Source organism: Ixodes scapularis, unplaced genomic scaffold (assembly GCF_016920785.2).
Source record: "Ixodes scapularis isolate PalLabHiFi unplaced genomic scaffold, ASM1692078v2 PGA_scaffold1__304_contigs__length_218370807, whole genome shotgun sequence".
NCBI classification, from domain to species: Eukaryota; Metazoa; Arthropoda; class Arachnida; order Ixodida; family Ixodidae; genus Ixodes; species Ixodes scapularis.
The window spans coordinates 18156670-18300848 of NW_024609846.1; the positions used below are offsets into that span (position 1 = coordinate 18156670).

Here is a 144179-nt window from a genome sequence, read left to right on the forward strand (position 1 = left end):
TCGGTGCAGGTGCAACGCCTTTGGGGGAGTCCACAGAAGCTTCGTTAGATTTTCCTGCATCTCCGGAACCCGTGGAGAAAAGTGTAGGGAGATGTTCTTCCGGTCGTCTCTCAATACACATACCGGAAGTACACCTCCCTACAGTTTTCTTCACCGGTGCAGGCAGTGCAGGCAAATCGAACGAGCCTAGAGAGTGTGGGAATTCCCTTGCTGCTACCCGCCTCGGGGAGTGACAAGGCACACCGTTTCAACAACACGAGGAACTTCAATCACCGTTATCGCCCGCGCCGCGATCCAAAAATGCCCCCGCGCATCCCTTTGTCAGCGGCGGAGCGCCGCTCGCGTGACCAGTTGCCCTTGGCCCCCTCGCGGTGCAGATGTCCACTGACGATTGTCGGAGTAGCAACCTGGTGCAAGCGCTTTGGATCCCCAGGTTGACCGCAAGTGTGCACAGCGATTCATCGTCAATTGCCACATGCATACGTTGTTTTCATTGAAGTCAACCTGCCCATTCTTGGTGTATGACGATTTTTTTGTGGGGGCGTTCTCCGCCTGCTGTAAAGATGCAGTGAATCCAGCGAAACGACGTTGAGGGCAGTCGCGGCGATTCGGGCGCACCCACTGTCGTACTTACTGAACATACAAATACGGCGGCGTGGACTTTCCATTTTCCCCGGGGGGGGGGGGGGGGGGGGGGGGGGGATGGAGGCAGGCTGAGAAGTTCTCGGGGGGGGGGGGGGGGGGGGGCGGGTGATGCGCGGCACCTTCTCACCAGAACTGGAGATTGAAGCTAACTAAAGCACGCTGGGATTCCATTTCCCATGTATTGTGTCAATAAATGCAACGTGGGCGATATTCTTTTACATGCCACTACTAGAAGCTGGCTACATGGCGCGTAAACAGCGTCTCGGTAAGGATCATAGCCCGGGTTCGGGGGGGGGGGGGGGGGGGGAGGGGGGGGGCAGAGCTCCTCCCCTCGCATTTTAATAGGGCAGCACGAGCCCCAATGACGTTATGAGTTACTCCTTCCGGTGTTGGCTCAACGGCGTCCACGTGATCATCGTAACGCGGATGCGCTACTTTGCGCTGCTCTGCGCGCTTATCGGTCTGTTTCTCCGCTCCCCTCTTCTCTTTCGTCTTTTCCCCTTCCCCCTCTAACCCGGGCCATCACCGTCACCGCCATGCGAAACGACCTGTCCGTGTCGCGTGTCCTGTTCCTCGCCCCCACAAACGTCACAAGACCACGTGGTTCGACGTGGCGTGGCCATGACTCTGACGACCCGAGACCAATGTTGCTTCACGCAACCGAAGTTTGGGTTTCGGTATCAGCTTATGTTTAAATTAAGTTTACACAAATAATATTCCACATTTCGCGAATCCGAAGACGTAGAGCTGTTTAGTAGTGCTTTGTGAAATGGAATCTCATGTAAGCCTAGATCTTTTTGCAATTGAGCGGAGTTGCTTTTTAAGGGATACTACAAAAAATTTCGGCGCTCATTTTTTTGGCCTACATGAGTTCAAAGGAGCAGTATCAGATCGAAAAAACCAATATCTTGTTAAAAAAAGTCAAGAAAAGGGATTTTAAAACGAATTAAACGATTAGCAAAGAGCACCTGGTGGATGTCGCTAACGCCTCGCTTGTAGTACCCGTCTAGAAACCTTGACAGCTAGTGACGGAGGTTGTCTCGCCTCCGGCCACGACGAGAGAAGAGGGGCAGGAGGAACTCCCCTCTTCCCGAGAATTCCTCATGTGTGTCGCAGAAGGTGCTATTGTCCCGCTACAAGACTACAGAAGATTAACCCGTCACTCAAAATTCGTAGAAAAGCAGCCGCTTCGGTGGCTGGAACAGCCAGGCCATCCTCTCGATGTCAGCCTCGCCGTAGCTCTGCTCGTCCTGAGACGACCTACGTCATGATTGCGTTGAATGTCACGTGGTCTCCGCTGGGCTTTCTCCGAGCGCTTGCCAGAGTCGGCCGTTTATAACAAAAAATACAGCCACCAGGCTCAAAATACAAACGTGCTATTGTCATTTATGGATATTGTGGATCATATTCAACCTATTATTGAACACGACGGGCATATTTCAAATTTCGTTGAAGTATCCCTTTAAAGGAGTCATGAAACGCTTTTCCAACTTTTTCCTGTCTAACTTTCCTCCTCAACTCATAAATCACGCATTCTACCAAACAGTTCAAGGAGACGGAAAGGGGAGCCCCCTCTTGCTGGGACTCACTCTCGTTCGTGTAATCAGGACACATCCATTCTCCCCCTAGAAGATTAGCCCGTCGCTCAAAATTCAGACAAAAGCTGCTTTCCCCACACCATTCACGCCGAAGCCGACACTGCTGTGAAAGCTACGTGCTCCTTGGGCCAGCCACACTTTTGCCATGTGATCACGCTCTCTCGCGCATACCCACGCGCAGAGAATAAAGTCAGGTGATGAAAGGGGGGTGGCTGATTGGTCAGGCAAGCGCGTAGCTTCCACCACAATGTCAGGTTAGGGGTAAAGGGAATAAAGGGCTGTTTATACTCCGTCGTAACGCCTACGAGCGCGCGCGCTCGTTCACGCTCGTTGGCGCTCTCTGCGAACGCGGTGTCTATTAGCCCCGAGAAGTTCGCGTGGCGCCCCCTTACGGCGAACCGGGGTGACGTCACGGCGAGGAGAGAATTTCTCCCCGACTCGCCCCGCTCGGCCTGTGGAGGCCGTGACGACGCTGGCTGTCGGCGCGCTCGTTTCTATTTAATTTTTTTTGGCGTGTTTTTCGTAGGAAGTGTAAATTTTTATATGTGCCTTTATTGAGGTATGGCATGTAGCTACAGGCGAAACTTCAACCAACATTTTAAGCATGCTTGGCAGGGCAGGCAACGCATGAATCGCAGCTGGTATATGAAAATAAAGGAATATGGCCACAATTGCAGGAGCATCATTATAGATTTACATCTCGCACAATAAATGCTGTTGATGGTCTGAATGAATTGGCAGGTTATGTATACGATTTTTTTTTTGTATCTCTGCTTTTAAACAAGATCGCCGAAGCAGAAAAGCTGCATGCTCCTAGAGCAACATGCTAAATACAGTCTGGGCCATGGGGAGAGAATCACAAGTAAGACGGCCCAAGTGCAGGAGCAAAGTAAAAAAACAAGGAACATTTATTATCTACATTGCTCGCATTTAACCTTTGCTGGATTACGGGGTGGTATTTGTGGACTTGTTTATATCAACCCTCAAGAAATGTATAACAAACGTAAGCGAAGATGTCTAGCTCGTTATTAGTCCCTTGAGCCCTAAATTGAGACTTTACTCAAATCGAACTGCACCGAAGCTAAAATACCAGAAGCTTTTCTCACGCAGACTGTCGCCCTTCACAAGTTCCACATTTTTTGCTACTAGTGCTGCATCTACCGCTGGACAGACGTTCGAATGCTTGCTTTTACTCCTGTTTTCCTCTCTGGTCAGAGAGTCCAGCTGTAGGGAGTTTGGAGGCTGAGGAAGCTTTTGGGGACCTGCAGCAGTCTCTTTTTAATTGGAAATGACAATTCAGACTAAACGGTGTATTTGTTTTTAATACCCCAGGCTGGAATAAAGAATGTCAGGAAAAAGTATAAACATTCCAAATTACGGCACCATTGCTGTGCATATTTTGGGCAGTTCAATACATGTCATACAGGCAACTGGGGGCAATTCGGCCGTTTTTGCTGCTACCATACAAACTAATTTTCAGTAATGTTGCGTCTTTAAGAAATATGCCTGCATACGTGTATAAACTATATAATTAATTCACGAAGAAGTTACATTTATGTAAAACAGCCCTGTTCCACGAGCACTTCAAAGATCATCACACGCAGGGTCTTTAAAACATCTGCGAACCAGCGCATGCAGAGTGGCAGCGCAGAGTCGGGGTCGCGAGCTAATTTGCCGACCACCCAAAGGCCCGTGATATAAATGCCACTTCAAATGCCTTGAAAGCGGGATGTAATATCGTCCTAAATCATGAACAGGCAGGGAACAGAATTGCAGCGTCTGAAACACTTGCGCCACCGCTTCACCGACTCTTCGCAAGATTGCCTTGTGTCGTGTGGACGGACGGGGAGGTGATTGCCTCCTCCGATAGCTTTCGGGATTTGTAACCCAATTTTAAAGATAAAAGGGCAAGCAGGCTAATAAAATGTACGGAAGCACGTCAATATCGGCCTTACTCAACGTCTTCTACACCGGGTACACGAAGTTCAGCTCCTCGAAGAGCTTGCGGCACACAACGCCAAACCAGGAAACCGGTGCTGGGAAGCGAGCCGATGCGAGATCGCGGAGCGGAGTACTCCCCCTGACGTCACGGTACACCTCACCCAATCAGGGCGCTGCGACCGCAGCGACGCTTGTGTTCGCTCTCGGGGCTAATACTCCAACGCCAAGTTGAACGCGGCGTCGCGCTGAGCAGCTCGACGCGCGACGTCGTAGCTCGCGACGGACTTGGACATGCTCTACGTTCGACGTTGGACGTCGGCGCCGCCGACGCAGGCTATCCCAGAAGCCCTCGCGCGAATGCCTCATTCGAGAATCCGGTTGGCGGGGTCGTCGGGGCCGGTCAAAGTGTTGGAGATGCTGGTTTCTGGGTTTTGAACCTGTCGTTTTTTCCGTGTGTCGTGTGCTTTTGTCGTGTTCCCGTGTTGGTGTGCTTATTTAACGTTCGTGCGCTTGACTGGGCGGTTGTGTGCGTGGACGTGGACGTGGACCGCTCCGAAAATGCGCTACCCTCGATTCTCGATAGGCCTATCGACCTAACGAGCCGGTGGTGTTGGGGTGCCGGCAGAAGTTGGAAGCTCGATGACGCGCCAGAGGTAGGGTTAATTAGAATTAAGGGTGACCTAGTGTGTGTGCTATTTATGATCATGCGCCAATCGCACTCACCGGCAGTCGTTCCCGATCGAAAAAGCGTCGTCAAATGTATGGGAGCGGCGGTAATGGAAACCTCTGAACTATTTAGCCGGCCAAAAATTTTCGATTGGGCTGTCCCAGTTTGTAAATGGTCTCAGCTTGTAAACTATTGTAGCGATACGCGATGAAAATTGGACTGAGTCCTGTATTGTTTGTATAGGCTTTGTAAAGTGCGTTACCATTTCGAACGCGAACATTGCGTAATTTAGGCACCGTCCGCTCTCTTCGGTGTCCGTTTCTTAAATCAGCATGAAAGTCTACTATGATAATAACATACCGGCTACCTGTCAGAAAGAGGTCTCTGTGGAGTATCGAGTGCATGGATTTCATTGAAGCATTCCGGCGAAATCGCCGGGGTCGCTTCGCACGATTCCGGCGAACCTGCAAGCAGCTAAATTTGACAGCTATCGGGCTTTTTTTTTTCTTCGTTGACATTTGTGTCGCATTTAGGAGAAAATAAATGCTGGTTTGCACTCGTTATCACAATCATTTGCTTGTTTTTGAACTGCTAACCGCTACCCCGAATGGTGGTTTTGAAGCGTGACATGACAACATGAGGACGAACCACACTGACCGATTGCCTCTAGACTAGATGGCTCAAGCTACCGCCCATAGATAACCAGTAGAGACGATGCGGTTGCCACGGAGACACGCATGCGTAAAGTGGGGCAGTTCGTCGGGGCGCGCTGGACCAGCGTTGGTCTGCGCTGGACTGTAAACACCATCGTTCGCGCGCTTCTCGGCGCAACGTAGTGGCCGACGAACGTCGTGTCTGCGCCGGCGCGCGTTGCGTTCGTCGACGTCGGAGTATAAACAGCCCTTAAGTGAGGTCCGGCGTCGTGTGACGTGCGTTTGGGGCCGGTGACGCGCTTCGGGGTCCGCGGGTGTCTCCCAGTGAAAAGGCAGAGAGCTTACGAAGGGAAGGAGGTACGAAATAGTCCTTAGTGTTTTCAAATTTTCGTAACGAAAGTCAGGCTTTTGACTTTCTAGCTTTTTTTTTTTAGCCCACTGAACGAAGTGGTATTAGTAAAATCCCAATATGAATTGATTTATTCCAGCCCAAAATTCGTTTCATGGACCCTTTAATGGGACACCCGAGTTTTGTCAGGGTGGTCATCCTACCACCCGCTCAAATTTTTTGTTGTGATGATTCCCCTAACAAATTTTAGATTTATTTTGCCAGAATTAGCCTGTTCAAAGCTTTCCCATTTTTTCCTGCCCCCAACTGACTGGAATGAGTAGGCAAGTGAAACAGCTGCAACCAGAACACGTGAAATAGCTCTAACAACAACAGTCACGACTATTTCATGTCACTGCTGGGTTACTCTCCACTATGAATCAACGCTTGTAAGCCTGTTTAGCGCTTGTCTTCCAGCAGAAGTTGCGATATTTTTCTTGTGAAAGTTTTCAATGAGTGCGCGATGAGTCTTCTTGCTATTTCTTGTTAATTTATCTGTTGATAATCGATTTTGAGTAGTTAATTTTTTTCGCGTTGATATATGTTATATATAGCACGGCTTTCGTAAGACGTTCTCCCCCTGTGAGACACAACTCATTTCATATACACATGAACGTTTTGCTGCTTTAGATAATGAATCTCATGTTGACTGTATATTTATGGACTTTTCTAAACCTTTCGACCTCGTACCTCATCAGCTACTCTGTTTGAAATTAAGCAGATTGAATATTGACCCTAAAATTCTCGCATTGATTGAAAGTTTCTTGTCTAACAAAACCGAATTTGTAGCTGCTAATGACTTCAAATCATCCTCGTCCCCCGTTAATTCAGGTGTGCCGCAAGGGTCTGTGCTTGGCCCTCCTCTCCTTCTCATCTACATTATTGACCTTCCGAACTCTATCGACGCGTCCATCAAGTTGTTTGCTGACGACTGTGTCATTTTTCGAGTCGTTTCTGCTAGTTCCGATTCCTATGTTCTTCAGTCTGACCTTAAGAAAATCTCTAATTGGTGTGATATCTGGAAAATGCGTCTGAATACTAACAACTGTAAAGTAATCAGAATTACGCGTGAGACCGTTTATGACAGTATTTACGATTATCAACTTTCAGGCAGTGCACTTTTACAAGTGACGTCATATAGAAATACCTAGGGGTTCACATAACAGCGAATCTGTCTTGGCAAATGCATGTCAAACATATAGTAAATAACGCTAACCGTATGCTTGGATATTTGCGTCGTAACTTTTCTATGGCACTATCTTCTTTAAAGCTTCTCCTCTACAAAACTCTCGTCACTCTAAACTGGAGTACGCATTTTCGGTGTGGGACCCAGGCCTGGAATTTCTTATTAATAACTTAGAATCGATACAGAATCGCAGCGCGCGTTTTGTCTTGTAAACTACTCCCGTTAGCGTATCCTCTATCAAAGCAACCTTGAACCTTCCGCACCTATCTCTGCGCAGAAAAATATCGTGACTCACGCTATTTCATAAATTATATATCATTATAACCCGCACCTCAAAACCGAACTCTTTTCAGAGCCATCATACGTCTCATCTCGTTCGGACCACCATAACAAAGTAGGCGTGCCACACTGTCGCACTAACTTGTTTTTCGATTAATTTATCCCAAGGACTAGAAACGAATGGAACCACCTGCCCGCCTCCATCGCAACGACGAGCGACGATTTCACTTTCAGATCCGCCATTGAGTGTTATGCACTTTCTCTATAACCTGCGTTGTCTGCATTTTTCATTCTCTGTTAAATTTTTAAATTAATTACCTGTTGTTTGTTTTTTGTGCTTTCCACCATCTCCCTTCTGTAACACCCCCTGGGCCTTGAAGGTACTGAAATCAATAAATAAATAATAAATATAAATATTGAAATGATTTTTTAATATCCCATCTTTATGTAATGCCCCATTATGACCTTCAGAAGTACTTAAATAAATACGAGTGTGAGTTCGTAAGGAAGAGTACGTTTCGCACGCCTTGCAAAATTCCAGCTCAAAACGAACATACCTAAAACTGGGTCACAGGTCAGTGAAATAGTGTCCAGCGCTAGAATTCAGCCAAACGTTTTGAGGTACTTCGACTCCTGCGCCTTTCAATCTTATTTGTCCAATTTTACGGAAGACAAATGCCAGACTTAATTTGACTGGCGTTCACTTAAGCTATATCTTTAGTAGGGAAGCGTTTATATAAAAATAATTTATTTCCTACGGCCAATATCGCTAAATGCTGCCTATGAGTACTTTAGCAGGGTTGATAATTTAAGTAATGTCCTACTAGGGCCTGTTAAAACATGCTCGAGTACTGAATTAAAAAAAAAGAGGCCGATACGATACTAGTTGTTTATATCTATTATCTGCCTCCTTACACGATACGTTTTTAGTCTGCAAAGTTCACTAAAGTTTAAGTGCCCACGAAAAGAAGCAGTGAGTAGTTAACTCGCGAGCCCATCTGTTCTATCCGATTCAGTACACTGCTAATCAAGCTGTCGATATGCTTCTTTACATTCACGTCTTAGTCTCTTCATTAGTTTGTTTTTCTCGAGAATAGTGTCTTCGGGTACGGCCGTATGCGATGGTAATCTGCCCTGTACATTAGTCAGGCCTTTTGCGACTGACCATATTGAGATGCATCAAAGGAGCTGGTAAAAAAAAAACCGCAATTTAGGGTTACACCTCGTAGTCCTCAAAGTGGCTTAATTCCACTGTTTCATTGGTTGTGTACAACAAGCAAAATTATCGTAGCACAAAATTAAGCAAAAGCAACGTAAAACAGTAACGTAGCAACGTTCACGTTGAAACCGAAACCAACCAAATTGAAGCAACCTAACGGCGCCGAGTGCGTCAGCGCCCTCTATCCGCCGGTGAGGTGACTACAAAAAAGAATAGGTCTATAGGCCCCCCTAAGTTAGTCAGAGTTGCGCGTTCATTGTCGTAGCGCCGTGTTTCCAGCGCGGCCTGTTGATGCTGCTCCCCACGTGACTGAATTCGGCGAATAGAGGCGCCGCGCGTTCGAGGCACGCGCACGCTCAAAAGCAGGGGAACATACGCCGAGGCGCGTGCAACGTCTACTTTCCTGCACGGAATTTGATCCGGCTCCTCACGTGATCGGATCTCGGCGAATAGCGGCGTGGCGACAAGTGGAAGGCATACGCGCAACTCTCGCTCCCGTAGGGAGCCGATATAGGAAATCTAATTCGGTCTAAATCTGGCAATCAACCCCATAAGTGATGGCGTCACAACATGGCGCTGCGCTCCAAACAAACCGTTGCTAGGACCGTTATTACCAACAGATACAGAGGAGCTCGACGTGAGGTTAGAAATTGTCCGATAAAAAAGTAGATATTTTTTGTGAGCATTGATCTTGTCAATATCTAATCACGAAGATTTGTTTCTATCGTCTCTGTGCGATAAAGCGATGATAAAATCCCACGATAAAGATTCGCAAAAATGTTGCCTTGCTAACAGACGACTGAATGGCTTCGCGAATTCAGTGGCTCTCTCTGAAAGAGTCCACGGAGTGTGCAGCCAAGACGAGGACGAAGGAAGAGAGGCCGCAAACGAGGCACAACTTCCAACTGATTTTTATTGAAACGCGTTGTGGTACTTGTAGTTTGTAACTTTGTCACAAAACAAAAGATAAACCATCACAGAGCATGTTCAGGGTACAGCATTATCTTGGTCCCAGGTAAGCAAGTTCCTTTTCAGATAGAGCTATCGAAGGCTTAGCGATACACGTTTCGCCTAAGTAATTATTAGCTTCTACAATTTCACGTGTTTTCGTGGCATCGCCTTTTTTAATTATAACGCATCCATCAAATAGTGGAGCATAACCGCACGCCCTGCAGTGCATGTCAAGAAACCCAGCGTTGTATTTTTCCACATTGTTACAGTGCTCGCGAAGCCAATCATTTAGGCATCGCCCTGTCTGCCCGACGTACTGCACGCCAGAAGACACCGGATTGCGATATACCATGAAATGTGTGGCAGTCGACAAATTTTGTTCAGTGCTTCTGCTCACATCCGTGTTTGGCAGGCACGTCAAGCTTTGTTAGTTTGCACAATTTTGTGAGCGCATTGGCGCGGAAAACACTACCTTTACCCTTGACTGTAAAGCTATTTCTTCGAATTGTGCGACACTTGGTGAATATACGACATAACAGCTTTTTCTTTCTGTATCGCCTGCTGGCTTCCACTCTTTTCCTTTCAGACAGAGATTTCCTAGAAGGACTGCAGCAACCGCAACAAGAATGTGCTTGGAGTACCCAGCTGCGGCCAACAGCATTGCTAGCTGCTCAAAACCAGAAAGGTCAAATGCTCAGTGGAATGTTAGAATGCATTGTTAAGACAGAGGCTAACAATACTTATTTTGATCAGCTAGGAGTTGGCTGAATGAAGAGGAAGCAGCGGCTTATGGGCACGCGGATGTGATCGTCGAGAAATAAAAACCTGAGATAAAGAAAACGTATAGTGTTGTCTACGGGCATCTCATCGTCGGGCGTGCAGAGGCATTACTTCAAATTGGTCATGGTTTTCGCGGTCCCTGCTTCAAAAGCGTTGGTATCGAAAGCAGTAAAACCTATAAAATCATCTACGTATCCAGAACTTGCTTTACTTTGGACCCTTGAAACCGGCTGCTAAGATTGCTACCAAGTTGCGCTAAAACATATCGTTGAGGACTGGCGCGACGCACTACCCGATACATATGCCCTGTTTTTGCAAGTAATTCTTGCCATCATAGTAAATAAAGGTCCCAAAGATAACAATCTGAGGAATTCTAAGGATCCACTTCTAGAAATACGCGATTTATTTTGGAAGGCCACAACTCAGTGCATTGACAAGCTTGGTGTGGTAGCTTTTCAAAATATGTCAGGGATTTTTAGCAGTGCTTTCACAGAAGTACTCGAATATATTGTATGATTAAGTTTTTGCGACTCCTGACTCTTTGAAGCAGCCGAAAAATGGTGACCCGGACGCACAGTGTAAGACATTTAGGTGATGACTCTCTGCCCGAAGCAGCGACCAGATTATGTTCGATCGCACAGAGCGCTTCACTCGCATGGGGATAAATGGCGCCCAAGTGCGGAATCCCTCCCAAACCGACCGCTCCGGTTGTTGCTTCCAGCGGTGGTCCCGCCCGCTCCCCGCCAGACCCTCGCTTACCACTTCTTGTTGTACTTCACCGCCGCCACGCCGCCACCAAGTCACCAGAGTCCGTAAATCTGTGTTCTCTTCCTCCTTCTTCTTCTTCGGCTTAAGGCTCACCTTCGTGCGCAAGGGTGGCACCTGTGATCGGCACAGCACCGAAGCAATACGCAAGGTCAGCCACTGGCCGCACACCACCACCGCACAATGAAAAAGGCGAGCACTCTACGCCGTCGACACCGTGGCCCCCAAGGAGGGAGCTAGGCTCATACCCACGATGATCGTACCCCAGAGCCCTCCGCGGCGGCGCGGAATTAACTACTCCTGGTTCGAGGCTAACAGCAAACGCGATCAGGTCACTCGCTCCTCGCGGGAAGAGCGGCGAGAGTCATCGCTTAAATTTATTTCTTTCACCGTGCCCGGACGTGTTTTGAACACGCCAGCTTCTCGAGATCGTAAATATTTATGGTCGTTTTATTCCGAATTGCGTAGCTACACTCCAGGCAGTCAATCAACCTCTCGCAAGGTTCAAGCGCAAAAACGAGCTAACTTGCACAATACGAGCCATTGCAGAATTTCGGCCATTGAAAAGGCACTCTCAACCGCAACGCTGTTCACTCACTCTGACATTTATCATGGTTCACGCGTCCGAGACCACAGCAGGTGAAGTTCTACTAGAGTTAAAAGACGACCAAGGACGTCCAGTGTCGTTCATCTAAAAACTATTTTCGCTAACAGAAACAAGATACAGTACATTCGGTATAGAGCTACTTGGACTGTATCTTGCTGTAAAACACTTCTGCCAGTTTCTTGGAGGTAGACAATTTTGTATTCGGACGGATTACAAGCTTTTGAGTTACGCGCTTCAAGCTAACAAGTTTAACCATACCCCATGAAAAATATGTCATATGTCCTTCGTGTCCTAAGTTACAACAAACATAAAATCCTTATCGGGCAAAAAGAACCCCGTCGCCGATGCGTTAGCTCGAATGCACATAAACGAGATCTCTTGAACTCGACAAGTAGACTTTGCAGTTCTCGCTCGAGTCGAACAGGCGAACTGTGCATATCTAAAGCATCTCTCACCCTTTAAGGAGTCAACGTTCTTGACAGCAGCAGAACGATCGTTTGCGACGTCTCTAAGGGCACACGGCGACCATACATCTCTACGGAAATCCCACACACTAAGTTTCACGAACGGCGTACGCTGCCACATGCTTGTACACGTGCTACCCAGCGTTTAGTCACATTACGCTGTGTGTGGCCGGGCATCAACGCAGATGTGAGGCGTTGGTTACAATCGTGCCCTCAGCATAAAAAAGTGAAAGTTGATCAAAACACGATCACACCTCGCGGCATTTTTCATCAACCTGACACTCGCTTGAGCTATGCACATTAGGAGATCGTGGGACCATAACCATCATCGCAAGGTTTCCAGCAGTGGCGTAGCCAGGAATTTTTTTCGGGGGGAGAGTCCAGTGAGCGAAAAAGACGCCGGAGACGCCGTGTCTGTGCCCCTGATTTCCCAACGGTGGTGGATGTTCATTCCGCACTCTCGTGGTTTTCGCTAAGCGTGCTACTGACAGTGTGTGTGTGTCCTTGTGGTACACCAGCTCGGTTTTATTTGTTGAACTACAGTGCATCTAGGAATTTACGCAGCAACATTATGAGTACCTTGAAAGATATTTTTGCGGCAAAGAACTTTGTTGTTCCTATTTGGTCTGATGGCTTTTGTCTGCAGGTGTTCAAATTGTTTCACTGGTTTCGACCGACCCTGTGAAATAAAGACATGGATATTTCAGGCCTAAGTGAACTAGCCGAGTTTTAATTGCTACCGAATCGTCCAGCATCTGGTGAGCATACACCACCCACAGTTCACAGGCTTCTTCCTGTATGCCTTCCATTGACGCCTGAAAAGACAAACACGGTAAGTACCACTTAATTGCGGAAAATCCAGTGATTTCCGGTAAATTCCGCCTTTTAGTGGAAAGGAAAAGAGTCCCATAATCCAGCAAAATAAATTTTTTAGCGGAAATAAAATTTTGGTAGAATATCCGGTGATATTCTAGTAAATTCCGGCTTTACTGGAAGTAAAAAATAGTTCAGTAAAATAACTTTTTACTGGAATTGAAATTCTAGTAAAAAATCTTTTTAATAGGGAGTTATGACATCATACAAAAACTCTGAGCCAGAAAACTTCACCACACGTAAATCATGACGAATATGAACTCCGGCCTATTTGCTCAAAGCAGGGGACTAATGCGGATGATAGGACTGGTATTGGTGATACGGAATACGTGTCACACAGAGAGTTAAGCGCGATCCGTATGAGAAAGCAAAATACTTCTAACGCCGTGCTGGGTCAACCTAGGACTGGGGTAGAGAAAACACATCAAAACGTACGTTTTGATCTTTCTTCTCAACCCTGTCTCCCTGAGTCTTCGGTAGAGAAGACACATCGACACGTAGACGAGACAGAAAATTTGAGATGTCGTCCTGTCTCTTTTTTGTCTCGTCTACGTTTTGATGTTTGCCCTCAAGCCTGTCTCCCTGAGACTGGGGTAGAAAAGACACATCGAAACGTGGACGAGACAGAAATTTGGAGTCGTCGTCCTTTCTATTTTCTGTCTCGCCTACATTTTGATTTTTCTTCTCAACCCTGTCTCCCTAGACTGGGGTGGAGGACACACATCGAAACGTAGACGAGACAAAAATTTGAGACGTTATAATAATAATAGTTTATTTGCCATGAAGCATGCTGGAGCAAATTGTAAAAAGCCTCAAAGGAGGCTTGACCAGCCCTCGTCTCCGTACACTGGAATTGCAGCAAAAAAAAATTATATATATATATATATGCACGAGATTACAAAACAGTTATTTATCACCTAAACAGATGGCATGCACAGTCATTGCAGGCAAAGATGGGAAAACAGAAAAAGTGCGCATTCCATATAGCATAAACAAATTTAAAGAATCATTTGACTGTGGGAGGTAAATCAGTGATACAGATAAAGGGAACCCAAAGCCTTGAAGGAGATACTGTCAATACAAAGTTCTTTTTCTAGAAGGAAATTTAACAATTTTGGATTGGTATATCGCAACATTTGCCTACCACAGTTAGTAGAAGAGTAGACAACGTTCCAATACTCCATGTGTCTAGTTAAGTGAACGTGTAAATATGGTGTCAATGCCGCTAGAGTTGACAACGATTTATAATGTATCCTTTTTACTGATTTTAAACTCAGAATCAATCTGTATTCACAAAGGCTATGCATTTTTAATAAGCTAGACTTCTTAAACAATTTGCCTGTATAGAAATCATAAGGCAGGTTGCATATAACTGTAACCATTTTTTTTCTGCAGTAAAAATGTTTTTTGCAGGTTTGTGAAGGTGGTGTTATCCCAGACAACGTTGCTGTAGATCAGATGAGAATATGATAAATTATTGTAAATTAATAGCTTCACACTGCCTGGGAGCGTTTTGCCGTAACGGAATGTCAGACCTATGAAGGTTGATAATTTTGCAAGTTGTTAATGTGACTGTCCCACAACATATGTTTCGAAAATATGTCTCAGAGACTTTTAAATTACTGGCAATTTCAACTGGCTTAGAGTCAAGCACAATGCTTCTCTTTAGATTTACGCACTTATTCTTCGGTCGAAAAATGATGGCTTTAGTTTTATCAGTATTAATTTTTAAGCAGTTATCTTTTGCCCATGCCGCAAGTTTGGACAAAGTGTCATTGGCGATTTTGACAAGGTCATCAATACTACCTGAAGAAAAGAATAGGCTACTGTCATCGGCATATATGACAAACTTTCCGGGACTTATGTTTACACTGTCATTAAAGTACATATAAAACAAAAACGGTCCAAGAATGATCCCCTATAGGACGCCTGAGTGAATAGGTTTAACGCCAGAAGAAAATCGGCAATTAGAAACATATTGGCAACCGTTTTGCAAGTAGGGGCGTAAAAGATCCAAAGGTAACCCGTGGCCATAAAGCTCAAATTTTTTAAGTAAGATATTATGGTTGATGAAATCAAAGGCTTTTGTGAAGTCCACGAATGCATCTATAACCTGATTTCTCTCCTCAAAATTTTTAAAATATTTTTGTTTTACTCGAGTAATGCTAATTTGGTCGATTGAGCTTTCCTAAAACACAATTGGGCGGGAGTCAGCCGGTAAAGTTTATTCTAAAATTGAACTAAACATAAGTGTATCGTTTTTTCTATGCCTTTGGAAAACAACAGGAGGAGAGAAAATGGTTGATAGTTGCTGAGAATATTTTTATCACCCTTCTTATGTAACACTGCCACATTCGCCATCTGCATCGTTTCAGGAAATAACCCTGTCTTTAAGGACAGATTAAAAATGTGACACAGGCAGGGTGCTCCTAAGTCAAGTATGTATTTAATAGGTCGAATCTGCAAATTATCAGTCACAACTACTGCTATTTTTCAGTAGCATAAAGACGAAGCAAACCTCCGAATTTGTGACGGGTTCAAGAAAAATAGCACGGTTATTTCTATACTCTAAGCAACTGCCAAACCCATCTCTGGTAGTATTGTAACTAACTAAGCCTGCAAACTAGTCACTGAATGTGCTATCTAAAGAACTACCATCCAAGTACACCCCTTCATGGACAAGGCTCCCTACAGTCTGCCGATTTGGAACGCAATTTAAAACGGAGTTTAATTTTCTCCCGATAACATACGCACGTGTAGATTGCAACTGAAAAGGGTTTGCATAATACACTGTCTTAGCTTTTCGTAGTAGTTTTGTTAATTGATTTCGATAAACCTTAAAACGTAAAAGTTGAGACGGTTCCCTTGTTTTAAGGTATTTCTGGTATAGCATATCTTGCTTCCTCAATTTTCTTCAACAACTCAGGCGTCATCTATGACTGGCGGATTTTTTTTAGACACTTCCAAGGTTTTGCAAGGAAAATGACGATTTTAGATAGTTGTAACTTCGCCCAAAAATAAGCAACATTACCATTCTCGCAGTCGTATATTGTGCTCCAATTAATTTCAGAGATATCTGCTTTAAAAACATTTAATGTGTCGTTTGTTATGTCTTGAAATACAAATGTTCCTATGTTTCTAACGTTTTTATATGGTTTGGTATTTAAGCATAGGAATACTGGAAGGTGGTCACTAATATCACAACTTAGCCTTCCTGATGAAATCTTATCAGGCTGTGCGTTCGTAATAAAAATATCGATCGTGGTTTCATTGCCCACAGTGAATCGATTAGGAGATTTAATAACCCTGACAAATCCGTCTGTTTCGATCAATATAGATGAAATTCGCGCTTAGAAGCTCTATCTTTCAACATATCAATATTGAAGTCTCCTCTCAAAATTAAATCGTAATGGTTATCATTTACGACCCGTAAAAACCGCTCGCAAAACTGAAAGAAGAAATACTGCGGCCATCTGGTGGTCGATAAAGCACACTTATAATAGTATTCCCTGTTCTCACAAAAAACACTTCATAGTCTTGAGTGATACAGCAATAATCGGCCCAAAGTTCGCATTTTATTAATTTATTTACAAGTAAAGACACATCACCCCGCGACGAGATATGCGATTCTAAACGTAACTGGAGTATAATGGCATTTGAAGTACTTCAGTTTCTGTTGCATACCACGTTTCGGTCAGCATTATTACATCGAATGAAAATTGAAACTGGGTAAAAAGAACTTCTAAACTGAGTGCTTTATTTTTAGCAGATTGTGCATTCGCGTGAAAACATGTAAAAAAATATAACTCGTCCTCGTGACCAAGAAGCTGCTTCAGGTACCGAGGAAGCACATTATAGAAATAAAGAATTACAAAAGATGGATACTTTCTTTAATCTTTCACGTGGCATCTAACGCAGCTTAAGAAGAGCATCTGCACACTCAATCACAACCGCCCGCTCACCTGCCTTTCGTCTCACGAGAATTTTGCCATTCACATGCCAAGCAAACTGATATGACTTCTCTTTCGCCCATTCTTTTGTCGTCAACAATAGTGATTTTTTTGCTTTGTCATATCTTCCAGTAACTAGATGTTGTTGTCTCGATCAAGCTTTTTCTTGTTGTCCTGTCTACTTTCTGTCTCGTCTACGTTTTGATCTTTCTTCTCAACCCTGTCTCCCTGAGACTAGGGTAGAGAAGACATCAAAACGTGGACGAGACAGAAAATTTGAGACGTCGTCCTGTATATTATCTGTCTCGTCTACGTTTTGATCTTTCTTCTCAACCCTGTCTCCCTGAGACTGGGGTAGAGACGATACATCAAAACGTGACGAGACAAAGCTTTTGACGTCGTCCAGTCTATTTTTTGCCTCGTTTACGTTTTGATCTTTCTTTTGACCTTTGTCTCCCTGAGACTAGGGTAGTGAAGGCACATCGAAACGTGGACGAGACAGAAAATTTTAAACGTCGTCCCGTCTATTATCTGTGTCGTCTACGTTTTGATCTTTCTTCTCAACCATGTCTCCCTGAGACTGGGGTAGTTAAGACACATCGAAACGTAGACGATACAGAAAATTTGAGACGTCTCCTTGACTATTTTCTGTCTCAACTACGTTTTTATCTTTCCTCTCACTCCTGTCTCCCTGACACTGGGGTAGAGACGACACAACAAAAACGAATGTTTTGATCTTTCTTCTCAACCCTGTCTTCCTGATACTGGGGTAGAGAAGACACATCAAGACGTAGATGAGACAGAAAATTTGACACGTCGTCCTGTTTATTTTCTATCTCTTCTACGATTTGATCTTTCTTCTCAATCCTGTCCCCCCAGACTGGCATAGAGAAGACACATCAAGACGTAGAAGAGACAGAACATTTTAGACGTTTTTTTGTCTATTTTCTGTCTTGTCTCTGTTTTGATCTTTTTCTCAGCCGTGTCTTCCTGAGTGTGGGGTAGAGAAGACATATCAAGCCGTAGAAGCCAGAAAATTGGAGACATCGTACTGTTTATTTTCTCTCTCGTCTACGTTTTGATCTTTCTTCTCAACCCTGTCTCCCTGAGACTGGGGTAGAGAAGATATATCAAGATGTAGAAGAGACAGAAAGTTTTAGACGTTGTCTTGTCTCTTTTTTGTCTCTTCTCCGTTTCGATCTTTCTTCTCAACCCTGTCTCCCTGAGACTGGGGTAGAGAAGACAAATTACAAAAGTAGAAGAGAAAGAAAATTTGCGATGTCGTCCTTTCTATTTTCTTTCTCGTCGACATTTTGATCTTTCTTCTCAACCCTGTCTCACTGAGACTGGTGTAGAGAAGATATATAAAGATGTAGAAGAGACAGAAAATTTGAGACGTCGTCCTGTTTTTTTTCTTTCTGGTCTCCGTTTTGATCTTTCTTCTCAACCCTGTCTCCCGGAGACTGAGGCAGAGAAGACATATCAAGACGTAGAAGAGACAGAAAATTTGGGACATTGTCCTGTCTATTTTGTTTCTGGTCTACATTTTGTTCTTTCTTCTCAACCCTGTCTCCCTGAGACTGGTGTAGAGAAGATATATAAAGATGTAGAAGAGACAGAAAATTTGAGACGTCGTCCTGTTCATTTTCTTTCTCGTCGACATATTGTTCTTTCTTGTCAACCCAGTCTCTCTGAGAGTGGGGTAGAGAAGGCACATAAAGACTTAGAAGACAGAAAATTTTAGACCTCGTCCTGTTTATTTTCTCTCTCGTCTACGTTTTGATCTTTTTCACAGCCCTGTCTCCCTGAGACTGGGGCAGAGTAGACATATCAATACGTAGAAGAGACAGAAACTTTTATACGTTGTCCTGTCTATTTTCTGTCTCGTCTACGTTTTGATCTTTTTTCTCAACCCTGTCTTTCTGAGACTGGGGTAGAGAAGGCAAATTACAAAAGTAGAAGAGAAAGAAAATTTGCGATGTCGTCCTTTCTATTTTCTTTCTCGTCGATATTTTTATCTTTCTTCTCAACCCTGTCTCCCTGAGGCTGGGGTAGAGAAGACATATAGAGACGTCTAAGAGACAGAAAATTTGAGACGTTTTCCTGTCTATTTTTTGTCTCGTCTCCGTCTTGAGCTTTCTTCTGAACCCTGTATCCCTGAGGCTGGGGTAGAGAAGACATATCAAGACGTAGAAGAGACAGAAAGTTTGAGACGACGTCCTGCTTATTTTCTGTCTCGTCTACGTTTTGATCTTTTTTCTCAACCCTGTCTTTCTGAGACTGGGGTAGAGAAGACAATTTACAAAAGTGAAAAAGACAGAAAATTTGCGATGTCGTCCTTTCTATTTTCTTTCTCGTCGACATTTTTATCCTTCTTCTCAACCCTGTCTCCCCGAGGCTGGGGTAGAGAAGACATATAGAGACGTCTAAGAGACAGAAAATTTGAGACGTTTTCCTGCCTATTTTTTGTCTCGTCTCCGTCTTGAGCATTCTTCTGAACCCTGTATCCCTGAGGCTGGGGTAGAGAAGACATATCAAGACGTAGAAGAGACAGAACGTTTGAGACGACGTCCTGTTTATTTTCTGTCCTGTCTACCTTTTGATATTTCTTCTCAACCCTCTCTCCCTGAGACTGGGGTAGAGAAGGCATATCAAGACGTAGAAAAGACAGAAAGATTTAGACGTTGTCCCGTCTGTTTTTTCTCTGGTCTCCGTTTTGATCTTTCGTCTCAACCCTGACTCATAGAGAGTCGGGCAGAGAAGACAGATCAAGACGTAAAGGATACAGAATATTTAAGACGTCGTCCTATTTTATTTTCTCTCTCGTCTTCGTTTTGATCTTTCTTCTCAACCCTGTCTCCCTGAGGCTGGGTTAGAGAAGAGATATCAAGACGTCTAAGAGACAGAAAATTTTAGACGTTTTCCTGTCTATTTTTTGTCTCGTCTACGTTTTAATCTTTCTTCTCAACCCTGTCTCCCTGAGACTGGTGCAGAGAAGACATATCAAGACATAGAAGAGATAGAAAATTTGAGACGTCGTCCTGTTTATTTTCTCTCTCGTCTACGTTTTGATATTTCTTCTCATCCTTGTCTCCCTGAGACTGGGGTAGAGAAGACATCTCAAGACGTAGAAGAGACAGAAAATTTGAGAGGTCGTCCTGTTTATATTCTGTTTTGTCTACATTTTGATCTTTCTTCTCAACCCTGTCTTCCTGAGACTGGGGTAGAGAAGACACATCGAAACGTAGAAGAGACAGAAAATTTGAGAGGTCGTCCTGTTTATATTCTGTTTTGTCTCCGTTTTGATCATTCCTCTCAACCCTGTCTCCCTGAGACTGGGGTAGAGAAGACACATCGAAACGTAGAAGAGACAGACAATTTGAGAGGTCGTCCTGTTTATATTCTGTTTTGTCTACATTTTGATCTTTCTTCTCAACCCTGTCTTCCTGAGACTGGGGTAGAGAAGACACATCGAAACGTAGAAGAGACAGACAATTTGAGAGGTCGTCCTGTTTATATTCTGTTTTGTCTACATTTTGATATTTCTTCTCAACCCTGTCTCCCTGAGACTGGGGTAGAGAAGACACATCGAAACGTAGAAGAGACAGACAATTTGAGAGGTCGTCCTGTTTATATTCTGTTTTGTCTACATTTTGATCTTTCTTCTCAACCCTGTCTTCCTGAGACTGGGGTAGAGAAGACACATCGAAACGTAGAAGAGACAGAAAATTTGAGAGGTCGTCCTGTTTATATGCTGTTTTGTCTCCGTTTTGATCATTCTTCTCACCCTGTCTCCCTGAGACTGGGGTAGAGAAGACATCTCAAGACGTAGAAGAGACAGAAAATTTGAGAGGCCGTCCTGTTTATATTCTGTTTTGTCTACATTTTGATCTTTCCTCTCAACCCTGTCTCCCTGAGACTGGGGTAGAGAAGACACATCGAAACGTAGAAGAGACAGAAAATTTGAGAGGTCGTCCTGTTTATATTCTGTTTTGTCTCCGTTTTGATCATTCTTCTCACCCTGTCTCCCTGAGACTGGGGTAGAGAAGACATCTCAAGACGTAGAAGAGACAGAAAATTTGAGAGGCCGTCCTGTTTATATTCTGTTTTGTCTACATTTTGATCTTTCCTCTCCACCCTGTTTTCCTGAGACTGGGGTAGAGAAGACACATCGAAACGTAGAAGAGACAGAAAATTTGAGAGGTCGTCCTGTTTATATGCTGTTTTGTCTCCGTTTTGATCATTCTTCTCACCCTGTCTCCCTGAGACTGGGGTAGAGAAGACATCTCAAGACGTAGAAGAGACAGAAAATTTGAGAGGCCGTCCTGTTTATATTCTGTTTTGTCTACATTTTGATCTTTCTTCTCAACCCTGTCTTCCTGAGACTGGGGTAGAGAAGACACATCGAAACGTAGAAGAGACAGAAAATTTGAGAGGTCGTCCTGTTTATATGCTGTTTTGTCTCCGTTTTGATCATTCTTCTCACCCTGTCTCCCTGAGACTGGGGTAGAGAAGACATCTCAAGACGTAGAAGAGACAGAAAATTTGAGAGGCCGTCCTGTTTATATTCTGTTTTGTCTACATTTTGATCTTTCCTCTCAACCCTGTCTCCCTGAGACTGGGGTAGAGAAGACACATCGAAACGTAGAAGAGACAGAAAATTTGAGAGGTCGTCCTGTTTATATTCTGTTTTGTCTCCGTTTTGATCATTCTTCTCACCCTGTCTCCCTGAGACTGGGGTAGAGAAGACATCTCAAGACGTAGAAGAGACAGAAAATTTGAGAGGTCGTCCTGTTTATATTCTGTTTTGTCTACATTTTGATCTTTCCTCTGAACCCTGTCTCCCTGAGACTGGGGTAGAGAAGACACATCGAAACGTAGAAGAGACAGAAAATTTGAGAGGCCGTCCTGTTTATATTCTGTTTTGTCTACATTTTGATCTTTCTTCTCAACCCTGTCTTCCTGAGACTGGGGTAGAGAAGACACATCGAAACGTAGAAGAGACAGAAAATTTGAGAGGTCGTCCTGTTTATATGCTGTTTTGTCTCCGTTTTGATCATTCTTCTCACCCTGTCTCCCTGAGACTGGGGTAGAGAAGACATCTCAAGACGTAGAAGAGACAGAAAATTTGAGAGGCCGTCCTGTTTATATTCTGTTTTGTCTACATTTTGATCTTTCTTCTCAACCCTGTCTCCCTGAGACTGGGGTAGAGAAGACACATCGAAACGTAGAAGAGACAGAAAATTTGAGAGGTCGTCCTGTTTATATTCTGTTTTGTCTCCGTTTTGATCATTCTTCTCACCCTGTCTCCCTGAGACTGGGGTAGAGAAGACATCTCAAGACGTAGAAGAGACAGAAAATCTGAGAGGTCGTCCTGTTTATATTCTGTTTTGTCTACATTTTGATCTTTCCTCTGAACCCTGTCTCCCTGAGACTGGGGTAGAGAAGACACATCGAAACGTAGAAGAGACAGAAAATTTGAGAGGTCGTCCTGTTTATATTCTGTTTTGTCTCCGTTTTGATCATTCTTCTCACCCTGTCTCCCTGAGACTGGGGTAGAGAAGACATCTCAAGACGTAGAAGAGACAGAAAATTTGAGAGGTCGTCCTGTTTATATTCTCTTTTGTCTACGTTTTGATCTTTCCTCTGAACCCTGTCTCCCTGAGACTGGGGTAGAGAAGACATATCAAGACGTAGAAGAGACTGAAAATTTGAGACGTTGTCCTGTCCATTTGTTGTCTCGTCTACGTTTTGATCTTTCTTCTCAACCCTGTCTCCCTGAGACTGGGGTAGAGAAGACACATCGAAACGTAGAAGAGACAGAAAATTTGAGAGGTCGTCCTGTTTATATTCTGTTTTGTCTACATTTTGATCTTTCTTCTCAACCCTGTCTCCCTTAGAGTGGGGTAGAGAAGACATATCAAGACTTCGAAAAGGCAGAAAATGTGAGACGTCGTCCTGTCCATTTTCTGTCTAGTCTACCTTTAGATCTTTCTTCTTAACACTGTCTCCCTGAGACTGGCGTAGAGAACACATCAAGACGTAGAAGAGACAGAAAATTTGTGACGTCATCCTGTCTTTTTTCTATCTCGTTTACAATTTGATTTTTCTTCTCAAACCTGTCTCCCTGAGACTGGGGTAGAGAAGACACATCAAAACATAGAAGGGACATAAATTTGCTACGACCTCCTGTCTATTTTCTTTCTCGTCTACGTTTTGATCTTTCTTCTCAACCCTGTCTCCCTGAGACTGGGGTAGAGAAGACATATCAAGACGTAGAAGAGACTGAAAATTTTAGACGTTGTCCTTTCTATTTTTTGTCTGGTCTCCGTTTTGATCTTTCGCCTCAACCCTGTCTCCCTGAGAGCGGGGTAAACACACATCAAGACGTGAAAGAGACAGAAAATTTAAGACGTCCTCCTATTTTATTTTCTCTCTCGTCTTCGTTTTGATCTTTCTTCTCAATCCTGTCTCGCTGAGACTGGGGTAGAGAAGACATATCAAGATGTAGAAGAGAAAGAACATTTGAGACGTTGTGCTGTCTATTTTTTGTCTCGTCTCCGTTTTGATCTTTCTTCTCAACCCTGTCTCCCTGACAGTGGAGTTGAGAAGACACATCAAGACGTAGAAGAGACAGAAAATTTGAGACGTCGTCCTGTTTATTTCCTGTCTCGTCTACGTTTTTATCTTTCTTCTCAACCCTGTCTCCCTGGGACTGGGGTAGAGGAGACATATCAAGACGTAGAAGAGACAGAAAACTTTAGGCGTTGTCCTGTCCATTTTCTGTCTCGTCTACGTTTTGATTTTTCTTCTAAACCCTGTCTCCCTGAGACTGGGGTAGAGAAGACACATCAAGACGTAAAAGAGACAGAAAATTTAAGACGTCGTCCTATATTATTTTCTCTCTCGTCTTCGTTTTGATCTTTCTTCTCAACCCTGTCTTCCTGAGACTGGGGTAGAGAGGACATATCAAGACGTAGAAGAGACAGAAAATTTTAGACGTTGTCCTGTCTATTTTCTGTCTCGTCTCCGTTTTGATCTTTTTTCTCAACCCTGTCTCCCTGAGACTGGGGTTGAGAAGGCACATCAAGACGTAGAAGAGACAAAAAATTTGTGACATCGTCCTGTCTATTTTCTTTCTCGTCTATATTTTGATATTTCTTCTCAACCCTGTCTCCCTGAGTCTGGGGTTGAGAATACATATCAAGACGTAGAAAAGACAGAAAATTTGAGACGTCGTCCTGTCTATGTTCTGTCTCGTGTACGTTTTGATCTTTCTTCTCAACATGTCTTCCTGAGACTGTGGTAGAGAAGACACATCAAGACGTAGAAGAGACAGAAAATTTTAGACGTCGTCCTATTTTATTTTTTCTCTCGCCTTCGTTTTGATCTTTCTTCTCAACCCTGTCTTCCTGAGACTGGGGTAGAGAAGACATATCAAGATGTAGAAGAGCAAGAACATTTGAGACGTTGTCCTGTCTATTTTCTGTCTCGTCTCCGTTTTGATCTTTCTTCTCAACCCTGTCTCCCTGAGACTGGGGTAGAGAAGACATATCAAGACGTAGAAGAGACAGAAAATTTGACACGTCGTCCTCTCTATTTTCTCTCTCCTCTACATTTTGATATTTCTTCTCAACCCTGTCTCCCTGAGTCTGGGGTTGAGAATACATATCAAGACGTAGAAGAGACAGAAAATTTGAGACGTCGTCCTGTCTATGTTCTGTCTCGTCTACGTTTTGATCTTTCTTCTCAACACGTCTTCCTGAGACTGTGGTTAGAAAGACATATCAAGACGTAGAAGAGACAGAAAATTTTAGACGTCGTCCTGTCTATGTTCTGTCTCGTCTACGTTTTGATCTTTTCTCTCAACCCGGTCTTCCTGATACTGGGGTAGAAAAGACACATTAAAAACGAATGTTTTGATCTTTTTTCTCAACCCTGTCTCCCTGAGACTGGGTTAGAGAAGACACATTAAAACATGGAAGAGGCAGAAAATTTGCGACGTCGTCCCGTCTATCTGCTCTCTCGTCTACTTTTTTATCTTTATTCTCAACCCTGTCTCCCTAAGACTGGGGTAGAGAAGACATATCAAGATGTAGAACAGACAGAAAATTTGCGACGTCGTCCTGTTTATATTCCGTCTTGTCTACGTTTTGATCTTTCTTCTCAACCCTGCCTCCCCGAGACTGAGGTAGGGAAGACACATCGAAACGTAGACAATACAGAAAATTTGAGTCGTCGTCCTGTCTATGTTCTGTCTCGTCTACGTTTTGATCTCTCCTCTCAACCCTGTCTTTTTGATACTGGGGCAGAGAAGACACATCAAAAACGCATGTTTTGATCTTTCTTCTCAACCCTGTCTCCCTGAGACTGGGGTAGAGAAGACACGTCAAAACCTAGAAGAGACAGAAAATTATAGACGTCATCCTGTCTATTTTCTATCCCGTTTACAATTTGATCTCTCTTCTCAAACCTGTCTCCCTGAGACTGGGGTAGAGAAGACATATAAAGATGTAGAAGAGACAGAAGATTTGAGAGGCCGTCCTGTCTATTTTCTGTCTCGTCTACGTTTTGATTATTCTTCTCAATCCTGCCTCCCTGAGACTGGGGTAGAGAAGACACATCAAAACATAGAAGAGACAGAAAATTTGCGACGACGTCCTGTCTATTATCTTTCTCGTCTACATTTATATATTTCTTCTCAACCCTGCCTCCCTGAGACTGGGGTCGAGAAGACATATCAAGATGTAGAAGAGACAGAAACTTTGAGACGCCGTCCTGTCTATGTTCTGTCTCGTCTACGTTTTGATCTTTCTTCTCAACCCTGTCTCCCTGAGAGTGGGGTAGAGAAAACACATCGAAACGTAGACAATACAGAAAATTTGAGACGTGGTCCTGTCTATGTTCTGTCTCGTCTACGTTTTTATTTTTCCTCTCAACCCTGTCTTCCTGATACTGGGTAGAGAAGACACATTAAAAACGAATGTTTTGATCTTTCGTCTCAACCCTGTCTCCCTGAGACTGGCTTAGAGAAGACACATCAAAACATGGAAGAGGCAGATAATTTGCGACGTCGTCCCGTCTATCTGCTCTCTCGTCTACTTTTTCAATGTTTCTTCTCAACCCTGTCTCCCTAAGACTGGGGTAGAGAAGACATATCAAGATGTAGAAGAGACAGAAAATTTGCGACGTCGTCCTGTTTATTTTTTCTCTCGTCTACGTTTTGATCTTTCTTCTCAACCCAGTCTCCCTGACATTGGAGTAGAAAACACATAAAAATGTGGACGAGACAGAAAAGTTCAGACGTCGTCCCGTCTATTTTCTCTCTCGTCTACATTTTTATAATTCTTGTCAACCCTGTCTCTCTGAGACTGGGGTAGAGAAGACAAATTTCAAAAGTAGAAGATAAAGAAAATTTGTGATGTCGTCCTTTCCAATTTTTTTCTCGTGGACATTTTTATCTTTCTTCTCAACCCTGTCTTCCTGAGGCAGGGGTAGAGGAGACATATCAAGACGTCTAAGAGACAAAAAATTTGAGAAGTTTTCCTGTCTATTTTTTGTCTTGTCTCCGTTTTGATCTTTCTTCTCAACCCTGCCTCCCTGAGGCTTGGTTAGAGAAGACATATCAAGACGTCTAAGAGACAAAAGATTTGAGACGTCGTCCTGTTTATTTTTTGTCTCGTCTCCGTTTTGATCTTTCTTCTCAACCCTGTCTCCCTCAGACTGGGGTAGAGAGGACACATCGAAACGTAGAAGACACAGAAAATTTGAGACGTCGTCCTGTTTATATTCCGTCTTGTCTACGTTTTGATCTTTCTTCTCAACCCTGCCAACCTGAGACTGAGGGAGGGAAGACACATCGAAACGTAGACAATACAGAAAATTTGAGACGTCGTCCTGTCTATGTTCTGCCTCGTCTACGTTTTGATCTCTCCTCTCAACCCTGTCTTCCTGATACTGGGGCAGAGAAGACACATCAAAAACGTACGTTTTGATCTTTCTTCTCAACCCTGCCTCCCTGAGACTGGTGTAGAGAAGACATATCAAGATGTAGAAGAGACAGGAACTTTGAGACGTCGTCCTGTCTATGTTCTGTCTCGTCTACGTTTTGATCTCTCCTCTCAACCCTGTCTCCCTGAGACTGGGGTAGAGAAGACACATCAAGACCCAGAAGAGACAGAAAATTTGAGACGTTATCCTGTCTATTTTCTATCTCGTTTTCAATTTGATCTTTCTTCTCAACCCTGTCTCCCTGAGACTGGGGTGGAGAAGACATATCAAGATCTAGAAGAGAAAGAAGATTGGAGACGTTGTCCTGTCTATTTTCTGTCTCGTCTTCGTTTTGATCTTTCTTCTCAACCCTGTCTCCCTGAGACTGGGGTAGAGAAGACATAACAAGACGCAGAAGAGACAGAAAATGTTAAACGCTGTCCTGTCTAGTTTTTGTCTCGTCTCCGTTTTGATCTTTCTTTTTAACCCTGTCTCCCTCAGAGTAGGGTAGAGACGACACATCAAGATGCAGAAGAGACAGAAAATATGAGACGTCGTCCTGTTCATTTTCTGTCTCGTCTTAGTTCTGATCTTTCTTCTCAACCCTGTCTCCCTGAGACTGGGGTAGAGAAGACACATCGAAACGTAGACGATACAGGAAATTTGAGACGTCGTCCTGTCTATTTTCTGTCTCGTCGACGTTTTGATCTTTCTTCACAACCCTGACTCCCTGAGACTGGGGTAGAGAAGACACATCAAGATATAGGAGAGACAGAAAATTTGCGCAATCGTCCTGTCTATTTTCTCTCTGGTCTAGGTATTGATAATTCTTCTCAACTCAGTTTCCCCGAGACAGGGGTAGAGAAGACATATCAAGACGTAAAAGAGACAGAAAATTGGAGCCGTTGTCCTGTCTTTTTTCTGTCTCGTCTACGTTTTGATCTTTCTTCTCTAACCCTGTCTCCCTGAGAGTGGCGTAAAGAAGACACATCAAAACATAGAAGAGACAGAAAATTTGCGACGTCGTCCTGCTTATTTTTTCTCTCGTCTACGTTTTGATCTTTCTTCTCAACCTTGTCTCCCTGAGGCTGGGGTAGAGAAGACACATCAAGACGTAGAAGAGACAGAAAATTTTAGACGTCGTCCTTTCTATTATCTGTATCGTATACGTTTTGATCTTTGTTCTCAACCCTGTCTCCCTGAGGCTGGGGTAGAGACGACACATCAAAACATAGAAGAGACAGAAAATTTGCGACGACGTCCTGTCTATTTTCTTTGTCGTCTACATTTTGATATTTCTTCTCAACCCTGTCTCCCTGAGAGTGGGATAGAGAAGACACTTCAAGACGTAGAAGAGACAGCAAATTTTAGACGTCGTTTGTTTATTTTTTCTCTCGTCTACGTTTTGATCTTTCTTCTCAACCCAGTCTCCCTGAGACTGGGTAGAGAAGACATATCAAGACGTAGAGAGACAAAGTTTGAGACGTCGTCCTGTCTATTTTCTGTCTCGTCTACGTTTTTATCTTTCTTCTCAACCCTGTCTCCCTGAGATTGGAGTAGAGAACACATAAAATTGAAGACGAGACAGAAATTTTCAGACGTCGTCCCGTTTATTTTCTCTCTGGTCTACATTTTTATCTTCCTTCTCAACCCTGTCTCTCTGAGACTGGGGTAGGGAAGACAAATGACAAAAGTAGAAGAGAAAGAAAATTTGCGATGTCGTCCCTTCTATTTTCTTTCTCGTCGACAGTTTTATCTTTCTTCTCAACCCTGCCTCCATGAGACTGGGGTAGAGAAGACATATCAAGACGTAGAAGAGAGAAAATTTTAGGCGTTGTCCTGTCTATTTTTTGTCTAGTCTTCGTTTTAAAGCGCAGCTCTTAGGCGCCCGTTTCCGGCTTGAGCGGCGTCGCCGTTGCCGTCCCCGTCGCCGTCGCCGTCGGCGTAACCGCGCGGTGCATTATGGGTAAATTTTCCCGAAGGAACCCGAGGTCCTTCCGAACGACTTTGGGTTTCTTCGGGAGGACCTCGTAAGGACCTCGGGTTCCTTCGGGAGGACCTAGGGGGGGTCACGTGACCTGGGGGTCACGTGACGATGATTTCATCAGTGACATCATCAGTGATGATGAGGATGACGATGCGGATGCCGATGACGTCATCAGTGACGTCACTGATGACGTCATCAGTGATTATGATAATGACGATGCGGATGCCAATGACGTCATCGGCAACCGCATCGTCATCGTCATCATCACTGATGACGTCATCGTCACGTGACACCCCCGAGGTCACGTGATCTCCCAGGTCACCTGACCCCCCCTTCCGAGGTCAACTGACCCCCCCAGTACCCTTCCCTCCTCCTACTCAAGAGCTGCGCTCTAATTGGCGTACAGGGAGTTGTAAATGGCTTTCATTTTAGAGCGCAGCTCTTAGGGGCCCGTTTCCGGCCTGAGCGGCGTCGGCGTCGCCGTCGGCGTCGGTGTAACCGCGAGGGCATGTGACCCCCCCGAGGTCACGTGACCCAGCCAGGTCACGTGACACCCCTTGGTCACCTGACCCCCCGAGGTCACGTGACCCCCGAGATTGCGTGACCCCCTTAGGTCACGTGACACCCCTGGGTCACGTGACCCCCAGAAGTCACGTGACCCCAAGAAGTCAAGTGACCCCCTTAAGGTCACGTGAACCGCAAAGGTCACGTGAGCCCCTGAGGTCAAGTGACTCCCTGAAGTCACGTGACCCCCTTGAGGTCACGTGACCTCAAGGAGTCACCTATTTCTCAGTACGCTTCCATCTTCCTCCTCAAGAGCTGCGCTCTAACCGGCGTTGCAGGGAATTGTAAACGGCTTTTTTTATCTTTTCTCTCAACTCTGTGTCCCTGATACTGGGGTAGATAAGACACATCGAAAAGTAGAAAAGACAGAAAATTTGCGACGTCGTCCTGTCTATTTTCTTTCTCGTCTACATTTTGATCTATCTTCTCAACCCTGCCTCCGTGAGACTGGGGTAGAGAAGACATATCAAGACGTAGAAGAGACAGAAAATTTGAGACATCGTCCTGTTTATTTTCTCTCTCGTCTACGTTTTGATCTTTCTTCTCAACCCTTTCTCTCTAAGGCGGGGGTAGAGAATACATATCAAGATGTAGAGGAGACAGAAACTTTTAAGCGTTGTCTTGTCTATTTTCTGTCTTGTCTCCGTTTTAATCTTTCTTCTTAACGCTGTCTCCCTGATAGTGGGTTAGAGAAGACACATCGAGACGTAGAAGAGACAGAAAATGTTAGGCGTTGTCCTGTCTATTATTTGTCTCGTTTTCGTTTTTATCTTTTCTCTCAACTCTGTCTCCCTGATACTGGGGTAGAGAAGACACATCGAAAAGTAGAAAAGACAGAAAATTTGCGACGTCGTCCTGTCTATTTTCTTTCTCGTCTACATTTTGATCTATCTACTCAACCCTGCCTCCGCGAGACTGGGGTAGAGAAGACACATTACAAAAGTAGAAGAGAAAGAAAATTTGCGATGTCGTCCTTTCTATTTTCTTGCTCGTCGAATCTTCTAGAATCTTCTAGAAGACCGTGACCAAGCGTTGCCTTTTCGGCTCTGCGGGCGGCGTTATCCGCCTTTTAAAAGTGCATCGCCCCGATGCAAAACGAAAGGAAAACGTAAATGGCTAAAACAATTACGGCGAAACAAAACAAATATGCAGTTTCACAATCCTAACGCGCGTAGAACGGCTTGAGTCGAACTAAAGCGACGGCTGCAGTCACCACCGATTCTCGGCCACTTCGACCAATCAGCCGAAACGGAGGTCCATACGGACGCCAGTAATACAGGCCTCGGAGCGGTGCTGGTCCAACGACAAGACGGTGCGGAGCGCGTGATCGCATACGCTAGCCGGACGCTGTCGAACGCGGAACGCAATTACTCGACGACCGAGAAGGAATGTCTGGCCGTCGTCTGGGCCATCACGAAATCCCGCCCATACCTGTACGGGACTCCTTTTCGGGTGGTCACCGACCACCATTCGCTGTGTTGGTTAGCGAGCCTGAAGGACCCATCGGGACGCCTCGCTCGATGGAGCCCCCGACTGCAAGAGTACGACGTAACCGTGGCCTACAAGTCAGGCCGAAAACACAGCGACGCCGACTGCCTGTCCAGAGCCCCTGTCGAGTCAGCTGCCGGATGTGCCAAAGACGACGACGACGACGACCACTTTCTTGGCGCGGTGAGCATTCACGGCATGGCAGCGCTCCAGCGGGACGATCCTGAGCTGCGTGCATTGATCGACCACTTGGAGGGACGAGGGGGTACGATTCCCCGAGCCTTCTCACGTGACCCGCCAAGATTCGCCGTCCGGAGAGGTATCCTCTATAAAGAAAACTTCGGGGACAACAACTCGACGTGGCTGCTAGTGATTCCTGCTAGTCTTCGAGAAGAGATCTTCCAAGCCTGCCACGACGACCCAACATCTGGTCACCTTGGCTACAGTAGGACTCTTGCACGGATCCGATAAAAATACTACTGGCCCAAGCTTCCGAAGACTGTCCACCTCTACGTCCGTTCGTGCCACGAATGCCAACGACGCAAGAAACCACCGACAAAGCTGGCAGGTCTCTTGCAACCGATCGCGCCCCCGACTGCACCATTCCAGCAGGTTGGAATGGATCTTCTCGGACCTTTCCCACCGTCGGCGCAGGGAAACCGGTGGATAATCGTGGCAACTGATTATCTCACCAGGTACGTCGAGACAAAAGCACTCCCGTCGGGGACCGCCGTGGAAGTAGCCAAATTCTTCGTGGAGTCTATCGTCCTCCGACACGGCGCACCCCAAGTCCTGATTACGGACCGAGGATCCTCGTTCATGGCGCAACTGACACTAGAGATACCCCGCACCTCCACCAAAAATGTCACGAATGAAGGTGACGAAAAGCCGAACAGTGAACTGAAAATAAAGATTTAATGGGCGAACTTGTGCCAACCAAAAATAAGTAACGAAAGAGCGTCGAGGTAGCAGAAAAGCGGGCGGCGGTTCGGCGGCAGTACAGAGCGCTAGCGAGACTGGGACTGACTCGACAAGGTCGCGGGAGCCGCTTATCTACCCTGCGTCACTATCTCGAAAGTTCGGCAAAGAAGGTTCGAGCGTCGCGCGCTCGGGGCGAGGATGAACTGGCACTTTCGAGAATAACAAAGCAGAAGGAAAATTACGTCTGCTGCGAGAATGAGCGGAAATCTTCTTGAAGACCGTGACCAAGCGTTGCCTTCTCGGCTCTGCGGGCGGCAATATCAAGCAGTAGAAGAGACAGCAAATTTGAGAGGTCGTCCTGTTTTTTTTCTGTCTCGTCTACGTTTTGATCTTTCTTCTCAACCCTGTCTCCCTGAGACTGCGTTAGAGAACACATATCAAGAAGTAGAAGAGACAGAAAATTTGACACGTTGTTCTGTCTATTTTCTGTCTTGTCTCCATTTTGCTCTTTCTTCTCAACGCTGTCTCCCTGATAGTGGGGTAGAGAATACATATCAAGATGTAGAAGATACAGAAAATTTGAGACGTTGTCCTGTCTATTTTCTGTCTTGTCTCCATTTTGATCTTTCTTCTCAACGCTGTCTCCCTGATAGCGGGGTAGAGAAGACAAATCGAGACGTAGAAGAGTCAGAAAATTTGAGACGCCGTCCTGTTTATTTTCCGTCTCGTCTACGTTTTGATCTTTTTTCTCAACCCTGTCTCCCTGAGACTGAGGTAGAGACGACACATCGAAAAGTAGTCGATACAGAACATTTGAGACGTCGTCCTGTTTATTTTCCGTCTCGTCTACGTTTTGATCTTTCCTCTCAACCCTCTCTCCCAGACACTGGGGTAGAAAAGACACATAAAAACGCATGCTTTTATCTCTCTTCTCAACCCTGTCTCCCTGATACTGGGGTAGAGAAGAAACATCGAAAATTAGAAGAGGCAGAAAATTTGAGACGTCGTTCTGTCTATTTTCTGCCGAGTCTCCGTTGTTTTTTTTGTTCTCAACCCTGCACCTGCACCGCCTGCTGCCTTACCATATTTTCCCTTTTAACACAGTTATGCAGATATGAAAGACTGAACTCAGAAGTGTGATGCCGCTGGTTACAATGTGCAATTGATAATGGTCACAACTTTCAGCGGGAATCGGCATGGATTCAAAGTGTTCGGTAAGCGTTGCGACGCCATTACTTTGCATGCTCTTATTTTTGCGCCGGTCGCCCGGGTCTGCTGGAAACGGGCCGCGGTCCCGGTGTTTCAGAAAGGACCGCGGCCAGCCGTGGGCAGGTGAGAAAACTTCCGCCAGCCGGATGTGGCCAGCGGACCGTGTTTTTAAAACCCCTGATTGAAACCGTTATACCAAATAAGTCGTGAGTATACGTCAACTTTGCGTTCAAAACAATAGTAATATAATTTAAAAACCCCTCTGACATCTCAATGCGGAAATCTTTGATATGGGGATAAAAATAACACAATACATTTTGAAAGCTAACTTCAAGTTGTTTACATGTGGGCGGTGATATCAGAATTTGAAAACGTAGTTGTGCTGACTCATAACAACTTCATAGTTCAAATGTCATCGCACGAGCGCTTTGTTTCTGAGGATGAACGGAGGAAAATCTTGCATCAGCATAAGGTCATTTAAGTCACATTTAAGCGTATTTAATACGGACACGCAGCACTTGAGTTTTTTCCCAGTTTGGAATCAAAAAACAGCCTGGAAGGTTCTTGCCGATATTGAGAGCAATGAATTCACTCTTTCTCGTCTTCGTATATACCATTGCCTTGTTATACGGTAAGTGGGAAAAACGGCAATATTTAGCGATGTTATATTAGTTTACTAATCAAGCAGAAAGCAATTTTGAAGGGATTTGTATTTCTTACTCTAGCCTTACCTTTGCGCTAAGTCTCTCTGCATGTGCGTAGAGATCGCGCATATGACTTTTATTTCTTGATTACATAATCTAATGCGGAGTCACTAACTTAAAACTAAGCTTAGTATTTCTCACGTTGGTGCCTTTGTTGCTTGTCGCGGGGCGTCTATTGACTTTAACTTGTTCAAAAAGTGAGAGGGGATTAAACCTTAATCAAATATATATCTTTGTTTCCATTCATTGTCCCGTCAAGTTGTGTCTTGCAACTTAGCTGAGTGCTATTGATCTCTACAACAATATATGTTGAGATATGCTTGTATAAAAATAAAGGATTACAAGTTTATAACCATGTGTGAGAAAACTCCTGCAAGAAAACTGCATTTCGAAAAGGACAGTCAGTAATTAAAAAGGATCATGAACTTCCCTGTCTTTTTACCAATAAAACAGTCTCCCTCAGAGGCTCCGATACAAAATGACGTGCCTAGGGGTATCAAGTTGCCTTTGGCCACCCTCTGGAATTACTAAGACTTGAAATAAATATATATTTTTGATAGAACCTTGAATGCGCTGTAAATATCCCTGTGTTTTAAATTAAGCCTCATCAGCATATATCTTTACTCATAGAGTTATTATAATGTACGCTAGAGGTTCAAGTGGCGCTAGTGTGCTGACGCAAATTGAAGCAGACAGCAACCGGTCGAAAATTGACTTCCGGTAATGCATTTCTATGGGAAAAAGTGAGTGCATTTTTTCCCTGTGCTCGATCATAGGAGCAAATATCCCAAATAATTCGTACGTACTAGGTAGTTTGGAACATTTCTCAGTCAGGCCGACGAAAGAATTGGTCATTTACGGCGTTTTTTTCTCGAATTCATCGCACTAAAAACGGTGCTAAAACGGCTTCGTACGTGTATTTACGTGCACTGTCGGACACTGTTAGTGCGAACGCGGCGTCGGCGATTTCCAGTATGGGGGATATATATGCCAAACGAACGAAGGACATCTGGAAAATCAAGAGCGGCGGCAAGAACTACGCAGCAACACCAAATCAGTAACTCGCAGTGCATGTACGATCAAAATAAATTGAAGGCCACGTAATCTATACCGATTTGAAATAAGTAGTGCCGTTTTATTCTTTCCTGAGCGAAGCTGCGTGTTCTACGTTCAAAATATCACCCGCACGCTAGACATCTTTGAGAAAAAGTGCACGATAAAAGCTGCCCGGCAGAGAAAACAATACGAAGAGACACCTTTCATATCCCACGGAATTTATTCTCTACGTTGAAGGTTTTTATCTGCTCATGCACGACGGGATCATTTTCATATGGTGACAGGACTGGCATATTATTAATATACAAGCGTCACCGGAATGCTGGCGACCTTTGAACACACTCTATATTCGTTTCGATCGTAATTTTGCTTTGAATCGTAGCTTGTTTTTACACACCTGCTGCGGTACACACGTTTGGGACTGAAATGCAGCCAAGTTAAACATCCCTCACTGATGAAGAAAAATGCGCTAACTAAAGCAATTACACTTTTACAGTGTTAATTAAGACACATACTATTCGGTACGACCGAAATAACCAAAGTGTTCCATGTTATTTTCCGGCGAAGAGACAAAATGCACGCGCGTTTTCCCCTAGGAATGCACAGGAGCACCGCAAAAGTAGACTGGTTGCTGTCTGCTTCAATTTGCGTCACAGAAGTCGCATAGACACTAGCGCCAGTTGAACCAATAAAACGCGACACGGCAGAAAGTACTTCATCGTTATTTATCGTACAGCTGTATTGTACTCATCAGAAATTCAGAAATATGTGTTTGGGGAATCTGTTCCTTTTGGGTACCGCCTTGACAAGTGCTTCGTACTACCCAACGTCCGCGAAATACTCTGATGCTTTTTAATTATACTTTTGGTCACATTAATTAAGAGGTACTCTTAGAAAAAAGGTTACTAACTTTTGGTCTGTTACTCTTGTCGCATATGTTACTAACTTCTCACCAACTACAGAGTGTAACAGGTCTGTTCTTAACAGTTAATTCTTAAAAATTTAATAAAGGTAACCAGTCTCGTCAGCAAGACCAAGAAGAAACCACTACATTTGTTTAGAGGTGAATGCTAATTGGTGTAAAAGATCTAGATGCACTTAGCAGAAGAAGCTAGCAGGTGCTAGCTATAGCCCAATTTAAAGGCCCCAAAATTATTTGCATTGCTCGCGCGGATATAATTGCACCGTCAACACTTAATATTGCAAAAAACATTACGCACGTCATAAATCGACTGAACGCACCACATACCGGATCACGTAAACAAACGCAGCACGCGAAAACGCGTATATGAACCCACGCTACACCGATCTCTTGCTGCGTCGCTTTCTATTCTTACTTTTATGCCCTCCTTTTTTAAAGCAAGGCTTTTCTCCGGTTACAACCTTAGCAATAAATAATTTACAAACAACCTTCCTTTTTGCCATTAATATCGTTTCTGGATATTGAATATTGATGGTATCAGGAATTAATCTCTTAGTAAACATACCATTCACGCTGTAAATATTTGCTTCAGTCAATATTACTACCTGCTCCTCTGAGGCTGACAGCCCATGTTTCCGCCTCTATGTTTATTTGTGACTACAGCGACCTTTAGGAGATTCAAGTATCGGACAAATATGGCGGTTTAAAACAAATCGTTCAGTACCATGTGACGGCTCAACGCGCAACGCCGCGGTATCATCAAGCGACCATTTGACTCAAAATGGCTAGCCCCGATAGTTATCTTCAAAGATACGAACCTGCGGCGATGTGCTGGCGTAACCGAGTTTTCAGAGGCTTGACTTTTTTCGAAACAACAAAGAAGCGATAAGAGATAACCAATTTACTTTAAAAGGTAATTAAATTACACTAGTAAATACTTTTCTGAAACTGCGAGAAGTAAATGAATTACATCAAAAATTATAGCAGACTAAAAGAAATTACGGTACAATTACTTCAAAAAGTAATGAAATTACGTTGACATTTATTTGCAATGCATCGAGTCAGTCATTTGTGCTCATTTTATTTACAGTATATGTACCAAAACTCAGGTCTTCCTGTTTACATCGCAAAAGCCCGATGCACCACGATCCGAACGATACTGAACGGGTTCTGCTGGCGGACACGACATGAGCGTTAAACAATATGAATAGCTTCTTCTTTAGATGTGGCTAAAAAAGAGTCGACCGACCGGTTTCCCAGTTCATTCAACAGGGAGCGTTATTAGTTAAAAAGTGATGTTTTCCTCTTCCTCATTGAGAAGGACCAAAAGCCCCTGTCAGTATGTTAAGTAGAGCCATGGGAGCTCGATCTTACAATAAATAGTGGCCTGAAACATTTACCTTACGTAATCCAATCCTATTCTCACAAAAGCACCAATTAACGTAATCCCGGTCATACCTCTAAGGAGCATTGTTTCCCATAACCCGAAAATCCTAAGTTGTTCCGCGTTATCAAACAAAGGGGCTGAATATTTGCTGGGTGGAAGCGTCGCTACATAACGAAATGGATGCCGCGAGCTTGTTAAAAATGTGTACTTTCCCATCAAAGGGTAGCAATATCTGTTCGTACGCTTAGTTCCGAATAAAGTTCTGAAAGGAAGGCAGTGAGGCATACGGCGAGCTGTAGCTGTTTTGCTCGATTGCCGTTTTTTCCGACTGCGAGGATCGCCTTTACTTAACGAGGCCAAGAATACGCATGAAATGTCTGGGGCCTTGACAAGGCGTTTGTTGTTAACTATTTATTTCGGTCGTTACTTCTTCACAATGATCGAAGCCTACGGTTCGGCCTTGCTTGACACTCCAGCAAGAAGGCTGGTCTATTTGTCCTGTCCTCTCAGGTTTTAAAATGTGTTGACCTCACTAGTGATGTTCCCTTCGCCTTTTGGCCCTGAAGCCGTAATCCCTAAGCGGACAGTGAGGTGGAAGCTACGTGCTCGTTGGAACAGTCAAGCGTCTATCTTTCGTCATATAACCGGGTTCTCGTTCATACCTGCATGCAGAGACAGGGACGGGTCAGGCGATAAAACGGAAATGGTTGATTTTTTCTTGTGAGCTGGTATAGCTCGCACCGCAATGTCAGATTACGTATAAAGGATGTATAGTGTCGTCGGGATGACGTAGCCGCAGCGGATCTGCTTGCATGGAATTCGTGAGCCGTGGTCTTCCAGTGATGTCTTTACAAGTAAGCTTTTCTCCTTCGCCTTTCCAGCCGCATTTGTGCTTCTGTCTAGTTTTTTGTACGAGGTTTTGCGTTCAGATGGGCGTCGTTTATTTGCTCCGTTTTCTGTTTCACGAAATGTCTGCATAAAAATTATTTTTTCTATCTTAAAAAAAAAAAGAAGTTTGCAACTGAGCTTTCTCATTTGGGATAAAAGTCATTTCAAAATTAACGAGTAATTCTTTTGCATTTACTGGCTGAAAGTAATGCATTGCATTGCTCAATGTTTAGCCTATGAAACTAATTCATTACATTACTTATTAGCAAAAAAGTTTACGCAATTTTATTTCTGCCATTTCATTAAATTAATGTCATTACCGCCATCTCTCGGAAGGACTGCCTACTGTCCTTCCATGGTGCTGATGAACAATAAAAAACGCGGAATGGCTAATTCACGCGGTTGCGTAGGATGCGTTCAGAGCAACCTAGGTAAAAAGCAGATACTACAGTTGCTACAGAGTCACTGGGACAACTGTTTCATCGTGCAAACCACCGACAACATGGAATCACGGAAGCCAGAAGAGACGAACAGAAATTGCGAAAAAACCTGTTCCGTCTAGTTCAGCCTTTTCCCACTAGGTGACGTCCGTTTCGCTGGAGTCGCGAATATTCAAGCACAACCTTATGTAGCAATGGAACCAAAGCCACAGAGCCGCAGCACGCCGTTTCAATGCGCAGCTGAATATAGTCCAACCAAATTATTGAGTTAAGCGTAACTTAAAAAAAGAAATATATATATACATATATTTTAGTCTCGATTTTACAATGTAATCATTATATTAGTCACAGTGAGCCAATATTATAGCACTTCTTTTAGATCTCTCGCGTTTTCTTCGTTTAAATTATCTGCAGATTTTCTAGTGCCCTGCAAAACGAACATGGCGTCTTTTTCGTGCGCGTCGTTGGACATCATCGGTATGCTCTATCGTCTGTACCTTCTGTAATCTCTCCCTTTGGTCGTCCCGTGAGATTTTCCCAAAGTTTGGCAGCAAAAAGTTCTAAAATCAAACCGAGCGAGGGATGTGCAGCGTGTAGGCACATGAGAGAGAGGAAGCCGGGACTCTCCTTTTCCCGAAATTTGGCATGAAACAAATTGTCAAAACAAACCCAGTAGGTGATATGCAACGTGCACGAACTAGTGAGAGAGGAAAGCGGGACTCTCCTTTATTACTGTACACCGGTTCGTTAGCGAGTCGGCCGGCGTAAGTTAGCAGGGGTGGGTATTGTGCCCATGATCTTTGGGTTCTGCAACGCGAGCTTTCGCTATACGCGTTCCGAACTGAGGTGCGCCTCCGTCTCCCTTGTATGGCCAGCAGTAACGGAGCGCGATACAAATATAACTTGACTTCGCACAGTAGCTTGTGCGTACTTCCATTCTGGTGTATCGCGCCCGCGCTATGATTTTTCAACAGAAGAGTTTACGTATCAATAACCTCAAAGCAATGCAGCGCTAATAAAATTGACAACATCATTTAAATCGTTGTGGCACATCTGCGTCTATCGCAAGACAAACAAAATTTGAGGTGATCTAACACGGTGTAATTTACCTTTGGATGCTGTCCGAGTGCTTCAGCGGAAGCATCGGCTGGAGCTTAAAAACAAATAAAGCATTAGAAAAGAGACGCCAATACGCTTGCGTGCTTGGCAATCACAACTCAGAAACCTGAACCGCGATCCTCATACCAAAAGATGACCTGTAGCATAGGCGTGTGTATCACGTCAATACCCAAGCTGAAACCGAAACAATAAAAGTCCAACCCTATTTGGAGCGATAACACAAAAGGCAGTTCGCTGGCAAACCGCATCCGCCTCCGCTTCGCAAGCGCAGCTCAACCTCAAGTGCGAGTGCGCCACTATGGCTGTAAACGTCAGCGTTCATACTTAGAGTATGAAAAACGGGTGTTTATTTTCTCCTACACCTCCAGGTGAAGTAGAGCCGGCAAGAAGACGTCTAGGCATTGTCGACGTAGATGGTCGTTACCAAGCTGGTAGATAAATACTAGCATGGAAAAAGTTGTGGTTCATTCATCTGCACCAATTCGTTTATATATATATATATATATATATATATATATATATATATTGTAACAGCGCAACTTCATCACCATCAACATCCACACTATCATTACCATCTACAACAGCGCACCGCCTGCACGGGCGGTGTGTGTCTCATGCTGGAGCTCGCGGGGCAGAATTGCTCCAGGGCTCGGCCAGTAAAGCCGGTCTTTTTTATCTCCACTTTGTCTTTCTTACACATGGTGGAGGTCGGCAACGGTCTTCCCGCCCCTCTCCTCATTTGAAATCCTGGAGCTTCGTCACCGCAACATAACCGTCACCGCTGCCAAATCCAACCCCGTGGTTTCCTCGGACAGCGCAACGATGACTACCAGCGCAACTCAGACAACCGGCACTCCACCGGTACCTGCCTTGACTGTGACGTCCCGCCAACGCGACCCCAGCGTTTTCGCTGGTGTCGGAGCCGACGACGTGAGCGACTGGATTGATTCCTTCGAGCGAGCTAGTCGTCACAACCGCTGGGACGACCATCTAAAGCTTTCTAACGTCATTTTCTACCTGACAAACGTAGCCCACACGTGGTTCATTAACCATGAGCTCGAATTCGACACCTGGACCACATTCAAAACGCGCATGTTGGAAGTCTTCGGCAAGTCTGCAGCACGCAAACATGTCGCTGAACGCAAGCTTGCTCTAAGAGTGCAACAAAAAGGAGAAACCTACACCTCCTATATCGAGGATGTCCTGTCCCTCATCAAGCTTGCTGACAAAGACATGCAAGAACGGGACAAACTGCAACATCTCCTCAAAGGCATCGACGAAGAGGCCTTTCGTGTTCTTCTTGTCATCAAACCAAGCACATTAACACAATTCACCGGATGAGTGCCTTCGACTTCAAGAAGCGAAGACACGTCGCGTTACATCCCCCTTTCCCGAAGTCACAAGCAACGACGCTCATAGCATTGCAACGTTAACGTCGACCAATGCAGAGAGCCTTAGAAATCTCATTCGCGAGATTGTGCGCGAAGAAATCGCCTCCATCACAGCATCCTCTCAAGCCAAGCCTACGGAGTCCTCTTCACTCAAACAAATGATCCAAGCAGAAGTCGTGGCAGCAATGCAACCTCTGCCACCACCTCGACCAACGTACGCCGAGGTCGCCGCACGTGCGCCTGTGCAGTCACCTTGGCACAACCAGGGCCTTGCACCATTTTCTCCGACCCCCTCTCAATTCGTACCTGAATGGGGCCATCACCGACCGGCCGCTTTTGCCAACAACCGCCCAGTCTGCTACTACTGCGGCATCCCTGGGCACGTCCAGCGGAACTGCCGTCGGCGCCGCCAAGAGCAGGCACCCACCGATCACTTCTCCTCATCACACTGGGCTCCTCGCCGCACTTTTCATTCACGTCCAGAGCTTCGCTCACCGTCCCCGGGATTGGACGAGCGTCCCCAGCCGAACACGTCACGACCCACTACTCGTAGATCACCATCTCCCCGAGGGAGATCTCTGTCTCCTATGATTCCTGCTCATAACGGAGAAACCCGACGCTCTGGGGGAAACTGGTAAGCGCAGTTCCCGGGGGCACAACTGCGTCCGCTTCCATCGTTTCAAGTCCTCCTATGCCTCCGCAAAATGTAATCGATATTGAAGTAGAGGGTCTTTCTCTAAGGGCTTTAATTGACACGGGAGTCGCAGTGTCAGTCATGGGGCAAAATATTTGCCGCAAACTCAAGAAAGTATCGACACCGTATACTGGCATTCACTTAAAAAGTGCATCGGGACGAGTAATTTCCCCTTCAGCAATGTGCACAGCTCGTATTAATATTCAGGGCAAGCACCATCACGTTCAATTTATTATTTTGCCTTCATGCAGTCATGACATTATTCTTGGCTGGGATTTTCTTGCCGCAAACAATGCTTTTATAGACTGTGCCACGCCCGAGCTGTTATTAGAAACTGAGAGTTTTGTCGAACCATATAACACAAAGCCAAGTCAACGTTGCACTATAACCAGAGACACCCTGGTGCCAGCAAGAACGGCTGTGATTATGGCCATTGCACCCGAATACGCCTACACTGGAGATGCTCTCGTAGAATCTGCGCCTGACATTATCTGGAAAAAGGGTATTGTCGTGCCTTCTTGTATGGCAACTTTTGGCCCTTTTGGTACTGACGTGTTAGTGGTAAACGTAACAAATTTGGACATCGTAGTTCCGCAGTCTATGGTGGTTGCTATAGCCACTCCGTCGACAGGTTTCAACCTCTTGGATGTTTCTGCCCTTGACCATCCTGCTGAACAACGAGCTAACAGCAGCACTACTGAATTAGACTTTACTATCAATCCTGCTCTTCCTGACGATCAAAAACCACGTGTCCTTTCTCTTATCGAGTCATTCCGACACGCATTTGACTCACAGACGGACTTTCTTGGCAGGGCTCACTCTATTTACCACACGATAGATACCGGCGACGCTTTCCCCATACGGCATCGACCTTACCGTATAGCTCCTGTCGAAAGGAGCAAGATAGAAACTGAGGTAACAGAAATGTTGAAACGAAATGTCATACGTCCTTCCAACAGTTCCTGGTCTTCCCCTGTTGTTTTGGTTAGAAAGAAAGATGGGTCGGTCCGTTTCTGTGTAGATTACCGAAAACTCAACAACGTCACTCGAAAGGACAGCTATCCAATGCCTCGTATTGATGACGCCCTAGACACTCTGCAGGGAGCAAAATATTATTCCTCGTTGGACCTAAGATCCGGATACTGGCAGATACCGATGTCTGAATCAGACAAACAAAAAACAGCCTTCGTGACACCTGACGGTCTATTTGAGTTTAACGTCATGCCATTTGGCCTCTGTAACGCGCCGGCGACCTTTGAAAGAACAATCGACTCCATCCTACGTGGCTTAAAATGGCGTACTTGTCTTTGTTATCTTGATGATGTTATTATTTTTTCGTCCACATTTGAAGAACACCTCGTCCGGTTGTCAGAAGTTTTATCTTGTATCACCAATGCGGGCTTACAACTCAATGCAAAGAAATGCAATTTTGCAGCGACTCAAATCAAAGTTTTAGGACATCTTATTTCCCACGAAGGCATAAGACCGGACCCTGAAAAAATTAGAGCTGTCTCTTCGTTTCCCCACCCTGCAAACACAAAGCAGCTTAAAAGCTTTTTGGGTCTATGTTCTTATTTCCGTCGTTTTATCCGTGGCTTTGCACATATTGCTTCTCCATTACATAATCTTCTTTCTCCCCGTGTCCCATATACATGGACTACCGACTGCGAATTATCCTTCAACGCCCTTCGAAACGCGTTGACTTCTGATCCGGTACTGAGTCACTTCGACGATAACGCAGCAACTGAACTTCACACGGATGCCAGTGGAACCGGGTTGGGTGCTGTACTCCTCCAAAAACATCCCTCCAGCCGTGACTCTCACGTCATCGCTTACGCGAGTCGTACCCTAACCAGACCTGAAAGAAATTACACTGTGACTGAACAAGAGTGCTTGGCAATAGTATGGGCCATCGGACGATTCAGACCCTATTTGTACGGTCGTCCGTTCACGATTGTCACCGACCATCATGCCCTATGTTGGCTATCCTCAATGAAAAACTTATCTGGACGTCTAGCCAGGTGGATCCTCCGCCTACAAGAATATCAGTTCACTATCGTTCACAAAAGTGGAAAGAAACACTTGGATGCCGACGGACTGTCTCGTTGCCCTCTTCCACTGAGTTCCCGTACCGACGACATCGACGACGATTTGCCTAGCGTCAGTTCCCTAACACCAACGAATCTCATCTCTGCCCAAACAGAAGATCCTTGGAGTGCTAAGATAATTCGTACCCTCACTAGCCCAGTTCAAGACACCAAGTTCCTCCAAAAAATACGCAACTTCGTCCTCCTCAATGGTCTCCTCTACAAACGCAGTTACCTCCCTGATGGCGCGCGGCACCTACTTGTAATCCCGAAACAGTTACGACATACCGTCCTCGCAACTTTCCATGACCATCCCACAGCGGGTCACCTGGGCACTTACAAGACCTACGCCCGCCTCCGGTCCCGTTACTTCTGGCCAGGCATGTATCGGACGACCGAGAAGTATGTCCAATCGTGCGTTCCTTGCCAACACCGCAAACCGTCGCGACACGCGTCAGATGGACAGTTGATGCCCCTACCTTGTCCCGAGAGGCCTTTCGACCGAGTCGGTATCGACCTTTATGGACCACTACCGAAGAGTTCGGCTGGCCACCGGTGGATCGTGGTAGCCATAGACCACCTTACAAGGTATGTCGAGATGGCTCCTCTCATCTCAGGTACTGCACAAGAAATTGCACAGTTTTTTCTTACCAACATAGTTTTACGCCATGGTGCGCCACGATATCTCCTCAGCGACCGTGGCACCGCGTTTTTGTCCGCTCTCGTAAAAGAGGTTCTTGCTGCTTCTAGGGTTATTCATCAATTCACATCCACGTACCACCCGCAAACAAACGGTCTTACCGAACGGTTCAATCGAACCCTATCACAAATGCTTAGCATGTATATCTCCAACGACCATAAGAATTGGCACTTCATTCTTCCCTTCCTCAGCTTCGCCTACAACACTTCTATCCAATCGACAACGGGATTCTCTCCGTTCTTTCTTGTTTACGGTCGGGAAGTGTCCTGCACCATAGACAGCCTTTTTCCGTACACTGACAGCAACTTTCAAAACTCCTTCGTGGCAGAAACAGTTTGCCGAGCCGAAGAATGCCGTCAACTTGCTCGCCTTCGCACCAATGACAACCGACAACAACAAAAGCAGCGTTACGACCAAGATCGCACTTCCGTAATATACCATCCAGGTGACCTTGTCTTGGTTTGGACACCCGTACGCACGCCAGGGCTCTCCGAGAATCTTCTCCACAAATATCTCGGACCATATACTGTCCTTCATCAAACATCCCCAGTCAATTACTCCGTGACCCCGCTAACGCCGTCAACCGATCGGCGCTGCCGGGCGCTACAAAACGTTCATGTATCCCGGATAAAGCCCTTCGTCCAGCGCTCCGACCATGGCGCAACTTCATCACCAACCTAAAGGTCGGCCAGGAGGCCTCCATCTTCCTCTACGGGGAGGATATTGTAACAGCGCAACTTCATCACCATCAACATCCACACTATCATTACCATCTACAACAGCGCACCGCCTGCACGGGCGGTGTGTGTCTCATGCTGGAGCTCGCGGGGCAGAATTGCTCCAGGGCTCGGCCAGTAAAGCCGGTCTTTTTTATCTCCACTTTGTCTTTCTTACAATATATATATATATATATACATATTTAAAAACGATGCCTTTTAAATCATTACGCTCAATCTCTGTAATGTAGAATTAAGGTAGACACGCGGATTTCGAAACCCCAGTAAAGTTGCTCAAGGACTCAGGACTTTGGAGACCCCTGGTATGCCTTTCAAGGTATACCAGCGTTGTCCCATTTTTATAGCAAAGGGAGGAGTTTGCGTGTTTGTCGCAGCTTCGAGGGCCAGAAAATAAGCAAGTATATAACACGAAGCGTTTGGTGAGCGTCGCAACGCGATATCTTTACATGTGGTTATTTCTGCGCCAGTAGGACCGGGCCTGCTGGTGACGGGCCGCGGCCCGGGGGTCACTGCAAAAACCCCGGCCAGTCGCAGGCAGGTGAGGTGCCCTCCCCCTTTTGGATCCGACCCGCGTACTGGGTTTTAGAGACACCTGACTTAAATGGTAATCCAATAGAAGTCACGAGTATACATCAGCTTTACGATCAAAAGAATATTAGTAGAATTAATAAATCCTTCTACGCATCTCGGTGCCGAAGCCTTTAATGAAGGGTCAAATTATCACGAGAAATTTTGAAATGTGTCTTCCAGTCGCTCGGAAGTGGGCGGTAATACCCGACGCTAAAAACCAGACTTGGCAAGTAATCCGTTACAAGTAACGGCTTACTTGTAATCTGTTACTTTTTCAAGTAATTTTTTAATTGCCACTTTACTTTTTGCACCAGCAATGAGTAATGCAATTTCGTTACAAAATATTTGCAAAGGGTTTCTTTAATTACTCGTTACTTCTTAAAATTTGAACATAACACAGAACTCAAGCAATGCGAGCAGGAAATTCAGCCTCACAAATATAGAGCAATTCCGACAAATTGGAAAACATCGAGAGGAGAAGAATGACCAAAATAATAACCCGATTTTTTATGACCGGTCACCTGATGCACTAGAAAAACGTTGAAGGCATCTAGAAATATGTTAGAAAAAAAATCTCATGACGACAACGCAGAGTAGGCTCTGCCCCTTTCCACCACTTTTAATTGGTGCTTTACAGCAGTGTTGCGGAATGGGCACCCCCATTCCATTCCAGTACCATTCCGGGGAATTTGAGTTTTCAATAACTCCATTCCTTTCAACTCCTAGGGATGGGGACACTGGGCCCATTCCCACTCCTAGAATGGCTGACTCGCTCCATTCCATTCCTCCAATTCCTAAACGTTAAAAGTGTCTCTTGACAGCTGCTATACACTGCAGGGTTGGGCAGAAATGTTCAGAAATGTATTTGGAAATACAAATACTGGGATAGATGAAAATAGTTGCTAAGATACTGATACTCTAGTCTCAAATGTATTTATAAAAATGTATCGCGATACATATCGGAAATACATTTTAGAAAGAGGCAAAATGTCTTTGGAAATATAAATACAAGAATACATTTTAGGGAGGGCAGAAATATAAATACAGATAATACAATACATTTTCAAATTTCTTTAAGACGCCAACTGAGATGAGGCTTGTTTGAAGTGGAGGTTTCTTTTTTTTTTTGGTCCCGACATTACTTTTCCGCAGGCTTGGCACTTCGCCTTGAAGGTAGTGGTTCCGGACGAAGAGTCCTAAATATGTTTAAAAAACGTTTCATCAAGGATTGATCGCGGTCCCTTCCCTAGCATTCTGTCGGACTGACCAGTGATGCGAAAAGACTTCGACCTCTAAAATAAATTCCATAAAAACATCACCACTTCCCTGTCTAATAAGGGCGCCCCTGTCAGCACTGATCACATGACGTCACGGTGGGATGAACTAGTATTCTTGAATCTGTAGGTGTTGCCTTGAACATGAAACTTTACCCACGCTGCTGTATGAAAGGACAATACATACTTTCGTTGTAGCTGACCTCGTTGAAGACCATGCGGGCAGTTGCATTTGGAATTTAAAAAAAAAAGTGGACCACGTGAAGCATCCTGAAGCACATGTCTTATCTTCTGTTATGGTTGAAGAAACGATACGGTGGCATCCTTGTTGTGACGGTCCTTCCTGCCGACTCTCCGCCTCCAACGCATAAATGGCAGTCTTCAAGTTTCGCCTAGCATCATTCAAACAGAGACCTCGTGGATTGCGATCTAAGATGACCGGCACAGGTGCGAGCTCTTCCAGAAACAGCGCGCTCAAGACGACTCGAAAGTGTACGAAGTCTGGGTCCGCACAGCGAGGCCACGTCTGGCCTCCTTCCTAGGTATCGGATCACCAGAGCAGCAGGTCACGTTCACGTCGGCTGATGACGTACCAGCCGTGCAATATTACAGGCGCAGACGCATTCGGTTATGTGTTGAACTTCACTGGTGAAAGGCGCCACCGCCCCCCCCCCCCTCCCATCCCCCCTCTGTTCTTTGCTTTGACGCTTGTCTTTTGTATTGCATTTTTTTTCTTTTGCGCATAAGTCTGCTAGGGCCTTACGCGGGTTCGCAGTTTCCCGCTCATTTTATTTCTGAACAACCGACTCCCTGACTAGCTCGGTATAGCTGAACGTAAAAAATAAATAAATAAAAAAATAAATAAATATATAAATAAAATTTAAAGAACCTGGCCCATTCCATTTCCATTCCATTCCGGGCAAAAGGCATCTAGTTCCATTCCCATTCCATTCCCCTGAACGTTGCTGCCATTCCATTCCCATTCCATTCCGGGGCCGCGAAAATGCCGAATGATTCTGGAATAATTCCAACTCCGGAGTGGCAACTCCGCAACACTGCTTTACATCTCCTGGGCAGGAGAAACTTCTTCGGATTTATTTGTTTCTGACTTTTACACCGTTCCACCTTTGCGAACTTCTTCGACGGCTCTCGCCACCTGCACAAAGCTACATGTACGAGACCGCCGCTTTGAAACGTGGCACTCACGCTCGAAAGGCCAATTTCAAAGGTGAGCTTTCGTTGGTCGGTTCCTGCCCTCCGAATCTCCTAGAATAGGTAGACGCTGCTACTGAGCATGCGCTCCGCTAACTTTGTCTGCAGAATTCCAGGGATGATTTTCGGTCGCCGTATGCTAGCGGGATAGTGGGTGCGGTTGCAGCGTTTGTTGTTTCGTCAGCTTTCAGGTGAACGGAGTGCACCTAGATTCTTTCTCTTAAGAGGGCGCGGTACCTCTATTTATTCGTCCGTTTCAGCCACCAGATGGCGCGCGGCTCGTAACGTGGTTGAACGCGCAACTTCTAGATGGCGCCAGTATCGAAGTGTGAAAAGGCCCGCGTTATCCGCTGCGTGAAATAGATCCCGAAATGTGTCGTGTTCTCCCGGCGGAGGAAGTTTCTCCCTCCCTCGCGCGCGCTTGGTATGTCTGTGGTCAGTCAGCTCAGTGTGCATAGCATCGGACGTCAGTGATAATACGCGCGGTGGCCCAGTCCGGCCTCTGCGCTGCGTGATGCAGTGGGTGGCGCTCGTTTCTGTTCGGAGGTAGGAATAAAAATGTCGGTCCTCTTTTTTTGCGACGCTCGCTTCTATAGCTTGGTTGTTTTTTTTTGTTTTTTTTTAATCTCAAGTGACCTAGAGTAGCGCCTCTTCGAAATCGTCCTTTGCGGCGAGCGATTGAGAGTCAGGTTAGCATTTTATTTTGGTCAGCACTACACGTTCGATCAAGACCTCGGGCGGCGATGTAAATATGTATTGCTCCCCAAAGTGTGTCCAAGGTGCGCAATGACAATTGGAAATGGTATTGAAGGCGCGCGACCTACGGTTGGTAAAATACGTGCGTTAGATTAACTTATTCAGTCTAATCATTTTTGCCAACGTCTTTTATCTGTTTCGACAAATGACATGGTCGAGTCTATTGATAACCTTAGCTAGATTAGACGTACGGAGTGTCAGATCTTTAAATAAATTTGCTTCGCTTATGTGAATGAATAACTGTTTTCTCTTTTCCGTGCTCGGTGCTATGCAAAAATCGCTTAGATGTTATGGTAGCATAGTGTGGCGGCGTTTTGCACGCTGACTCGCTATTGCATTCGCTGTGCACAATATCTGTTCAGATGGAATGTGCCAAATCGTATTTCCGATCGATATGATAGATTTACTTTGCTTTCCTAATTATAACTGGTTCGCCCCTGATCTGAGCCTAAGTTCAAATGCGAAGGTGCAGACAGACTTAGCGTCGTAACAGCCGTAATGCGTAGAAAGAAATTGGTACCATGAAAGAAAAACAAAAGGATACGAGGTGGCTCGGTGTTATAAAAGTAATGAGTGTGCAAAAGATGCCATCGCACGTTTTTTTTTTTTTTTAATTTTTTGCATTGCTGGGAAACGCTCAAGGTACCAGCAAAGACAGCGAGCTGGCGTGAAATTTCCATCGAGCGGAAAACGAGTGTCACTTTCATTTCATCATGCGCTTTCATTTTGATATGGCTCAAAATGCGCGCGAAATAGTAGCATTTAAGGCAACAAAATTTAGATGTTAGGTCTGGAACACCACCATACTCGGCCGTGTTGGGGGCATCTCTCGCGAGTCAATACGTCAAAGGTATTGCGCGTCGAACTGTACGTGAGAGTTATCCATTCCAGCGAAACCTTGATTTCGCAAAACTATTGTGCGTTAGAGATATGCATCGTGTAAATCACGTATGACTATACCCTATCTCACTAGTTGCGCGCAGTACTTGGAAGCCACGAGCGAGAAATAAAGGACCGTTGATTTGAAGGACAATCGCGACGTGCAAAACCATAAAAGAGAGTCACGATAAGACGAGAGCTTTCCCTTCTCTTCAAGCGCGTGGGTTACGCTCTCAATCCCGCACCTGTGGTAACACTGCAGGCTCCTAAAATCGTCTTCCCTGAAGAACACAGTAGCCTTTAGAATTGAGGGGTGCTACGCGAAAGCGAGCGACATGGTCACGGGAACGAAGGCGAGGTGCTCCGGGCTTTGAAAACGTTCCTGATCGCAACAATTTTTTTTTTTTTTTTCGAGGCCCAATTTTTTTATTTTTATTTTCGTCTACCTTGATACGCCATCAGCACAAAAAAATACCATAAACTAAAAAGAAAATAAAAAGAAATAGTGGGCATACAACCACAACGCACCCACTGAGACCCGAGTCAAGGCAAGAACAACTAACTACTAAAAGGGGAAAAAAAATCATGTTCGCATACACAGACAGAACGCCTCCATCGAAAGCAATGAATCATGCGCTTGTTCTGCCAGTCTCGTTGTGCGTCTGTCAAAAGCCACAAAGGAGGAAGACAATCAGCGCCTACATTACCCCCCCCCCCCCCCCTAAAAAGAAGAAAAGAAAGGTTTCTTGGGCGCCCGCGGCCGCCCAAATGATGACCTTGGAAGGGTATGCGATTGTAGCGCGTTTGTCCCCCGGTTGTGCCCCTGTCTCAAATGCCACGGTCCGTTTCTCCCAAGTGCCCGTCTTATCTTCCCGAGTATCAACTCCGCAGTGATTCTGAATTATTCCGATGCTTTCCAACGTTGCAAAACTATTGCACGAATATTTACACAAAAGTATACACTGTTCGCAGAACTATCTACAGCGATAAAATTCAAAAGCGTCGTGTTGGATTCGGGAACTCGTGTAGGTTTAGCTCATTGTTGGAACATTCTTATTCGCTGGATGAACTCCACAAAACGTGTAAATATTAGAATGAACTTTCCAGAGAACGATAGTTGTTGGCGGGGTTTCCAGGCGACCGGAGAGGTCGCAATTATTGGTTGATTAAAAATTTTATTTCATAATCATAATCGTACCATCAAGGGCACGCCATTTTCTCATCAGTTCTTCTACGGACAGAGTTGCTGTATTCGTAGCACACGCAGACTGAAATGGTTGAGACTGTGCTCATATAATATCTTCTTTTGGCAGGTACTGCGCAGCGATTGCACACAATGCCTCTAACATAAACATGCTGCTCCACATGTGTATTCGTAAGATGCAATACATCGTTCTCCCAACTTCGTTCAAATGGACATGAAAGCGCGTAACCGTCACTTGGTGAAGTTCTATCTTAGAGGTGAAGTGTTTACCGTAAAAAGTCGTTAATTATTTATTTTTTTCCGTTCCACTACAAAGCTCGATTCACTTCAATTTTTGTTTTTATGTCGTCTCTACAGCGCTTTTACGTCGGTACATTCGTGTTAGAGGACATCACATAATGTGCGGAAAAAAAAACAAAAAAAAAACGGTACGATCGATGCTGCATAGCCCCTTTTTTGCGGACATCAAGAAAAAAAAAAAAAAGAGATACTAGTTGTCTTCACTTCGCACTGCATGTTTTAGCACGGAAGTTCCTATTTGGTTATGATGCCTTTACTTTCTTAAAAAAATTGTATACAGTAATTTAAATTACCGAATCACAAAAACGTCGAAATTGCATAATTGCTTTTCGTTGGGACGCCATGACGACAGTCGCTGTCGTCATGGCGTCCCAACGAAAAGCAACTAGTGTTCGCTCGTGGTTTTCGCCAGCATTTCTACGATGAATTGCCAGGATCGCGAGATGCAACAGCGTGACACTCCGTCTTCTGTGACGTCTTTAGTTGCCACTTCGGGACCACTTTTGATGTATCCCCAGCAGAGGACGCTAAACACACCAATCGGAGACGCGCTGCGGGCGCCATACTACTGCTCCTAAAAGTAGCTGTCAGGTGCTTTGCTCCGCGTCTGTGATTCCCTCACAGCAGCTCTGACTGAGGGTTGCCAAATTACGGTGAAACGGAGTATAGACAAAACAGACAGGGAACGAGCTGCCAGCATACGTTAGTCAAACTTTCAACAAAAAGGATTAGTTTCTTCCCAAGCTGGACGACATTTACCGGGCATCTTTAGAGCAGCGAAGCTCAAAATCACGCGCACTCTTTAGATTTTTTTCTCTCGCGTGTTTGTGATTTTTCTAATGTCCTGCAAGCAAAAAAAAAAGATATATATATATATATATATATATATATATATATATATATATATGTGTGTGTGTGTGTGTGTGTGTGTGTGGTGAAGTCACTCCAAGGGGGTACCGATAACTGCGAGCCACGAACATGAAGGATTCGCTAACATCCGTCAGGAGTGTGAACGGTAAATCGTCACGCAAACATATTCTCACAAGCTGCAAATATTCATTTGGCTTAGCAAGTAGAATATACTAACGACATGTGATTATTGTATACAACACACCATTTCTCGGTTCTTCAAGACCATTTCCCTAGTCTGAACGGTCGCGCTACGGGCGTCGGCCTTCCGTGCCCTCGATAGACTACGGAGCTGCGTTGTGTCGTCTGCTACTGTACCGCCGACAGGAGAGCGATAGCTCTGTGTGCTCCACAGATGCGTGTTGCGGTATAACTCTGTACGTCTGTACTAGAGGAAGACAAAAAGATAGGCTCTGTGACCCCCTCCTAAGCTTACAAAAACAAACAGAAATATACTCGTTTGGACTGAAAGGTTTCCAAAATAGTGCCAGACATTGGAAAAGCATATGTCACGGAACTTGGTTTGTGAAATGGCATTATTTTTTCGAGCAAGAAATCACCTGCTTACCACTGAGACGACGACATCGTCATTATTTATTGCGTCAGGTGTATTTGCGCTCATGAAGGAAAATCTGAACACATCCTTCTTCCAAAGTCCTATGTCGAATTATAAACACTTTTTTAAACATCTATGCACAAATAACTCATTTATTGCTACACTTGTATATACACGTTAATTAAACGACGTCAAGCCGCATTTGTGATAAGGTCTTGATGTCTATACCAACTACATTCATATTTTTTAGGGCTTTATTGAACGATAACTTCAACAATAGTTAGTGGAACACGATGGCTCGATCTCACTAAAAACCTCAACGTGCGAAGCTTCCACAGACGGTCGCTCGCGAGTATTTTCAATGTGAGACTTCAGAAGCTTTCGCATGCCACAGGGAGCTAGCTTTCGACTACAGCACTGCACGGGCCCGGGAAGCGCGGAGCGCGCTGCTGTGGGGAGAGGTTGACTTACAAGATGACGCGTTACGTGATCACGTAAGATGGCGCGTCGCGTGATCACGTAAGAGGACGTCATTTTGTGTAACGAGATCATGTAAAATGACGTGTTTGTGTCACGTGATCACGTAATATGACGTCAGTTCGTATGAAGGGATTACGTAAGATGACGTTTTCGTGTCACGCTATCACGTAGGATTACATGATTTCGTGTTACGTGACACGAAGGGGGTGAGAAAAAAAAGGGGGAGGGCATTTTTTTTTCTCTTCGCTCTTCCTAGTGAAACTAAGCGAAGCTATGGAATGTTTAGCGTGCTTCGTTTTCTTTTAGGCACACAGAAACTCCCCACTTTGAAATTCTTTGGGCTAACTTCGGGAAACCGATAATCCGCAGTGCTAACAAACACGACTTATCGGGGTGCCCAAGACATCGTTTTTGACCGCGTTGTAGATTATCATTTGCGTAGGTCAGGGTTTAAAAGAATCGCGATCGTTGAGGCGTTTGCTATGCGTCGCTGCAAACATAACATAAGCACCACCTTCATGAGCATATCTCGAAAGGGGGTTGATTTGCTACGCCCGGAACGTTTGACCGCCGTTTCCTCTGCGTGACGCTACCAGTCAGCTTTGGAGATAGCGAGATTTAGCAGGCCATTTTTCTCCTCCGTATTGGTATCCCCAAAGAAGGCGCAGCAACTGAGCATGCACGCCTCCAGTCTTTTCTGCGTAGTTCAAGGTCCCTGGGCGGATGACACGGAAACGATCCGCTGAAACTCCCTATTCTCCTCACTCTGTTCTTCCGACCTACCTTTCCCTTCCCGGCCCTTCCATTCTCCCTTCTTTCTTGCCCTAATCCAGTTTCCCTTACAGAAATACGTTTCGAAGTCGAAATAAATAAATATTGTTGCAGTTCAGCGTTGCCCGGCGCTTTGGCCTTTTAGCAACTTCATTATCCGGTGTTCACCATTTCGATGTTTGCTATTTTGATACTGCGAAGTTTGGAACTCAACAAATCACCTCTATCCGCTAAGAAAAAAAGCCATAATTTTCAGGACAAACTTTAATAATCCGAGTTGATAAACATCCGCCGGTGATGAAAATACTAAATTGGTTACAACCGAAACACTCCGGGGGTTGGAAATATTCGACATTGGTAAAACCAAAACACTCCAGTCGGTGACTGTTCCCGCCTAGCGACGGCTAATTTCTTCGAGACGCCTCCTCTGTAGAAGTTTGTGAAACACGTTATCTCGTCGATCCTCCATCCTTCCAGTGCCTATTCAGCGATCGGTGTGGTTCTTGCCAGACAACGCCAACAACATTAGTGTCGTCCGGAACCATTGACTTTAGAAACGGGCCTCTTCGCTTGGAGAAGTGATATGCGTTGATTGTTATTTGTTTCTTTTGACTACTACAGACCATACAAAAACTCGCCTTCTGGGTGCCACCAACTTCGTCTACTGGGCTGTGAAGCGCGTTCAAGCGTGCGCAATACCTCTCTAGGCCGAAAGATTGTACACTGAGTATGCGTTCAAAGCTCAATGACTTAGGCATTTTTCGTCAGGATAGATGCTCCCACGAGAAAAGCGTATGACATATGTGAATAGAATCGGAAATTTGAAATGTTCTTGTCCAATCGCATTTTTCTTTGGTTATCAACGCTTTTTAGCGTCATCACGAGACGTTCAACCATAGTACACTGGTGATTAAAAAAGAAGCACCGAAAAACATGCACCGATTTTTGCTCAAAAATAAACTCCGGAAAAAACATACCCTATTCATTACCCATGTCACCTTTTTCGGCAATATGTGAATTTCCAGAAGAACAGCGAGTTATCACCCTCCCCCTAGGAATACCCTGACTAAAAAGCAGGCGACCCGTTTTTCCCCGCGTTAGATTGCGGTGACCACGAACCGTACGGAGGTCACAGGACGTCCGTGAAAAAAAAAAAGGCGGCAAAGAACGATCTACTCTGTGCACGCTCCATCCCCGATTTCCACGACCCAAAGGCCGAAGGACTTTTGTGCGAAGGATAACGATAAAATAAAACTTTGCGTAAAAAAAAAAGAAGAAAAAATCCCGTTTTTAAAAGAAAAAAAAAAAGTACAAACTAGCACAACGCATTGACGGACCGCGAGGTTGTGGAACACCTCGCGGTCCGCTTGCCACAGGACGGTTGTCTTCGACCCATAGCTCCAAGGTGAATTTGCCACGTGCGAAAACACGGAGACCTACCCACCGAGAACAAGGAAAGCGAGACACGCACACAGACGCCTCGGTGTGCAGAATGAAACAGGATACGGGCGCGGAATTCGGCCGCGGAAGAACACCTTGCACTGCGCCGATCCGGCCGATCTCCGAACGGCCGATTTCGCATTTCGTGGACAGCGAGCGCCACCGCACGGGAGAGAGAGGTACCCTAAAAACATCAAAAACAAGCACCGACACCTTGGTTCTTTATATTTGCTCTAGTTACGGAACAGATCGATTTACATAAATAATTTGGATATTATTCGATTCCGTAATAAATTTAGAAGACACTAAGCCCAACACTTTTTATGTTTGCATTTAGATAATTTTGTAAATTAGCTCCGAACGCAAGAGTGCCAAATGAGCCGATTTTGACCATTTTTATGATTTTTTAAAGAATATAATTAAATTTATAATAAAACATTTGTTGCGCTTAATGTCTCGATAATGACTCAGTGTCTTTAAAGCCGAAATGTTCAAGAAGATCCGCGCAGCCGTTATTATTTGAGAATTTTTCTAATTTGGTGAAAAACCTCATGTAATCTCTATGGGGCTCTGAGGTGCGCCCCCTCTTAAATAAAGTATTTTATTTTTTACCACGACTACTATAACGCCGGCGTTTGAGAAATGGAAAGTAGTGTTACAGAACATTCTTGAAAAACATCAAAAACATCAAGTGACGGGAAAGTAATTTGGGAAGTACGAGTAAAGTAATTCGTTACTTTTCAGCAAAAGTAATTTGTTGCGCTAATAAATTAGATTGGAAGCTCGGTAATTTGTAATTGTAATCCATTACATCTTTCAAGTAACGGGAACAAGTCTTCTAAAAACGCCTCTGCACAGCGGCAAAACCACTTACTTGTTCAAATGTCATTATACGTGCGGTTTGCATCTGCCGATGAAAGAAGGCAGATGCTACGCCGCTCCCATCAACATAAGCTCATTCAACGCGGACACATAGCACATGAAGATAACGTAATAAGGCAGCCGAGCTCATCAATTTTAAACATTTCTGAAACCCAAGACGGAGGCTACAAAGAGAGGATGAACACAATACGTCTCGATCGAGATGTCTTCCCTCAACTCGGCTCAACTTGAGACGTCTTATGCTTGTCTCTTCTTTGTAGCTTCCGTTTTGAGTTTTAGAAATGTTTACGTAAAAATTGACATTTTTATCCAGCCAGAAATGGAGCAGCGTGGAAGGTGCCCGAAGATATTGAGGACAATATATTTATGGTTTATTATCTTATATACGACATCATATATTCTACCTGTTGAGTGAGAAAACCATAATTATTATTGAAGTGAAAATAATTTAAAAATTTAGCCAAAAACATTAACAACACCTGAAGTTTTGACTCTGTGGTTATCTTTGCACTAAATCTCACGCAATATGCAAGTAGAGATCGCGCATATGTCTCATATCATTTGATCACATAATCTACTACGCAGTTACTCAGTCACAACTCACAGTATCCTTTCTCACAATAGTGCAACATTGTATGTTGCAACAACATTGTATGTTGAGAAAAGGATCACATAAATCAAAGCACTACAAGGTAACAAGAGCGTAAGAGACAACTTCTGCAAGGGTGCTGTATTTTGAAGAGGACAGTCAGTGATTAAAAATGATTATAAACTTTCCTTTCTTTTTATAAATCAAACAATCCCCCTCAGAGGCTCCAATACAGGTTGACGTTTCTATGGATATACAGTTGTGTTTTGCCAACCTCCGAAATGACTCAGCCTTGAGAGAATATTTGTTTTACAGAACATCAAAAACGTTGTATCTGTTTTAATTAAAGTTAATTTAGCGTATACCTTTACATCGGCATGATATATTTTTTCGCGCTTTTCGTGATATGTAGACCATAATAATTTTTATTACAAATTTAAAAACAAATTTTTCTGTTAAGCCTGGAATCAGGTTTCATTTGAAATAGCAGGCTCATTATTCTGAATAAATCTCGAGACAAGCAACGAAAAATGGGGACAGCAACAACACTGTCTCTAATTTACGGACGGTGTTGTGGTTGTTCCCTTCTTTCGTTTCTTGTCTCGAGCTTTTTTTACTATGATCGTCCAACAGCTCGCCTGCGCAGTAAATCTCATTTTAGCAGACTCTTAGTTCACGAGTCAAAATGCTGGCTTTATAAGCTTGGTGCATGCGATAACTAATGCCAAACATTTCTTTAATCCTTAAGTTTTTTTTTTTTTTTGTGCACGTCCACGTTTAAAAAGCCCTTCTGTAGTTTTTTGGGAGCACCACTTTCCCCGCTCCCGTTGAGAATATGGTTTGCTTATCAGTGAAGTGCGTGGCTTTCCGTTGCCTCATCTCTGTCTGTACACATCTCCACCGAGCGTGGTGAACGTTCGTTGAAGGAGACGCGACAATCATTCGCTTCAGCTGTCGGCGTGGTTTTTACGGTGAAGCCGCAATCACACTGTTTATACACGATACAAAAGGCAGTCTGCATTCCTATTCTAACGCGAGTCACCGCGAGATTCGTGCTTCAAATTCCACATGGAAATGCGTTCAAGAAAACATTTGGCACGCGGCATTCGAAACAAGGGTGTTGCAGTAACTCGTGTTTGCAAACTATTTTGTTTTTATAATACATAAGCAGGGTCACTCAGGTTTTAGAGTTGTTCTTAAGTTTCCGCCGTTGTCCCTTTTAAAAGCCATTTATACTGATTTCAGTATATTAAAACCTCTTCCCTTGCATGCGTTCAGCTTATAAAACAAGATACCGCACGAATTATTTCCTCTTTGTTGGTCGTAAAACTGCGATGTTCTCATAACATAGTTACTTGGTCAAAGGTTTCATCCGGGGTTCCAGCTTGACGGTTAAACATTCGTGCTGCTTAATGCCCTGCGTCAGCAAAAAACGCTGATTCTGTTTTTGTTACCCTTCTGGTAAGCGTAATTAAAAGGTTATCTTAAAATAAGGTCGTAGTGCTAACTAACTTTCGATTCGTAACTGCTTGTCAGATATGTTACTAACCTTTAGCCACACTTAGTAACAGGTGTTTCCTTAACAGTCACTAACCAAGGAACTTAGTGAAGGCTCATCCGTACGACCAAGTAGAAACCACTACATTGGTTAAGAATCAAAATGGAACTTCTCTAAAATATTGTGACGAATGACAAATGATGAGGAGAAGAATAACTAAAGAAACTAAACGTTTAATGAGGCGAACTTGTGCCCAACTAACAGAACAGAAAAAGGATAGCGTCGCAGGTGTCGATGGCGGCGAAACAGCAGGATCGAACGCTAAGGCGAGACTGACCTGACAAGGTCGAGGGCGGCCTCTTATCTAGAGTGAGTCACTATCTCGAAGATTCGGCGGGGAAGGTTCGAGCGTAGCGCGCTCGGGGCGAGAATGAACACGCACTTTCTAGAACAACAAGAGCAGGGATAAACGATAGAAGTTATGTTCGCTTCAAGAATAAACGAGAACCTTCTGCAAGTCTGCGCGCGGCATTATCCCCGCCTTTAAAAGCGCATCGTCCCGATGCGGCACAAACCGAAAACAAAGCAAACAGAAATAACGGTAAACTAAAGAGTCATTTAAAACACATAAGGTCCACAGTCCTATCGAGCGTAGTGCGGCTTCATGCGCACGACCTGTACGACTTCTGGTCGTGCGTTCCATCGGGCATCACCTCGTAGTTTAGATCCCCGAGTCGACGAAGCACATTGTAGGGTCCAAAGTAGCGCTTCAGTAGTTTCTCGGTGAGACCACGGCGGCGGATCGGTGTCCACACCCAGACCCGGTCTCCGGGTTGAAAGTGGACGTCTCGGCGACGAAGGTTATACCGGCGTGCGTCGACTCGCTGTTGCCCTTGAATCTTGATTCTTGCCAGTTGACGACCTTCCTCCGCGCGTTGAGAGATCAGTTGAGCGTCGTCGTTGACATCATCGGTTGGCACGTGAGGCAGCATGGCGTCCAGCATCGTGGTGACCGTCCGGCCGTGTACCAGTTGGAACGGCGTCATTCCTGTGGTTTGTTTTACTGCTGTGTTTTACGCAAATGTAACGTACGGCAACACCTCTTCCCACGTCTTGTGCTCCACGTCGACGTACATGGAGACCATGTCGGCAATGGTCTTGTTCAGCCGCTCTGTTAGCCCGTTGGTCTGCGGGTGATAAGCGGTGGTTCGTCGATGGCTGGTGTGACTGAGCCGAAGTACCTCATGAGTGAGCTGTGCCAGGAAAGATGACCCTCGATCTGTGATCAGCACTTCAGGTGCGCCGTGTCGAAGGAGAATGGACTCGACGAAAAACGTGGCCACTTCCACCGCTGTTCCCGATGGAAGGGCTTTCGTCTCGGCGTATCGTGTAAGATAATCGGTCGCGATAATAATCCACCTCTTTCCTTGCGTCGATGTTGGAAACGGCCCAAGGAAATCCATTCTGACCTGCTGGAAGGGCGTAGTCGGGGCAGCTATCGGATGCAGGAGTCCTGCTGGCTTTGTCGGAGGCTTTTAACGTCGTTGGCACTCATGGCACGACCGTGTGTAAAGATGGACGGTTTTCGGGAGTCTCGGCCAGTAGTACTTGTCACGAATCCGGGCGAGCGTCCTGCTGTAGCCAAGGTGTCCAGCCGTCGGGTCGTCGTGGCATGTTTGAAAAATTTCTTCTCGCAGGCTGGCTGGAACAACCAGTAGCCAGGCAGGGTTACTCGTTCCGAAGTTCTTCTTGAAGAGCACGCCTCGCCGCAGATTGAAGATTGACAAGTCTCGGGCCAGGACTCGCGGAACTAAACTTCCTTGACCTTCGAGGTATTCAATCACGGCGCGAAGTTCCGGGTCGTCTCGTTGAAGTGCTCCCATGTCGGCACCTGTCACTGCGCCGAGGAAACGGGCGTCATCGTCGTCGTCAGTGCTTTCGGGAGGAGATTCGTCTGGGGCCCTAGACAAACAGTCGGCGTCGTTATGCTTGCGGCCAGACTTATGCACAATGGTCACGTCGTATTCTTGCAGTCGCAGACTCCAGCGAGCGAGGCGTCCTGACGGGTTCATGAGGTTGGCGAGCCAACAGAGAGCGTGGTGGTCCGCGACAACGCGAAATGGGATCCCGTACACGTACGGGCGGAACTTGGTTAGCGCCCAGATGACTGCGAGATATTCCTTGTCGGTCGTCGAGTAATTTGTCTCTTCCTTCGACACTGCCCGGCTTGCGTAAGCGATCACGCTCTGCTCCGTCTTGTCTTTGGACGATTACCGCGCGGAGCCCGGTATTGCTGGCGTTTGTGTGAACTTCCGTTTCCACTGATGGATCAAAGTGTCCGAGGATGGAGGGCGACTGGACTCTTTCCTTCAGTTCGTTGAACGCTTGTTCTTGTTCCTCCCCCCAATGGAAGTTCACGTCGTCCTTGGTCAGATGCGTGAGCGGTGCCGAAATCTTGGCAAAATCGCGAACGAAACGTCTTTAGTAAGCGCACAGTCCAAGAAATGTTCTTACGGCTTTCTTGTCTGATGGCTTCGGAAATTCGGCAACAGCGGATGTCTTGGCAGGATCCGGGCTTGCACCCTGAGCACTCACGACATGGCCCAGGAATTTGAGCTCCCCGTAAGCGAACCGGCATTTTGACGGCTTTAGTGTCAGTCCAGCGTTCTGGATAGCCTATAGCACGGCTTGCAAACGTCTCAGATGCTCGTTGAAGTCGCTTGCGAATACCACGACGTCGTTGAGATAGACGAGGCAGCTTTGCCATTTGAAGCCGGAAAGAAGGGTGTCCATTACGCTCTGGAACGTCGCCAGTGCCGTGCACAGTCCGAACGGCATCACTTTAAATTAGAACAGTCCGTCTGCCGTGACGAAGGCAGTCTTCTCACGATCCCGTTCGTCGACCTCGATCTGTCAGTACCCACTCTTCAGGTCCATCGACGAAAAGTATTATGCATGGCGCAGCCGGTCCCAGAGTGTCGTCGATGCGTGGAAGCGGGTACACGTCTTTTTTCATTACGGCGTTTAGTCGGCGATAGTCCACGCAGAACCGAAGAGTCCCGTCTTTCTTTTTCACCAGGACTACCGGTGAAGCCCACGGACTGCTTGAGGGCTGGACAATGTCGTCATCGAGCATTTCTTGGACCTGCTTCTGGATGACTTCTCTTTCTTTGACAGAGACATGGTACGGCGACCGATGGACAGGAAGCGCGTTGTCTTCAGTGACAATTCGGTGTTTCGCAACGGTCGTTTGGCGCACCTTTGACGACGTGGAGAAACACTCATTGAACTCGGCGAGAAGGTCACTGAGTTGTCGTCGTTGTGGGGTAGGCATGGTTGGGTCGATGTCAAACTGCGAAGGCGGCGTTGTCTTGGGTGGCCACGAAGAGAGGTCCTCAGATATTCAGGCGATTGCGGCTGAGTCAGGGAGTTCCTCGGCGTGACCCACGGCGGTGCCTTTCGTAAGGTATGGGACTCCTGTTGGAATTTCGTTACGAGTGCGGCAGTGTGTCCGTCTCTGAGTTCCGCGACGCCTCTTGCAATGCCGATCCCTCTTCCTAGAAGCAACTGAAGGATTCTTCTGAGCAAAACGTCGCCGCAGAAAGTCTCATCGACCCCGACGGGTACGAAAACACTTGCCGCGGGGGTAGGTTCACGTGGTTTGCGAGGACTCGTACCGCGGATGACGTCGCTTTGGGGTCCTCCAGTGGTGGAGCAGGTTTTCGAAGCGTCAGCCGGTTTGCTCCGAGGTCGATGACGGCGCCATACTCGCAGAGAAAGTCCATTCCGAGGATTACGTCCCTCGAACAGTCTTGCAGAACAACGAACTTGACAGGGCACGTCTCACCGTGGATCTCGACGCGAGCAGTGTATCTCCCGACCGGTGTGATGAGGTGCCCTCCGGCGGTTCGTATTTGATGTCCATCCCATGGCGTCGTGACTTTTCGAAGGCGGCGGGAGAGCCTTCCACTCAAGACTGAGTAGTCTGCTCCGGTGTCCACGAGCGCTGATGCGTCGTGCCCGTCGATGACGACGTTTAGGTTATTGGACACCGTTGCAGGGGCGTAGTTTCGATCTCTGGTAGCGTTAGAGTGGGGGCCCTCCGACGTTCGTGGAGGATCTTGGCGTCGGTCGTCTTCGGCAGCTCCACCTCCAGGGGTTGCCGCGCCTAGTTTCCCCGGCGAGGAGCGAGGGGCGACAGGCTTTCACGTCGGGGTCGGTGCATCGGCGAAGCTGGACGTCGTGGCGAAGGTGACTGGAACTCTCGGCGGGACGCACGCTCGGGGGACTGAGGTCGTCGCAGGTACTCGTCGATCTCCCGAGGTCGTTCACCATAACGGGGGCACGGGTCGTTCGGGCGGAATCTGCGCAGCCCAAGTCGCTGGTATGGGCATCGGCGGTAGGTGTGGTCTGCTTCCCCGCAGTGGAAACATAGAGGGCGCCAGTCGGGCGTTCGCCACACGTCGGTCTTCCAAGGTACGCGGGGCTCCGGCAGGTGTACTGGACCTGGTCGTCGTGCCGTCGGCCATACTGCGGTGCAGGAGACTGACGTCGGGGCGGCGCGGCATAAGTGCGAGAAGGAGGTGGTGGCCGTCGGGCCACTGCGGCGTAAGTCAACGTGGGCTCCTCGGGCGCTGCCACGACAAAGGGGAGCCTCTGGTTGGATGGCTCTCTGGACTTCTTCACGCACAACCTCGGTGATGTCGAGTGAGGCCGCGCGTACGGCAGCGGGCAGGAGCTTCTTCAGTTCCTCCTGGACGACATCACGGATAATTTCACGGATGCCGGGGAGGGTGGCGCCAAGGTCGGATCCGGATGTCGCCAGAGTGGTTACGCCGGGGTGTCGCTGGTAGTGTCTGGCGCGTGCTTGTAGAGCCCGCTCCATATTCGTCGCCTCCGTGACGAACCCGTCGACGGTTGTCGGGTGATTGCGAATGAGACCGCCGAATATCTCGCTTTTTACACCCCTCATCAGGTGGTGCGGCTTCTTCTCTTTGGTAGCCTGAGGATCGGCGTGGGCGCTCAGGCGGAGAACATCCTCGACGAAGCTGGTGGTGCTCTAATTTAGACCTTGGGTTCTTGTTCGCAGGAGATCTTCAGCCCTCTCACGTCGGTGTTGGCAGGCAAACGACTTCTTCAATTCTTGCTTGCACACCTCCCACGACGTCAAAAAGCCTCGTGGTTTTCCAACTAGTGCCTCGCAGTTCCTTCCAGCGAAAAGTAAAGGTTCTGCAAGCAGTGTTCAGCTGACCACCCGTTATGGCGGGCCACACGTTCATAGTGTTGCAGCCAGTCCTCGATGTCCTCGTGTGCGTGTCAGTGGAAAGACGTCGGAGTTTTGGGTGCAACGGGCAGGTATACGACGACAGAAGCGGCCGGGGCCTGCGCCTGGTTGGCAATCGTCGGCTGCCTGGTCCTGGGTGGTAGAAGTCCATATCCCGGGTGTAGCCCTTGGGTGCGGCGACTTGATCGAGTCTCGATCTGGTCTGCGTCGGGTTCTCGGGAGCTTGGGGTTGGACTTGTACTGCGGGAACTCGGGGGGCTACGCTGCACGGACATGCGGTACCCAGCACCTCCACCAAAATGTCATGAATGACAAATGATCAGGCGAAGAATAACTAAAGAAACTAAACGTTTAATGAGGCGAACTTGTGCCCAAATAACAGAAGAGAAAAGGGATAGCGTCGCAGGCGTCGATGGCGGCGAAACAGCAGGATCGAACGCTAAGGCGAGGCTGACTCGACAAGGTCGCGGGCGGCCTCTTATCTAGACTGAGTCACTATCTCGAAGATTCGGCGGGGAAGGTTCGAGCGTAGCGCGCTCGGGGCGAGAATGAACACGCACTTTCTAGAACAACAAAAGCAGGGATAAACGATAGAAGTTATGTTCGCAGCAAGAATAAACGAGAACCTTCTGCAAGTCTGCGCGCGGCAATACATAGCTGCCACTTAGCTCAAGACTCTAGGTGGTGGAAGCTATTGACCAATTCAAAGGACACAAATATATTTGGATTGCTCGCGCAGTTAGCTCCATTTCTCCTTCACTTTATATTGCACAAATGCTACACACATCATCAATCGGCTGAAGGCATCACACGCATGCAGACTTGTACACGCCACTTAAAAAATGTCAGCAATAACAAATACATTTACACTACGCAAAATTGTAACTAATTGCTCTGATAATTACTCTCACATAGAAGTAAGTGACCGTTACTTCAAAGAGTAATATGTTAGTCTCGCAGAGTTACTTTAACTGTACGTCGTAGGGAGAACCCAAATAGAATATCAGCACGAAGTCCAAAACGAGTGTAGCACGGGTCGGCCGTACCACAGCGCAGGGTTCTTTAGCTAGATGTCTGGTGAGGAAAAGGCAGCGCACCGTCCCTCCATTGCGTGAAACAACGACTGCCTAGTCGTGAATCTACACTTTAACATTCTTACTGAAGGATTAAGAAGACTGACGGCAGCTATTGATTTTTTTTAACAATTGGATTAAGAAGACTAAAAACAACGCGAAAAATTCCTTGTCAAAACACGCATTCTAAAGGCGATGTGCCTTAAAATGGAAAGAAACCAGCAAAAAACAATATTACCATTTTATTTAGGACACAAACAGCGGACGCACGGCAAGGGTGACAGGAATGTGGGCAACTTGAAGCTTCTAGAAGAATAGGTAAAAAAAATAGAAAAAATAAAATAAACATTTCTATTTACAAAATGTGAAAGCTGCTCTTTCATCATTTTGAGCAGCCTGCCAGTTACTGCCGTTTTCAGTCAATTTCGGTGTTGAACTGTATTTCAGCGAAATACGGCAGTTCCGCTCTTGTTGCGACATTATACTAACTCTCGTAGTTACTATACCCGAAGAGGTAATTGTTGTCTCGAGCTTTTGGAAGGCGCGCAATCGTTGGACATCCTCCTCTCTGCGTGTTCGAAAGCAAAGAAAGTGTGAAGTGTCAAATATACCAGACGCGCAGAGACCTTCTATACAAACTCGACTAGACTTAAACAGTGTTTTTTTTTTTTTGTTTTTTTTTGTTTTTGTTTTTTTAGATGGGAACGTTTTGATATTGGGAAATTTTCTAGTATTGTTGGAACCGAGAGCCAGGCTTTTATATTAGCGCGCTTTGCTCTTTTCTTGTGGGCGAGCAAGCTGCAGTTTGCAAACAAAGTAGCCAAACGAAAAATGAATCTAAGTGTTTGGCGAATTGACGAAATGTTTTGAGCCCCTGAAGACTGCCAGGCCCTGCGCTCTATAATTGCAAGTGATAATGTGATTTAGGTAATCCTCATCTTAGAAAATAAAAATAACAAATATGTTTCGTGTTTATATTCCCGCTTTTTTCTTAAGTGAATTAGTACAAACATGTGACTGATTGAAATCATATCATTGCCTTAATATCCAATGCGACAACTTTACAATTGCTTTGTAAAATATGTATTACTCGCTCTCTCGATTGTTTTATTTTCTTTTTACTTTTATACCGTCCTTTTTGAAAGCACGATTTAGCTGAGTGATAATATCAGCAATCAATAATTTCACAAAAAAAAACTATTTTTTAAAGTAATGTTTTTTTGGACATTGATTTTGAATGGTACAAGGGATACATATCTTATTATATATAACATTCCCGCTATCATAATTTGCGACGGCCAATGTAACTATCTGATCCTCTGAACTTCACAACCCTGTTCCCGCCTTTCTGAATAAACAACTTTATGTAGCAATGAATCAGCAGCTACAGAGCAGCAAGACGCCGTTTTACTACAGAACTATATATAGTTATAAGTAAATATTTTTGTTGGGCGTAACCTAACAAAATAAAAAATATATACATAACTGTCATTTGTTCACTAATTCGAAAATGTAACAATAACATTATTCAGGATGAGCCAAACGTACAGCATTTATTTTTTAGCTCTTTCGGGTTTAATTAGTTTAAGTTCACCGGATGTCTTCTAGTTCCATGGAAAGCAAACACTGTGTCTTTTCCGTGTTCTTCGTTGGGTGCCATCGATATGGTGTATCGTCGGTGCCTTCTGTCAGGTCGCCCTTTGTTCGCCGGTAGGATTTTCACAATGTATGGCCACCAAACGTCGCAACGGCAAAGCAAGAAATTGATGTGCGACGTGTACGCTTAAGTGAGTCAGAGGGAACCGGGACCCTTCATTACATCCGTATACCGGAAGCGAGATCACGGGCCTAAATGAGCAGGAGTGGGTATTGCGCCCGCGATCCCTGGGATCAGCTGGTAGAGCTTTCGCCATGCGTATTCTAAGTTGAGGTGCGCTAACGCCCCCCCCCCCCCTCCCCCCCACTTTTCTTCACCTAGCGGAAACTGAACGCCATCCAATCACAGGTTGACTTCGCGCCGTAGCCGGCCCGTGCTCCTATTTGTGTATTTCGCCCCGCGCTGGGATTTTTCAGCAACAGGAGAGTTTGCCCATTCATGACCTCAAAGCAGCGCAGCGCTGATGAAATTCAAGGCATTACTTAAATTGTTGTCGCATATCTGTGTCGGTCGCAAGACAAATAAAATTCGAGGTGATCTAACACGGTGTAAATTACCTTGTTTTACTGTCCGAGCACCTCAGTCAAAGCGTTGGCTTTAATTTAAAACCGAATGAAACATTGGGAAACAGACGCCAGTATGCTTGCATAGTCGTCGGTCGAAAGTCAGCAATCTCAACCGCCATTCTCATACGAAATGAGGAACAGTAGCAGATGCGTGTCAGTCACGCCAAATCCAAAGTGAAACCAAAACCATGCAAGTCTGGTCCAACTTGGCGCGGTTATACGAACGTCAGTTCTGCCCCCGTCCCCCTGATAGCTTTCTCTCATTGCCACAGAGAGACGTCCCCGAGTATAGCCCATCATTTTCATGGCGTTTTAGAAGTGAAGAGTTCTCGCGCGCAGCTTCGATCGGCGTTCAAGTAGCTCGCGGGACCATACACTTCCAAAGAAAAGCTCTGCGGCCGCCCCATTTTGCGACCCGGACGACATCTGTCAGCCAGAAATTTCTGAGAACCTGCTAAGCTGTTGAAACCCGGTCAGCGCGACTCCCCACCTGTATTTTTCTTTGAGAGTTTGCCGGACGTTCTTGAAAGTTTTGATTTATTTGTCTGTTCAGGATGCTTGCCCCTTTTGTATTATCTTCCTCTGTGAGAACCATGAAATACCAGGTCTAGTCGACGGCTCGCCCTTCGCAGCATGCTGACGAAGAAAGCGAGCATCAAACAGTTCGCGACGCGGGCCATTCGATGTTCTTCGATGATTGATTCAGTAAATATAATCTTCGAAATGTTTTCCCAGCTACGTTCGCTTTCTTCGCAAAAAATAGCTGGTGGGTCCAGGGTAAATGACGGAACAAGTAAATCCGTTTTTTTTTATCTCTCAAAAAAAAAAAAAAAGCTGCACTTTTCGTAACATTCCCTGAAATAAATCGGATTCCGTCCGAATGTCGAGAGGGGACTGTTCGTCGACAATATATATTGGATATGCTATGTTATCTGAGATCTTTCTTGAATTAAACTTTTTTTCGGGTCACGCAGCACCGTACGGTAAGTACAATATATTGTTCGATTGATGAGACTTGTAGGATATTATGTTGTGACCGAGGAATACCCAGGGCTTTCGGCTTTCTTGAGTAGGCAAGTATTTTCGACAGTTAATACCCTTGTAGGTTGACACGGCTGAGTGTATGACATCGTAAAAATCTGCATAAAATACAACAAACATTCCACCTGTCTTTGATTTTGTTCTGTCGCGTACAGGGTCACCAAAAATAGCTTTCATTTGAATTGTATTTTTAAGAACTTGCACATCGATTTTTTTTAAAAAAGAATGGAGAAATTTTATTCGCCCTAAGACACAAAAGATAAAGAAACAGATAAATTTAGTCACAACCTGCGTCCAGAATTGCGCTTACGCAGGCTGCTACTGCTTTTTGAAGAACACACACTCCAGCGCAGTCGGCCAACACAGACGTACTCTCTCAAACCCGAGAAGACGCGGTGTAAACCACTTTATTCAAAAATGTCACTGGAAAGGTCTATAGAATTGACTGCGTAGGCACATACAGCCATAATAGAGAGCTTTCGATGATCGATCTCATACGTCCAATACCCCTGATAACGATAAGATGCTTGGGGAAAAACGGCGAGCGTGTATCGGGCGTTGCTGTCGGAGTCATAGGAACGATCTACTAAAACTCTCTAATGACCGCTTTCCCGATTTGCTTAACTTGTACGGCAAGCGCATTTACTGCCCGTGGAATATTCGACGTGAAACAGCTAGTGGAAAAGCAGCAGTGGCCATAGATGCAGCTACAACTAGCGTTCGTTAGACCCTAGAATTAGAATTCTTTCGGTCCGCAAAGAACAACAGTTTGTGTTTCGCGATGGGTTTGAGTCTATTACAGAAAATGACTGATTCTTTATCCTAACACTTTGCGATCGTAAACCCAAAACAATCCCAGCTATATTTTAGGTAGGATACATTCTGCAATGATGTCGCTTATTTGTAGGAAACAAAATTGTAATTCCAAAATCCAATACTGAGGTCGTGCATATATAAACTTTTTTTGCAATCACGATTTTCAACGCCGATTGCGTGTTTGAATGTGCACTCGCAACCTGAACGATTACAGAATCTGCAAGTCTAGCACGCACAGGCGAAAAGGATGCGCAGAATAATTGCGGAAAGCGCCCAAAAGAAAAACATATTTCTGCAAGAATCATCAATGGTACCGAGGCTCCCCCAGATCACTGGCCCTGGATGGTCGCATTCTATAATGCAAACGATACCTTTGCGTGCGGAGGGGTCTTAATTGACGAGGAATATGTGGTAACGGCAGCACATTGTTTTCTGTAAGTGATTTTTGTTTTCAAATTTAATTAATATATATATTTTATTTGTTTTCATATAACACTTAATTCCTGTCTCGCATATTCACAGTCCATTCTTCGTTAGTTGGAAGGGTTGTTCAGCCACTTCTTTTGCAGTGCGGTTTGAGGCATGAAGCAACACACGCGTTTCTGCTTTTTGCAGCGTTAAATTTGCATTCGATGGTGGCACATAATTAAATAAGACACACGATAATAAAATTTTCTTTGAATGTTAAATAATTATCGTGTGTCCGGCATTCATATTACACGTGGTGAGAAAACAAGCCTTTAAACTTCAAAGTGAATTTCTAACTGGAGGCTAATATACGATATTGTGTCCGTCAAAGGGATAGGACGCAAGTTGTATCTCAAGTGTATTAATTAAATTTGCATAGTATTTGTTAATATAAACTTACTGAATTCGGTAACAGTAACTGTCTCTGCTTTTTCTTTATAATTTAAGAAATCAAGACGCTCATAAGTTTTCAGTTCGTCTGGGAACCACACTCAAAACCAATGTTTCTCAATGTAACACTCCACAAGACTCTAATATACGCGAAAAGAAAACCAGAAAAGCGGAAGTATCTCCAAAATTAGATCAAGAATACAATGAGGATCCTGAAAGCCAGGTGATGTGTGTTCAAGTTGAAAGCATCTGCACCCCTATTCAAGACAACTGTACCCTTTTCATGGTGCGTAAATAGCAAAGGTCCTAACATCTTTAAATGTTGTGCATCATGGTTTTGTCTATATTTCTTTCACAGAAAGACATTGCTGTTGTAAAATTAAAAACGAAGGTCGAATATACTGATTATATTCAGCCAATCTGCCTTCCGGAAAACTGTGTCGATCCTCCTGCAACTGCAAGCAGTGCATCCTATGCTGCTGGCTGGGGAAAATTATATGGTAAATGGCCAGAATTTAATATTTACTACAGACGCGAATCATTATAAAACACAACTCCGCAACACTGAATGATTTCATAATTTATATATTAAACTGGTAATTAAAAAAACTTTCATATGTTTTGTGGCGTATAGCTTGTACGTTGATCAGACGGCAGTTGGTGTTTCACACATGCTGGCATGACCAATAAGACCCTTGAATGTACAGACATTTGTATGGCCTTCATTCTTATTTCAAATAAATATTTGTTGTACTCCCAGAGTATTTCAATCCATACGAATATGAAGATGATCATGAAGTCAAAGAAGAAATAGACGACCTTGAGATTCAGCAACCCATAAACAAAACATCAAGTGAAGTAACTATCGTCGAATCACAAACGGGACAAACAACTTGGCTCACATTTCAATACCCAAACACACTAATGGAACGAAAATTAGATCTCATGGATCGGAATCAATGCTCTGACCAAATGCGAAGCGAAGTTCCTGGCCACATCATTTGCACAAATGGAGGAACATGCCGTGTGAGTAAAGAAAATCCTTGAATTTCGCTTCCTATAACACCCGAATATCGTATGATAAATTCGATTTCTTCTTGCATCTAAGTTCATAAAGCATGTAATTCATTTTAGTGTAGCCCTTTAGTCCTAAATGTTTGCCCATCTGATCGTCCGTCCGTCGGGGTCATCATTTGACCGCTGTTTAGAGAGGAAATCAACGTTGCCTGTCCTCTCACGTTAAAAGATCGGTTACTGCGCTAAATTGAGCAGAAAAATCAGAATCAAGTTGCCTGAGTACCAATTTAGTTTTTTCGTTACATTTGGCGACAAAATTGATGTCCAGTGACTTAAAAAACAATTTAAAGGTATAGCAAAATTTACAGAAGAAAATTACATCACGTGACTTGCCAAGTGGTCTACGGTAATTAAGCGTTCCCGCTAGATTTAACAGGAAAAACATTGTTTCCCCGTTAAATGTAGCATGTAAATATGTCTCATGAGACTTATACACCAATTACTTCTTCTCGAACTTTAGAGACGAAATTATTCAACATTGATTTTCCTTCTCTCACGAAAAGCTTTAACGTTTCCTAATCAGATAGAGACGACTGTATCTTAAATAGCGTATCCCATGCATTGCAGGACTTTGAAGGTAAACGCCGCTCTGTTCATCTGGTGAAAACTAAGTTTGTCACAAGCATCTTGATTTGTCTAGAAGTTTTGAATGATATGTATATTAATCTGAGGTATCTCCAACTTTCTTGTGTAACTAAACTTCGTTCTGAACATGATATAGCACCTTGATTGCACATCAAAATTTCTACTCAAAGAAAGGAAACGTTCGGGGCCATAATTGGCGCCACCTTTCTTAACTAGATCTGGAGATTGAAGAGACATATCCCTCCATATGCGCGAGGAACCCGCAACGATCACCTATATTCCTGTACGTATATTCGATCCACTGGCGAGCAAGAGCAATCAGACTATTAGTGAAGGGATAAATGCTTTTTACTATAGATATTATTAATAACCGGCAGTGAGGAATATCGTCCAGTCGTGATATTCGGACCGCAGAACAAACAAACGCTTTGTAGACACACATTCCGGCGAAGATCAACGGAAAACATGGCGGAGTATTGTTCGGGACACGCGATTGAGCGCGAGCTTGGAGAACGGCTGCGGGTCCAATGACATAAAAATACATGCAGAGCAACGCTGGACGCTGGTACGCCAGAGCGAAATCGAAAAAATATGACCGCGGGAGGGTGCAGACGGGGGCCTAAACTCCGTGGGAGCATTAGATGAGGCCTGGGTGGGTAGCGGTTCAATATACTATGCAACGCGGACGCTGTCGTTAGTGGCGCTGTCAATCAGTTTCGAAAGCGAAGCGGCGCGCCACATTTAGATAATAATAATAATAATAGCTTATTCACAGATCCGCATCAAGGTACAAAAAAAAATAACCGCTTCACAAGAGCACTTGCCTGCTTGCGCGTAAGAATGGGTAGTCCATTCAAACTATCTTTTCACGCGGGTACTCCATCTTCTCAATCCTAAAAACATTTTCTTCAAACATCTATTCAATGTTGAGGTGGAAAATAAACAAAATAAAGACAAAAAAATATTCTTTACAATTTATATATCACGTACACACTACCAGGGAAATTGCAGTGTGACCAATGTGCCAAATATTCACAAACAACAAAAGAACAGTCGTGATTCCAACAGACCACAAAAGCGAGGATACGGTGTCCCAAGGGAAAATAAACAATGGCAACTAATAAACCAGCGCGTTTTGTCAAGGCATCTGGTGGAAATCTACAAGTAACTGCAATACTCTATGTAGTCAGGGAATTGGAGAACGCGTGAAGGTTTCGCTTCATTGTTAATCTTGTACTCGGCCAGGGCACGCAGGAGACAATAAAAGAAACAAAAGCTCGGGAGAATCACTGGTTAACCTTCAGTTTTCTGTATACACCATTTCCTCGTTTCCTTTTTTCACAGATTTTAGGGAGTGGAGAGTGTGAAGTTTTTAAGGAAGTTGGTTGACATATGCATGCACATAAAATTTGCGGAGCCTAGTTTCATAGTTAGTCTATATTTTTGGTATCTGAAGCTTTTCCGTGTTATCAGTTGACTCTCTTTGATGGTGTTCATTTTGAACTCGGACGTGAAGTAATGATTCGTGAGAATGACAAATTTGCGCAGTTTATTTGCTGTCAAAAAGTGATGTTCTGACAGGTGATCTTCAAACACTATATTTTCAGGTTGGGCTCCATACGTGATGTGCTGCACCATCCTTTCATAACTTATTTATTCCTTATTTTTTGAAGTCAGGTTACATATATAATAATTTCATGTCTTAGTTTTGACTCTGCTAACATTTGCTAAATTAATCGTCTTAGCCAGATGTCCGTGAGGCTCCGCAATTGGTATAAGTAAGATGATATTCTTCGTGAGTGATTTATTAGATGGTCTTCATGGGAATTCCACGACAGATGCTCGTCAAAATACGTTCCTAGATATTTTTGTTTGTGGTATATGAAAGTGGCGTATAGCTGCACTGAGTGCATTGAGTTGTATGTAAAAAGAGGAGTTTTGTAAGGTTAATACGGCTTTGGTGCGTTCGAAAGCACATTCGTTGTGCTTTTGTCATTGTTGTCAAATACAGTGTTTTCAGAAAACTAGTTCATTATACTAATGTGGTCGCTTTGCATGCTTTTGACTGCATTGCCATATTTTTTTTATTTTCCAGGACTAAAGCTGTATCGTCAGCGTATTGATAGAGGCTAGACTTTAGAGGGAGTTGGGCAAGACCGTCCATAGAGATGTTAAAAAAGCATAGGCTCTAAAACAGATCTCTGAGCCACACCGCAAGTTGTGTGCAATGAGCCATTGAAGCATTTTTCTTTCCTAACTCGTTGCGCCCGGTTGGAAAAGTAATTTTTAAACAAATCTACGAAGTTCCCCTGAAAGCCAAGGTTTTCTATGTTATGTAGTAATATGGAATAGTAAATTGTGTCAAATGCGTTTGCCAGTTCATGGCTTCACTTAAGAACGTAGTACAAAATTGTTTCCGAAAGCCTTACGAGGCGGGGTGTTGCTAATTAGTGAATATTGCTCACAAAAGTAGGTCTTATTTTTTAAAACAACACTTTCCTTTATCTGCGAGTTGACGGACATTACTACGGTGGGCCTGTAGTTGCCCTAATTCATTTTCCCCTCCTTTTTTGTAAACAAGTCGGACTATCGCAACCTTAAGGTTATCGGGTATAATACCTGTCTTCTATGTTCCATTTATTACCGCCAGCAAAACATGATTTAAGTTGGTATAGTTCACCATTATGTCTCGTGGTCTTAGTTGATCATATCCCGCCGGTTTTATGATTGGCATACTGTTAATTATATATTCTAGATCTGCAATTGTCGTTTGTGGTATAGATATGCCGAGTAAATTACATTCAACAGTGGCTTTCCAGTGTCTTTTGTATTGTTTGCTGGCTCGCGCAAATCTTGTACATTTTTAGCGACGTTGTTATTGAAATTGTTACTGAGAGTATAGTAATCGGTGACTCCAACGTTTATCTTTATACATTCCTCAGTCCTATTTGGTTTTCCCATTATTTGATTCACAATATCCCGCGTTTTCCTTAGGTTTTTCCTACAATTCTGGAGTTGTGTCACATTGAATTTGTTTTTTGCGAGTCTAATCTTCTCCGTAATTCTATTCTGTACCTGCCTGAACTCTTTCTTTAGTGTTCCATATTTGGAGTTTTGCTTACATCTATTCTATTTTTTTTTGTAACTTACTTCTAATATTTTGACGGTAATCCAGACAGCTCCCGGCTTCCGCTGTTCCACTCTGTCTGTTTTAATATAGCTGTCAAAGCCTGTCATATATTCCTTTACATATGGCTATCACTCTGTTGAAAAGGTTTAGGTTGTCTAGGTGCAGCAAAGCGCTCCGGTTATATATTTTATTATTGCTTTCTATTTTTTGTTATCTAGAATTGCCTTGAATCGTTTTCCCGGCGAGCTTTTAGTTTCGGCCTCACGCACAATTTTAGAGTGACAAAGTAGTGATGTGCTACTTTTTGTTTCATTATTGCCGCGATAAAATTTTCGGTACAAGTACCCAGTATTATATGCTCGATACACGTTTTTGTCACCTTGTCACCGAGGGAATCTTCACGTGTGTAACCGTCAATAATAATTTCCAGTTCGAAGTTTTACATTATATCAAGATTTCCTTTTACTCCGGTTTTGCTGGGGCACATAACATCGATGTTGAAATCGCCAGCTAGTACGACACGGTCATTGTTATTAAAGTGCTCAAGAGTTTTATGAGCTCATCGTAGAACACATTTCTTTTACCACTAGGTGGTCTATAGAACGCAGCTATCGTAAATGACACTTCAGGCCTAAGAACAGGGAAGAAAAGAACTGCATGATTTATAAACACCTCCTCACGGTTCGAAAAGCAATCATTTTTATATCAGCTAATATTCTTCCTCCTTTTTGCCATCTCGACGTATTGAAAGTAAACAGAATCTATAGATATGAAACGGTGACGGTTCTTTTGCCACAATGTTTACTTCAGTCAGGGTTGGGCAGTATCGCGATACAAATGTATCGCGATAGTATTTTAGAAATACATTTCGTATCTGTATTTCTGTATCGCGATACATTTTTTTCACCAGTATCTGTATTCCTGTATCGAAATACATTTTGAATGATCCTTTGTATCGCGATACAATTACGTTGAAATGTACTTCGTTACATTTCCTGAGAAATACTCCCCCCCCCCCCCGAAAAAAAAAAAAAAGAAACAAGTTCGAACGCATTTTTTGTTTTTTTTTTACTTCTAAGGGCACCAGTGTCAAGGAGATTCTGGGGTATTGTTACTATGCTGACCAATTAGTTCCTTTTGATTCTGCAAACTATTTTTCTATTAGTCCTCTCCTCTCTTCTGAGAAGTGTTGCGTAGTGGGAAACTCGAACCAGGTGGCGTGCCAGGAGTGGAGTCAGAGCATCTTCTGCCGCAGGTCTTTAGGTAGGGATTTCTTGAGTCATTGTTTCCTGGCATGCAATGCCCGCCGCTAACCGTCTCTCTCGCCTTAGCGTACAGAGTACACCCTGCCGGCAAAGCTGAGTCACATTCCGTTGCAGCACGAGCCAGGCAGTGGCTGACTTGAAATAGTAGGAAGACTCATGCTGCGAAGTTCAACACATATCCGAATGCATCTGCGGCTGCGCCCGTAATATTGCACGGCTCAAGGGTACGTCATCAGCCGACGTGAACGTGACCCGCTGCTCTGGTGATCCGAAACCCAGAAGGAGGCCAGAAGTGGCATCGCTGTGCCATCCCAGACTACGTACTCCCGCGACTAGTCTCGAGACCGCCGTTTCTTGGACAGCTCGCACCTGTGCCGGCAATATCAGCTCGTAATCCACGAGGTCTCTGTTTGGATAATGCTAGGCAAAATTTGAGGACTGCAATCCGTGCGTCGGTGGCGGAGGGTCGGTAGTAAGGACCTTCAGAACAGGGATGCTACCGTATCGTTTTTTCAACTGTAAAACAGAAGATAAGACATGTATTCCAAGATTCTTCAGGTGGTCCACTATTCTCAAAAATTCCAAATGACACTGCATGCACCATCTTCAGCTAGGTAGCCTACAACGAAAGTGCGCATTGTCCTTTCATACAGCAGCGTGGTAAAGTTTCATCTTCAAGGCCACACCTACAGATAAAGAATTCTAGTTCATTCCGCCGTGACATAATGTGATCAATGTTGACAGGATTCCCTCGTCAGAAAGACAGGATGTCATGGAAGGGACCGCGGTCAGCAATTGTTGGAACGTTTTTTTGGGCCCATTGAAGACTCCTTGTCGTCCGAAACCACTACCTTCAAGGCAAAGTGCCAAGCCTACGGGAACGTAATTTCGGGATCGAAAACTTTCACTTCAAACTTCGAGCTTCACCTCAGTTGGCGTCTCAAAAAATTAGAAAAATGTATTTCAGTATCAGTATTTCTGTATTTGTATTTCTGCCCTCCCTAAAATGTATTCCTGTATTTGTATTTCCAAATACTTTTTGCCTCTTTTTAAAATGTATTTCCGATACGTATCGCGATACATTTTTACAGATGTATCTTAGTATCAGTATTTTAGCTACTACTTCAATGTATCCCAGTATTTGTATTTCCAAATACATTTTTGAGTATTTCTGCCCAACCCTGACTTCAGTTAGTATTCTTCCATCGATATTTTGGAGCGAACTAGCATTGTATACGTTAGGTTCATCTCACTGTTTTAATGCTTCTGCTGTTAATTTGAACGACATGTAAGAGCTGTGCTTTTTCCTTTCCTCTTTTGCTACAATATTTTGTACATATCTACTCCAGTCCAGAAGTGTGCTACATGTGGCCATTTTATCGAATTTTGTTCAAGTCATCTTCCCTGCCGATGCGTATCACTGCCGATCCTTCGCTTTGCCTGACCAGTATTTTTCCATTTCTCATGCAAAGAAAGCTGTATCCCCTTTTCATTGCACATTCCTTTCCGTCCTAGAACAACCATTTCTTCCGCTTTGTCAACTTCTCATTGATGAAGATATAATTCGCCTTTAGCGCTATGCGCTTGCGGAGTTACCGGTCTCCTTCCGACCTGTCGTTGAATCGGACAATCATCGAAGCATTCTTATCATCTCTCGCTCTTAGTCCGTGAATGGCCTCGACCTCATCTGGTTCTGGGAAAGGTAGGTCTAGCCTCGTTGCTAGATTTTTCAGAATTGTTGGTAGGTCTTTGTGTACGTTTGGGACAATACCATAGATGGCAATATTTTTCCTTCGTTCATATTGGTTTATATTTTCAACTGCCCACTTGAGGCCTTTTATTTGCGCATCATTGTGAAATGTAAGCAGTAAGATCTCCTTTTTTTTCCTTAGGTTGTTCGTGACAGTTGTTATTGAGTCGATCCTTCTTAGCTGGTCGTCGTACTGTTTAGGTAGAAAGTTCATTCATTTTTAATAAATTCAATGGTTTTCTCTTGATCGTCCAGTTTTCGGATCTTAGTGTCGTGTTTCACAGGCTGCAGATTCAGATTTTTTTCGATGTTTTCAATCGTAGTCAATATCGCGGTCGTCTTTTTGGATGTCTGCACTTTTTCTGTCAATATAGCTACTTGTCCGTGTTCTGAAGTTTCGGCAGTGGGCTGGGCAATCTGGTCATCTCCCTGCTGTTTTTGACGTTGGGTGTTCCGTTTACAGGTTGCACAGAGCCAATTCAGCGGATTTACCGCTTTTTCGGCTTTTTATGTGACTCCCGAGCGCTTCCCGATATGGTACAGGATCTTGCATTTTTTTTGGATTTTAACACTTAACTTTCATCCGTTTCTTCTTTTATACATGCTGAGCAAGCATTTTCTTCGATGTGAGAAATGGCTGAGTACGGGAGAGCGCAGCCCAGCGAAGTGTGCAGTGCGAGAAGAAAGACAGAAAAAAAAAAAACAGAAAGCACCTACCTGAGGAGCAGGAAGAAAATGTTAAGTTCCGCTCGGTCACACCGCCCGACTGCGCTGGTTCCCAGTCCGCTGTTTGCCATTATGGGCTATATCCCCATTTTCTGGTCGGCGTTGCGGTTTATCTGCCTATTGTCTACCTGGTAGTGCGGTATTTCGTACGGCTGTCGAGAAGTTGCAGCCGTAGTTAATCGCCTGGCCCGCTTTCTTTGTTTTCCTGAGCAGCAGAGAGAGAAACAAGGCACCTATACTTATCATATACATACTGCTGTGAGATTACAGATCCACAAGGCACATGCTCCCCACAATTAAATTCGTTATCTAGTGGTGTTACAGCACCGATTGGACAAAAACCACAACCCAAATGTCTGCTAAGGTTTTGATGGTAGCCAGTCCCATGTTCAAGTGATCATGCTGTGCTCCTGTCTATTCGATGAGCTGTCCCTTAGCGAAAACTAATACGTTTGAAATATACCACATTCTAATTTGAGTGTATTTGAAATACAGTTCATAATTGTAAGTACACGAAAAATAGACCGAAAATATAAACTTATATTTTTTTTACTTAGTACTAAAATATACTTTTCAAAATTATTTTAAAATACCTTTACTTAAACTACATTTGAAGTTCCCTTCATGCGTTTTGAAATATGTAAATACTAAATTAATAGGCACAAAACACCTTTCACATATATTTCTTGAAATATTTATTTAATTCATGCAAAATATACTCCAAACCTAAAAAACTGGAGCAATCAAAAATATGTGCAGAATACTCTTAAAATACCTGAAAACCGTAAATACTGTTGTGTTATACTCTAAGTACCTCTTGACTGCAATCCCTATTGGAAAAACGTACAAGAAACAAACCTGCTGCTTGTACAGTCCTGGTATGACACCATCATAATTTATTGTTATTATACATGCAGCTAGTTTGGTTTTGCGTTCTCCATAACTGGAGATACCGGCACCGCTATGGCTCCGGGTCTGTCTATACTGGCAGCCGGTTTGCTCGCCGATATGACTCGGTATGGCTGGTATGATTTTGCGTCCGATGACGTAGGCGACCGCCATCTTTCCAACGAAACGCCTACACCACAAGACCACCGGTATAACTAAACCATACATGCAGAAAGACGACCGCCATCTTCCAACAAAAACGTCCATCGTTTACCACCGGTCTCGTTACATACATCATACATGTCGAAAAATAACATAAGCCGCGTTTACATGAATGCGACTTAGTCGCATTGAATCCAGTTGCCGCATTCAATATGCGGTCATGTAAACGGCATAATGCGCAAAGCGCATCGCATTAAAGTCGCTAGACAGAGGTGGATCGAGATGGCGAGTGCGCATTCATTCAGCCCATGTAAACGAAGATCGCATCGCATTTTGGAACGGGGAGGATTATCGGAAGGCGCTCGCTGCGGGAGCGAGTGAACAGCTGAGAACATGGTGGCGGCCAACCTCGTCGGCGGCGCGGAGAGCGGTCCCGCAATTTTTTTCCCGAGAACAAACGCAAGCTTTTATTGCGATCATAAGTAAGCGGAATTTAGCGGAGCTGCTCGGTGAGGGCGGCCCCGTCCAAACCTTTGCGAAGTACGACTTGCGCGTCCGAAGGGGTCACAAAGGCTTCGGTGCAAGCACGCGTGACACCGAGAGCTCCGATCACTGTAGAGCACTGCATGGTTGCGCAGAACGAGCAGCTCCTACCTCGCTGCCGTTCCTGGCTGCGCAAGAGCCTCTCGGACTCGGGGTCTGGTCGCGATCGGCGAGGTCTGGCGCGGCGAAACGTGGAGGCTTCCTCAAAGCGTGCACACACACGTCGCCTCTCGTTCAGAGTGGACCGGCGGCCCGGACTGGAGTCCTAAACGCCTTGGTTTTGATGCTTCTTCCGCCTCCCAACTTCTTCCACAGCACCGAAGACAGCGGGCGCGATCTTTACGTTCACTGAATGCGTCGAAAGGCCTCCACGTGCCATGCACCGGAAAACGTGGTGCGGCTGGTGCCGGAACGGAACTGACGGAACTGCATAACTTCGAGCTTTGAGTCAACGTGCACGGCAACAAACCGATCGTGTCACTAAGCCGCGGATACCGCATCGCCGGTCGACAGGGGCAAATGGCCCGTTGCTCGTATCGTGGGCCGTGACTCGTACTCGGCCAACTCGGCGTCTTTTCGTGGCCCCTCGCGTCGTCGCAACCAGCCGCAAACATACCAGCCCGCGACCGTGGCCGATGTCGGAGAAAAGCGAAACCGAAACGTAAAGCTTCCGCCCGGTGGCTTCCGCTGCCGCGCCTTTTCTAACTTCCCGGCCAGTCCCGGTTTACACACTTCCGGTCGTCGCGGAGATGGCGACGCAGCCAGACGTAGCGGTTTTGGCGCTGGCTCCTTCTGCGTTTTACGGGACAGATGTTTTACGGTCCGTTTCTACTGCGTCTCTGGCTCTCAACTCGACGACGCCTCTCATGGTTCAACCAGGCGTGGTCAGCCGGGGTCAGCACAGCGCGGCCGGCTCAACTCGTCCGATCGCCGGACCGCAGGCTACTTCCGATTTCGGCCGTTAGGCCTAGGATCCGAAGGACTCTGTTTCCGTGAAGCGGTAAGCGAATCTCGTCCCGTTTTCGTTCTACTTTTAAATTACGTTAGGTGCGCTACAGTGTAAGCATGCGTGCCAAGTGTTCGTGACAATTTTGAACTAGAATAATTCTGCTTCATTGTGGTTTGTCATTTACGAAAAAGTAAATCGAGCAATGAACGAGGAGCCATGCTTGAAAACGATGTATGTACGATGTTAACTTCTACCTGGGCGGCTTAAAAAAAAGTCAAGACTGGTTACGGTTGGATGCGAGGCTGGTCCCAATGCAATGGTAACCACTTAGAGCACCTTTCTGAACAGCATGTAAGCAATATAGCGATCAACGAGACGAGCGACGACGAGAAGCTACGAGTGCCGGCGCCGAGCGACGAAGATTTCTCACTCTCGCTGCTTGCGCCGCTCGGTTCCTGGGCTTCTAGAAAACGTCGCTCATCACTTTGATCGCTCGCACCAATCGCTTTCATAATGTGTGTCTCGTCGCGCAGCTGACTACCGTGTTTATTCAAATATATGTCGACCTTTTTTTTTTCTTTTCTTTTATTTATTTTTTTTTTTTCGGAAATCGTGACTAAAGAATTTCGACCTACATTCGCGACCAAATTTTGCGACCGTACCGGAGGCATGAAGCTATCGAGTCACCGAGCCGGCGTTGCCGTAGAGCTGCGCCGCTTCTTGTTTCCAAAGGCTTTTGTTAAACAACCGAAAACAACAGCGGTGGCCGATGCCGCTATCGCGCGCACCTCTTGGGGCATTGGATTTCGCCATCGCACCTCTAGCGTTCCCCTTGCTGGGCAATGGGGAAGGAGAGGAACGCGATGCGCCATGCACTTTGTCCTCCATCCTCGCAAACGCGCACAAAAAAAAAAAAAAAAAAAAAAAGATGTTACTTTTGTTAGTTGCTTGAGGCGGCTCGGCTCGCGTGTTGCTCATGGCGACACGGCGGCTTTGTTTGCGTCTTTGTAGTTTGTCTTTCGTCGCTTCGCACCTTCTTTCGTTTCTTGTCGTCATTTTACAACGGTGTCAGTGAAGTATTGTGGCGGATTTGCGAGGATGTCTACCAAGCTGTGAAGTGATGTAAATAAAGGTTTCTTTCTTTTGCCCAAAATTTCCCCTGTTCTTGAAAAAAAAAAAAAAAAGTCGACCTATATTTGAATTTTTTTTTTTTTATTCTCGGTGGGTCCAACAAATAGAGTTCGACCTATTTTCGAGTAAATACGGTAACTTTAATTTTTATTTTGGGTTACGTCGGACGTAACTCAAATGCTTGACAGTTACGTTGGGCGTAACTTTAATTTTTATTTCGGGTTCCGTCGGACGTAACGTTAGACACTGCGTTACACTTAAGAAAAATAGGGGCTGATGGTTCATCATATAAACCAACCATTTGTGTTTAATTAAAGCGAATCACTGGCCTAAAAAAAATACTGCTGTCCTATAGGAATGTAGCGCTTCAGATAAATTTGTTAATTTTTGCTTTTAGTTTCTGCCCCACCAGATACAACATCTGGCCTAAAGCAGTGTTCCGGATCTCCTTCCAAGACCTCAGGCGGGTCGTCATTCAATCCAGGAGGCGGCGGCGTCTCATGGGCGTATTGCTGGTGCTTCTTACTGGATGGTGCTACCGAGGGAAAAGTAGTCGTGCTTGGGAAAGGCAAGTATGGCCGCCGTAAGTATAGATATTGTTTTTACCTTTGCTCGAACCCACCTTTAAGAAATGCACAGTTCGCATGTGTGCATCTCTCAATGCTTCTACAGTCGGCTGTTAATATTTGGAGTGCTCCAACTCTGTCAGCGCTAGTTTCTCTAGATTATGCAAATGGGATGCAACACTAAACCACATATGCTCTCGCAACAAACAGTGCTCTGCTGAAGCACGCACTGTGGAATCTACTCTGGCTTTATAATGCAGCACAAAATAGTTGACGCCAAGTATAGCTACTTTTGTGACTCCGTTTTACCAAAAGCTCTGCCGAAATAAACTTGCCACCTTATAGGTAGTACAAAAGAACCTCGCGTGCCTAACCTGGAGAAGGGCATTTTTTTCATAGGTCAATTTTTTCTTAAACCAATACCTTCAGCCTCCTTGAAATGTTAACATCATGTGACACTCAGAAGAACAGTAAACCCCTTAATGTTGGCGAACCTTTAATTTTCGCGGCCTTTAATTTTGCGGAATTCAGTGACTGCGATTATGTCCTCTGTGACCGATTCGAGAAGAAATAGGGGCCACCAAGATAAGGGGGTTTTACTGTCCATCGGAGGAGAGAGGAAGTCACCTTTGTTTGTATGCAAGAGGAAAACCAACAACAACAATCATGGTGTCGACACTTTGTGAGCCTATCCGTGTCTATTGAATGATATCAATTTTGTTTTTGTTCGTTAAAAATTGTTGCCTGTCCACTGTGGGATGTCGTCTTCAACACGAGCAGTGGTTTTCCTCTGAAGTAGGCAGCATGGACGCGTGCCGCAGCACAACATGGTTTATTTGCAGGTGGTACCGCAGTTTGAAGGATGGTTCGCACAATATGGGGGAATCGCAATTCAATGTTCTACCTCGGGCGTAGACAAGATTTGCTCATTCTAAATCATTTTGTCTACAAATCGGGAACTTGCAACGAATGTACCCGCATGGTTGGAAGGGCCAGACAAGCCTTGCGAGCGCTTCGTTTTCTAGCCTCTCAGTCCTGAACCTACTCACGCACCACATGTGTAGATGTTCCGGTACGTGGGAGCACTTATTTGGAAAATGGTGAATGGCAACTGTTGTTATCTTTAAGGTGGACTGCATATTTGCAGTACTTTTCCTCACTTAAAAATATGTCTTACTAAAAATATGTAGTATAGCCGATGACAAAAAGAGAATGGCTGGGCGTCCTCCAGCACATGCTTGTGCTTTTCACCCCGCTTTAGACAGATGTGCTCGCTCCAGGCTCATCAGGCGCTGAAACGTCATCGAAGGTAGCAGACGGGCTGGAGGTCGAACAACGGAGACTTCTCCGTGCCTTTCTGATGGTGTCAGTGAGCATGTACTTCTGTACTCTAACTTAGCTTAACCTGCACAGAGCTGAGTAGAATAGGCTTGGCAAGTGCCCTTATTGCATATGCATTTGTACTGCTGAGGCACTTTCTAAATCAAGAACATTGTGTACCTTACCTTCAAAAACACATCATTTTGGGGGTGCAAAAGGAATTTTAAGGCATATTTTTGTTTGTATTGTCCTATTACGCATCGACTCCTTCAACTTAATGCGGAGTCGACCCAGCCTCTTGAAAAATTTAATGCTTGCCAGGTAATTGTTTTGCATTTAGTTGATATATCAGTATTCAGTTAGGTATCCCAAGTCATTAGTCGTTGAGGTGGAGTCTCTCTGTAAGTCAGTCATGTTTAACAGTCATAGAAATGCTTGTCAAATAATGGCACTGTCGAGGACGTGTATTCAGCTCGAACAATCGCTGGGCACAAGCTGGTCGTGTGGTTACAGGCAGCAAACATCCCGGTTGGAACGTCCTATTTCGCAATGTAGCTGCAGACTAAATGAGGGCCCCATTCATAAACGTCTATACTTTTAGTCTCTTTAAGCTGGACTACTTTTGAAACTACAAGCCTTTGCAGCAAAAACAGCATGACGCATGATTATAAGCTCGACGTACCATGGCGTCCAACTAGAAGGTCACATGGCTTGCTTTGTGCACTGAATTTGCAAGGATGGCTTGAAGCTTCTGTCGTGGTTAACTTTAAGCTGAGATAGTTTAAAATAATGCTCTCAGTTTTTAGTGTTGCCCGGCATGGTTAACTAGTTGGTGATATAGCGCTGCATTGAAAAGTCTGTGCATTCATGACTGTATTACCTTATGAATGCAAGCTACATATTAAACTCTTCGTTTTTCAGAGAAATGAAATGCACTTTGCTTCCAATTGCACCCGCTTCTGTAACTTCATGGTATGAAGCACCTTATGGCTGCAAGCTCTGACCGATCTTGTTCTGTGGTCTGCGCAGGCCCATATGAGGGAGTCACTCCGAGAGCCTCACCAGAGTTTCCTGCCCGTGGTCGTTCTAAATGTTTTTGTTGTAGGTATGCATCCTTTCTGTCTTTCCCTTAATTGTACTCAAACGTCTTCTTTTCATTGTCGCCGATTTGCCTCCAAATTGGTTAAGCACACAAATGCACGCTGTACAACTGTATTGTACATATTTTTTCCAAGGTAACTTTTCTTTGCCAAAGTTAGATTTTTTTATGAAGGTTAGTCTTTTTTGTTTTTATTTTCAAATTTATGTGAGTTTCCATGGGCAACACTAAAACGTTATGCCAGAAGCAAGGACATGTTCACTGCTCTAATTTGTTCTCAACTGATTGCAAGAAATTTCGTTAATATCGTGAAACCTCCTTCCAGCGCTTGCTTTGCAGCATAAAAAAAAATTATACATAGGACATACTCTGTTTCTTAAACTGCTTGCTCATTCTGCAGGTCTGCCTGCCATAGATGTCGTGCTACTGGAGAGCAGGCGAATTCGATTGCTGGTTTTGCCATTGCTTTTTTTTTTTTTTAGACGTTGTCTTAGTAGTTCTTGTAAATTTGGAGATTTTCCTAAAAAGCAAGCCGAGAAGAATATTTAGTTTAGTTAGAAAGCTGAAAATAATGATTTAGTACCCCTTTGTCACTAAAATAGATACTGTGTGCCGCTGTTAGTGTCAAGCCGAGATCCACGCTTTTTTGGCATTTTGCTCAGAGTGGTACCCATTCTTATTCGTTAGCCTCTTGGTGTGCCAACTAAACTCTTTGTATACAGACACCTGCCCTCTGCTGGTACACTCTACCCTCATGTTCAGCGAGTGTATGAACCGGAGTTGTATCCACAGTCGACACTCGCTGAGCACGAGGGTAGGAAAATCTTTCCATTGCAGCAGAGCCATATATGGGGAGAGTCTGGCAGTCTATGATTTCGCTGCCGTAACGTCTCCCTTCCGAGTGAGCTGATCAGCCCACGGCACAGAGCAAGAGGCGTGAGCGCGTGCGCGTGAACTCTAGGCTGCTCCCTGCTGAGCGGGGAGGGCCGCCATTTTCATTCATTCGCCCGGCATGGGATCGATATTCAAATTTCGGTTCTTTCCTTTTATTTGGCAGGCTCTGGCAATAAAATGATATAGTGTTATTCCTCGGTGGCTTAAAAACCCAAAGAAAGAAGTTCCTCCATGTTTGAACGCACTTTTATTTAGGCAAAAAAAATAAATAAGCCCGTAGCAGACGACACATAGCCTCAACAGTGCTCCGTGCAGACAGCTTTGCGTCAAAATGGTGGTCGTCTCCTCTTTGTTTCTCTGCTGCCTTCTCTCTCCCTCCTTCGGCGTTCTCCTCCCTTTCCTCCTCTCCGGCGCCTTCGTTGCCACACCTGCTGGCTAAACTCTCCCACTATACGGCTTTGCATTGCAGTAGTAGTTTTATTTGTAGTCTTTACAGTTGAATGTGAATATTTGACAGAAGTCTGAGGTTGGGGCGAAAGGGGGTTAAATGAATGCATTTGATCATTCACCTAAATTCGGTACCCATCATTTTAACGCCTACGTAGCTTTGTCCTGGGGGTGACTATGACTAAAATAAGAGGATCTATGTGCTGATCACGAAAGAATATGCTAGCCATTCTAATGTAGCTCTGCCAAGTACTTGATTGTGATTTGTTTTTATTTTCAGCTACTTGGGTGCCTCAAGATCTGGAGATCCTAGTGGCCACAAGCTTGGACTCAATCTTTTTCTGTGGTCTGGGCAGGACCATGGGGGAGGTAATCCCAGCAACAAGAGCATCGCAGTATCTCCCTGGCTGTGACTTTCGGTCTGCGTCACGACAGGGGAGTCCTCGTGCCACCAGGTGTTAGGTATGCCACTTGAAATAAGCATTTTTCTTACCTATTAATAGAACAGCAAAAGCACTACTAAGCCTAAAATGAAAAAAAACATATTCAAATCTTGGGTTGGATGAAATTCCAATTACAAAAAGGAGTCTGCAGACATGATTAACATGTGAACTTAAAGCCCGCGGATGTAGGTTCGACGTTGTCACAGAAATAACTTCCCGCAGATCGCCTTGCTCGTGCTATACCCAAACAAATTCTTAAAATAATCATTGTGTTTCGGTGGTGTCATCAATCTTATGTCCCTACCACACTCACCAGTCGGGACATGTGAAATATTAAAAAACAGGAACTTGCACATTGTCAGCTCTGCAAAGATTTATATAGTAAACAGAGCATAGCACGTTCAGCTTAAGAAAAAAATTCAGTGCAGGCCTATATTCATGGTTCACATATGTGTAATTGCTCTTTATAATGAAGTGAAAACTGCTTACGTTGTGGCCCACTACAGGCTTTCTATTAGTGTTAAAAAGTGAGGTAGAAAATATGATTGCGCTTGGAAGATGGGGACATAGGAAGGACAGACACAACAGAGCGCTAACTTTCAACTGATTTAATTCAAGAACCTCAGCATAGAAACGGACTGTGTCACCGCACCACATCTCAACCAATCCGTGGCCCTGCCACGGACCGCAAGTACGCCAAATCCTTATCCGCCAAGTCAATTGACGCCACACTGACACAACTTGTGCCGGAACTATTTATAGTGTCAGCCTCCATAACCTCGCTAACAGTCATATCTTTGTGCCTCTCAAGAACAATAGACGAAACAAATAATGGTTTGCACCCGCAGTCATGACAGTGACACGACAGATCATGACTGCGAGTGCAAACCATTATTTGCTCAGTCTACTGTTCTTGCTAGGCACAAAGATATGACTGTTAGAGAGATTATGGAGGCTGATGCTATAAATAGTTCCGGCACGTGTTGTGTCAGTGTGGCGTCAATTGACTTGGCGGATAAGGAGTTGGCGTACTTGCGGTCCGTGGCAGGGCCACGGATTGGTTGAGATGTGGTGCGGTGACGCAGTGTGTTTCTACGCCGAGGTTCTTGAATTAAATCAGTTGAAAGTTAGCACTCTGTGGTGCCTGTCCTTCCTATGTCCCCGTCTTCAAAGCACAATCATGTTTTCTAACGTACCGTACCAACTTGCCCAACAATCAGCACTTGCTAAAAAGTGCTATTGTGTTTTAAGCAGCTCGCACCAAATATTTTCTTGAAATACATAGGTTCATGGAAATTATTATGTAGATGTTGGCAGACAGTCATGGTGAGGCCAATCTTTAATGCCAAGTGGTCCACTTATTCAGAGTTAATTGAGTTTGTAAATATTGTAGGTCGCAAATTAAATTTTTATGGTACGCAATGGGCACAATCATCCGTAATGACTAGCTCTACCTAGGGGAACTTCATACGTTTACTACGGCAAGATGGTTTCGAAAAACAAAGTATTTAGTTTATTCAACTCCTGCACTAACCTTGTCTTTAGAAACTTTTTATATTCTTTGCGATGCTGAGATAAGATTCTGGAAATAGTTTTTCTAGAACTACTCTAGATATTTCCAGTTCATCATTTTTCTCGCAAAGCATTCGAGAGAGCCAAACCCTGTAATATACGGAGGGAACTCACAGAATGATGCGACTGACAGTTTGGAACATTCGGCACTGTAACAGTAATAATGACATGTCACTTATGTAATGTTCATTATCGCAGATCAAACTGCTTTTTCCGTCTACACTCATTTTCAGTAGACTCATTCAGCGAACTCCCACCTGAGACTGCAGCGCTGGGTTCTGCAAAGTAATTTGAATGAATATAGATGCAACAGGTTTCTTTGAGCGTGCGTCTAACACATATTCTTCATATTGAATCTGCTAACTGTATTCATGTCCATGTCCATAATTCCACATTCCAGCTTATTTTTATTTTGACATTTGAGTTTTCTTCAGTACTTTTCTCAACATCTGTGCTTGCTGAGCCGTATCAAGTCCATACATCTTGTCTTACGCTATTACATTAATATATAAAACTGTTGATGCCGATCGAGAATTCAAGGTACCGAATCTGTCGTGCGAGCTAAATAAGAACCAATAAAAAGCTCTACAAAGGAAATTTTGTTAAAGGATGCTGTATGGGCATTAGAATAGCACATGCCATGCTAAAAAAAAAAGTACAAATTCTTGTTAGGTATGCGAGGATGACAGTGCTGTGCTGTTTCTGATGTGTCACAAAAAAAAAAAATCAGTGCCATACAGTGTTCCTTATGGAAGTACAAACTGTTGAATTCGAAGCCCAGAAGTTTTATTCAAGAATGTTCCTCAATACAAATGTACTTAGAGATCTGAGCCACTGACTCATACATGACTATGTGGCAAAAATTAATTTTCATGTGGATTATAGTTTACAAGGTCTAGTCTGCATTGATTTATTGCATTCATGCTGAAACTGGGAGGGGTTCTCTGGGTATGAATAAAGAGATAAACATTTCTTGAAATCAAAACATTTGAGAACGGACAAAAGGAAGGATCTGGGAACGGTATCTTAGATTCTCTTCTTTTTCTTACAGTATCTCTAATGTTCACTTTATTTCACCTGATGCATTTAGTTTTTAGCGCAGCTCTTAGCACCCGTTTCCGCGTTTCACGGCGTCGCTGTCGGCGTAACCACCCAACTAAACTTGGCAGGAAATTGAATTAATGTTGTGGTCATGTGACGTTAATATTTCCGCTAAGTCTAGCTGAGAAACTGAATTTGTTTATGGCTGACGTGACACGGTCATGCGACGTCATTTTCCCTGCTACTTTTAGCGGAAAAACTGCATTTGTGTTGAGGTCATGTGACATCAATTTCTGCGCTAAATTTAGTGGGAAACTTAACCAGCTAAATTTAGTGGGGAAATTTTCCCGCTAAATTCAGGGAAGTTTCCTGCTAAATGGGAGGGAGCAGAAGAGGAGGAGGGGAGGGGGAGGAGGGGCATATCTTCCCATCCTCCTCTTCAAGACCTGTGCTCTAATTTCACGTTACAGAGAATTGTAAACGTCTCATATTTCATCTCATGTTTATTCAACTTTTATATTGCAGGTGCGCTCGCAGCACAAATCTGGGTTGTGCTGATCCTCACGCACAAGTTAGGAACTCCTGAGTGGCAAGAGTGGGAGTTTGGTCTGACAGCTCAAGGGACACCATTGTTCAGTATTGAATTTTTAATAATCTTCTTTTAAGCAAAGTTAAGCTTTGCTGCATGCAGTTCTTGTAAAAATAAATACCTGCAACCAAATTTACCAGGTCACGACATTTCGCCTCTGCTCTTAGTGGTCCTGGTGAGCCTCGGATAAGAGCTTACTGGTGTGCAAACACCATGCTTGTTTGAAACCACTCACTGATGTAGAGACTCGCTGACATCCAGCATTCCAATGAAACGCTGGATGTCCACAAGTCTTTCTTGAACAATGCAAGCGGGGAAGGAACCATACAATCGTATCGTATTGGGGGACATTCTACAGAGTTTTTTTTCTATGTTTTACAGATTTTTTTTAAAAAAGCCGTAAAAGCTACATTTACGCGGTCTGTGCACGTGAGTTATATGGCCAGGGCGGCATAGTATAAAAGGCTAATTTGTAATGATCCGTCGGCTTATTACAGAGATGTGCCAGACTTCTTTCAGAAAACTAGATGGAGGTTCATTCTAGCGTAGTTTTATCCCGCGAATCTGAATATCCCGTTCGTTTTCCTCAAAGATATAACTAAACGTGAGAAAACACAAAAAGCATCCCACCAACAGTGACATCGTAAGAAGACCTTTCGGCCGCCAAGCGTGTGTCGCTTAAGGGCCGCGCGTCCAATCGCAAGTTTTCTAGGTATATTCTCCGGCACTGGCACCAGTCGTGACACATTTTTCTGCCCTTTTAAAAAATAGCATGTGCGGGCATAGCTTTGATAGGCGCTGAAGATGCGTGAACAAAGATTTTGAAAGCTGCTGTTGTGACGTCGCTCTCTAGGGAGGTGCTTTCACAGCGCTTTAAAAATGACTATGCAGCCTTGATTAATTAAATTAGCAAATAATTTTGATATTTGAGATTCTGGAGGTCGAATGAAGAAGATTTAAAAGTGTTTTCTCAAATACAAAACTGCTTCAGCCTCTCTCTAAGTATAGTATGTTCGTGAAATTTTTGATCAGTGAAAATAGACCCATGGTTCCAATTAGAAACCTGCTAAGCATCATCAAAACACACTAAATCAATTTTCTTTGTAAAGATATAAGACGAGTAGCATTTTATGGCGTTATAAAAAAATGGTCAATTTGGACGCATTTCCAGACTTCGGTTTCTTACCAGAGCGCATCTTTGCACCTGCGGTCCAGCTGCCCGGTGACCGCAGTGCGAAGCCGCCCCCTCGCCTCCCTCGTAGGATGAAGGGAAGCAAGGCGCATGTGTGTTGCATGTCTATGCCCCTGGGGAACAGGACCGTGGGCGCAGAGATGAGCTCTGATAAGAAACTGAAACCTAGAAACTCGTCCAAATAAAGCTTTTTACAGAATGCATAAAACGCTACCCCTGAATTATATCCTTCTAAAAAAACTTGATTTTGTGGTTTTCAATGACTCAGCAAGTTTCTAATTGAAACCATATTTTCATTTTCACTAATTAAGAAGTTGATTAACAAATTGTATTTAATTATCTGACTGATCGTTACGACTAGGTCCCTATATTACGTACGCCTGGCCGTATAACTCGCCTGCACAAACCGCATTAATATAGCTTTCACGACCTTTCTAAACATATATGTAAAGCTTAAAACTAAATCGCCCTGTACAACAGTGAAAAGGCGAAACCAACACGCTGGAGCCATATGGCTCCACCATGCTGGTATCGCCTTTTTGCTGGTATAGGATGTCCCATATTACGTTATGCATGTATGGTTCCGTGCGCCTACATGGTTCCGCCTATATCCACTACGCTGGTATAGGATGTCCCATAATACGACACGCTTGTATGGTTCCGCCCACCTGTATCGTTCCGCCTTATTCCACTATACTGGAGCCGCCTTTTTCGCTTGTATAGGATGTCCCATATTACGGTTACGCTTGTATGAGCCTTTTCCGTCATCTTTCCATCATCAATATTTTCCAACAGGGATACTTTGGTAGTTTGACTTAAACTACCAAAATATTGAAAAACTCCCCTTCTAGAAGTTCACTTCAAGCAGATATGGAGTACGCTGAAGCGCCTAAATACAACATTTGATTAGTTTGTCAATTGAATTGCGCAGCATCTCACTGACAGATCAGCCCAGTTTATGTTATTGTTTCCTTTTTTCTATCAAGAACACACCTGATCAGTTCCTTGCACACCAATCACAAACGGGGTTCGGGAACTACAACCACAACATTTGCTGATGCTGGAAAGCTTCAGCAGGTGCTGTGAACAGATACGTTTGGCGTGGTTTTGTTAACACAATGTTAGTTCACTGAACGTGTATACTCACCATTGTACGTGATGTGAGTAGTGACTTTAATATAGTGACATTAACTACTATATTAAATAGCCAACTACTAAAAAGCAGGGTTGGGCAGAAATACTCAAAAATGTATTTGGAAATACAAATACTGGGATACTTTAAAATAGAAGCTAAAATACTGATACTGAAATATATCTGTAAAAGTGTATCGCGATACGTATCGGAAATACATTCTAAATAGTGGCAAAAAGTATTTGGAAATACAAATACAGGAATACATTTTAGGGAGGCCAGAAATACAAATACAGGAATACATTTTAGGGAGGCCAGAAATACAAATACAGAAATACTGATACTGCAATACATTTTTCAAATTTATTTGAGGCCAAATTAGATGAAGCTTGGAGTTGGAAGTGGAAGTATCCTGAAATTACTTTCCCGTAGGCTTGGCGCTTTGCCTTGAAGGTAGTGATTTCGGACGACGAGGTGTCTTCAGTGGGCTCAGAAAAACGTTCCATCAAGGACTGACCGTGGTCCCTTCCCTGACATCCTGTCTGTCTGACGAGGGATGCGAAACGACTTCGACCTCTAAATAAATTCTCTGTCATCCTAACTCCAATCACCACGCCTCTGTTAAATAAGGACACCCCTATCAACATTTATCACATGACGTCACGGTGGAATACACTAGTATTCTTTATCTGTAGGTGTGGCCTTGAACATGGGACTTTAACACGCTGCTGTATCAAAGGACAATACATACTTTCGTTGTCGGTTACCTCGTTGAAGATCGTGCAGGGTTTTCGAGAATGGTGGACGACCTGAAGCATCCTGGAACACATGTCTTATCTTCTGTTACGGTTGAAAAAACAATACGGTGGCATCTCTGTTGTGAAGATCCTTCCTGCTGACCCTCCGCCACCACGCATGGATTGTAGTCATCAAGTTTCGCCTAGCATCATCCAAATAGAGACCTCGTGGATTGCGACCTGATATTGCCGGCAGAGGTGAGCTCTCCGAGAAACAGCGCGCTCGAGACGAGTCGCAGGTGTACGAAGTCTGGGTCGGCACAGCGAAGCCACGTCTGACCTCTTTCCTAGGTTTCGGATCACCAGAGCAGCGGGTGACTTTCACGTCGGCTGATGACGTACCCTTGAGCCGTGCAATATTATGGGCGCAGCCGCAGACGCATTCGAATATCTGTTGAACTTCACTGCGCGAGTTATCCTACTATTTTAAGTCAACCACCGCCAGGCTCGTGCTGCAACGGACTGTGACTTAGCTTTGCCGGTGGGGTGTACTGTGTACGCTAAGGCAAGAGAGACGGTTAGCAGCGGGCTTTGGATGCCCGTAAACAATGACTCAAGAAACCCTACCTAAGGACCTGCGGCGCAAGATGCTCTGACTCCACTCCTGGCACGCCACCTGGTTCGAGTCCCCGACCGCACAACAGTTCTCAGAAGAGAAAAGAGCACGCATAGAAGAATAGTTTGGAGAATCGTAAGGAACCTTCGTCAGCATGATACCGATACCCCAGCATCTCCTTGTCCCTGGTGCCCTCAAAAGTAAAAAAAAAAAAAAAAAAGCGTTCGGATTTTTTTTTTTTTTGTGGGGGGGGGGGGGGAGTATTTTTAAAGAAATGTAACGAAATACATTTCACCCTGATTGTATCGTGATACAAAGAAATATTCAAAATGTATTTCGATACAGAAATACAGATACTGCTGAAAAAAATGTATCGCGATACAGAAATACAGATACGAAATGTCCTGAAATACTATCGCGATACATTTGTATCGCGATACTGCCCAACCCTGCTAAAAAGGAAAGGCAAAATAACTACTGTAAAATATTTATTTTTCGCGGGCTCAATATTTCGCGATTTAGGTCAAAGTTGGAGTTTTGGAATAATTCGCAAATTCTAATTTTCGCGACGCGCTGGGATCGCAATATAGATTTTATGGTTTTACATTTTGCCGGAATTGTTCACGGGACCTATTTTCCGGAATTGTAGGCGATTCGCGAACTTTGCGAGAATTAGGTTCTCACGAAAATAAAGTCGTTTACAGTATTTTAAAGTGAAGAAACTGCCTTGATTCGCTTCGTCCTGAGCGGTGCTACGCAGAGAAGCATGGATGAAGAAAGAATAAACAATTAAAACAGGGACAACACAACCACATCTTTAATGAAAGATGTGGTTGTGTTGTCCCTGTTTTAATTGTTTATTCTTTCTTCATCCATGACTTTAACCAACACGCTCTTCTACCAAGCAGAGAAGCAATAACATGTATTTTATGAGCCGTTTGTGTGGATATCGTTTTAGGGACTGCGCCGCATTGTTATTAGTTGTACCAATGTTTTTAAGTAAGAGATATCGTCCACGAATTTCAAAACACTGTGTCCCCTTTGACAGACTCCCGAGGAGAAGACCAATAAATTGGAACCTTAATAAGCGCAGAGGTGGTCACCGAAAAAATGATTACCTTCAATATGTAGGCTATATAAGGTTCTAGAGCAGACAACGGAACTGTGAATGAGCTGTTCTGTGCGTCATGTGGTTTGTGTTTGTGTACGTTTCTAATGTAGCTTTGTGAGATGTATTTAATAGTGCCTTCAATCGAAAATAAAAAAAAAATTCTGTAACCGTTTTTTAATGCACAAATGGCGTCTTGAGTGTGAAGGGATGGTATTTTTGGTATATCTAAAATATTTTTTGATTCATATTTATAATGTATTTTGAATACTTTACGCGCGTATTTCGAATGCGGCCAAAATAATACAGAATAAATACAAAATGAACATTCGTATTCAATATATTTCAACTTCGTTTGAAGTACGGTCTCTTTTTGCTAAGGGGTATTCAACAATCGTCGCCCATGGGTGGTCTTCGCGCGTTCCTTTTGACAACGTCAACCAGTTTTGAGAAGGAAAGCTTAAAAGAAATAGTTCCTGAGATTACACCGCGATAAACATACTTCTGCCTCTGTAGAATTATTTGTTTGTTCGGCTCCGCTTCATTTGTGAATCATGTTTGTGTGAAATGCTCGACATTTTAACTCAATATTGTTTTGTGACCACAATAATCAGCCCGCACTCTCATTGTGTCACTAAGAAAAACTTGCAGTTATTCACTGAAAGCACGCGCTAAGGAAGGAGTTAGCATCAAAGATTAGTTGTAGCTTTTTTCGCTCGCACTTGTCATGAAACGAAGTATCATAACGTCTTGTTATGTCCAGAAGTGCGCCTTGCTTACGATAGAAATGGTAACGTTCTTGTACGTTCAGTTATATTCTACACTGTTCTGCACGAATAAAACTACGAGCTTTTTTTTTCTAAAATACTGTAGAACAGCTCCCAATTAGAAATACCAGAAGCATGCTTACCTGAAAAAAATTCTTACTTCCTCTTGTTTATGGTTTATTACTATCAAAGGATATATCTGCAGACTCACCCTTAGCGAAAACTAGGTTACTTTAAGTATACTTTACGGTCTTTCAAGATACTCATTCCCAAGAAGAATACTAAAATTGTCCTTAAAGGATGCTAGCCAGAAGTAGGCTTGTGCTATTAGTGTCCTTTCTTAGTATGCTAAAAGTAAGTACTGTAATAGTATACTTTTAGTAAACTAGCTAAGACCTAAGTAGCTTCTATGTTCATGCGAAGCGTCTTACTAGTAGCCTGTCCTAGGTATCTTTTAGTGCACTAGAAGAACGTTATGGAAGTAACCTGGAAGTATCTTGTAAGTATTCGTGCAGTGACTTATCAGTTGCCTCTCTAAGGTTTCTTTTAGTGAACGAAAAGTTTACTATGGAAGTGCGCTGAAAGGATAATCGGAGCCTGCACCAAGCATGCTTAGCTGCGCTCACCAGGAAATGAGGACAACATTGGGCTTCGTCGCTGTGTCTGTGTCATGAAATGGCGTCAGCAGCTCGCGTTGTTGCGAGCGCTGTGGCGTTTCAGTGCTGCACGTGAGCCCCCTGATCAAGTTCTCAGCGTTCCGGTGGCAGGCGTGACCGACTACGTCTGCGATTGCACCGTCCCAGAATGAGTGTAGTGACCATTATACGCTGCGCACACGCTGTGGACGCGTAGCTTCCCGGCGTGGCGATCAAGAAATGAGCCGCCTGGAAACGACAACAATAGTTGCGTTGACGCAGTGGTTACCCCTCACAAGAGCGCAAGAAAAACTGTGAAAGGTACGTTCAGTTGGTATCTTCAGGAATGTGAAAGGTAGCCACTGCAGTCTCAGCGTAGTTGTTGTCGTTTCCAGTTCGCTCTGGTTACACGGACGAGGCGAGCAGCCTGCAACAGCGAGTGAGATACGCTATCTACCGTTTGATCACCCAGCTTCGGGAGGCTGATATCAGATCGGGGTCACCAATGCGGACGCACGCGTCTTCACTACAGGTTGCCCCCCCCCCCCCCCCCCCTTTTTTTTTCGGAAAAAAAAATCTTGTTGACTAAAATAACCCGCAAAAGTCAGGAGCTTGTCGGATGGAGTCCGAACGCGTACAAAGAAAGCGATTGCTTGGTGCCAATCAACAAATATGCGAGCATGACGGACTACGTCTGTGATTCCATCGTTTAATCATCAGTGCTACGTGTGATTGGCCCCACCAACATCGACGACCAATCTGCTGTCGTCGATAGTTCTCAGTCGGATTATAAAGCAGTGCAGTTCGTGTAGTGGTGCACCGGGTCGCAAAATCGATGCTCCTGAGTTTTGTCGACGCAGAAAAAACAACCTCTATCGTGTCTGCGTCTGAGAGCTCCGCGTGGTTTCATTGCAGTGTTAAAATTCGAATGATTTGGGGTCTGTTGCTGTCTTGACGCGCTTGAGTTCTTGGTATTTCTATCAGTCGTGAGCGTGACCGACCACGTTTGCAAATACGTCGCTTTTTAGACTTAAGCTAGGTGGCGCAACCTACCGCCCGTTACAAAGTGCGTTGCAAAGTGCCGCAGTAGTATCCATACCCATTCAATCATCGAGATGGCGCCGGCTTTATCAGCCGTCAGTTTGGTTGTCTTTAAAGGAACACTGACACCCCCAAAAAAATTTTTTTTATTTTTTGCCAGGCGCTTCATTATGGTGTCGGAGGACTACCCAATTAATATTTTGCAACAGAGTAGCGTACTTTTTTTTAATAAAGTAAAAAAGACGCAACTGCTCGAAACCGAAACCGAAACCCGACGGAGGTCGGAGAAGTGGAGAGAAGAGAGTGAGTGGCGGAAGTCGCGTGGTTACACCCGACCGGGCGTTTTTTTTTTTTTTCTCCTTTCCGTAGCAGACGACACGACATGCGGCGTGCGATGCGGCGTGCGGGAAAGAACTGCTCGCCGTGCGATTCTTTTGCAGTTATGTTTGTTCCGCTCGTTGTTCTGTACTCCAAGATGAGTTGTTTTGTACATTGAGGAGTTGGAGATGAGTAGTGAGTGCCCGTGGTGAATTTCCATGATCGGCTCCGAAAAGAATACACCCAAGATGTTGCGTGAAGAGCTGGCTCACATGTCCTGCATCCGAAAAAAAAGTGGCATTGCGCGACAGAGTTTCCGAAAGATCAACGGGATCCGGACCAATGGCTGGCTGCAATTCCTGTAGAACATATACGGGCACCTCGGAAAGCGGACGCTACCTGATTTATATGCTCCTCGCATTTTGTGGAAAGTGATTACATTGAGTTCGCAGGCGTCAAAACGGAAATCCCATACCATTTAATTCAGCGAAGTATCGTCCACAACATTTGTTTGTTATTTTTTTTTGTTTGTTTGTTTCTTCAGTGATGATTGTAAAAAAAAAAAAGATATGTAAACATCGGAAAATGTTTGAAAAAAAAAAATAGAGTTTCACGGGGGATCGAACCCGGTCCTACCGCGTGAGAAGCGGACGTCTTTCACACAGCTATTAGTGGATCTCTTCTCAAGTGGATCTCTTTCCTTAGTAATGATTCAGCCGGTAAGTTGGAAAGTTTGCTGTCGATTTTTCTCTAGCAAAAGCACTCCCGGGTCGAAGTCGGGAAGCACCACGCTTTGGGGACATTCGCACCTAGTAAAGACATCGTACGCGTGCATATTCAACTCGAAGTAGACACGTCGTGCTTGACGTTTGCGCGAGCGATGTCTTCAGCCACGAGAAGGGAGCGACGGCTCGGCGACGTTTTCGTGCAGATCGGCTTGGTGGCCGGGCGTGTCGTACGGGATGAATACCAATTCTTTTGATCAGTCCCAAATTTCTCTTTTAACGGTAGACAGAATTCGCCGGTACCGCGAACGACAGTTCTGAAATAGAGGTCCCACGCCCGTCGTCCGCTACCATCGCCGTCCCCGCGAGTCCCACGATACGCGAAACGACGAACGCACAGAATGCTTCCGGTTGTCTGTGGAACTTTTTTTTTTTCAATCAACCTATTTACAGCTTTTTAGAAGCCACAAAAAATGGGTTTCATATTTTTTTTTCTATTTTTAATATTGAGTGTCTGCCTTCAGTGACCCACGACTTTGATTAAATTTGGGGGTCGCATCGATACCTTAGAAAACGGCCCGTGACCGCGGAAAAGAGAGTGAGCGAGACTCGAACCAGCCAATTCTTGATCGGCGGTTTTCGGGCGGAAAGAAACCGAATTTCGAGCCGCAAATTCTGTTCTGGGTAGTTGAGCTCTCATATGTCACGTACAACTAAAAACCTCGGCTAGCATAAATACCCTGTCAGTGTCCCTTTAAATAAACCAGGGGGGTTATGCTCGATAAATGTTTCGTTTCTCCTAAAAAGAAACGGAAGTGACGGAAATGACGATATCGCGTCTGATTGGTTTGACGCTCAAATGACGAAAGTTTCCTCTTTCGTCATGTGAGCCTCTAGCAAATCAGACGCAATAGGGAGTTTTAGAATAGCGCACGCTAAAGCTTGGCGTGCGCAAAGAATAGCGTCGTCGCCTCTGCGCATGCTCCGAACGCAAACCAGGTTTTGCGCTTTGCGTGCGCAATTTTAGCGTGCGCTATTTCTCGGAAATAGCGTGCGTACGCAAAAAATCTGCGCTTCTCCAAGGAGGATTCGTGATGAGAAGTTGGCTCAATCCAAGACGAGCACAGTTAAAAAAATGGCGGCTTCCAGGATTATGTTGGCGGCTGCTTTGGCGGCGTCGTGAGTGCGACGTCGGCGGCATCCTCGCGACTGCAATTTTCAATACGGGACGACAGCGATCGGTTTGGCAGCGATCACCGGCAACTTGATGCTTGCGACGCGCGAACATTTCACGGCGAAGGAACGATGTGCGAAGGTCAGTACACGAGACCTCTCTTGCCGAGGCGACGCAAGCGGACACGACCGGTCAACCGCTCGCGTCGCGTTCTCATGTTTAAACAAATTAAAATGCTACTCTGGACCAAAAAATAGTTTATTTTCTAAAGTTACATCATTTCGTGTGTGAAATGAAAATTTTTACTGTATCTTGGTGGCGTCGCAAGCGCCAGATGTTTGGGGTTTTGCGTCCCGGCGGAGAAACGCTATTCTAAAACTCTCTCGCGTCGCGTGTGCTAATACAAGCGCTAAATTTAGCGCTTGCGTGCGCTAAAATTGCGTACGTTATTCTAAAACTCCCTAATATCGTTACTTCCATCACTTCCGTTTCTTTTTAGGAGAAATGAAACATTTGTCGAACATAGCCCCCCAGTTTTCATTATGAACGTTCGATGATATTACTTCGAAATCTTTAGCATTCAGAAGTGGGATTACCGCTGAGCCTTCCCGGAAAAGGGGTGGCTGCGACAGCCACGTTCAAACCGACGAACGTGAGTCTTCTTCACGGGCGGTGGTGCGCGTCCATTGTTTCCGCCACCGAGGAGAGGCCGTTCAGTGTTCCCGTTGACTCGACGAGAAAGCACAGCCATGGCCGAGGACCGTGAGCTCGTACGGACCTTAGCGTCGCAACCAAGCTTCGCATCGGTGACCGCGATGCCGGACGGACTTGACGGCGTCCATTCCCGCCTTCTCTGACTCGTCGTCGGCAGCGAGCGCCATGAGGAAGTGCGCGGGACTGGGAGGCGCATATCAACACGGTGGCGGCGCAGCGCAGTCCGGATGGAGCGATGGAATAACGCTCGCTGTTGCGTCATCGAAAGTGAGCGGGACGGTTTGAATGGCATCCAACGACCGGGAAGCGACTGGAAACTTGGCCGAAATGGGCTGAAGAACTACAGATGGTGTTCCCCGATGACGTCGATTCGCACTCTACGAGATGATGCTCCGGCGGACACAGAGCGGGGTGAGTCCGTTGCTGATTATTTTTTCGACAAGAGCTTCTTCTGCTCGAAGTGTGACGTCAAGGAAATGAGTTTACAATGGCGCAGCTTATAAATGCGGAATTTCGGAACATGAACCACGCTGTAATCCGGCGGCTTCAACAGTGACGTTCGCAACGTCTTTCGAAATTTTGCAAAAACTTGCTGATTTTTTTTTTTTTGGGGGGAAATCACTCGTTGCAGAAGAAGCAGTCCACAAGAAAAAAAAAAGACACTGTGGAGGACAAGCCTCTCAAAAAGCTTTGCCAGGAGCTGAAAGGTCACAGGGTATGTATAAAAACATTTTTGTGAGAAAGTGTTAGCTTTATGGAGAGCATATCAGTATTCATATAATTTTGCCATTTTGGTACTTGGTTAGATATATTTTAATCAATGTCATTATTGCTTTTTCAAGTGTACTTATCAATTATTCATTCGTGCAAACTGCAAGCTGTTCAGAACACTGAATTGGAGACTGTAGATATACTGCTTCAGTAACCTTTGCACTGTGAGGGCAGATGACATGATGTTATTTTCCTCAGCATTAGAAAAAGTTGGTGGGCAACGGGAATGCAACTTTGCGGGTTTGTCAGAGGTCACTTCTGGGAAGCAGTTGCTTAGGACTTCCAATGTTATACTTTGTTTTACAACGCTGATAATCTATCATTACTGCTTATATTTGCTGTTTATAGCTCAGTGCATCTTCTGGGAATCCTGAGGACGTTGCATTACAAGCTCGAGGGCCTGTCTTCGCTGTACCTGCCCTGGCCTCTGCTGAAGAGGCCTCTGCTAGGTCCAAGGAGGCCCGGATAAAGGAGGGCGAGACCAGGGCCAGCGAGCCTCAGACCGGGGCCGAAGCCAGGGCTAATAAGGTCAAAGCCAGGGCCAACGAGGCCGAAGCCAGGGCAGGGCCACCGAGGCTGAAGCCAGCATGGAGCAGGTTGAGACCAGGACGGACCTGACTAAGGGACGCTGAGGTTAGGGCGGCCGAGGCCGGAGCACAGGAGGTTGAGGCTGTAACGTAGTGTCCTCTGCTTCCGGATGTAAGGTGAAACAGTATAACCTATTTGTCCAGGCCTAACTGCTCGATGTCGCAAATTCGCAACCTAAAAGATTTTTTGCTTAGAAGTTCATTTGCACCAAAAATAACTTTAGTGGTCGATTACATATACACATTTGCAGGTACGTCCCCTGGGCGCCGCCATCTTCCTAGCTGGAGAGCGCGTGAGCTGCGCCATAACCTAATTACGATATGCCTTGAGACGGCGTTGTAGGCAGATTATGGCGCGGCCCACAGTGCACCTAAGTACTTTCCAGCAAGCAAGATGGCGGCGCCCATAGGCCGTACTTACAAACATGCATACAAAGCAAAAAAAAATTAAGTTTAAAACATTTTTTTATCTACACTTTGCTTTAATTCCCTGCGTTGAAGGGTCAACAAGCTTCTTCGTATCCCGAAATGAGTACTACAGCTGGTACCATTCTTTGTGATTCCGTAAGTCTTTTTTTAGTTAAACTGAATGCTGATACAGGAAAGACTTTTTCAAAATCAGGGTAGGCAATATCTGTGATGGTAAAGTACTGAATTGTGATGTGAAAGCTGACCCTGCTTGGGTTTGGAGTTTGGCTGTCTCTATTTTACACATAGTGTCAATTTTCATGCCTCAATTTGCTGTTCTGCTTAGAGGAATAGCATGTGCATTGCTCTTTAAGTTACAGCTGTACATAGGTGAAATGAGGGAGCTCGTAGTATAATATAGAGTGGCAGCAGCATTCTTACTCGATTTGGGAGCTGTTTGCGAAGCGGTGTGTTGACAGTGAGTGCCCGTGTCGAAAGCAGTGAAATATGCACAAAAATACTGAATGTGCACTAGAAGAGAAATTTTGAAAATAAAAGTGACAGTCACTGAACTGAGCTGACTAAGGTCAGGGAATGAGGTTTGAGGGGTATTGGGGTGCGAAGCAGTCTGAAGGGAGAGCAATATTTCTAGTGCAAGTTAAAGGGCTCGGATAATTCCACGAATGGTTTCTTTATGGTTAGTATACACATGTCTAGCATGGGATTTCAGGCTTGGATTTCACAGCTTCATGCTTTCCCACCGTTCATATTAAAAGTTTGAAGTCTAGGAGCAAGTTTGGTGCAGTGTTTGCTTTAATCGTGTGCACTTTCAAATTTCCTTAATGTTAAACCAGGTGTCAGATGTGTGTAACTTCAAAGGGCCTGTGATTTCAGTGCTGACTGTTGTTAACCAGTAATTTTCTCCTAATTTGATGCTTCCTACCGTCAGGTGTGCCACCCCTTGCTGCGTCTATGAAGACTCGTGGAGTGGCAGGCCTTGTGGTTCAAGAGGAAGTTGTGGAGTATATGGTATGTAACAATTTTTTTTCTTCACATCGCAGTTAAAGGTGTGAATCTTTTATCTTGTCTTTTTCCTAACTGTAATGGCTCATTCACACCAAATCTTGACGCTGGGCGTCAAAATTTGATCAGATTATTTTTATGCTCGAACCACAATCGCAGACTTTTGACGCTGGGCATCAGAAGTCTGTGGAATATCCTGTGGTAAGCGAATCCATCAAAGACTTTTTGGCCTTTTTTTTTTCTTTTTTGCTGGAGAAAACTTTTTAATTAGAGCAAAAGGGAGGAATTGTATTGCCATATGTCACACCAGGGAATGTCAGCTTATGTGCAGCAAGAAAATGAATTTCGGCGACGTGAGAAAGTCTCGTGCAAGGCTCTGTCACGCGCCTCTTCAGCTTGCAATGGCCTTGCCGCTTGCCTCCCTTATCTTGCTCGGCCTTTTTCTGTCGCCAGCTACAGCCGGTTTGCGAGAGCGCACCGCCTTTTGGTGCCAGGGTAGGTAGCTTTTAAAAAAGGTCTATTGCATCCTTTGTGATATAGCAGACATTCACAGATCATTTTAAATCTCGCTTAGCAGACAATACATCAATGTCTTTTTTGTTGTGTTTTCGTCAGTGATTGACACTTCATGGCAGGCAAAACCAACACAATTTAGACGAACTTGAGGTTTTAGCACGGATTTTCCATGTCACCTAAAAGGAGTCAGTGTGAAGCGTGGAGTGAACACGAGTGTCATGTCAGCCTTCACTGCCCATTAGGTGAGAACATGAGTCGCATCTGAACGATGATGCTTCACTAATTATTAATCTTAAATCTGTGCTCTGCTCGGTCCTCATTTTGGTCACAGAAAATCCAGTGCATTGACTTCCCAAACTCTTCTTTTTCTCGCACTGACAGGCAACATATTTGAAAACAGTTTTTTAGCTCCTTCACTCTCGCCAAGACGAAAATCAGACCCCGTGCTGTGGACAGCTTTCGTTCGGTGCTCGCATATTTCTTGATTGTCACTGAGCAATTAGCATAGGTAACCACTCAAAATAATGCATGGTGTTTGTTAAAAGCTGACCTCCTAACTTCCTCCGCCGACGCGAACTGGCACGGCACGGTTGTACTAGGGAAACTGATTTCCCAGATACATCATATGGGAACGTCAGGGAGTAGTAAGCCTCAACATTATAACTTACAGTGCGACTCGGACAAAGACAGACGGAGGAGAAAACACAGGACAAGCGCTGAACTAGCAACTGATTCTATTGAAAAGAAAATACATATGATGCTGCTGCTGCTCGTGCAGGCATGCCCCTCCGTAGCCCTGGCGCTTCTTCTTTCACTCAACTCTATACCAGCCGAGTTAGCCAAGATCCAAAAAGCCGATCTCGCTCTTCATCAAAGTCACTGTGGGCTGGCTCACTCACAAGGATCCGTTTTGTGTTACGTAGTATGTCTCCATCATTTCTCGGGGTAGTTTGTGGTTGCGTCGTAACATCACTGTCGTGTTGTTAAAAAAGGCTTGGCATCCGCAATCCCGGCAATGCATTGTGAAATGTGTGTGAGCGGTTCCTTTCATAGAACTGTGGTGTTTTCGTAGTCTTATGTTGAGGCAACGCCCAGTTTGTCCTATGTAGGCACGCCCGCAGGAAAACGGGATCTTGTAGACCGCACCTTATATGCAGGCGACAAACTGCATTCCGCGTTTGATGCTGCAGCGGCTGAGATGTAGGATTGTCATTTCTTGCACGTTTGTTGACTGTGGAGCACACAGAGCTCAGCTTGTGGCGGGCGGAAAAAACAACATTCACATTCTATCTCGAAGCGACTTTCTTGATTCTGTGGGAAAGGCGGTGGATGTACGATATGACTGAAGTTTTCGTTTTCCCTTTCTGCTCGAGGTCACATTGCTCGATCCCTGGATCTGTTTTAAGGTATTTCACGATTTTTTCGCAAGTTGAAGTTATGACCGAATTAGGATACCCCGAATCCTTGAACCGTTGAATTTTGGAAATGAAGCTGGAACTCAATTTGTGGATGTATGTGCTTGTTAAAGCTGTCCTCAGACAGGAAAATGCGATGCCTTGTGTGAATGGGAATGTTGTTTTTTCCGCCCACCAGAAGCTCAGCTCTGTGTGCTCGACAGTCAACAAACGTGCGAGAAGTGACGATTCTACATCTCAGCCGCTGCAGCATCAAACATGGAATGCAGTTTGTCGCCTGCATAAAAGGTGTGGTCTACAAGATCCCGTTTTCCTGCCGCCGTGCCTACATAGGACAAACTGGGCGTTGCCTCAACATAAGACTACGAAAGCACCACAGTTCTATGAAAGGAACCGCTCGCGCACATCTCAAAATGCATTGCCAGGATTGCGGATGCCAACCCCTTTTGAACAACACAACAGTGATGTTCCGACACAACCACAAACTACCCCGAGAAATGATGCAGACGTACCACATAACACAAACCGGATCCTTGTGTGTGAGCCAGCCCACAGTGACTTTGATGAAGAGCGAGATCGGCTTTTTGGATCTCAGATAACTCGGCTGGTATTGTGTTGAGTGAAAGAAGCGCCAGGGCCATGGAGGGGCATGCCTACACGAGCAGCAGCAGCATCATATGTATTTCCTTTTCAATCGAATCAGTTGCTCGTTAAGCGCTTGGCCTGTGTTTTCTCCTCTGTCTGTCTTTGTCCTAGTTGCACTGTAAGTTATAATGCACTCTACCAACTCGCCGAATTATTTGTCCATTCTGCTAAGCCTGAACAGTTCGGTCTTTTTTTGGTGAACAAATTCAGTCGGCAGCAAGACTGCTTTTTAGAAGTGTGAACGAACCATAAGTTCTAGCAAAACATGTGCCTATTAGAGAGGTTCAACTATTAGAACCATAGCTATACTTACTGCCCTTATAATGTGAGGCCTAAGTGTCCACATTCCACCAGGATGTGTGAAGAGGTAGGCATTTGAATCTATGGAAGAAGCTTAGCAATGTTAAGACATAGAAATGTAATGGTTCTTTAAACATTGCTAACTGTATTGTTGGTTTCATTTCTGAATTGTTTCCTGTTGTCTCTGTTTCTGTCGTGTCCTTAAATCTCAGTGATTTGCTTTGTTCGTGGTTTGCAAAGTTTCAGCAGACCCTTCCTTTTTTTTAAAAGGTTCTTTTTTTTAATTAGATCCTGTATATGGCCTGTTCATGCAGGCTTACGCCATCCCAACAATGTCAGGACTGCTTTCTGCTGATCATTTTCATAACCTAAATATAATTCTGTTAGAACCCAGGGAGCACTTTTTGAAACTGAGATATATACCTCATTGCCTCTATGCACGCCTTATGAATTCTGGGAACTGGATGGAAATAGTGTATTAGGTTCACCACTATCTTTCGATGATTTTCCGAGTGATGCTGCCACACTGCACAAATGCGGCCAGCGGAAGTTCTCATTCAGCCACTTTAGCGCGCACAGCATTCAATCGGTTGAGGCGTTTTTAAAGCTGGAGGATATAGTGGTGCCTCGATTATATGACTTTCAGTAGACTGCGCGAGAACATTGGATAATCCAAAAAACAACAATTAAGGTGCTCAGCCTTATATGACAAAGGTATGCAGAACTTCCAAATTGCCTTTAAGCTGATAATCTGCTGGAATCTGAAGATGCTAGAACCCTCATGCAACTATGAGTGTAACCTAGAAATTGTGTAATAGAGGTGCCAGTCAATCTTTGTTATCACATTGGAACTTCAAAAGAAATCAGTAAGTTTCTGCTGACTCGTCCAGTCGTGCATGAACCGGGGACGTATAATTGGTGTTTTACAGTATCCACTGTGGGACACATTTCATGCTTGATCGCATAATGTGTAGAAGTTTCTTACAAATTTCTGGGCGTTGCCTTTAAGGACTAGCATTTTCAAAATAAAAAACAAACAAACAGGAAACTGCTTTAATAAACGACGCAGATCAAGCCTGGAATGTGCTCGACAGCGGATGTTTTCTTCAGCTTCGATAATACTTCCCCAGTCGACTGCTGCACGCTGCAAGATTGCCAATTCAGAACTTCCGGAGGCTGCAATCACAGAGTGGAGAAGCGTAATTATAGTTGGAGGCACATATACTACAGTCCATGTGCATGTTCTCTTAAAGGGACACTTGCATGGCTGTTGGGGATATAGCTAACAGTAATCAATAATATTGATTACTATTAGCCTTGGCACACTCGCAACTGTTGTTTATTTGGAAAGACAATTTACTATATAGGCCCCTTCGTCCAGCCTATAGTCATCATCACTTCGCGCAAAGCATTTTTGTTCAATAGTGCGATTGATGCCTCACTTACACACTCTTTTCCTTTTTCCTAAATATCATATTCCTCATGCAGTTCTCTGCTTGTTTTGTCATTGTATCTGGCAAGAATCTTAACATCGTGCAACACCAAGGAACAGGGGCATCTACTGCAGTGAATGGCGAGGTGGCCAGACAGGCTAGCTCGCGTGGCAGTCACGTGCTCACGGGCAGGTTCATTCATGCATGCCCATTTGGCCAATATACACTGCTCCTCACAATAGTGGTTTCTGATACACAATGTCTAAGGCACACTCCACAAATTTATTCTTGTGTTTTATGCTGCAAGGCTCAGACGGCTGCTCTGGGCTGTTGATTCTGTGGCAGAGCCGAGCCATCTTATTGGATGCCAAGGACACCACAGGAATGCGGTAGCGCTGACCGACTTCCCTTAATTTTGTGAAACTGAGGGTATGGTATCACAACTGGTCTTACATTGGACCTCTCACGAGTGGGTTTGTTTATGGAGAAGCAAGGCTACCTGCAGATGTGTATAATTCAGGTCGCCAAAAGCCTATTAAAAGTTGAGGCATAAACAAACCTGCTCGTGAGAGGCCCAATGTGAGACCAGATGTGGTACCATACTTACACAGTGTAAGTATGGTACCACATCTAGTCTGAGTGTAACACTCCGTGTCACACAATTCAAGGAAACCGGTCAGCGGTACCTCATTACTGTTATGTCTTCGGCACACAATAAGATGGCTTGTCTCTGCCACAGAATCAACAGGCCCAAGCCGCCGTCTTAGCCTTGCAGCATAAAACACAAGGATAAAATTGCTGGATGTGTCTTGGGCGTTGTGTATCAGATACCAATATTGTGAGGGGCAGTGTATATGGGCCAGATGTGTGAATGACCCCGCCCGTGAGCACGTGGCTGCCACGCGAGCCAGCCTGTCTGGCTCGCCTGGCAGCAGATGCCTCTGTTCCCCGATATTGCATTATGTTAAGATTCTCGCAGATACAATGACAGAAGAAGCAGAGAACTGCATGAAGCATATGAAATTTGGGAAAAACGAAAAGAGCGTGTAAGTGAGGCATCAATCGCCCTATTAAACAAAAATGCTTTGCGCCGAAGTGATGACGACTAGGCTGACCAGTGGATCCTATATAGTAAATATTCAAACTAGCCTTATTACTCTCTTTACTATTAGCTAGCTCTCTTCATCAAACACTTCCCTACCACTAGCATGTCACAGCCATTCGTGGACATGCGCTCATCTGTAAGGCATTCATATGGATTTAATGACCGTATTTGGTTCTATTTTTATGTTTCAGATAACCTTTGGAGATATTGCGCTTCCTGAAGTGCAGTTGAAGCATGTCGACATGAAGCAGCCATCCATTTACGTTCAGGAACTCGCGGTCATGGTATTTGGAACTGAGGCCCTGACAAACTGCTGCCTTACTGGGTCGGCAATGAAGGGAAAGCTTCCTAAAAAGGGAGTTAAGGACTTGATAGGTGAGTAAATTGCCGTAAAGAAGAAATGGCAAGGCACTATTGCAATCAAACTTAACAGGAACAAATACTAAGTCTACTCTTGACATATATTGGACTTAAATCTTGGACAGAAGCTCACCGGTCAAAAGCTCACCACGTGAAAATTTCATGTTGGTCTTAACACGAGCGCAGACAACTTAGGTGCATGCGTGCGACACTAAAACACAACAATGAATTAAATCTGATAGGCACATAGTTTGTTGATTAGAGTGGAAACAAGTTTATCGATTGGTTAGAAGCAAATGCAGTCCCGTACAGGCTGCCTCTAGCAGTCTTGGTAGATCTCGGTGTACCTGGAACCTCTTGCAAATATTTTCCAGACTTGTGGCATACCTTGAATCAACCCAGATTGATCTTATCAGCTTCAGCTCCACTCAGTTTGGTGACCTAAATTTTGGTCCCGAATCGTTGCTTCTGTGCCTCTTATGGCTTACCTGTCGACACTGTTGCATGAGATAGGGTACCACTTCTTCTAAAAATAGTGCAATGTCCATTGCGTCCGCACTTTGGCCCGATCGTGTTTCACACAAGTAGCAAAAAAAAAAAGAAGGGGGGAGGGGGTAAGCTATTGTCTGGGTCTGCGAAAAAAACGGGTGAGCTTTTATTCGGTGCGCTTCTGTCCGGTGAGCTTTTGTCTGGTCACCATTGGACTTGTGTCTCTGTACTCATGGATGTTTTTTTTTTTTTGCTTATGTTGGAAGTATTTGTCTTTTTGTGTCATTACGTCTCGCGCTACACCTCTGGTTTCCAATAATGTGCCCGAGTTCTAGCATACATTAATTTTTGCCTAGATTATAATTCACTTTGATGTTCCTTCTGCTTAATTTTGATCGTCGATGTATATCAGCGATTAAACTTGGCGAAACTTCAGTATTGTTTACTTTTGTGTACAATTTTCTGAAGACAGCTGACTGTTTACCCCAGCTTTAGGCTGCTAAATCTTTCAAAACCTTCAGCTTGTTCAGTTGTTTTTAAAGTAATTGTTAGGTACAGTATGGCCTCAGTTTGGGGGGGGGGGGGTTACATCAATCAGTAAACCCTGAATTATATTATAAAATAGATGACAGAATCAAAATTAAAAAATGTGGCCATCTGTGTGTTTAAAACTATTGTCTAGCCTATGCTGTCTTCGACTTTCTAGCCAAATATCCTGAGGCACTGGTTCTCGAACAGGGTTCCTAATACAGTATACTGAGGGTTCTCTCAGCACCTGAATTTCCTCAATCGTTCCTACACCATTGTCATACACTCGATTGCAACAATGCCAAGAGTGGAAGGAGCTCCTCGGCTAACAATAACAATAAATTTTTGTTCGCTGATGTCAGAAAGTTTGAGAGTCCCTGTCACGAAGAATGTTATGTTTGCAGGCTTTTAAAGGGGTTATGAAATAGTCTTCAGATTTCGGCGCAGTAAGTGCAGCAGTATCTCACCATCGCATGTGCAGTGGAGATCAGAAAACAATTTTTTCCAAGGTGCATTAGTCTTATTTAAAAAATTAAATAGACTTAAGCTTGGGGGGCCCCTCAACCTTTAGAGTACTTTCCAGGTCACGTGCGTGTGACATGAATTGGGGGCCAAATGAGTGAATGACAACTTTTATAAAAACCTTAGCTTCAAATTGGGCAGATACCTGCTCAACTCGCAAACTCAACCACTATTGGCGCCAAGCCAGTAGTCCCTGTGGCCACCATAAGCTGCATGATGAAAAATGGACCTTTTTTTTTTCTTTCTGATTACGCAGTGCACTCGCGACATTTTGAGGGATCATGGTGTGTTTTCTCGTACTTGTGATAGGGTAAAAGAAATAAAAGTAACGAGCTCCAGACTGTTTCCACGGTAAACTTGTTTCATGATCCCTTTAATGCATTGCAAATTGACGAAATGCCTTGTTTTACATTATTTCACAGCAGCAATATTTCACAGTTGCCGATAAACATAGTCATTGGTCCCCGTGCTCAATATATTTAGATGATTAACTTTTTGTTGTTGGTTTCTCTTTGTGAAATTTTTCTAGAATTATGTGAGCCTGAAGTATAATTAAGTAGTATTAAGTAAATATGGAGTCTTAAGGCAAGTTTCTTAATTGTCTATTGTCTTCTCTTTTCAGCTTTTGTTATTGCCAAATTCCCTGGGAAAACTCGGAAGTCCCTGAAAGAATACCTGCAAAGGAAGTGCAGCAATGCTTCCCACACTCAAAAGAAAGCCTCCAACACACAAAAACAAAACTATAGAATGAAAAAAAAAATTAGCTTTAATTTTTATTTATTTTGCGCATTGGCTTTTTTTCCTCTTAAATCTGATTAGTGATTAATATTTTAGATTTTATTTAACAAGCGCATTAACTTTTTTCATTCATGTTACTTCAGTCATGTAGGTGATGTTACTTCAGTCATGGTAGATGATAAATATTGTAGGTTTCATATTAACAAGTGCAATACTATTTTTATTCGTTTTTCTTCAGCATGATAGTTTGTAATTATTTTTTTCTTCGAATAAGAGCTTGTTTATAAAGCTTTAAGTGCATCTGTGATATTTGTAAACCACTAAAAGTACTACGTTTTTTGTTCCATCGTAAGTGTGTTTGTTGTAAGGAACATGTGTTCATTCTATTGAAAAAAATGTTTGTTTAATAGAAAATTCTTACTTTAATTTGTCATCACTTTGAACTCGTCTACAATAAAGCCTGTAACATAATGCATTTCAGTTTCGATAACTGCAAACCACTGCAATTACTAAATCAATATAATTTTCTACTTTTCCTATCTGAAATTGGTCAGGAATAAATTGGTGAAATGCTTTAAAGGTTCTATTAAGTGTACCCCCGATTACATTTGAAAGCCTGCTTCCAAGTTTAATCCGGGGTACAATTTATAGTACCAAAGGCCTGCCTAAAAGCATACTAAAATTCTGCTCAGAAGTATGCTAGAAGAAGTATCCTAAAAGGATGGCGAAATGTTACTTCTGAAGTGCGTAAGAAGTGTACTGAAATGCCTCTACAGGTATGCTGAGAAGTATCCTAAAAGGATAGCGAAATGTTACTTTTGAAGTGTGTAAGAAGTATACTAAAATGCCTCTTACAGGTACGCTTAGAAGTATACTAAAAGTATGGCGAAATGCTACTTTCGAAGTGCGTCAGAGGTATACTAAAAACCGGCCAATTTAGAGCATCAAGCATACTTTTGGAAGTTCAAATAAAGTATACTCTAAGAGCCCCGGTTTTTCGCTAAGGGCAACATTGGTGAAAAGGCAAACAGCGCGCAGAAAACGGGGACTAGAGGAAGTGCAGACAGGACTCTAGTCCCCGTTTTCTGCGCGCTGTTTGCCTTTTCGTCAGTATGAACCAACTAACCGACATCGCCACCCTTATTCAGCATTAGTGCAGCTTAGTATGCATCAATATCGTAAAGGTTGAGTTGCAGTGCTCGGTCTACGAATATCAAGGCTGGTCAACATATTGAAAGTTTATGTGAATAACGGCGGATATGTGCTGCTCTTACAATAGGAAAATTGAGAGATATAACCTTGTCCGACCTTTGTGGTCAACAAGAAAATTTCTCAAATACATGCTTTCAATTTACGAGCAACACCTTGATGTCTGTTCTTTTGTTCGTTCTGGGTATTTTTGTCTCTCACAGCAGAACGTTGGAGTCATTAACGCTCATGAGCTACAACCTGAAAACCTGCAAAACGCTGCAAACATTAGCAGTATTACTGCTAGTAAATCACGCTGAGAATCGTGTTATGTTTCATAAACACACCTTTTCAAATCTTTCTGCTTAGTACAAAAAATTAAATTGAGTCTAATATTTCCTTATGCTCTATTTTAGGGAGACAGCGGAGGACCTTTGATGTACGAAGATAACGGTCGGTGGACTCTTATTGGTGTGGTTTCTGACGGGCCAGATGACTGCTTTCACCCGGAGAGACCTTCGCTCTTTGTGAAGGTCTCGCACTTTGTGGACTCGCTTATTTTGAAATTTATGCAACCTGCAAGTCAGAGTGGCAAAAATGCCACGTGTGCTACGGAGAGTGCCCGTAAAGAGTGTGTAACGAGGTTCTATCAGTTCTACAACCAGTCTGTAGAACCATAAGACTTCCTGAAGGCATCTACCTTCTATCAGTTCTACAACATGTCTATAGAACTATAAGACATCCTGAAGGATAACCTTCGAGTTAATAAAAAATTTTAAGAAAGACTGTTTACGCCTGTGTACAGTTTTATTTGCCTACATTTGTTATCTTACTTGCTTCTTTCAAATATGCGGTATTGCTCTCGATGAAAACTGGTAATGAAAATATGGTGAGTGAACAGGGGAGCTCGTGGAAGTGGCCTCTACTCCCAAGCAGCACGTTGTGAATGGGCCATCGCTGGCAAGTGTACTATGGCCAACCAGATTTTCGATGGCCCAAGCTTGGCCAAAGTGCTCGGCAATAGCAGTGTTTTCGTCCTCGTCTGGTGACTTGCCATTCACTTTATGCCAGTCGCTGGCCATTCACTTTAGGCCAGTGACTGGCCATTCACTTTAGGCCAGTGACTGGCCATTCACTTTTGTCCAGTGGCTGGCCATTCACTTTAGGCCAGAGACTGGCCATTCACCTTTGGCCAGTCACTTTCGGCCAGCCACTGGCCATTCACGTTTGGCCAGCCACTAGCCATTGACTTCCGGCCAGTCACTGGCCGAAAGTGGCTACATAGTTATACACTTAATATATAATTTATCACAGACTGCCAGAAAATTTAGGTGTTCCACAGAAGACTGTCAAGAGTTTCGGGAGGTCAAGTTTGAGAACTCAACCCCAGAAACTTTTACATAGTAATGACACGCGAAGCTGCTGCTAGGCTGCTCAACATTTATTGGACTTTTTGAGTACTAAGTCTTACGACGCTGGTTGCGACCACCATTCCAGTCGTCGTGGGTTCAGGGATGATATGTTGTCCCACCATTAAGATCCTCCGGTAGTGCAGCAGTGAAAAAAATAAAAAGAAGTAACTTATAGGTGAAGGGACAGTGCAGCAATAGAGAGTTTTAGTAGATCGTTCCGATACCTCCGATAGCCCCGATAACGATACTATGCATGCGCAAGGGAGGCGGTGGCGGAGTATCGGGTACCGTTATCGGAGTCATGGGAGCGATCTACTAAAACTCTCTACTCTTCAGTTACAATATTTTTGACTTTACACAAGCTTAGTGGCACTAATGGGAAAGTGAAGCCTTGAGTACACAGTAAAAGTTTTTACACACTTAAGGGTGTAAATCAGTTTGTCCCTGGGCTAACACCCTTATGGCGTTCAGGCAAGCACCCTTCATAAAGGGTGCTTGCTAACACCCTTGGTAAAGGGTGCTTGGCATGAAATGGGCACCTGCTGGGGTGGCCCAGTGGATGCTGGGCTACCCCAGCCAATCTGGCGCCGGGAGAGTATCATGCGACGTTTTGGTTATGTGGAGTACAAGGTCACATGACGCTCTCTCGACGCTGGATTGGCTGGTAGCGTCCGCCGCGCTCGGACGAAGGGTGAAATGAAGTATAGACCCCAGTGAACATTTCATTGGAATGTGTCCAATACACATATCAGAACTTGTAAACTGTACAAAAATCATATATGATATTGCATATTCTTATATTATTATTACATGATTTACAGCTTGTCATGTTTACTGAAGACATTTACACTTTTTTCACTTAAAGGGATTGCCACATCACCACATACGAGGCATGTGGTAAAGAAATAATGAGTCACACTAAACACAACTCACTTCATGAAGTAATATAAAAGAGCTCCTCGCAAGCCACATTATAACCCCGTGGGCAATTGGGAAGTGCTACGGCACGCCCCTTTCTCGAACTGTGTGAGCAAGCAGTGGCCCCAAGCATCGCACTGCACGGCTGAACCATTGTGAACATCATGGTCTGCCACAAACGAAGCATGTAAAGCTTTCCTGTTTGGAGATCAAGTGACATGTTTTGTTTGTCTCAGAGGATTGCAGGCAACCCACGCTTCGCTTATCACTTGTCTCCCACGCGCATCTGGCTCAACTCACAAATCGCGCATTGTACCAAACGGTCCAAGAAGACGGAAAGGAAGGACTCCCCTCATTCTCGGATCCTCGTTCGTGCAACCGGAAACAGCCATTGTCCCCCTAGAAGATTAGCCCGTCGCTTAAAGGGATTGTCCGGTCAAAACCGGAAGTACTTAAGTTTTCGCGCGCGTTACGTCGAGGGAGCCTTCATGTAGACAAACAACATTTTTATTTTGATATATGATCTCCCGTTATTAACTAAACATTTCATGAGCGTATGTACGAAACTGCACCCCGAATTTCGCCAGTGTCAATGGCCGACATCCGTAGCTGCTGCGTGACGTCACAAAACGCAAAGGTTTGTCGGATGGTCGGGTTAACAAGCGTTGGTCGATGAATGCCTTGTATTTTGTTTCGAATTATATAGTCTCCTAGGTCAGTGGTTCTCAAATGGGGGTCCGCGAAGGCCTTCTAGGGGTCCGCGAAGCTCTGCCTCATCAATCAAACCCGGCAATATTTTTTTTTTTTTTTTCAGGTTGAAAAGAAATGCTTGTTTTCGGGCGAGTTTTTTTTGTGTGAACGTCAATAAGAGAGGTCTACTTCACACTAGCCCTTAGTTATATCCTTTTATTAAATTATTATTATATTTAACCTATACCTTTCCTTTCCTCTCACCACGAACGGCATCCTCCATTATCTCCGGCGATTTAGAAGGGGTCCACGAAACATCGATGGTTGAGAACCATTGTCCTAGGCTGTACCCTACTGAAATACGGTTGTTTATTTTGCAGTTCCCATGCTTGTGCCAAAAAAGTAACGCCCTTTAGCAGGACATTACTCGAAAACAGCCATAAGCTTCGAGCAAACGTATGCCGTTTCGCGCAAACACAACTGCGACGGCCACCGATCGAATTAGGAGCGCTTGCAAAGCAAAGGATGCAGATTTCGCCTCTGAAGCGGCAACTGTAGGTACACGAAGCGGCATGTGGGTACACATATCGGCGGATCCACTGGATCGGTGATGAGGCTGCGGGTCTTTCCCTCAGCTGCAATGACCGTGTCGAAGACAAGCGGCGAATCGTTCAAATGCATGTCGTCACTTGACTTGGACGAGCTTGGTGAATCGTAGCCACGCTCTATTTGCACATGCGTGTCAAACAGAATTTGGCTGCACGCGTGCTAAATACAACTTCTCGACAACTTCTGGTATCGTTCCCAGATGGTCTAGCTGCTGGTTTCGGTTTCGCTGCATAGAGGAATTGATTGATCCGATTTGGGCGAGGAGTGGATAGACGGAGTTTAATATCGTTGGCACAGCATCACACGTCAGCTTACGAGCCTTCTGTCCGCTTAGAGCTCAGCTCGTAGCTCTCTTCTGTGAGATGATTGCTGCATAAGCGGGATCTCGATCTTGTCGGGAACCCAGTCCCTACGCACGGCGACGATCCATTCTGATCGTCACTGCACGTCTCGCGGAAAAGTGTGGAACGTCATATCTTGGCTCGCATTTGCTGCCTGGTGGTTGTGGCACCGAACCGCGCAACAAAAATCTCACCCAACCACGAAACAAGTCGAGCAGAACAACAAGAACGAACCACGCTGAGGCGTTCACTCGCGGGTAAACGAGGAGACAGAAATTCTCGCTTTGTGTTTTGTGACGTCAGAGCTCCCATGTTGCCACCGAAAACAGCGTTTACGCTATAGTGCGATTGGAGCAGTATAAATTCAATTACTCATGCAGAGGGGCATATAAAATTCAGATATTGCGCGCACGATGCGTCTCGAGGCAATAACAAAGATATTCAATTGTTTTCTCAAATACAAAATTTGACCGGACAATCCCTTTAAAACTCGAACAAAAGTTGCTTTCCCCACCCCCTTCAGCCCTAAGCTGACAGTGTTGTGGAAGCTACGTGCTCCTTGGGCCAGCCAACGTGGGCCAGCCACACGCTCGTCAAGCCACGGGTACTTCGAACGGCTCGGTCGTAACGCGCTAACGCTATTGACACCACCACAACGCTGCCAGCGCCACCAAGGGCAAAGCTGATAACCACGCTTGCCTTGCTACTCCACGAACGCGGGGAATCTTTTCTTTCTGCTTTTGTTTGCGCCGGATATCCCATGACGCATCGCGCTCTCCGTTCGCTTCTCTTCGAGCGCTTGCTCGAGTGCACCGTTTGGAACGAAAAATATAGCCAGTCGCTCAAAATACAAACGTGCGATTATCCTTTACGGTTATTATCCATCATGCTTGACTCACTTCCGAACAAAATTTGAATATTTCAATTTTTCTTTCTGTGCCCCTTAAAGGGATATTTCAACGAAATTTGAAATATTCCCGTCGTGTTCAAAAATAGGTTGAATATGATCCACAATATCCGTAAATGGTAATCGCACGTTTGTATTTTGATCCTGGTGGCTGTATTTTTCGTTATAAACGGCCCACTCTGGCAAGCGCTCGGAGAAGGTACACCTTAGAGCACGTGACATCCAACGCAATCGTGACGTAGGTCGTCTCAAGACGAGCAAAGCTACGGCAAGGCTGACGCCGAGAGGATGGCCTAGTCGTTCCAGCCACCGAAGCGGCTGCTTTTGTACGAATTTTGGGTGACGGGTTAATCTTCTATAATCTTCTAGGGCGACAATGGCGACTTCTGCGACACACAAAAGGGATTTTCGGGAAGAGGGGAGTTCCTCCTTCCCCCATTCTCTCGTCGTGGCCGGAGACGAGACAACCTCCGTCACTAGCTGTCAAGGTTCCTAGACGAGCATTACAAACGAGGCGTTAGCGACATCCACCAAGTGCTCCCTGCTAATCGTTTAATTCGTTTTAAAATTCCTTTTCGAGACTTTTTTAACAAGATATTGGTACGTTCCATGTGATACTGTTCTTTTGAACACATTAAGACCAAAAAATGAGCGCCGAAATTTCGTTGTAGTATCCCTTTAAAGAACACAACTGTGATGATGATTTAATGAATGATGATGATGAAACAATTTTGACTAAAGAGAGTGACGACAAGGGTATACTGAAAGAATCACTAACAATGATGAAACCTAGAAATCTATTAGTGCCTTCCTTGTGTTTTGCCATTGAGTGGAAGAAGTTTCTTGGCCGATATTTTTGTTAGAAACAGGTGTGATGCGTCCGTCTGTTTTTTTTTTAAATCTTGATGTTGTGCGTATTTTTTATTTCCTAGGTTGAAGGCTTAAGGCATTTCCTGTTGTTTGTTCAACCACATTTACCCAAATGTTTGTAGGTTGCTTTTTTATGTTTACTGTCCTTGGGTGTGTCAGGGGTTGTGAACAGTAAAACGCTGTAAGGACCAGGAAGGAATTCCCTTTTAAAGTGGTGGCAAGCAGAAGAGAAATTGTAAAGACTGACTTCATGTCTTCTCCTGCGTTTTCTTTTTTGGGTCGCCTATTCATTTTTTCCCATTAATAATCAGCTGTGTTTGATACTTCTCTGCGTTTGTGTCATCCTTCAGAGAACCCGTCTTTAATAAATTATGTGTTTAGCCTGTTTAGCTAGCTTGCACCCTCCTTTTTGTTTTTGACCATTAATAAATGACTGTAGGATTCAACTGCAAGCAGGGTGTTAATGCATACTAATAAATAGCAGCATACTTTTATTGACTAGTGGTGATGATTGGACTAGTTAGTAGCCAATTATTGAAAAGAAAAATATGAAGAATATGGGAACAGAGGATATGAACACAACACAGCGCTGTGTTGATCTACTCCTTCTTGTCCGTGCCATTCACATTCCATGTTTTTAATAAAACATTTATTAATAATTTTCTGCTTGGTATCATCTGTATAGGGGTTCACTGGAACGACCCATCTGCTATTGCATTCACTTTAGGGCAGCTCCCCCTTCCTGATGGTGCCATCGTTCAGGAAGTGCAAGGCGGGTGTCACTCTCACTCTTGTGGTTCAGTTCCCCAGGTTCCCGTAGGTTTCAAGCTGCTAGCCAAACTGAGTCAGGCCTTCCAGCCCTGCAGGAAATGTCAATTCCACTCTTTTAGACGTAGACACCCACATTTTGCGTGTACGTGAAAGAAGCTCTAAGTGAGAGGAAACAAAACGATTGGCCTTTTTTTAATGCATCCTTTTCTTTTGCTGAGAACATACATAAACGTTACACGCTATTGTACATTCAGTGGTGCGGCTTAATTTAGGAAGAGCGCTTTTTTTCATATAACTTTTATATAAACAAAAAAACTCAATATAATGGGTCGGGCATAAATGGTTGCTATGAACTGCCCTATACATTTACACATTACCTGATATCATCAAAAGAGTAGAGTAGCCTAGGGCTGCACTGCACCAATTACGTCTTTGTAACCAATTAATAGTTGGCATTTATTTGTTTATTACTATTGGCTATTATTCTTTGACAGAAAGAATAACCGGGCGAGTTGGTACGGTGGTAGTCTTTGAACTCCATCAAATATTCAGGTTTGACATTAGTTAAAGGGGCCCTCCGGATCGTTCTGCGATGATCTATTAAAGGCGGTAACTCAATCTACAGGCCCTAAGGATCCTAAATTCATAAAATTACGGTCATGCGCGGCGGATTTCCCTCTTAAAATTGCTATCAAAGTCCCCGGCACGCCCCCCTTTCTGAGATGAGCCCGGAAAAAGGGTGGGGGAACTCTTTACGCGTCAGCCAATAGCAAGCGAAGGATTCTGGCGTCACTGCGCCTCACCAACGCGGCCGACCGCCGACCCGCGGAGGAATCTCTTGAACACGCGCGGACCGTCGTCAAGGAACCCGGACTTTGTGCTCGGCAGTCGTCGTTCGTCGCACCGCACCGTCGCGCTGCTACTGCAATACGCAGTCGCATTCCACAGATGACAAGGAAAAGTTTGACTCGTTGACGTGGAAGGATCGCAAAGCTGGCTTCGGAGTCGGGATCCACGAGAAGGAGGAACATGTGTCCCGCAAACGCACGCCTGCAGACGCCCCGGGAAGCAGACGAGCCGACGCGCCGACGCATCGCCCCCTAGCAACAAGCTTGCGGGCAGAAAACATAGTTCGCTGGTATTGGAGCGATAATTGCGGACTATGTTTCCCGCACCACAATCAGTTTACGTTTTTCTCAAACTCTAATTTACAACAAGCTTAAAAAGTGTTGCAATAATAACGTTCGCATTCACCGCGAGATGCAGCATTTCCATTGGTCAAGTTTTAGCGATGGGCAGGGAATGGGGGATCGTCTTCCAAGAGAAAATAGTCCCGATATATTTCTTCTGTCATCTGCTTAATAAACGGTTTTGTAATCTAAAACTTTCTATGCATATTAACTTGCACCTACTATGCAATATAACAACATAAACAGAAGATCTCAGAAAGCTCCGGAGGGCCCCTTTAATTTTTTCCGCCTTTTTTCATGTTTTTGTTTTTTCTAGCTGCTCTGATTTTTGTAAGGGCTTTCGCCACTACTAAAAAACGTGACATCTAAACTCCTTTTATTTTTTGCATCACACAATCGTTAACTTAAAAAGTATGCCGGTTCGGTAGACGCGAAGATACCTAATTTCCGAGTGTGAAACCTCTAAAAACAACGGAGAAGTAAAGGAAACAAACACAGGGCGTTGTTTGTCCGTTGTTTTTAGCGCTTTTACCCCCGGAAATATGACGAAGAGACCGCGCGTCTCTACGCACAGGCATTAGCTAATGCAAAAAATCATGCTGCATGCTCGCTCTTCTAACGTTTTTCTCGCTCCCGCTTTATGAAACAAATCGGTGGCGAGCGGCTGTGAGGACAAGATGTCAGAACTAGCATGACCTGTGATTAACACTTTGGGACGGCGACTGAATGCTTGAACTGCCGTCAGTCGGCACTTGAACGCTCCGCACAAGCGTCGTCGGACGAGCGCCGCGCGACGGCGCAAAGAACATGCCCACGGTTCCGCCGCGCGGGAATCTTTCACACACTGCGGAGCGAGCCACAGGTTTTGAAGAAGATACGCTCTTTTCAAATAACGAAATAACACAGGGCAGAAGCGCAGTTAGAATCAAGCATAGCTTAGCAAGCACACGGTACACGACAAAGTTTGAAACAGCAGCCCACTTCGCAGAAACAAAAGAAAGTTGCTAACCGGCGTTTGCACGAGTCGTGCATGGGCGGTTCTGAACTTACGGGCGTTGGCAAGACGCAGCGTCTCCCAGCTCTCAGTCATCGATTGTTATTCTTGAACACGGTATTCGTAAGGAAGATATTTAAAATATCCACTAAAACGGCTAAAACGTAAAAAAAGGAGATTTCCGAAGCTTCTGGAACTTCAACGACCATTCAAACGAGCCCAACGGAAGCTGATTGCGATAGCGATGATCTTGCGCAGTCTTCAAGAGTCTCTTTTCCTTTTTATTTATTGTTATTTTTTTAGAACGATACTAAGCAAAATATTATTATATTAGTAACAATAAGAATCTCACTAAAATAATAATGTAAAACATTACAAAGAGTGAGTAAATCTTTGGTTTTATTTAAACTTTAGGTTGTTTCTTTTTTTGTGTAAACCGAAACCGAAACTAACTCAAGCAACGTTTCCTTCGTCGTAATTGTTTGCGTGTGCGTGTGTGCATGCGCGTGCGTGTGTTTGTGCGCACGCGTGTGGATGCGTACGCGTGCATGCGCTTGTGCGTTTCTGCTTGTGCGTGCGTGTGCGTCTGCGCGCGGGCGTGGGTTTGCGCGTGTGCATGCGTGTGTACGTGCGTGCGCGCGTGTATGTGTGCGACTGCGAGCGCGCAAGAGTCTGTTTGTTCGTTCTATTGCACTGCGCCCACAAGAAGAACAATTGGATGTCCCTGGACACTGTTAAAACACTAACTTATTGATTATTATTATTATTATTATTATTATTGATGTTGTTTTTATTGAAACATAACCCTGAGTCTTTAGACACAGGGCCCTAAACGTTTCTAGGCGGTGGCGGAGTATCGGGTACCGTTATCGGAGTCATGGGAGCGATCTACTAAAACTCTCTACTCTTCAGTTACAATATTTTTGACTTTACACAAGCTTAGTGGCACTAATGGGAAAGTGAAGCCTTGAGTACACAGTAAAAGTTTTTACACACTTAAGGGTGTAAATCAGTTTGTCCCTGGGCTAACACCCTTATGGCGTTCAGGCAAGCACCCTTCATAAAGGGTGTTTGCTAACACCCTTGGTAAAGGGTGCTTGGCATGAAATGGGCACCTGCTGGGGTGGCCCAGTGGATGCTGGGCTACCCCAGCCAATCTGGCGCCGGGAGAGTATCATGCGACGTTTTGGTTATGTGGAGTACAAGGTCACATGACGCTCTCTCGACGCTGGATTGGCTGGTAGCGTCCGCCGCGCTCGGACGAAGGGTGAAATGAAGTATAGACCCCAGTGAACATTTCATTGGAATGTGTCCAATACACATATCAGAACTTGTAAACTGTACAAAAATCATATATGATATTGCATATTCTTATATTATTATTACATGATTTACAGCTTGTCATGTTTACTGAAGACATTTACACTTTTTTCACTTAAAGGGATTGCCACATCACCACATACGAGGCATGTGGTAAAGAAATAATGAGTCACACTAAACACAACTCACTTCATGAAGTAATATAAAAGAGCTCCTCGCAAGCCACATTATAACCCCGTGGGCAATTGGGAAGTGCTACGGCACCCCCCTTTCTCGAACTGTGTGAGCAAGCAGTGGCCCCAAGCATCGCACTGCACGGCTGAACCATTGTGAACATCATGGTCTGCCACAAACGAAGCATGTAAAGCTTTCCTGTTTGGAGATCAAGTGACATGTTTTGTTTGTCTCAGAGGATTGCAGGCAACCCACGCTTCGCTTATCACTTGTCTCCCACGCGCATCTGGCTCAACTCACAAATCGCGCATTGTACCAAACGGTCCAAGAAGACGGAAAGGAAGGACTCCCCTCATTCTCGGATCCTCGTTCGTGCAACCGGAAACAGCCATTCTCCCCCTAGAAGATTAGCCCGTCGCTTAAAGGGATTGTCCGGTCAAAACCGGAAGTACTTAAGTTTTCGCGCGCGTTACGTCGAGGGAGCCTTCATGTAGACAAACAACATTTTTATTTTGATATATGATCTCCCGTTATTAACTAAACATTTCATGAGCGTATGTACGAAACTGCACCCCGAATTTCGCCAGTGTCAATGGCCGACATCCGTAGCTGCTGCGTGACGTCACAAAACGCAAAGGTTTGTCGGATGGTCGGGTTAACAAGCGTTGGTCGATGAATGCCTTGTATTTTGTTTCGAATTATATAGTCTCCTAGGTCAGTGGTTCTCAAATGGGGGTCCGCGAAGGCCTTCTAGGGGTCCGCGAAGCTCTGCCTCATCAATCAAACCCGGCAATATTTTTTTTTTTTTTTCAGGTTGAAAAGAAATGCTTGTTTTCGGGCGAGTTTTTTTTGTGTGAACGTCAATAAGAGAGGTCTACTTCACACTAGCCCTTAGTTATATCCTTTTATTAAATTATTATTATATTTAACCTATACCTTTCCTTTCCTCTCACCACGAACGGCATCCTCCATTATCTCCGGCGATTTAGAAGGGGTCCACGAAACATCGATGGTTGAGAACCATTGTCCTAGGCTGTACCCTACTGAAATACGGTTGTTTATTTTGCAGTTCCCATGCTTGTGCCAAAAAAGTAACGCCCTTTAGCAGGACATTACTCGAAAACAGCCATAAGCTTCGAGCAAACGTATGCCGTTTCGCGCAAACACAACTGCGACGGCCACCGATCGAATTAGGAGCGCTTGCAAAGCAAAGGATGCAGATTTCGCCTCTGAAGCGGCAACTGTAGGTACACGAAGCGGCATGTGGGTACACATATCGGCGGATCCACTGGATCGGTGATGAGGCTGCGGGTCTTTCCCTCAGCTGCAATGACCGTGTCGAAGACAAGCGGCGAATCGTTCAAATGCATGTCGTCACTTGACTTGGACGAGCTTGGTGAATCGTAGCCACGCTCTATTTGCACATGCGTGTCAAACAGAATTTGGCTGCACGCGTGCTAAATACAACTTCTCGACAACTTCTGGTATCGTTCCCAGATGGTCTAGCTGCTGGTTTCGGTTTCGCTGCATAGAGGAATTGATTGATCCGATTTGGGCGAGGAGTGGATAGACGGAGTTTAATATCGTTGGCACAGCATCACACGTCAGCTTACGAGCCTTCTGTCCGCTTAGAGCTCAGCTCGTAGCTCTCTTCTGTGAGATGATTGCTGCATAAGCGGGATCTCGATCTTGTCGGGAACCCAGTCCCTACGCACGGCGACGATCCATTCTGATCGTCACTGCACGTCTCGCGGAAAAGTGTGGAACGTCATATCTTGGCTCGCATTTGCTGCCTGGTGGTTGTGGCACCGAACCGCGCAACAAAAATCTCACCCAACCACGAAACAAGTCGAGCAGAACAACAAGAACGAACCACGCTGAGGCGTTCACTCGCGGGTAAACGAGGAGACAGAAATTCTCGCTTTGTGTTTTGTGACGTCAGAGCTCCCATGTTGCCACCGAAAACAGCGTTTACGCTATAGTGCGATTGGAGCAGTATAAATTCAATTACTCATGCAGAGGGGCATATAAAATTCAGATATTGCGCGCACGATGCGTCTCGAGGCAATAACAAAGATATTCAATTGTTTTCTCAAATACAAAATTTGACCGGACAATCCCTTTAAAACTCGAACAAAAGTTGCTTTCCCCACCCCCTTCAGCCCTAAGCTGACAGTGTTGTGGAAGCTACGTGCTCCTTGGGCCAGCCAACGTGGGCCAGCCACACGCTCGTCAAGCCACGGGTACTTCGAACGGCTCGGTCGTAACGCGCTAACGCTATTGACACCACCACAACGCTGCCAGCGCCACCAAGGGCAAAGCTGATAACCACGCTTGCCTTGCTACTCCACGAACGCGGGGAATCTTTTCTTTCTGCTTTTGTTTGCGCCGGATATCCCATGACGCATCGCGCTCTCCGTTCGCTTCTCTTCGAGCGCTTGCTCGAGTGCACCGTTTGGAACGAAAAATATAGCCAGTCGCTCAAAATACAAACGTGCGATTATCCTTTACGGTTATTATCCATCATGCTTGACTCACTTCCGAACAAAATTTGAATATTTCAATTTTTCTTTCTGTGCCCCTTAAAGGGATATTTCAACGAAATTTGAAATATTCCCGTCGTGTTCAAAAATAGGTTGAATATGATCCACAATATCCGTAAATGGTAATCGCACGTTTGTATTTTGATCCTGGTGGCTGTATTTTTCGTTATAAACGGCCCACTCTGGCAAGCGCTCGGAGAAGGTACACCTTAGAGCACGTGACATCCAACGCAATCGTGACGTAGGTCGTCTCAAGACGAGCAAAGCTACGGCAAGGCTGACGCCGAGAGGATGGCCTAGTCGTTCCAGCCACCGAAGCGGCTGCTTTTGTACGAATTTTGGGTGACGGGTTAATCTTCTATAATCTTCTAGGGCGACAATGGCGACTTCTGCGACACACAAAAGGGATTTTCGGGAAGAGGGGAGTTCCTCCTTCCCCCATTCTCTCGTCGTGGCCGGAGACGAGACAACCTCCGTCACTAGCTGTCAAGGTTCCTAGACGAGCATTACAAACGAGGCGTTAGCGACATCCACCAAGTGCTCCCTGCTAATCGTTTAATTCGTTTTAAAATTCCTTTTCGAGACTTTTTTTAACAAGATATTGGTACGTTCCATGTGATACTGTTCTTTTGAACACATTAAGACCAAAAAATGAGCGCCGAAATTTCGTTGTAGTATCCCTTTAAAGAACACAACTGTGATGATGATTTAATGAATGATGATGATGAAACAATTTTGACTAAAGAGAGTGACGACAAGGGTATACTGAAAGAATCACTAACAATGATGAAACCTAGAAATCTATTAGTGCCTTCCTTGTGTTTTGCCATTGAGTGGAAGAAGTTTCTTGGCCGATATTTTTGTTAGAAACAGGTGTGATGCGTCCGTCTGTTTTTTTTTTTAATCTTGATGTTGTGCGTATTTTTTATTTCCTAGGTTGAAGGCTTAAGGCATTTCCTGTTGTTTGTTCAACCACATTTACCCAAATGTTTGTAGGTTGCTTTTTTATGTTTACTGTCCTTGGGTGTGTCAGGGGTTGTGAACAGTAAAACGCTGTAAGGACCAGGAAGGAATTCCCTTTTAAAGTGGTGGCAAGCAGAAGAGAAATTGTAAAGACTGACTTCATGTCTTCTCCTGCCTTTTCTTTTTTGGGTCGCCTATTCATTTTTTCCCATTAATAATCAGCTGTGTTTGATACTTCTCTGCGTTTGTGTCATCCTTCAGAGAACCCGTCTTTAATAAATTATGTGTTTAGCCTGTTTAGCTAGCTTGCACCCTCCTTTTTGTTTTTGACCATTAATAAATGACTGTAGGATTCAACTGCAAGCACCCTGTTAATGCATACTAATAAATAGCAGCATACTTTTATTGACTAGTGGTGATGATTGGACTAGTTAGTAGCCAATTATTGAAAAAAAAAATATGAAGAATATGGGAACAGAGGATATGAACACAACACAGCGCTGTGTTGATCTACTCCTTCTTGTCCGTGCCATTCACATTCCATGTTTTTAATAAAACATTTATTAATAATTTTCTGCTTGGTATCATCTGTATAGGGGTTCACTGGAACGACCCATCTGCTATTGCATTCACTTTAGGGCAGCTCCCCCTTCCTGATGGTGCCATCGTTCAGGAAGTGCAAGGCGGGTGTCACTCTCACTCTTGTGGTTCAGTTCCCCAGGTTCCCGTAGGTTTCAAGCTGCTAGCCAAACTCAGTCAGGCCTTCCAGCCCTGCAGGAAATGTCAATTCCACTCTTTTAGACGTAGACACCCACATTTTGCGTGTACGTGAAAGAAGCTCTAAGTGAGAGGAAACAAAACGATTGGCCTTTTTTTAATGCATCCTTTTCTTTTGCTGAGAACATACATAAACGTTACACGCTATTGTACATTCAGTGGTGCGGCTTAATTTAGGAAGAGCGCTTTTTTCATATAACTTTTATATAAACAAAAAAACTCAATATAATGGGTCGGGCATAAATGGTTGCTATGAACTGCCCTATACATTTACACATTACCTGATATCATCAAAAGAGTAGAGTAGCGTAGGGCTGCACTGCACCAATTACGTCTTTGTAACCAATTAATAGTTGGCATTTATTTGTTTATTACTATTGGCTATTATTCTTTGACAGAAAGAATAACCGGGCGAGTTGGTACGGTGGTAGTCTTTGAACTCCATCAAATATTCAGGTTTGAAATTAGTTAAAGGGGCCCTCCGGATCGTTCTGCGATGATCTATTAAAGGCGGTAACTCAATCTACAGGCCCTAAGGATCCTAAATTCATAAAATTACGGTCATGCGCGGCGGATTTCCCTCTTAAAATTGCTATCAAAGTCCCCGGCACGCCCCCCTTTCTGAGATGAGCCCGGAAAAAGGGTGGGGGAACTCTTTACGCGTCAGCCAATAGCAAGCGAAGGATTCCGGCGTCACTGCGCCTCACCAACGCGGCCGACCGCCGACCCGCGGAGGAATCTCTTGAACACGCGCGGACCGTCGTCAAGGAACCCGGACTTTGTGCTCGGCAGTCGTCGTTCGTCGCACCGCACCGTCGCGCTGCTACTGCAATACGCAGTCGCATTCCACAGATGACAAGGAAAAGTTTGACTCGTTGACGTGGAAGGATCGCAAAGCTGGCTTCGGAGTCGGGATCCACGAGAAGGAGGAACATGTGTCCCGCAAACGCATGCCTGCAGACGCCCCGGGAAGCAGACGAGCCGACGCGCCGACGCATCGCCCCCTAGCAACAAGCTTGCGGGCAGAAAACATAGTTCGCTGGTATTGGAGCGATAATTGCGGACTATGTTTCCCGCACCACAATCAGTTTACGTTTTTCTCAAACTCTAATTTACAACAAGCTTAAAAAGTGTTGCAATAATAACGTTCGCATTCACCGCGAGATGCAGCATTTCCATTGGTCAAGTTTTAGCGATGGGCAGGGAATGGGGGATCGTCTTCCAAGAGAAAATAGTCCCGATATATTTCTTCTGTCATCTGCTTAATAAACGGTTTTGTAATCTAAAACTTTCTATGCATATTAACTTGCACCTACTATGCAATATAACAACATAAACAGAAGATCTCAGAAAGCTCCGGAGGGCCCCTTTAATTTTTTCCGCCTTTTTTCATGTTTTTGTTTTTTCTAGCTGCTCTGATTTTTGTAAGGGCTTTCGCCACTACTAAAAAACGTGACATCTAAACTCCTTTTATTTTTTGCATCACACAATCGTTAACTTAAAAAGTGTGCCGGTTCGGTAGACGCGAAGATACCTAATTTCCGAGTGTGAAACCTCTAAAAACAACGGAGAAGTAAAGGAAACAAACACAGGGCGTTGTTTGTCCGTTGTTTTTAGCGCTTTTACCCCCGGAAATATGACGAAGAGACCGCGCGTCTCTACGCACAGGCATTAGCTAATGCAAAAAATCATGCTGCATGCTCGCTCTTCTAACGTTTTTCTCGCTCCCGCTTTATGAAACAAATCGGTGGCGAGCGGCTGTGAGGACAAGATGTCAGAACTAGCATGACCTGTGATTAACACTTTGGGACGGCGACTGAATGCTTGAACTGCCGTCAGTCGGCACTTGAACGCTCCGCACAAGCGTCGTCGGACGAGCGCCGCACGACGGCGCAAAGAACATGCCCACGGTTCCGCCGCGCGGGAATCTTTCACACACTGCGGAGCGAGCCACAGGTTTTGAAGAAGATACGCTCTTTTCAAATAACGAAATAACACAGGGCAGAAGCGCAGTTAGAATCAAGCATAGCTTAGCAAGCACACGGTACACGACAAAGTTTGAAACAGCAGCCCACTTCGCAGAAACAAAAGAAAGTTGCTAACCGGCGTTTGCACGAGTCGTGCATGGGCGGTTCTGAACTTACGGGCGTTGGCAAGACGCAGCGTCTCCCAGCTCTCAGTCATCGATTGTTATTCTTGAACACGGTATTCGTAAGGAAGATATTTAAAATATCCACTAAAACGGCTAAAACGTAAAAAAAGGAGATTTCCGAAGCTTCTGGAACTTCAACGACCATTCAAACGAGCCCAACGGAAGCTGATTGCGATAGCGATGATCTTGCGCAGTCTTCAAGAGTCTCTTTTCCTTTTTATTTATTGTTATTTTTTTAGAACGATACTAAGCAAAATATTATTATATTAGTAACAATAAGAATCTCACTAAAATAATAATGTAAAACATTACAAAGAGTGAGTAAATCTTTGGTTTTATTTAAACTTTAGGTTGTTTCTTTTTTTGTGTAAACCGAAACCGAAACTAACTCAAGCAACGTTTCCTTCGTCGTAATTGTTTGCGTGTGCGTGTGTGCATGCGCGTGCGTGTGTTTGTGCGCACGCGTGTGGATGCGTACGCGTGCATGCGCTTGTGCGTTTCTGCTTGTGCGTGCGTGTGCGTCTGCGCGCGGGCGTGGGTTTGCGCGTGTGCATGCGTGTGTACGTGCGTGCGCGCGTGTATGTGTGCGACTGCGAGCGCGCAAGAGTCTGTTTGTTCGTTCTATTGCACTGCGCCCACAAGAAGAACAATTGGATGTCCCTGGACACTGTTAAAACACTAACTTATTGATTATTATTATTATTATTATTATTATTGATGTTGTTTTTATTGAAACATAACCCTGAGTCTTTAGACACAGGGCCCTAAACGTTTCTATAGCTGGCTGTAGCTGCACCTATAAATTTGTAAGGCCGACCATGCAAAGCTACAGGGGGTGATAGCCTGCCATTGAATTTTCCATAGACGACCGTAGGCCATTTTGGTATGGGATGCCTCGGAGTGGTTTAGTATGAGATTTGTCTCCTTATGTGTGTGAGTTTTTGTGCATGTCATCATATTCTCAAATAAATATTTTACTCAGGTTGACATGGTCATGTGACAGGTTCTAGCAGCATGTCATTAATATTTGCCAAACATTTTCACAATATTTTGATTTCATGTTGCCAGATATAAACTCGAGTCTAACTGATTTTCTTACTGTACACTTCCATCAATCAATATTTGTAAAAAATGCTAGTATAGAGCATTTCACTCTACTTTCCGATTTCTGAGCATGGAGTGATTTGTAAGAAAATTAAATATGAACTCATATCTAAAATTTTGTTTGCAAACATAAAAATTGTATGCAAAAGAGACACTTTATTATCAGCTATTTGCATGAATTACAACTGACATTATAAGAAACTAGACTGCTAACAACTGTTGCTTTTCAAGCAGAAATCTTACCTGTACATTATGTACAGAGCCATATATAAGCTTTCCGAAACCATTTCACATTATTTAGCACTTTCTTCTACACCCTTCTCACATTCTTCAATAAATGTAGGGTGCAACACGAAACAGCACCTTTTTCGGTAAAATTATGAGGTTGTATTCCTAGTTTTAGGGTGTTAAAAAGGTGTAGCCGAGGGTGCAAGTTGCTACAGCACCCCTTTTACACCCTCCTTAAAGGTGTAAAACGTTTACTGTGTAGTACGGCCGAGCATCACTGGCGTCAATCACCACGATAGCGTCAAGAGCGTCACGGCGTTGCCCACCACCCGCCAACAACCACGTTGTTAACAACAAAACCAGCGTTCTGCACATCTAGGTCGAGATGTTCATTTTCTTCTTCTTTTACGTGTGGTTCGATTTTGAACGTTTGCGTTGCGGTTTTAACCGAAGCTGTTAGCTTTCCTTGGCTCAGGAAATCAGTATCCTAGCACCTAATTAAAACATTACTGAGACTAGCTTAAGTTTAATCAATATATGAGAGACGTCTTGTTTAGGCTCTTCCAAAACACAAAGTCTGAAATATCCTATCTTATCCGATACAAGCACAAGCTGATCGGGGTGCATGGCTAGCGTGGCGGTTTACTAAGCTGAGTGCATTGATATAGGTTTTTAAGGTAGAGAAGGGGGCTTATGGTCGGTATACAGGTACACTGGCTGGGTAACGGTGGGTGCGTCTTCCAGGAAAGGGGAGCATCTGCGCCCGATGCACCCGACTACAACTTTTTTTTCTTCGAGTCCAGTTGGGAAGTAAATATGTGGAGCAGTAACCGAAAAATCGCGGATGTGGCATTCGCGCTAAGAGTGCCGCGCGGCGACAGAGCGGTATAGTTAGCGCGAAGATGACGTCGGCGCTGCTTTCGTATTTTATTTTCATAGAACAACGACGAGCACAATATTTTCCCAATTCTAGTACACTCTCAGAAAAAAAGGTGTATTATTACACCCCTTGTCCCATATAATACACCCCAAAACTTCAATTCGACTTACAGCACCCCATCATCGAACAGGCGGCACAAAGTTTACGAGGGGCTTGATAGCCGTGTGGTACAACTTATTAAGATAGCTGATATACGTATTATTGACAACAAAAAAGATTATCGTAGTTTTCTTGGCCGTACTGCAAAAGCTACGTGCTTTCTTCCTTTGGTCTTTGATACGTACTTTAGCAATTTAATAAGTTATATCGCACCGTTATCAGGCCCCTGGTAAAATTTGGTGCCGTCTGTTCGACTATAGGGCGCTGTACGTCGAAATGAAGTTTTGGGGTGTATTATATGGGACAAACGGGTGTAAGGTGATACCCTTTTTTAGAGTGTAATGTTCCAAATGAATATATCACACGACAGTACTAGTTAAGACAATAGCCTTTCAAGTCTAACGAAAGAAAAACTGAATAAAACGGTGATCGTTTGCTTGGGCTAACAGTGTTCGCGCGATGCACGCACTAATATCCTGCCAAACACTCGCTCATGATGCTTCTCTCGCTGCCCGTCGTTATGCCAAAGTTTCGTCAACGCGATGAAAGTTTAGATTATGGGTGTCCCTGCGGCGAAACTGAAAATAAGCACTTTTGGCCGAACACTTGCTGGCCGTGTTTATGTCCCCGGCGGCCAAGTTGAAAATCAGCACTTCTGGCCGAACACTTGCCGGCCATGTTTATGTCCACGGCGGCCAAGCTGAAAATCAGCACTTCTGGCCAAACACTCGCCGGCCGTGTTTATGTTTCCGGCGGCCAAGCTGAAAATCAGCACTGCTGGCCAAACACTTGCCGGCCGTGTTTATGTCTCCGGTGGACAAGCTAAAAACAACTAGTTTGTGGCCGGACCCTTGCCGGCCTTGTTTATGTCTCCGGTGGCCAAGCACTTAAAGTGGCCAAGCTGTCCAGACACTGGCCAACCGTCGGCCAATCGAAATTCACTTTCTGGTGCTGCTTGGGCTGTTACTTTTTCTACCACTGTAAACTAAATTCCCTTCATTTGGCGCGGGCGCCGGTTAAATTTACAATGAAAACTGTCTTTCCTCCTGCTATATTCCTGCTCAATATGCAATGAAATAACATTTTATTTTCTTTTTAGCAAGAATCTTTTATTCGTTGTTTCGAGATGACATCTCTGGTCACTGAAGTTATATTTCCTTTCCCAGTAGGGTTATTCTGAACGCTCCTTGGAAATAATATTCGCAAATTGATTAAAGGACACATGCAAAGGAAAAAAACATTTTTTTAGACAGCTTAGATGAGAAAAGGATGTCATAAAACTATTTTACAACGAAGAAAAAAAAAACATTTAGAGCTATATTTACGGCGCTATACGAAGTTGTATATAGGTTTAGAAAGAGTTATATACGTAAAAACAGGGGACGGGACAACACATCTTTCAACTTTCAACAAACAAATGAATTTATTGCCGGACGCTTCGCCTTCGGAGCTCCACTATAGAAGAGGGAAAGTTAAAAGGAGGGGGAAGGGGAAGGAGGTCGGAGGGGGGGGGGGGGGGGGGGCAAGACAAGGACCCGGGAGAAAAACTAGGGGAAGTAAAGCGCAGAGACAGCGGAAAGGAGAGGAAGGAAGGAAGCATCCCGATTTCCCTCTCAGGAGCAAGGGGCGCTCGCCCGGCCCGCGAAGGCCGTCAACTCCGGTCTCAGGAATGTCACCTCTCTCTCGGACAGCGACAACGAGGCCGAGGAAATGTTCTTCGGCGCCTCTTTTATGGCGAACGCCTCCACGATCTCGCGCCCGTAGCGGTTCTTGTTGGCCCCCAGAACATGCGCGGACGGGAACTCGGGGGCACATGGAGCGCAAGCCTTGAGGTGATGGACCATGGGGTGTTGGGAGTCTTCGTCGTTTTTTTCGATTTCTCTCTCATGTTCGCGCAGGCGGTCGTTGAGGCAGCGGCCCGTCTGTCCGATGTACTCTGCCCCGCACGAGAAGGGCACTGAATACACCCGTCCGACCGCGCAGGGAACAAAGGGGGCCGCATGCCTCTTGGCGCAGCTGATATTGGGAGGAGGGGGAGAGTTTACCAGGCGGCACATGGCGCTCAACTTGAAGTTGCACGAAAACGCAACGTCCATGTCGAAACGTCGAGCCACTGTTTTTAGTCGGTGGGCAGTGTTGTGGAAATAGGGGATGGTTGTATACCTCTGCCGGGCAGGCTTCAGAGCGGTGGCTTTTTCAACTATTAGTTTTCTGAGCGTGGAGGCCAGCAGGTCGCGCGGGTATCCGGCGTTTGTGAGGCGGCTGAGCTGTCCCTCCAGGCTAGATGAGGAGAGGTGTTGACAGGACTTTGTGCGGGTGGAGGCGATGAGACTTTTTGCGATGCCTGCTTTTACTGTCTTTGAATGGTGGCTAGTAAATGGTAGCACCGGCTTCTGCGTCCGCTGCTGGAAGCGCCAGCAAGTGCCTCCCTGGGTGGCCACAAGGCGTACGTCCAGGAACTGGAGACCCCCCGCCGAGGGGTCCTCCCTGGTGGACCCCTCGGCGAGGACGAAGTTTTTCTTGATGGCGAGTTCAACCTTTTCACCGAAGTTAGACTCGTTCATAACCACGAACACTCCTGTCTTGTCTGCCTCCAAAAGCCTCGTTAACAAAAGACCGTCCGGCACCCTCCGTTCGGAAGTCAAAGACATCTGCAGGTCGAACAACCTTTCGTCGCTTCTCACGAGAGTGTCGGCCCCTGCGAACCAGTATCTAAAAGTTTTTTTCACCGCCAAGACCCACAAACCGGAGATCCCGCTAAGGAGCATCGTATCAGAAAATGGATGCTGGCAGAAGCTCTGGCTCTCTACCTGCAGAAGCACCTGGCAGCCGTCCTCCTGGACCAGCCTTTCCGCGTGGGCAGCTCTCAGGAACTCCTCCCAGCCCTCCAGCTTCTCCACACATCAGGCCCAGGTACCACCTTTTTCTCCCTAGACATCACCGACATGTACTACAGCCTCGACTTCAACATCCTCCTGGATGGGGTAGAAAAAGCCATCACCACAGAGGGTATCGTCAAATTCCAAAACTCTTCCGGCATCCCCCTCAGCGCGTTCCTGCAATTAATCAGGGTATATCTTCGGTCGACCTTGGTGGAGCATGACGGGAAAATATATTTACAAAAATCGGGTGTCTGCATCGGGTCCTGCCTGGCACCTTCGCTCAGCGAAGTCTACCTTTCCTTCGTGGATCAGGCCGTGAAGGAGCAACTGGACAGCGTCGCCCCAGGAACCCAGGTGTTCAGATATGTGGATGACTATCTGGTGCTCCACGACTCCGGCGCGCCCACCGCCGCCATCCAGAAAGCCTTCACGGATAACGCAAATGGCCTGAGCTTCACCAGGGAGGGCCCCTCGGCGGAGGGTCTCCAGTTCCTGGACGTACGCCTTGTGGCCACCCAGGGAGGCACTTGCTGGCGCTTCCAGCAGCGGACGCAGAAGCCGGTGCTACCATTTACTAGCCACCATTCAAAGACAGTAAAAGCAGGCATCGCAAAAAGTCTCATCTCCTCCACCCGCACTAAGTCCTGTCAACACCTCTCCTCATCTAGCCTGGAGGGGCAGCTCAGCCGCCTCACAAACGCCGGATACCCGCGCGACCTGCTGGCCTCCACGCTCAGAAAACTAATAGTTGAAAAAGCCACCGCTCGGAAGCCTGCCCGGCAGAGGTATACAACCATCCCCTATTTCCACAACACTGCCCACCGACTGCAAACAGTGGCTCGACGTTTCGACATGGACGTTGCGTTTTCGTGCCCCTTCAAGTTGAGCGCCATGTGCCGCCTGGTAAACTCTCCCCCTCCTCCCAAGATCAGCTGCGCCACTGAGAGGCATGCGGCCCCCTTTGTTCCCTGCGCGGTCGGACGGGTGTATTCAGTGCCCTTCTCGTGCGGGGCAGCCCTTACAGAAATGTCATATATGACCCAGATATATTTGATATAGGGCCGTATATGGGCATATAAGTAGACATATACGGTCATATATTGCCATACAAGGGCTGAAATCAGGGCAGATATGGTAAGGTGACACCATATATGACGACATATATTGCCAAATAAAGCCATATATGGTGCCAGTGGCTGCCATATATAACAGTATAGGATGCCTGATACTCCTGTATATGGCACTATATGGTGCCAGTCAACATGTAGATGCAGGTAGCACTCCGCGTCGGCCGGTATCGGGACTACGCCGGCCCGCCCATGGTAACAGGATGGCAGCACCCGGCAATGGGCAGCGGGGAGCTACCGGCCCCGGCCGGCGTCGGGGTTTCGTCTTGCTCACTGGCCAGTCCAGCCGTAGAACTGGCCGGCATCGGGTGTTTGCTGTCTTTGCTGAGTAGTCTTTCCATGGAGGTTCCAGTAACTGGCCGGCATCTGTATTTTGCTGTTTTTGATGGGCAGTATTTACATGGAAGTTCAGTGTCTGGCCGGCATCGGCGCTTTGCTGTTCGCAGGCTGGCGAGCCCCGGGAACTTCCGTTTACTAACCGCCATCGTTCTATTTTTTTTTTTTTTGCCTTTTTTAGAAAACTATGCAGTAACGTCATTGAGATTCTGACGAACTGCGGCGATTCATATGTAGCGAGTGGAAATGTTTGCGTTGATCAATGTTTCGTAAATGACTGCAGACGCTGGCGTATTTGAAAAGGCTGACGTGTTTTATCGCGAAAACGCGAAAAAAACAACAAAAAAACAATGCCGTGAGGAATATTTCCAGTCCAGGATTTGAGAATCTGACCCCTTACGCCACGAAAATTAAATTTTACAACGCCGAACGATACTTTTTTCAGGAAGTTTGTTAAATTTGATGTACTATACTTAAGGTCTGGCGTTATACGCACGTGTTTGGCTCTGATAAAAAAATAAAAACGGTATAGCGGAGCCTCGAATGAAAAAAGAAAAAAGACGTGGCATGATTGAGCACGCGCTTTGAGCTACAAAAACAATAATAAACATTACTTTCCAGAAACTAGAAAAGTAAGAGATGTGTTTATTGTTTATGACGCTACGAGAGGTACATAAATCTCCTGAGAGATCATTTTATTGGTGATTTTCATCTAGTGTGAAAATATGCTATTTCAGGCAGGAATCGACTGTTTTCTGTGGTAGTTACGATCATCCAAGAGAAATATTTTAAATGTTCACATAGCCAAACGATATGTGTCTCTTTAATAGCTTATTTTACACGACGTACCGTACCAGAGGAACGCGAATATAAAAACGTTTTTTCTTTACTCAAAAAAGCGAGAAACACCAATGCGTTGTGGATGTACACACTGCTGGGTTTGTGAATGACACTACGAAAAATAAATGTCACAATGCCGAACGATAGCATTTCTGAAAGCTAGTTTAATTATCCGCGCTGTACTCGAATTTCAGGAATAAAAAAGTGTTTAGGCCTATACAATAAGTAAAACTGCGGAGCGCAACCTGTATAAGTAAGACCTGGCGGCACGCGAGGGATAGCGCTGATCTACCAGGACAAAATTAGATACTACTTTCCGCAACTCAGAAAATTAAGAGATTTGCTTATGAGCTATGAGCTCAACTAAATTACTGCCTTAAAATGGCGGTATTTTTGTTTTAATAGTGGGTGAAGATGACCGCTTCCATGACAAACTTTGGCTTCATTACTGCGGCAGTTTTACCACATACATTTTCCCATTTTGCTCTAAATGTACCCATTCTTATTAATTTTATTTCTTCGTTGAAAGGACTTGCGCTGTTTGCCTACTACACTGACCCACCTATTAGCACGGAGGGAGCGAATCATCCCTGCAAAAGAGAGGGCCAAGGTTTCTGAATTGCATCAATTCAAATGTGGGCTCGCACTTTTTATTTTCATCTTCCGCGTGATTGTTACCCTGAAGAACGGTGCCGACGACAGCATAAAAATAGAAAATATTTAAAATAATATAAGCTAATACACGAAGTGAGAAAACATTTAAAATAATAAAAACGAATTCAAAAAGGTGAGAGAAAAATATTTAAAATAATAAAAAGTAATATAAAAAGATGAGAAAAATATTTAAAATAAAAACTAATACAAAGAGGTGAGAAAAAATATTTAAAATAATACGAAATAATACGAAATAATACAAAAGATACAAAATAAAACAAAATAAAACAAAATTAATTCAAAATAATACAAAATAATACAAAATAAAACAAAACAAAATAAAAAAACAAAATAAAACAAAATAAAACAAAATAAAATAAAATAAAATAAAACAAAATAAAACAAAATAAAACAAAAAGGTGATAAAAAAAATAATAAAAACGAATACAAAAAGAGAGAAAAAATATTTCATGGAATAAAAACGGATACAAAAAGGTGAAAAAAAAACATTCAAAATAAAAAAAAAAAAGTGAAAGAAAACAATTACCGCTTACCGCGATTTGAACCAACGACCACAAGCTCAGCACACCAGTGGCTTAACTCACTACGCTACCGACGCCCGGATGTCCTTCGCTCTCTTTTTAGAAGGTTAAATGTCGGCTAAATTGTTGTTTTACGATTTTCACTACTGCAGGCTTAGTTTCGTATTTATTATTTTGCAACATGTTCAGGACTTATTCATAATATTGTAGCGAAATTGATGTGCGCAATAATTTATTATTGGTGTGTATTTAATGAGTTTTATAATGCGGTTTGCTGATCGTTTTATTTCAAACGTATTGAAGATACGAATACAATCTTATCGAAGCAACGGCCTATGTTTCGCACGTTTTGACGGCCGTGTGCGTTTGAATCAAGGAGGTTAGAAGTACTAGGAGGGGGCACGTTGCAAAATTGGTGAAGCCTAGTCATAAAAAGTTTAAACGATTTTGTGCCCAGCGTGACCGCAGATCTGTCTGGCGATTGGTGCGCGTGACATGTCACGTGTGAGATGGATGGTTGATTGTAGGAGGACTCCTTGCAGGCTTGCGCGGGATCCGTCCGGTAGGTTTTATCAGATCGAAGGCTAGGCTGTGGTGTATCTTAGTACACCATAGCTAGACGAAGGCTAGCTACAGTCACGTGATGTGGTGAGAGTAAAGAGGAAAATGCGAAAGAGGCGAGGCGTCAAGGGAGCAGGCTTGTGGAGGCTACGCGGCTGACGTTATGCCCTCTCCTACCCTTCTATTCTCCATGGTTTGAATGCCTGTGTTGACGGCTGGCTAACGGTCCAATTACCCGATCAGTGGTGATGCGTGGAGTTTGCCTTAGTTTCAAACGTGTCCGACAAAGACGGAAGCGACTGTGGGACGTGTAACTATGTCAAATCTGCTCAACAGCTAAGATCATGGAACGGGATCGAAGTAAGTTCGTGTTTTGTTCGTTTTTGGCTAGATTATTTCCTGCGTTCAAAAGGCTTGTTATTGTCTGCAGATCGCTTGCTTTTACCAGTATTACTAATTGTGCGCGAATGGTGTTATGCGAGGCTGTTTTTCTTTTTTCCCCGATGCAGAGGCCGTCTACTCGCTTAAGGTCGATCAGTTGCGGCGGAACTCTTTGGGAGACGGATTGAAAGGTGTGGGGTGGGGGGGGGGGGGGGGCGCCAAAGGCGGAAGAGGAGGGTGGAGGTTGATTTCCTCCCTCCGCCGTATTGTTTACTGGTAAGCAACAATGTTTGGAAGAGCGCGGTGCCCCTCCATTGCCGACGCCACTCTCAGTACTTGCGTGCTGAGAGCTGGACCCGACAAAAACAGCGATTAATTGATCGAGCAAGTTCGTAGCTTTCGCCCCCCCAGTTGTCTGCAGACGCCTTCATTTTCGCAGTTCGTACCCAGAAAAAAAATTGCCAAAAATTGGTGCTGCGATGAATTTACCCCATGGTGATTAATGCAGAGCATACCACTTCCGATCGCAAAACTTTGTGCCTGCGAAATAATTTTTGACGCTGGCATTTATTCCTCGCGAAATGTCGAGCTCTAAAGATCATTTGCTGTACACGTGTTTCGTATGATCCAACGCACGTGTAACGAATTTCACACCGCCAGAAACACTTTTTTTCCGAACTCTGATCTCCACGAGATCACAATACCAATATTTCTGTTGTAGTGGCACGGCAGAGTCTATACTTGTTTTGCTCCAGTCTTTATAAGGGGGACGCTGTAATCCGATTCTACTCAATTATGGTGTACTAGATAGTATTTATTACTAGATACTAGATAGATATTTGCAGAGCTAGTCTTCTTTTTTTGTAGTTGCATCGAAATATATTTCAGCTTTTAAGTTACTTGTTATTTAGCATGTAAATTTACAAGCTTATCTACATTGAAGGCAGCAAATATCTTGCCAGCACTCATGCTACGTCTTTGAAGTATATTGCGTTAACATAATTGACCCAACCTTTAAATTTTATTTGTCAGTGCCTCAAGGGAAGCAAGGAGAAGGAGTGGATCCCCGCCCCTGCCCGTTTCGATCTGGATGAACATCGTACCGGCGTGCGGTTGTGTATCACTACTGCGTGGTGCGCGTTAAAGACCCCAGGCTAGCAGTTGTACCGCGCAGGCTAAATTACTCTACAGCTGAGACAGCAGACGCACACTGAGGCAAGCTAACTTCCGACTGTATAAACATACACACAATTTTTTTTTTCAGAAGGAGTGGGATTATGTAGAGAAGCTAGTGGGTTTTTCTATGGGTACGAAGCTGTCGGAAGTAAGGTCAGAATGGAAAAAGCACCACGAAGTTCCGCCTGGTCCCAAACAGCCACAATAATGAACACGGAATTCAGAAGAATAGTAATACGAAGGACTTACGCAGGCAGCCACACTTTCTGAGTTCGCAATGACATTTGATTATGATCACAAATATTCCTGCTTTGCTCAAGGTGGCCTAGTTTACACACCATAATGGTGATCTTTAGTGGAGCAAGAATATTTTTTCTCAGAATTAAACGTCGTTGTTAACTGAACAAATGTAGCTGTCTGTGTAAGTCCTTCGTGTTTTTATTCTTTTTACTTCTGTGTTCATTATTTCAATTTTTTTTCATGATTTAGTCCTTTTGTTTTTGTTTCTTAAGTGTTCATTATTTTATTTTTTATTTTTATGAGATTTTAGTTCAACATATGATGCCCTCGTCATTTCCTAGTCCGGGAAGCAGTGGTGACCTCGTCGTGTTCAAGGAGCAGTGACGACCTTTTCATCTTGTATAGCTTCCGCGGCGAACAACGGTGTCTGTGTGCGTGTGTGATGTGTTAATCACACGGGAATATTTGACGACCAAACGGAAAAACAAGGCCAGCGAGGAGCGACTGGGGGCTTTGAACATCACACGGTGCAAGGAAGGACTTCAACGACGAGGCTAGCAAGCAAGCCCTTGTCAAAACTGCTGTGCTCAACCGGAGAGTTGAATCAGGAGTGTGACTCTGTGAGTAAGAATCAACGACTTTGGAACTTCCGTATAGTTTACAGCTTCATTGTTGCCTTCCATTTGTTTTATTTTAATAGGTGTCTGTGTGCTGATACATTTTTAGTTTATTTTAATGGTTGTCTGTGTGATATTACAGTTTTGTTCCTTATAATTTTTTTCTTGAACAGGGAAGTGCTTGTTTGGAGTTTTCACGCTTTCTTGTATAAAACTTCTTTTGCAAACCATACTCTCGGTCTGCTCTCTCGACAACCAATCCCGCCAAAGGGCTGTGACTTTCCGACGTCGAATGATATGTTACAATGTTTTCTAACTAGCGATCGCCTGCGTTCTATTTTTGTAGCATACATATTTGTTGAATGACAAATTCCGAACCAGGCCAATAAAGATTGGTCAGTGGACTATTTTGTAGATATATCTACGTGAACACACGTTTGGGGCAGTGTGGGATAGCAGTACGATGTATATTTTGTGGATACTCATAGAAATGCGTTATATGATCCCATGTCTGGACCTGGAAAGTATGGTAACTGTCCCATGGCAATAATTTTCATATGATGCCAGAAGGAGCATCACATGAAAATTGCTTTATATGGGTGGGTACCCTATCTACCAGACCCAAACACCGGATCATATAAAGCAGTCTATATATGGTATATAAGGAATTGGGCAGATATGGATATATAAGGAATTGGGCAGATATGGGTATATAAGGAATTGGGCAGATATGGCTATATCCATCCAGATATGGCCTGATTGTGCATATCTGGCCATATCTGCCCAATTCCTTATATATCCATATCTGTATTTTTTAATATAAGTCCAGATATGACATTTCTGTAAGGGAGAGTACAACGGACAGACGGGCCGCTGCCTCAACGACCGCCTGCGCGAACATGAGAGAGAAATCGAAAAAAACGACGAAGACTCCCAACACCCCATGGTCCATCACCTCAAGGCTTGCGCTCCATGTGCCCCCGAGTTCCCGTCCGCGCGTGTTCTGGGGGCCAACAAGAACCGCTACGGGCGCGAGATCGTGGAGGCGTTCGCCATAAAAGACTAAGAGGCGCCGAAGAACATTTCCTCGGCCTCGTTGTCGCTGTCCGAGAGAGAGGTGACATTCCTGAGACCGGAGTTGACGGCCTTGGCGGGCCGGGCGAGCGCCCCTTGCTCCTGAGAGGGAAATCGGGATGCTTCCTTCCTTCCTCTCCTTTCCGCTGTCTCTGCGCTTTACTTCCCCCAGTTTTTCTCCCGGGTCCTTGTCTTGCCCCCCCCCCCTCCGCCCTCCTTCCCCTTCCCCCTCCTTTTAACTTTCCCTCTCCTATAGTGGAGCTCCGAAGGCGAAGCCTCGGCAATAAATTCATTTGTTTGTTGGAAGTTGAAAGATGTCTTGTCCCGTCCCCTGTTTTTACGTATATAACTCTTTCTAAACCTACATCATTACCAACGCGCTCACTAAGAAGTTTACGAATTTGTAGTTGGCGCTCGCGGGAGCCGCCGCTGGTCACGTGGTAGGCCCGCGCGCCGCCGCGCTGCGTCGCCGCCGCACGCGTAGCGTTGTGCGAACGTAGCTTCAACGCGTTTCTCCACTCCGCCGTCGCCGCCGCCGCACAAGTTCGTCTGCTTCGGGGCGCCGCCGCCGTCGTCTGACCGGCGCACAGGTCTATCAGGTCTGCTTGCGCTTTTTCAGGAGTTTCCTTTGGGCTCTAAAAGTTACTTATTCATCTTAGTTTTTTGTTATACTTCGAACAATGATGAATAAGTTACTTTTAGAGGCCATATGAAGCTTCCGAAAACCACGCGAGAAATATGGGCCCGTCAAGGGCCACTTTTCCGCGGCGCCCGCCGCGGAAAAGTGGCCCTTGTTAGCAAGTTAGCAATGCAGTGTGCTTCACGGCGGCGAGGCGTGGGCCTGCCGAAATTAGAGTGTCCATATAAAAACCCCGTGGGACACAACTCAGCTAAACGTGGTCATGATGCAATGATGTGTGCTCATGGCTGCTAAGCTTGGGCGTTCCCGAGTTAGGCTAGCATGTAAAATCCCTTTGAGTCCGACCTCGGCACTGCGGCAGCCAAATTAGCGACGGTGTGGGCTCCAAGGCGGCAAAGCCCTGGCGTGTCCGACTTGGGCTGCCCATGTAAAACCGCCGTGGGCCCCACCTAGGCTGTGCGTGGACCATATTAGGGATGGTGCGGGCTCCACGTTGGCAAAGCATGTGGGTATCATCGACTTTAGCTGCGTAACTAAAAGCCCCGTGTGTCCCACCTATGCTCTGCGCGAGCCATGTTAGTAATGGGGAGGGGGGGGGGAGGGCTCCATAGTCGCAAAGCTTTGGCATATCCGACTTGGACTACCAGTGTAAAAACCCCGTGGGTCGCACGTGGACGGTGCATAGCCCACGCTAGCAATGGTGCGGGCTCTACGGGGGCAAGGTGTAGCATGCCCTTTTTGAACGGCCTAAGTAAAACCCCGTGGGTCCCACCACGGCTCTTCAGGCGCCAAGCTAGCAATGATGCGGGCGCCACTGTGGCAAGGCGTGGGCATATGCCCAACTTAAACCGCCCGTGCAATAACACCGTGGGTCCCACCTTGGTTATCCCCAGGCAGAGTTAGCAGAAACGTAGGCTTCTAAAGGCACAGCATGGACATACCCAACTTGGGCTGCCAATAAAATACCCCTGTTGATATGAAGACCCAGGAACAGCGGCAGCTTCACAAAACTGAAGAGCTTTAATTCCGACTTGCGTTCGATGCAAAAAAAAGAAGAAATGGTAATAAAAAAAAAGTGAACGAACTCCGCGCTCGCCGTCCACGAGCGCAGGCCCCGATCTCGTGTGCAGGCTTGCCATTGTGCTGCTCAACACTGCTTCGCTGGTACTCGACCAGTTTGATCTATTTTCAACACAATCCCGACCGCGAAATGAGTCACGCGCTGACCTCCAGGGGATAAACGCGTTGAACTGGTCGGTCGGTAATCGATCCATTTTGCAGTTTTACCTGCCAGGACCGTATATTACCGTCTCTTCCTCTGTGGGTCTTCAGCACCCTTCCCATTTGCCACAATTTTCTCGGTGCATTACTATCGTGCACGAGAACAACGTCGTCGACACTTAGGGTTGACGCAGAAGCTGCTTGCATATGGTGCGCCGATCGAAGCTGCAACAAGTATTCGTGCTGCCAGCGTTTCCAAAAGTTGTCCGTTAAGCACCGTCGGTACTTGATCCTCTTGAGTATAGGTCTGTTCTTTTGGACTGGTGCTCCGTCTCTGTTGTTGGGTCGGGCAAGCACGCCAATCTTTTCCCAAGCAATATATCTCCTGGGGTTATCGGCCTGGGCTCCGTGGCGTCTGTGCTGTCCATTGTTAGAGGTCGGGAGTTGACTATTCCTTCAACCTCGGTCAAAACAGTGGATAATTCTTCAGAGGTTAGGCATGCCCTCCCTAGCACTTTCCGTAGGGTGGTCTCTACCGTTCGCACGAGTCTCTCCCACCAGCCTCCCCACCATGGGGCACTGGGAACAATGAACTTCCATGTTACTCGGTTCTTGGCAAGATGAGACGTAAAATCTTCTTCTTGCATCGCTCCCAGG

At 44.9% G+C, this 144179-nt stretch overlaps 1 protein-coding gene across 1 annotated transcript; it reads left to right on the forward strand.

Annotated features, from left to right (window-relative positions):
* The first annotated feature begins 33707 nt into the window (after positions 1–33707).
* LOC120842912 (enteropeptidase-like) lies at positions 33708–112909 on the forward strand. The gene is made up of 6 exons (XM_040214123.1): positions 33708–33756; positions 69222–69441; positions 69923–70151; positions 70224–70365; positions 70626–70891; positions 112646–112909. Exons 1-6 carry the CDS (start codon positions 33708–33710, stop codon positions 112907–112909), a joined length of 1170 nt encoding a protein of 389 aa, XP_040070057.1.
* The last annotated feature ends 31270 nt before the right edge of the window (positions 112910–144179 follow it).

Coding starts and splice junctions, on each gene's coding strand:
- LOC120842912 (XM_040214123.1), top strand. CDS start 33,708: ATGAATTCACTCTTTCTCGTCTTCGTATATACCATTGCCTTGTTATAC. Junction 33,757..69,221: donor TACCATTGCCTTGTTATACG/GTAAGTGGGAAA, acceptor GAACGATTACAG/AATCTGCAAGTCTAGCACGC. Junction 70,152..70,223: donor ACAACTGTACCCTTTTCATG/GTGCGTAAATAG, acceptor TTTCTTTCACAG/AAAGACATTGCTGTTGTAAA.